Here is a 143,747-nt window from a genome sequence, read left to right as displayed (position 1 = left end):
ATTCAACTTCTTAGCACTGAGGTAAAGATGCGCACAGTAGGGTGATGGGCAATTCTAATTAGGCCAATTGCATGTGTGATTGTGTCATGTGGTGGACCTGTGACAAATCCTGAGTTGATTCCCCCTTTGCACATGAAGCCGTTGCAATTGGAGCAAGTGAGACTGAGAATGTTATGTTACCAAATAAGCCCTAAAATGACTCATAGTGACAGTGAGACCAACGAATAAAGCAAAGAACTATAATGTTGCACTTAAACTAAATGAATCAAAACACAAATAATCATTCGTTTCATATAGTGCTATCCCTTGGGACTCTTTAACTACAGAGCTATGACAGCATCCTCCCGTGTATATTTTTTTCTTTTTAAAAAACAAGGAGGTTAATCAATTCAAGGTCACACAGTAAGCAGTAAGAAATGAACTAGCACCCTTGTGACCTATAGCACTCACAGCCACATTTATCAGATGCAATGTGTCTGGGGAATACTCAGCCAAATTGACACCAGGATTTTTTAACCCCTAATGCATTCAACCATCCAACTATTTTATAATTCGCTTAATCCATTTCAGGACCATACAGAATGGGGCACAAGACAGGAACCAACCTTGGGGGAGGGTTTTCTTCAGTCACAGGGTACATTCACACACACTCACTCACATCAGTCCAATTCAGAGAACAGTAACAACCTAACCTGCACTTCTTTGGGGTACAAGAGGAAAATCACCTTAGCAGGACAAAACCTACATTAGCATGGGGAAAAACATGCAAACTCCACACTAATGTGAATGGGAGCAGTAAGGTAACAGCATTAAATATTGTACCATATAGTGCATCTTTATAATGTGAACTATTTGAATCAGATGACTAGATATTATACAGTATTGTATTTCTATGTATATACACCACACAGAGTCTTTTAGGTTCAAATCCTATGCTAAGTTGTTTCTGGCTATGTAATGATTTGTGCTACTGCCTCAGTTTCCTGTCTTCAAACCTTGAGTCCAGTTGTTATCTGTGTGGGGCTCACACATTCTCCCAGTGTCTCTGTGGTCCGTTGTGCTGGTACATCTCCAAAAGATGTGCTGGTTAGATTAATTAGCAATTATCAAAGCTTGACAAAGGCATGGTGGTGCATTGTATTGCCTCATAGATCCAGTTTCCCAGGTTTGAATGTGGCGCTTGCACTTGACCCCTTGTCTGCATGGGTTCTTCATTCACATCCAAAGAGACATGCCTGTTAGGCAAACTTGCAATTCAAACAGACTTTGTGCAGGTTTCATTCCCCAGATGTACATGTTCTTCCCATGTCTGTGTGGGTTTCTCTCCAGATACTCTAATTTTGCTCCCACATCACCAAAAACATACATATTAAGTGAACTGGCCAATCTAAAAGTTCGAGTTTGTGACAATGGGTCCTGCAATTGGCTGTCACACTGCTCAGGGCTGTTTTCCATCTTGCACCCTGAATTTTCTTGATAAGCACCAGCACCTGACTGAACTAGATTAAGCAGGATTCAGAGAGTAAGTAACTTGTATGTATATACAGTACACATTGCACCTTGCTTGTCATTGATATTCATATTGTGGGGTAGTACCTTTTCAGCTGTGGATTATGTGGGTCCACTTAACCACAAAATAAGAATACACAACAAAATCAAATGCACAGCACACTTTGTACGCACAGATCTGTTGACACAGATCATCCATTTTGTGAACATGATTTTTCCATTGCATAGTTGCAAGGAACTGATCCCAGATTGGAGGATAGCCTATGCTGGGGTTCACTCACACTTAGCAACAGAGAGATAAGTAATACTTCATGTTGAACCTAGCACCCATGTCTTTGGGCTGCATACGGAAACCATGGTGCCAACAAAACTAAACCCAGGTGCCTAGAAGCAGCACGGTACCACTATGCCGCTCCTGTGGAAACCAGGTGAGCCAACACTATCAGGTCAACAGCATTCTGGAGTGAGCCACTCAGAGCCCAAACTCCAGGGTCAAACTCACAGCCTGAAGCATTTAACGGCCCAAGGTAGCATTATTGCTTTCATCATATCTAAACACAGGAAAGCACTTTAAGGGCCAGGCAGCTGCAGGGCAGGCACTGATTTATGTACAATTCAACCTTTGCAAAAGCTCATAGGCGCAGTTCTTTAGTGTCAGCTTGGTGATCACGTTCGATGTGACATGGCCTTGATTGAGGCTATAAGGATACAATATGGGAATGTCTTATGAAAAGAGTAGGAACAGTAACACAATGAATTTAATCCATTAGAAATTTGTAACTTTGCCTCATAAATTGTAGCGGGATTACTTTATGCATTGCTTCCTGAAAAAGTAATCACGTTACCAATTACTTCACTTCTACAGTACGTTCAAAACCCATACAAATGTGTATCAATTGGGAAGTAAAAGAATTAAAGCCAAATGTTCTTTCATTATTTTACTAGGAAGGAAATGATCAATATCAGTAAACGTAAATTCAACAGTCAAACAAGTAAACTACATGATTTACATTAGTGCTGTACCATTTCAAACATACGAACAAGAAAGTAGACGCCTTTAGTTCTTTAAAATGTATTACAATTATTACATAATAATAATAATAATAATAATAATAATAATAATAATAATAATAATAATAATGACTTAACACTTGCCTCTCGGCTTCCGTACTTGCGCTCATACACTGAGTCGGTAAACGCAGTGTTTGAGTAAGACAATAAATATACCTGTATCTGTTTCTCTCTCTTCTCAGGTCTCTTTGCACTAACAAAAAGACATTAAGACATGAAAACAAAAAAAAAATAATAATAAAAAAAATTAAAATTGTATTTAAGTTAGAGATAAGCTTACTTGCACGCGCACTCTTCCATTTTCGCGGGAAGGTTAAAGACATATTACGAGTAATTCGAAATGCATGATGGGATAGGAAAATATATTTTACAACATATGACACTTGTTTTCACCTGATATCCAGGACTTTCGTGCGATAATGTAAATCTGATTCCTTATCAGCTGTCTGATCAAGAGGTTGTACATCACACAAAACAAAAATATTAGAGTATCTACGGTATATTAACGTTTAATTAAAAAGGTCTCACAACGAGGAACATTTGTCTCATTTTTCTTTAAACTTCAATTACACTATTGCTGTTAATCTTATTCTTTTAAAGAGATGTGAAACTGATAAGTTGCAGTCTTTAATGGTAATTTTGAAAATCTTTAATAGAAACAAAGTCCATCTCAGTACAATGCAGAAGTAAAACGAAAAATGTCTAAAATAATGCAAGGCGCCCTAAGATGTTCATAAGAATTATAACGTTGTACTTCATGAGGTAGAAGTACATAAAAAAACAAGAATAGGAGCATCAGATATTTAAAATATTAAAAGTGTGCTTCCGTGTAAAAATGTAGTCTAAAAAAGTCTAAATATTTTTGATTGAAGTAGAAAAAATATCAAAATAACAACATATTCATATTCACAGACATTGAAATAGGCTAAAACAATATCCCACATGATTATGTTTTGAATTTTAATTTTGAAATTTCTGGGGGATGCGCTTCGAGGGCTAGGATCACCAGTACAGGATCAGTTATCAAAAATATCATAGTCATGTTCAGCAACCTGAAAAATAGGACGTACCACAGGTTTATACAGTTTATAACTTGCCTGTATTACCTATCCCCAAGTTTTTAAAGTCCTTCTGTTAATTTTTACTGGAGACACCTATTGGTTTACTCTTTATTATAATAATGTAATTTCCTGCACAAAATATGTTTCAAAAATGGCATAAAAATTAGGGGTTTTATGGGTCTAGGGTACAAAAATAAGCGAGAGCTACAAAGACCTTGACATCTGGCATAACTAGACATCAAGTCAAGTCAAACGATATATCATATGTGGAGGTTTTCTCATACATGGTGAGTCAAGAGACAGCGAACAAATAAACCTGAAGTGATTTTAAAGCATTCATGAGTAATTCTTATGAACACAATACCATCTAAAGTCATATATGCATCTATGATACAGCCTCATATCAATGCACTCTATACCTGTGTGAAAATAGTGTGCATGTGCCGTGAAAATACACATATCAGACACCTTGAACGGTGTGTGAAATAGAATACCTGCCATTCCAGACAACTATAAAATTTACGTATTGGCTGCAGTGATGGTCTGGCACCTTGCCCAAATATTATTTCTGCCTTGCAACCAACGGCCGCTAGTGTAGGCTCCAAGTGCCCCATGAATCTGCCCTGGGTAACTGGATTAGGAAAACTAATGGGTGTATGGATAGATGGATGGATGGACATATACATGTAATGCAACTAAATAAATTCTTGTTAAGTCAGTAACTAAAGTGATTACAAGAATTTAAATGGTAAAAGATTATATTTCAATACAGGGAAATATAGATTAGAAATCTTGCCTTCAGGTCACAGGTTTAAGATTCCCAGGATAAAAAGCAACCAATTCAAATATTTTTTCATCACAACTGCTATTAATCTTCTGAATAAGTTCAATTTTAAAAAACATCCATAGGCTTACATTATGGGATAAACAGCATTTGCATTAATCTAAATGTTGTTTTTTAATTTTAACATGTTTGAACAAATGTTTCATCATAAGTATTATGCTGACTGCTATGTTATATTCATTTATACTAGGTTTATGTTTGATGGATGTGTTCTTTGTCAGGTATTTTTAATGTTACATAGTAGTCTCTTTGTAAAACTTGCTGACAAACCAAATGTCTCTGTTTGGACACACTCACTGTCACTTAAACAGAGACACCAACCAGGCTAAACTGCACTCTTTTAGAATAGGGAAGGATGCAATGAGAAGTGAAGCAAAATGACACTTTTTATTGGCTAAATGAGTAGAATAAATTTATGCAAGCTTTCAAGGCAGCTCAAGGGTTAACACAGTATACCACTCCATTACTACAGAATAGGGATGAAAAAACAAAACAGATACAAAGGAGAATATGCAAACTCCACTCAGAGGACTTATAAATGTGAGATAGTGTCCCCACCGATTGTGCCACCAAATAATAGAAACCAATGGATTAACATATCTAGATACTATATTTGGGTGCATACACATTACATACTGCAGCAACCACACTCTCAGAAGTAGCATCACATACCATGCTTCTCTTTGGAAGGCATATTGTAGGCCAGTTCCTCTCCGGTCAGCACAACAAAACACAACGGGCAGTGCGGCACAGCTTACATAACTGTTAATTCCCAAGCACTTTTCATTTTAAACTCATTTCGCTGACAGATGCAACCATATGTTGATTATCAGTTGTAATCTTTTCCACTCAAACGAACCAAAGAGGATGAGGACTGCAGTATTGCTTTTTAATTTCAAGATCGCAACACTTGTCTGCCAGAACAGCAAACAAGTGACTGTCTAATGCTCTCGGTTTCTCTCCTTTCAGTCTCCCTCTCCTTTTAGTATCTTTTTAGTCTCTAACATTCAGTCATGGAAAGTGACAGAGTGACTAAAGAGCAGGAACCACTTTTGAATTGGGCATTGCATTGTTTCTTCATAGCAGTATGGTAGAAATGCCACAGCTTTCTTCTATTGCATGGCAAGGCTTTCTTCAAGAATGGAGTAAAATCATAAGAGCACAATACCACAGAGATTATCATTGCCTTGTGTGTAATATAAGAAATAAATCTCCCAAGAATTCTTCATTGCCATGACAACATGACATTTCTTGATACCTGTGGAAGTGAAAGCCTGAACCCTTTTTCATAATGTGGATATTTCAAATATCTCTTCTTAGGCAAACAAGACAAAGCATATAAATGTTTGCACATAGGTACATATAGAAATCTTCACCTAAGTGTAGTGTCCAAATATTTTGTCTTAATTATATGCCACCTGTTATTCATAGCCATGAAGACATTAAATTGTTTAAAAAATTGTTTATAAATATTCATGGAGCTATCAGTATCCCAATATTTTTTCAAATACATTAAACAGGATATTATGCAACATCCTAACATTTCCACATCACCCATTCATCCATTTTTAGACCTAGTTCAGGACTGTGCCATTCTGGGCAATATGGTGGAAGGCATGACTCAGTCCTAGATAGCATGCCAGCCCATTGCAGGGTACATGCTTCGTCATCTTACACTTACCGTTCAATCTAGATTGGAGAAACTCATATCAACCCCGAGAAAGAGTTTGTAAGTTTGTGAAGCTGAGCCATAGGGAAAATGTAAGTGGCCTTGCAAATGTGAGCTTGTGGGGCCCTCGCAGAATTAGCAAGGTTTTGCTCACTATTAAATCAAAGTCTTCTGGAGCAGAAAACAAATGACTATCTTTACTTTCTGTCCCTCTTTGACCTAGAAGAACTTAATGATTCTCCTTTTAATCTCTTACTTTCAGTCATGGAAAGTGACAGATTCAAGAGCAGGAACTACCTTGGTGTTGGGCACTGCATGGTTTCTTCCTACCAGCATAGTAGATAGCCTGGGTGTATGCCCTGGAATGGACTGGCATCCTGTTCAGGGCTATTTTCTGCCTTACACCCAGTTCTTTCAGGACAGGCTATGATTCTCACAACTATAAATTAGATTAGAGGGTTTGAGGATTTTATGTTACTTTACATTGCATCATGTTATACCATGAGAGTGTGGGGGAGAAGCAGGACATCAGGCACCTCAGGGGAGAAGTGAGTCTTGGTACATGTCTGGCACAATGCATGTCACTGCTTGATGATTATCCACTTTTCTGCTCTGCATCTGCCAGGGGCCACTTGAGGATACTGAATTAATTAGTTAATCAAGAACAAAACAAAAAGAAAGTAAGAGAATAAATCATGACAGCAAGAGAAAGTTTGTAATTCACTGCTCAAGTTACCCATTAAGCAAGCTCACAAGAACCAAGTGGGCAGTTTTCCACTCCAAAGCAATCTTTCTCCATCACTATGGTGGCTGTGTGATGTAATGTTTAAGGCTCTAGGAGTCCAGACTGGATCAGCTCCACCACTGCAACACTATGTGGCCATCTGCCTCTGTCCTGAATTTCAGTACTGGAATATATCTTTAAATATTTTCCATTTTGGAAATGGTGCTCAACATGAAGATACTTACACTTACGGGGGCACACTAGTGTTTGTGCCTCAGAGCCCTGGCACCCATCACTTTAATTTCAGCTGAGACGACTTCTGTGCAAAGTTTGCATCCTCTCCCTATGGGTTTCCATTGGCAGTTCTGCCTGCAGATTGAATTTCATTAAATCCCACAGCTCCCAATATCTCTGGTGTCACTTTCCATTTGCATGACTACTAGCGTGGTAGTATAGCAGTGCCACTAAATATCACATCAGGATTCCAAGAAGAGGAACAGAAGTGAGGAGGGCCAGTAACCAGTCATAATGATTGTCAAGCTTTCATTTTTGTGCAAGTGACTTTTGATTATATAACACTATTTATAAATATGCAACATATATAAATATTTAAGAAATATTAACATCTAATTAGCAACACTAATCAGAGTATGCAAGATGAAAGTAATGAGTCTCTAAATGTGAAGTCTGATTGGGCACACTTAACACAAACAGGTAGACCCACAGCTTTGGGATCCCATAGCTTGACTTTCCACAATAGTTTTATTTATTCTTGACACCTTCAGAAGACTGGTGTCTTGAGAATACAATGTAAACTCTGAAATGTATGCATTGTTCTAGGGCAGGGGTGTCGAACTCCGGGCCTGGAGGGCCGCAGTGGCTACAGATTTTAGTTCTAGCCCTTTTCCTAATCAGTGACCAGTTTTCACTGCTAATTAACTCCTTTTCCTTTCATTTCAATAGCCCTGTTTTTAAGGATTCAGTCCTCTGAATTGATTTGTTTCTTCATTAAATGGCAGCCAAACAGAAATGAGACGTGGAACGAGCCAACAGATGACCAGCTAAACTGGGATTTCAAACCAATTTCACTCCAAACACTCTCTTAATGAGAAGCTGATTCTTGCTGTTAATTAAGCCCGTTATTTAATTCAATGGCTTGTTGCTGCTCTCATTCTGCCACAGCAGATATTTCCAAATTTGTTGATTTTTCTGTTTTTTCAAAGAACATTGCCAAAATGTTTTGGTGAGCTGAGAGATCAGCCTTACTGAGACCTTCGCCTTTCTTTATTTTCAGATATTGTGTGATGGGCACAGGTGAGCTGGTCATATGGTGGCTTGTTTGATGTCTCATTATTGTTTGACTACTAATTAAGGAAAAAGAGACAATTAAGGGGCCTGAGTCAAGTTAATTAAAACTAAAGCAAATGAAATTAATTAGCAGTAAAAATGGCTCACTAATGAAGAAGATTGTTAGAATGAAAACATGCAGCCACTGCGGCCCTCGAGGACCGGAGTCCGTCACCTGTGTTCTAGGGCTATGAGTGGTTAGTTTGCATCAGATCCTCTGATTTTTTGCTCTTTTAGTCGATGGAGGGGGTATTAGAGATGAGTTGAATGCATATTGCTTGTCTGAAAAATTGCAGACTTATCTGGAAGACAATATAAAATTAAGAACAAGTGTTATTTCCATGGGGTGGCACGGTGGCGCAGTGGGTAGCGCTGCTGCCTCGCACTGGGGGGACCTGGGTTCGCTTCCTGGGTCCTCCCTGCATGGAGTTTGCATGTTCTCCCTGTATCTGCGTGGGTTTCCTCCTGGCGCTCCGGTTTCCTCCCACAGTCCAAAGACATGCAGGTTAGGTGGATTGGCGATTCTAAATTGGCCCTACTGTGGGTGTGTTTGTGTGTGTCCTGCGGTGGGTTGGCACCCTGCCTGGGATTGGTTCCTGCCTTGTGCCCTGTGTTGCCTGGGATTGGCTCCAGCAGACCCCCATGACCCTGTGTTCGGATTCAGCGGGTTGGAAAATGGATGGATGGATGTTATTTCCATCCATGTGTTTTCTGTATCTGCTTATTTATAGTTATTGGTATAAGAAGCCATTAATCACTTGTACTGACCATAGCAAAATTTTTGACCACCCATTTGTTCATTTATAGTGTTGCTTCTTTCTGGGGTTAAGGCTGTCCATCCGTCCATCCATCCACCCATCCATCCATTCATTCATTTAGCTATTGTCTGTACTTGTTTGCAAAGTCAGAGCAGACTGGTATTTATCATAGCACATTCAGGGATCCATCCACTTTTTATACTTTGAATTCAGGGCCGTGAGCAAGGGTCCTCTTAGTTCTCCAGTGTTGGCTGAATACTGAAATCTTACAATTATACTAGGGATTAGTACAAGAAATTATCTATGTTGAATGCCATTAGTCAGGATATACATATCTTAAATAGATGAATTACATCATTGACATGTAAGCCGAAGTCAAAAGCCAACCCACCTTATACTACTCACCAGAATCACACTGACAGTTTTTTTATGAGGTATACAAAATGTACATTGACACTGTATATGTAACACTAAAATAGCTATTTGATCATGCAGGTTTAAGTAATTGTGTGTTGTGAAACAATTTGCCAACCTGCCACACACCAGCACTGCAGCTCTTGTTAGTTACTGTACAAATGCAGATGATTTCAATGGTAAAGCAGTCCTATACTGTTGGCATCTCAGTATCAGCAATCTCTATGACTTTCTTTTCTCCATTGTCACACTCTTCTGCATTTACTTTTTCTGGAAGTTTCTGCCCTCTTTCTCACATTTTCTTGGAATTTACCAAAGGTTGAGTTACCCTTTCTGTCATTCAAGCATCTAACTCTACCTATCTGATGACGCGCTCACCTTTAAGCTGCCTTCCCACACTCTCAACATATTAGACTCAATTTGTCTTCAAACACAGTAATTATTGCTCAGTGAATTACCACCATAGCATGTTCTTAAAATTTATTTTCACTGACAGTGTTTTGATTTGATTTCAGAGGGTTCAAAGTATTAATTATTGGGTCACAGACCCACATATCCCTCACATTGAACATAGAAGTTAGAACATGAATACTCATCATGGCACATTCAATCGACTGATCCATTCATCCAAACATGTCTCTGTTTTTTGCACTTGTGTCTTTCTGTACAGAATTGTTTTGAGCTATACAGTATATTACTGATTATTTATTACAACAGACTGATTCATTCATCTGTTTTCTATATCTCCTTAATTTTGGTCATGGTCACAAGTTGCTACAACAAACTAGTAGTCCTTACAGCCAACCCAATGATCCATCTGTTTTCTATACCTGCATTTCTCTGGTCTAGGTTGTAGGGGATCAAATCAGAATGAAACACATTATATCCTATCCACCCTTCTAACCATCTTTTTTCCACCATTTTTGCAGTCTTGGTATTTCAATTCAGGGCTCGAGGAAGTCAGAGAAGACAGGTACTCCTAATAGCTCATCTGTCTACACACTGATTCATCATTACTACATCTATGTAAACCACCTTGAATAATTGTTTAGTTCAAAATACATACATGAAGCCATCATCCCATATGACAACACCATACTGCCAAGAACCTCCTCAAATCAAGTTTGTATTGTCAACAATGTATTGTATTGTCATTGTATTGTAATCAACAATGTCACAAGAAGAAGGATATAATCAGCTATTTTAAACTTATATTTCAGGATAGACCAAATACTAAAAATGGAGAATCATAAATATGAAATTATCCTATAAAAATCAGTTGCAATGCAAATGCTGTACTCACTCTCCTTTACATCTTTGCCACCCTTTCACAGCTCATGGAACAGTATCCACTAGAGTATTACGGCACGCACTGCTGCCATTGTATCCATTCAACCAGGCTAACCCCAGAGGATCAGCTATCTTATGTCACATATTTTAGTCTGGTTCTGTAATTCCCATTCATTAAGCTTATTGCTGCATGGTAGTCCAGCTTTCATACAGCTTCATGGGAAGCCTGGAATCAGATTTTGTTCCTCTCACTGAAGGGATCTGCCAAGGTAGACTGTGGACCTCCTAAAAAGAAGAGAGATCCCTGCCTTACTCTCTCAAAGCCCCTTTAAAGCAATGGCAATTGAATAATTCAGCTAGTGTGACTTGTACTGCACTTGCTCAGATAACAGCATTACTCCTTAGAGCTCAATTCTATAAAAATGTAATCAATAAATATAGAAGATATTCATTTGAACTGTTATATCTGAACCATTCTGTTCATTGTTGTTGGAAGCTACAACAGAATGATGCTCATTTCAACCCATATATTTATTCATCCACTTATGCGAGAATGCCATTCATAGACTTCAGTTCAGCATTTAATACCATTATTCTTCAGATGCTCTTAGGAAAGTTGAGTCTACTAGACTACAATATTTTTGTATGCAACTAGATCCTGGATTTTCTGACAGAGATACCCCAGACAGCCTGCCTTGGAAAGACCATCTCCAGAACCATCACTTAGAGCATTAGTGCCGCCCAGGGCTTCATACTCAGCACACTTCTATTCACTCTGCTGACCCTCAACTGTACGGCTGCATACACCTCTAACACCATCATTAAGTTCACTGATGACACAATGGTGGTGAATCTCATCAGCAGTGGGGATTAGCCAGCTTTTAATGGAGACACAATGACTGGCAGACTGGTGCAAGTGCAAGAGATGTCTCTTAATGTGGACAAGACGAAAGAGATGATTGTTAACTTCAGAAAGACCCATGCTGTCCACACCCCACTGCACATCATGGGTTCTATGGTGGAATTTGTCAAGAGCACCAGATTCCTTAGTGTGCATCTGGCAGCTGATTTTATTTGGTAAACTAACTCCACCTCCACAGCAAATAAGACACAACAGCATCCCTATTTGTTTTGATGACTAAGGAAGCCAAGCCTACCTCCTCCATTTCTCTTCACATTCTACAAGGGCACCATCGAGAATGTTCAGACCTGTTGCATCAATATATGATTTGGGATTTGCAGAGGTCCTACACACGATGCAAGTTCCTACACACAGCAGAAAAGATTATTGGGACCTCGCTACCCTCCATTAAATACATCTTTATTATGCACTGCATCCACAAAGCTTACAGCATTGTGAAGTTTCGCTGCCACCCCTCCCACGGTCTCTTTGTGCCACTTCCATCATGCAGAAGGTTCTGTAGCATCTAAACCAGTGCTGTCAGGTTCTGCAACAGCTTCTACCCCTTGGCTGTACAGATTCTGAACTCTGTGCTGGCCCTCTCCCCTCAGATCTTTCCAAAGTAGTTAATTTGTGTAAGGTAGATCTGTTACTACTGTTATTTTTATTTGTAGTGATTGTTTTCATTAATAAAGGTACTTATTACATTTAATGCTATATATTCAATTGCAGGCGGCACGGTGGCGCAGTGGGTAGCGCTGCTGCCTCACATTTGGGAGACCTGGGGACCTGGGTTCGTTTCCCGGGTCCTCCCTGCGTTGAGTTTGCATGTTCTCCCCGTGTCTGCGTAGGTTTCCTCCCACAGTCCAAAGACATGCAGGTTAGGTGGATTGACGATTCTAAATTGGCCCTAGTGTGTGCTTGGTGTGTTTGTGTGTGTCCTGCGGTGGGTTGGCACCCTGCCTGGGATTGGTTCCTGCCTTGTTGGCTGGGATTGGCTCCAGCAGACCCCCGTGACCATGTGTTCAGATTCAGCGGGTTGGAAAATGGATGGATGGATGGATATTCAATTGCTATTATGTATTTCTTTATCTTTATTTTATAGTACAGTATAGTATACTCTAGTCATTTAACTATCTTGCACTTTTCCTGTGCTTATCTATATGTTGCTTTGAGGTCCCGAAGAACGTTATTCATACCACTATTTTCTGCAATACTGAGTATGGATGGTATGACAATAAGGTCACTTTTATATTGTTGCTTCTTCAGAGTCACCACTATGAGAAGTCAGAGAAGGCAGGCACTCATCACAGCCCACCCATCCATTGATACATTCACCCATCAATCTGCTTATATGCTTTCAATATAACAGGATGCCATTTATAGACACAAACATGAACAACAAGTCAAAAGTCAACTTCCTGTGGCTTCATGCTGAATAAGTGATTGATGGCAATGGCAACCTTGCACTTTAGAAATCACAGGTAATGAGAAGACTAATTCCTCAGGCCCTTCTTTTTAATTTTTGTTTTTTGGATTTTCATTTACCACAGAGCATGACCTTCACTCGGCACAAGGTCCAGGCCAGATTATCGGGTTCTATCTGGCTAGGACTCACTAATTAAAGAGAGAGTATCTGATTAATCTTTGATCATGAAATAAGTTGACACAGGGAAGAACTCTCCTTTTTGTCATTGTGCTGCCTGCTGCTGCTGCTCTTTCGTATCAATCTCATATTCTCCCATTAAAACAACGAGGTGCCACACCGCAGCAGGCAAACCAGAAGATGCGTCTGGAGGGCAGACACGTGTCATCTTAAAAATCGCTGCTCTTTTGTGAAGCTTTGAGAGGAACTACATTGTTGCAGCTCCAGTGTGAGAGCATCTCTAAAAATACTCTGAATGCGCCAATTCTTCCTCATTTCAGAAGTGCCTCGCTTTATTCCAGGCAGCTCTTTGTGTCTCTCGGCATCAGTCCGCTCTGTGCAATTAGCACATTTTGAGAGCCTCACAGCAGCTTTGAGCCTCCCTGCAACTGAAAAGCTGAGAGATGATATTAACCGTTCAACTTCCCACAGTCAGTAAAATAAAAAGAGCATGTTTATCATTCTATTTCTGCAAACTAGCAGGTGCAAGTAAATTATTCATCAAAATAATAAGCTTATGTTAATCATTCCTCTTTTTCTCAATAATAGAGATCCTATGTTGTCTTTGACTGTTAAACTGTGAAGTCAGAATGGTTGGTGCTTCTGTGTCATTGCTCAGGGGTTATAGGGTTTAAATCCAAGCCTGGTCCCTGTCAGAGTGGTTCTTGCACATTTTTCTTTTGTTGGTTTTTACTCCAGGTATTCTGTTTTTGTTCCCTCGTCCTAAAAACCCAAACATCCACTTTCAGGCCAATGAAGTCCAATTCAGGGGTGCAGAAGGATGAAATCTTACCCAGACAAGAGAAGAACAAACCCTGAAAATATATGTGACTTCAGAATAACATTCATTTTATTTTCTGATCTTGATATTTCATTACACAGGGAACTGAAGCTTTAGGAACCAATCCTAAACCATAGCACACTCACACACATACACACTTGCACAGATAAACCAGTCCAGGTCAAAGTCATCACTTAATGCAATGCATGTCTTTTGCAATGTGGCAGGAATATGGAGTACCACACTGCTATGGGAAGAACATTCAGACTTCACACAGACAGTATTCAAAAGGTTTCTTGAGCAGATCCAGTAGCCACTGGCCTACTGTGCTGGACCTCTAATCAAAGTTCAGACCCAAATCCAATAGAGGCACTGCAGCGGGATGTGAAATGAGGGGTTCATACTTGAAAACCTACTAATATTCTGAAAGTAAAATAGTTCTTCCAGGAAACATTTACTATATTGGCTTCTAAGAGACACGAGGTGACCAATATTTACTTATAGGAAGTGTCTGGTTGCACTCATTGTAACTTAATTTGGCACAACCCGTTATTAAGTTAAAGTGTGCAATTATTTTTTCTTTCGGTAAAAAAATACTGTATTTGTGAGAATAACTGAATAAGCTAAAAAAAATAACAAAAACTGTTATTTGCTCGATTTGATGCCCTTAATTTATATATTACATTTTGGTCGTAGACCTAGAGACCATTCAAATGACAAACACTTACAAAAACAGAGGAAATCAGCAAGGGAACATGTAATTTTTTGCAGGCCTATACATGCAGTTCATACATACATAATTTCCATGCATACATTCTCATGCACAGTGAATCCATTTCAAGGTCGTTAGCCAGAGTTTAATTTAAAGTTGTCTACCTTAAATGAGCTATACCTGTTCTCCTTAGTGTTTATTGTGACCCATCCATGATTGATTTCTGCCTTTTGTCCACAGCTACCAGAATCTATGCCATCTCCACACAACCCTCTATAGGAAATAACCTTTTGGAAATGCAAAGACAGACGTAGTGCCTTCCTCTCAATGTAAAATGGTGAGCTCATGTTTATCATTCATCACTTACAATGGTGATATTGAGCCCAAGGTTAATCATTCAAATTCCCTCCAACTGCAGAATATCCAGAACATGTTAATTAAGCCTTGCTTCTTCTTATATACTCATGCAAGTTATCCACATTGCAGAACAGTAAGCTTCTCAAGACTGTTCATATGATTCTAATTTAATGTAAGTAATTGTAAACTATTACATGTAGAAAGTAAAAATGTTAGATTTGAATATACAAAGGAAGGTCTAAAACCTGAAAGTACACATTATGAGAAGGACCCAGGAGTTATTTTCTCTATCTATTTAAACATAGCCCTATATCACAATATGTTGAGTTCAAGTCAAGGGAGGTTATGTTTATGTTATATAATATTTTTGTGATGCTTCACCTGGTGCACTTTGTTCAGTTTTAGTCTTCCTTTTGCAAGAAAAAGACATAACAGCACTAGAAAAAGTCCAGAGAAGAGCAGCTAGGCTGATTCCAGGACTAAGAATTATGAGCTATAAGGAGAGAATGAAGGAGCTGACCCTATGCATTTTAAGCAAACAGAGATTAAGCAGGAACATGACTGAAGTCTTTAAAATTATAAAAGAAATTAGTACAGCAGTTCCCAGTTTTTACTATAATATAAACTCTGCAATAAGAACATAAGGGAGATGGTTGTTAAGGGCAGATTTCACACAAATGTTAGAATGTTTTTCCCCACAGTAAATAAGTAGAATAAATTACCAAGTAGTGTGGTAGAGAGTAGGACTTTAGGGACCTTCAAATCACAATTTGATGTTATTGTTGATAATCTAGGTGAATAGGATGGGCGAGCATTTGGGTTGAATAGCCTGTTCTCATCATAATTTTTCTAATGTTCTAATGTTTCTAATCTCAGAATACAAAATGGTGAACATCTATTAATCTGCATATACAAAGATATTGTAAATTAACAAGTTATACAGTACAGGGTCCATGGTAACCACAGTGCCCCCTTAAAACATAAACCAGTGTTCTCACTAATAATTCTGTCCATTCAAAAGACAAAATATGGAGGAGCGAAGGGTCACCATTTCTCTTTTGATACACCTATGAAATAAGAATATCAGATCTAATCTTGGGTGGTACAATGCCACACTCAGGACTGCTTAGGGGTGGCTCACTATCGTTTTAGTGGTCACCATATTTCCACTCTTTAGTCTACCAGCCCAGTTTTACAATTGCTAATCAATAATCTGCCAGAGGAATTAAGTGTGGATGGAGCATCAGTCTATCACTGGACACTTGCATGTGTGTGTGTGTGTGTGTGTGTGTGTGTGTGTGTGTGGGTGTGTGTGCGCGTGTGTGTGTGTGTGTGCGTATGAGAATAAAAGTGGATGTCTGCGGGTTTGTGCACCTGTGCGGTCTTTTATTGAAAATTAATATTGGCAAACTGATTTGGAGCAGAGACATGCACTGCTTCTTGTTAGTTCTCTGCCTTGAAATTTAAATTGACAACAATAGATCCTGCTAGTGTTAATAAAAATGTATTAGTGCTAGAGTGTCTATATTAGTCATTAGCATAAAATAATTAGTCATAACAATTAGAGTTGTATAAGAATTTATGACACGAAAAGGCTAGTCTCCAACCTTACAAGTTCTAACATTTTTTGATGGTTCTGCTACATTCTCTAATGTCCACCATCCTATATGTCTGTCTGTGTTATTGATATGCTTTGTGCTGTTTGTGCTGCTTGAAATTGTTTGTCAGTTGATATGTTCTCCTGGTTTTCTTACAGGGGAAAATACAATTGAAGGTTTGCTTTTTGGGAAGGCCCTGATAAATACGAGGAAAGGAAGTCAAAGAAGCATCAAGCTGTGCTCATGGCAGCCAATCATTGCAGACACTCTAATGCTATCAAGCTGTATTAATGTCAGATGTGATTGTCTCCTGCCAGCTTTCCATCATTTTTGATCAGAGAGATAATAAAATTCCTACCTGATCCCCTATACTCATCTGTTGTTTAAAAGAAGGTGCAGCACAAAATGAAGATTAAAAATAACCAGAGACTGGAAGATTAATCTGTCCACTGCACACATAATTGTAATGACTAGCAGACTGTGGGTTCAGTGCCCAGCCCTCCTCACCAATAATACTTACCTGATTAAAATTGCTTTTCCTCTTAAAATATTAAGCATTTGTCTTTTACTGTATTTGTCTAACCTGTATATACTGTATAGAACTCAGGTCCTTAGGTTAGCATGGCCACTCAGTCTGAGTCGGAGGACAGACTGGCTCCTTGCGTATGCCTCTAAATTGATAAGGGGCAGGCAGGAGCAGGATGAGATGTGAAAGAAAACAACCAGACATGTAGTAGAGACAAACAGTAGCCCCTTGGTGACAAAGACAACATATGGGTCATTTACTGTAGGTGATTAGGTTGCTGACCAGACAGAGTGAAGGGACACAGTAGGATTTACAGAGACTCCATTCAGTAAAAGGGTAAGAGTGCATTTTAATGGTGTCTATCTTTATTGATCAGTCTGAATTTTACAGTTCCCGAGTCTCAGTATGTGGATAAAACTTTGTGCCGTGGAATTCAATTTCAGTTGTTAGACCAGGTGTTGCAGTTTGGAGATTGGTCATGGTTTTAGATGTGCCCATTTTAGTAAAGTGATACAAGTGGGTTGTCTGTGATCATATTTTATAGATTGTAGCCTCATGAAGGTTTAAAATGATGGGTTTTCATGGTCTCCATCTTCACAGGACAGTAAGGCATTTATATTGTCCATCCTCTGCTGAATGGCTAGTATTGTGCTTTTACAGTATATCAAACATTTTCAGTAGGTCTTTGTTTAAAATTGCCCATCATCAGCCATAGAAGATAGTGTTTGTCCTCAAGGGTCAGGTTGGGCTTGACAGTGTCTGGCACCCCAATGATGGGAATGACTATGCTTTCTCATTCTGTTAGACCTCAGTAATCAGGCTGGGTTTTGTAGTGTTCACAATCAGTGAAAAGTTAGGACTTTGTTTAATGGAGCAGATTATCAGTAGTCTGACTTGGTTTACAATACCTGGTAATAGTGAAGGGATGATATTGGTTTTTCAGGTTTTACGTCTAATGTGGTCACAGTGATGTCCAGTTTCAATCAAGAGATAAGACTGAAATTAGAAGTTGAACTAGATCTGACATTTGACTTGGATGATCAAATTGGATTTTACACTGACAATGTCAGTAAAGGTCTAAGGCTGCTCTTTCATGGTGTCTATCTTGGGTTTTCAGTGGTCTGCCTTAGTTAATGGACAATACTTGGTACCTGTTTTAAATGTAAGGGTAAAACTGTTTTGTCATAGTATCTATCTCTATATGAATACTGAACTTTTCAATTACCAGATTCAGTGAAGGTTGTAAAAAAAAGACAACAGAATACATCAAAACATTTTGGGGCACCAGCAGTATCCTATTTAAGTTAATATTGATGAAGCAGGTGAAACAAACCAAGATGATGTGATGAGCAACACATGTGTGTCTTCCACAACAGTTATCCATCACCTGACGCTTTCTGAGGAGCCAGCAGATTTTATCTGGTCTGAACCAGAAGAGGAAGAGACCAAGGAAGGATCATTTGCCCTTTCTTTGACTCCTGGTCTTCTTGGCTGATGGTGGGAAAGGAAAAAGGCAAGTAATTATGTTACATCCATTACTTTCCTCAGTGTTCCTGTTTAATTGTTCTCAGTATGAGGTGTACTATGACACAAGATTATATTGAGCTTTCATGTGTCAAACTCTCAGTAGTCAGACATGATTTTACATTGTCCAGCAACAGTAAAGGGTTTGGAATCAGATTGGTGAATACATTCACTGAAAGGTTTAGACTTTATATTATTACTTAAGGACTCAGTAGCTAACCTATGTTTCACAGTGTATTGTATGGTACTAGTAATGTTCTAAGACTGTGTTTTAATCATGTCCATCCTCATTGGTCAGACCAGGTTTAATTGTACCCAGTATCAGTGAAGTAATGAGTCATGGTTTTATGGAGTCATGCTGAAATAGACTGATACATGCCACATGTTTCTGCTTTGGTAGTGGACTGGAATTTAAAGCATCCATTCGCTATAAAGAGTTAAAACTGAGTTTTCATGGTCTTCAGTCACAGTAGTCAGACGATGTTTTGCAGTGTCCAGCCTCAGTGAGCAGTTAAAACTGGATTTTCATGGTGCCCATCTACAGAGGCCAGACCAATGCCTGGCTTCAGTGAAATGATTAGACATGTTGCCATGGAGTTTTAAGTGACCAGTCTCAGTGATGATGCTGTTTCATATCAATCATGTATCTGTCATGGGTGGGACTTCATGCGATCAGAGGTCTCAATAGCTGAACAAGCCTTCAGAGTTCCTTGCTTTAGTGATTGGACTGAGTTTAATAATGTACAGTCTAAAAGAAGGCCAGTTTCAGTGGCTTGACCGCATTCACTTGGTCCGACATCATTTGTCAGAGTGGGTTTTCATAGTTTCCATCCTCAGTGCTCATTATTGATTTCATAATTCCCAGCTACAAACTACTGAACTAGACTCCAGTGTTAGCTTCAATATAAATAAACAAAAGTGAGCAACTGGCACTGACCCATCATATAACATTCTGGAATAGACCTGGGCAATATCAAACTACCCCTTTCTGCGTTTTGGGCTGGGTGAAGCAACATATTCAAACAGTATTATATTAAATGCTGCATTAGTCTACCGGCCAGGGCCGTCTTTACGTGTATGGGCACAATAGGCACTGGCCGTGGCCCCAGGAGCATAGGGGCCCACAATGTTTCTGATGTCTATGTATGTTTCTATTTTGCTGTCAAAACAAGGGCCCCAGCGCACTACTTTGCCCAGGGTCATATGATGCTGTTAAGACAGCCCTGCGATTGGGCACATTTTGATGCACCACCAAATTCACCAACACTGGAACAATTGACGTAATATTCCCGTCTTCAGGAAATGTGAGAAAAACTGGTATGCAGAAAAATCATGGCACGGGACGAACATGCAGAATACATGTGTTAACCGCCACCGCCCTACTCTGACCAATTTTCATTTAACGATGCCAGCGTCTGGACGTACACGTTTGTTCATGGCTTCCTGCGATTTGAGTGATTTCTTCATTAAGTAAAAATTTACTGAATGTCAAGTCGTCCTCAGATGACCACAGGCTCGAGTAAATGAATCCATTGTTTATATGAGTTAAAAACAGGCTTCTACCTGAAAAATCGAGCCAACAGTGTGGCTGTGTGACCCTCAACAAAGCAGACGGCCGCTTTGTCCAGAAGGTAGCCGATGTCTTTTCCCAAATCTTGTTTTTCGCGCGGTATGACAAAATTTCTGCGTCAGTCTGGCGCCATCTATCGGAAGATGAAAGTACAATCCTGTATTTCGGTGTCGGGGATGATGAATGAAATGCTGTCACTCCAGTGACTACGGTTTCAAAGCAGACATTTTGACCGATTCCAATACTGCGGAAATGAAGGACTAGGAACCGACTGTGGACTTCCAGTCTCCTACACAGCTGTTATGTTACTCTGATTATCACTGCCGTGCGTGCTTGTGAGGCCCTTTCTGTGCGGTTTACCTACCCTGCGACAGGCTCAAACGCAAACTCGTGTTACTGGCGGGCCAAAGGAATTAATGCACAGCACAGGAGCGTATAGAGCAATGAAATCCCCTTGCCAGGAAAGAGCATTATTCCTCTAGGATTGTAATAGGATTTAATTCCCTTAATGCATCACAGGAGAACCTATCAAAGTGTACCGTACATTGCAAATAACAGCAACCATTGGTAGGTTCCAAACAGCAATGCTGTCAGCCCTCATAACAGTGTGGCACCAAGAAGCTAGTGTGACTGCAAGCAAGTTTTCATCCTAAATGAAAAACGAAAAGCGGATTTCAATCACGAGCTTTAACTGGTGAGGTATATTTTACTTTTTAAATTTGCAGGGTACTCTAATGCACTTAATCATATAGGTGGAAACTAAATTACTTTTACTACTTGATCTAGCTCTTAAAATGTAAATGGCGGGTACAGAATTCAAAACAATTAAGAATATCCATATGCCACATAGGTAGTGACTACGTTCAGCGATGATAGATAGATAGATATACATTTAGATAGCTGCGGTGGGTTGGCACCCTGCCCGGGATTGGTTCCTGCCTTGTGCCCTGTGTTGGCTGGGATTGGCTCCAGCAGATCCCCGTGACCCTGTGTTCGGATTCAGCGGGTTGGAAAATGGATGGATGGATAGATAGATAGATAGATAGATAGATAGATAGATAGATAGATAGATAGATAGATAGATAGATAGATAGATAGATAGATAGATAGATAGATAGATAGATAGATAGAAAGTATTCAGAACTATTCACTTTATTCACATTTTGCTAGGTTGCAGCCTTGTATTAAAATCATTTAAATTATTTTTTCCCCTTGTTAAGTACCAGAATGACAAATCAAAAAGAGCATTTTAAAAATAAATAAATATAACTTTGACACAAGTATTCAGATTCATAGTTATCACAGTTGAAATCTGGCTCAGTTGAATCACACTCAATTGATCATCATTGAAATGTTTCAACATTTTTTTTGGAGTCAATCTATGTTACATTCAATTGCACTTGAAAGGTGCACACCCATGTATAGAAGGTCCCACAGCTGAACAATGTATATCAGAGCAAAAACCAGATGATGAAGTGAAAGGAATTGCCTGCAGAGCTTAGAGACAGGATTGTGTCAAGATACAGATCTGGGTAAGGTTCCAAACAAATTTTTGAAGAACTGAAGGTTCATAAAGAGCACAGTGGTCTCTGTAATTCTGAAATGGAAGGAGTTTAGAATAACAAGTAAGCAATCTTGGCAGAAGGAGTTTGGTAGTAGAAGTGACCAAGAGCATGATGGTCACTCTGACTGAGCACCAGAGAACCTGTGTGGAGATTGCAGAAACCTCCAGAAGGACAGCCATCACTGCAACACTCCATCGATGTGGGCTTATGGCAGAGTGGCCAGACAAAAGACATATGGTCAAGGCTCATTCCTGCCTTGGATATGCTGCTACTGGTATAGGCTCTAGCTGTTGTGGAAGAATATACTATATTCTCAGGGATTATATTGTGCTCTTTGAACTTTTATATTCTATCACTAGGAAAATACATTTTGTTGTTTCTCAATAAGTAATGAACTGGGTTTCATGTATATCTTGTTATTTTCTTTAAGTTGTAACCAAATCTATGTTTTTATAGCTACTTATTAAGAATATCATACCTATTATATTTTCCACAGAGGCTCAGTAGAGGTATGTGAAGGTAAAGGAGTTTCAAGGACAGGCAGCTACTGATAAGATAATTAATGATTACTGTAAGCAATAAAACTGATAAATGTTTGCTAAGTAAGGGTCACCAGACATGACCTAACTCTTGTTGGTATGAAGTAAGCAGGTTGATCTTGATTGATGTAATGGCAAGTGTGGGAGGAAGATGTTTAAGCAATAAAACTACTTTAATGATATTATTAAGGACTTTAATGTAAAGTTATGGATCAGCATTAATGCCATTAAAGACCTCCTTTTGTTAAATTAAAATATTGTGATTTATTTTCTTCCACATTGCTGTAAACCTGTAATAGGCAAAAAGCAGGTGCAGAGAATGGATAGACTGATGAATGTTCCTTTGTGAAAAAAACAATATTTCACTCTTCTATCTTTTAGCAATGTATTGATTAAATTAAGATAAATTAACACACATGTCATTGGGGCATAGTGGCTCAAGGGTTGATGCTTGTGTCTCTCAACCAAAGAATACTAGGTTTTAAACCTGGTCCATTAACTGACTGTATGGAGTATTGTGTTATCCTTGTGTCTCTATGAGCTTTCCTCAACATATTCCAGTTTTCTAGCAACATCCTAAAGATGTGTGGGTGTTTTATTGTGTTATCAGATTACCTGTGACATGCACCTAACACAAAATGTACTAACCTCTCAGTTTATTTAATTAAATAAGGAAGAAATGTCAAAACCAGCACATCAACTGTTATCTGTAACTTCTTACCTGTGTCACTATATATTCAACCCTAGGCATCTATCTCTATTGACAGGCTGCTTACTGTCCAGCGCTGTTTTTACTTCCCAACATTTACTTGAAACTAGCTTTATCAGCAATAGCAGCCATCACAAAAGCATCCTCTTGTGCCCTTAAGAGGCTGCAATTAGGCAAGGAATGGATAATCTAGCTTTCTGACGCTAGTAGCAATTCAGATAGAGATAGAGTTTAAGACTTTACTTACAGATTATATTTATTTGCATCAAAACCAATATAAAAAAATATAAGTAAAACAAAGAATTATTCAACCTGGGTTGATTTACAGTATGTAATCTTCTTCATCCATCCGTCCATTTTCCAACCCGCTGAATCCGAACACAGGGTCACGGGGGTCTGCTGGAGCCAATCCCAGCCAACACAGGGCACAAGGCAGGAACCAATCCTGGGCAGGGTGCCAGCCCACCGCAGGACACACACAAACACACCCACACACCAAGCACACACTAGGGCCAATTTAGAATCGCCAATCCACCTAACCTGCATGTCTTTGGACTGTGGGAGGAAACCGGAGCACCCGGAGGAAACCCACGCAGAATGTAATCTTCTTTCAGTTGCAAATGGCTATTCCCAGACTGGCTTTTTTACTTTAGGTGTAAATAATATACAGTACCCTTTAATTGAAAAAGATTTCTTCCCAAAGACAGATCTCCTTTGAAGATACAAGTTATATCAAAGTATCCATATTTTTCTCCAAACAACAAACGAGCTGAGTTCATCACAAAAAAGTCAGGAAAAGCAACAACTGTACTAAAAGAAAGCTACATTTTTGCAACTAACAGCAAGTGAGAACTCTTAAAGATGTTAAATAAAATATATAAAATGTTATAAAGGCCCAGACCCCTCATGGACCCCGTGATCATCAGAGGTGACTGTGTGCAGATGGTGCAGACCTATAAATACCTGGGAGTGCAGCTGGATGATAAATTAGACTGGACTGCCAATACTGATGCTCTGTGTTAGAAAGGACAGAGCCGGTTACACTTCCTTAGAAGGCTGGCGTCCTTCAACATCTGCAATAAGATGCTGCAGATGTTCTATCAGACAGTTGTGGCAAGCGCCCTCTTCTACGCAGTGGTGTGCTAGGGAGGCAGCATTAAGAAAAAAGACGCCTCACGCCTGGACAAACTGGTGAGGAAGGCAGGCTCTATTGTTGGCATGGAGCTGGACAGTTCAACATCTGTGGCAGAGTGACGGGCGCTCAGCAGGCTCCTATCAATTATGGAGAATCCACTGCATCCACTAAACAGTGTCATCTCCAGACAGAAGAGCAGCTTCAGCGACAGACTACTGTCACTGTCCTGCTCCACTGACAGACTGAGAAGATCGTTCCTCCCCCAAACTATGCGACTCTTCAATTCCACCCCGTTGTAAACGTTAACATTATACAAAGTTATTGTCTGTTTTTACCTGCATTGTTATCAATCTTTAATTTAATGTTGTTTTTTGTATCAGTATGCTGCTGCTGGAGTATGTGAATTTCCCCTTGGGATTAATAAAGTTATCTATCTATCTATCTATCTATCTATCTATCTATCTATCTATCTATCTATCTATCTATCTATCTAAATAAAGGGCAGCCATTTCCCACCTCCCTTTGTGACCAGAATGAAAACCTCGCTTACTTGTTTTCATCCCTGTTAGCGGATCTTACAGTTTTCTGAAAACACACTGAAAATTTTTACTAAATCATTATCACAACATCAAGGTTATTTTCCCATGGGTACCAAAATATGTGTTTTCTAACTAAGCAAAATACTTGATCCTACTTTGCCGTTCAGCTTTCCAAGAATACATTGAACTCATGTTCAACTTGACAAGAATTGCAGGGCAAGGTGTATCACCTGAAATCTGTCAGCTGAAAAGGTTAAAGTATTTCCTATATCAGTGGGCTAAGTTGACTACTAATTATATGCTATCAAGAATTGGCTCTTGTTGTTCAATTGGCTCTTGTTGTTCAATTGATGATGCAAGGACATATCGCTTTAAAAGGTATACAAAAAGGTGTGTGCACCTAACAAAAAATCATACCACCTAGCCTCCGTGGCTAAGTCAATGCCAGGGTACTTTAACTGAGATTCTGATAATTGAAGATAGCAATGCAGATTCACCCTGGATTTGTGAACCAACTCTTCGTATTTGCACAGATGCGATATTTCAGATGTTTACATGTGCTTTGTGGATTTAGAAAAAGCACATGACCGTGTACCCTTGCCTGATGAAGAGGTCTTAGCTGCCTCAAAAGCTTGCATTTGTAATCTATTTAGTTAGCCAATAAAAGGTGTCATTTCACCCTACTTTCTCCTGTATCAATCTATGGCTAACACGGTACAACACTCTACTCCTGTAGTACTGTGTTATGCGGAAGGTGCTTCAAAACTATGAAGTTCCTGGGCCAATACACTGTGCCATCTAAAATTTGCATTTGCAGAGCAGGAGTAGTGTTTGCATATTTGGTGTTAAATAAAGACCATTCAATGAACGTGTTGAACTCTGACAAACATGAATCTGGTTTCCTTTCCTAATTAAGATCTTCATGAAGCTCAGGCTGGTAGAGTATCCAGTTTGGAGACTGCATCTCTGCTGTTTGCAGATGATGTTTCTTGTTTGGCTTCATCAATTTCAGATTGCAGGTGAACACAGAAATTGTTTGTAGATGAGTGTGATGAGGCTGGGATGAGAACTTGCACCTCCAGATATGAGGTCTTGATAGTGTCAAAAAACTGTGCCTTGTTATCATCAGGTGAGCAGCTGTATTATTTGGAGAAGTTCATGTACCTCAGAAGTTTGTTCTCCATTGAGGACAGAGATGATTGCTGAGACTGAGAACTGTGCAGTAGCCACAGTTTTACATATGTCATTCTGGAACGTGGTAGTGAAGAGGGAGCTAAGTTCTCAGATAAACCTTTCAATTTGCCTGTCAATCTACATCCCCATCCTCACCAACCATCACAAGATCTAAGTAGTGAGTTAAAGAATAAAATTACAAGATGTGCTGCCTGGGTGCTTATAGCCACCCTAACAATGACACAGACAGGTAAGGCACAGGTTTAGTCCACACAGCACATGATTTCATTTACACCGTCCAGCACTCCACAGCACAAGATAAAGCACAGTGCACTAATCACCAACACAGTCCCTTCACCTTCAGTCATCCACAACAGGCTTTGTCCTCCACCTCTCGACTCTGGCTCTTGGATGCTGGTGACTGGCCCCTTTTTATAGGGCACCTGGAAGGACTCCAGGTTCCTAACGAGCTTCTTCTGGCAGCAAGCAACCAGGCGCCCCCTGGCGGTAGTCACAGGCCACAGCAGGGCTGAACTTCCAATCTTATAACCTGTGGTCCTACTGGAAGCTAAGAGGGCTGCCTTCTGTTGGTCTGGGGGAGAAACAGTTGTGGAAGCTTTTTGTGACTGAAGACAGAGAAGAAAATTAAAATTAGTCAAAAAACCTTTTATTAATACATACCAGGCAAGGGTAAAATGTCAGAGAAACACAGTCCTAGGACACCGCACTTCATCTGCCTCGAGCGCAGATGTCCTTGTTCTTTTATACCTTTCTAATCTCCTGATCGTTGACCATGTAAGCAAAAAATAGCATCCTGACTCATTGTACTTTTCCAGTTTTTGTAAAGTCATTACCCTAAAGGTATATTTTCTTGTCACACACATCATCAAAAGAAACTTCCAGAAAGTATACATGCTTTTTGTCACGCACGCCAAACACAAACAAGTTTCATCACTCTGTCCTATTTTCTATACACACATACATTTTGTTCAATTACATCTTTTTTTTGTTTCCACACTCCTCCCTTTTTGAACAAAAATGATGTGGGCCTATAAATTCTATTTTGAAATGGTTGATGAAAGGGAAAGGGGAGAGAAAATGGAAGAAGCTATACGAGACATGCGCTCATCATGTAGCACATATGCCCTTTCCGTAGAGGCGGTAAAGTACTTAGATATTATATAGCGAAACAAAGGGATAATACAACAACCAACCAGGAGGAGGAGACAAAATGTCACAACCAAAGAAATGAAAACAGATCTTATCCATTGTCCCCAGGACCCAAAGGAGGATGCAAACCACTGATCCCAGGGATTTGTAATGCCAGAATTAGTGGAAAGTTCTTTAGAGAGAGCAGTGAGGCCTGCCAATGCACGAGTTATTGATCCATCTGGCGTGGTATTATTTGGAATATATGTACAACAAGCATCACCAAACATAGCACAAACACCTCCCTTTTCGGCAAGTAACATGTCCAAGGCTAGACGATTTTGCCAAGTCATCAGAGAAGTACGATCAAGCTGTTCATGTATACCTTCAATAGCGTCTTTGGTGAAGTTAAGGAAACGTTGTTGGTTATAATAAAGGTAATTAATCCAGTCTACATTCTTATTAATAGTAATTTGGGGTATGATAGATTCAAAACCGGCTGCGACTTGATCCCTAGCTTTAAATCTGTCTGGGACACCCCTAGGGACTCCAATAGCATCTATGTATACTGCAGGGCCATGTAAGGAGAGGGAGGTAAGGATAGAAGTCTAAAAGGCATAACTAATTGGATTGGAGCACAGGTACCAGACCAATTAGGGGGAAAGGTGGCAAATAATTTGGACCTACGACACATCCACCAAATATCTGATCTAGGAGTGGTTTGGGAGAGAAGAAAGGAAGACAGAACGGTGTTCAGAGAAAAGTTAACCTGAAAAGTTTGAGAACAGAAAGAAAATGGTAATTCTCCTACCCATGTCGTTCCATAAGATTTGAAACATGTATAATTTCCTTCGTGAGTTTGAAACATAGGGGTATCCATGTGACGGGTGGGGAAAAAAGAATAGATAGATTAGAACACTTTGAACTAGAGAGGGGTTTCTTGGAAGTAGTGAATAAATACAGAAGGCAGGGCAACCCCACGGGGTCAGAAATGTTAGATAATGGGAAAGGGACTGTAGCTAAATGGGGACGGGCTGCATTAACTTGCTTAGCTGAATAGAGAACCCACTGCAACCATCTATTCTGATTCCCATAACCAGTTTCTACTGAAAAAGTGGATGAAAGGGTGGAAATATTCATAATCTTAACAGGAGAAAAATGTGAACCAAAGGTTGGGGAGATGGGTGTGTGTGCCAGAGAATGAGGGGTGTTAATAACAGGATCGTCAATCTTAATTAGAAATCTCCCCAAAGGGTCTGTTCCAGATACATATGCCCCTAATACATAAATACCTGAGTTACAATGGTTGTCAGCACATACAATGAGAGACATGTCCTTTTATGATAGAAAACCGATTTTTCAAACCGTATTTTTGGGCCTCAAAAGGTTGATAACCCCAGTCCTCAGTTCCAGTGTTAGCAAAAACCCATTGCCAGTTGTCGCAGTCACTTCCCCTCATACACACGTATTTGTCAGATCCGGTCCACTGGGCTTGTCGACCAGTCCCACAGTTGATAATAGAGCAGAAATCAAACTGCACTGATGTGGTGATTCCCAACGGGAAAGTCAAGGTGACCAGGGCAGTAGACAAGGGAAAAGAAAAACATAGTAGCACAGCAATCAAGGGTGCCATCTCTTGCAATGTGAGGCGTGAATCCAGGCAGGCAGTCCCTCAACTTTCACGGCGTGTGGTGTGGATAGAAGAATTTGGAATGGTCCTCTCCACCTAGGCTGATGCCAGTGTTTCCTCCGAGTATCTCGAACCAGGATCCAGGTGCCCAAACGAATTGGTAAATCCTTGGAAAGGGGGCTGGTCCTCCAGGCTTGATCAACCTGCTGGTGGATTTCCTTCAACGAGGTTCGCAAACCTGCAAGACTAGAGAGAAAATCATTGGGAGAAAAGGTTTGTTAGTGTGTTTATGAGTCCAGACTCCATCAGAGAGGGACCCTTCTTTGGACCATTTTCTCCTTTCGATATCCGTGGCTGCATTCTGTAAAGAAATAATTTAATTATCAGGGTCCTGGTCATTTCTCTGTTGGAATAAAGAAATTGGTGTGTTATTATATGCAGCCTCTTTAGCAAAGTGGTCAGCTAAATCATTCCCTTTGCTAGCAGGATCCTGTTTTCCCGTGTGAGCTTGACACCCAACAATCGCTAGCTCCGATGGTTTGGTTATAACTTCTAAAGGGATTCGATCAATTTCTGATGTTGGATGGGTTTGCCAGTACTGGTCTTAATTTGTGCTTAAAGGTTATCTATGCAATATATTTAAACGCGTCTTTTCCTTCATGCTTATTATTAACAAGGAAAACATACGTGCTTGAACCTTTATTCGTATCAAGTGTGCTGACCACTGCGTCACCATGCTCTTCCTTTATAGTACCTAAAATACACAACTTCCATTCATATCACAATTAGACACACACATTCATATCACAATTAGACACATTCCGCTTATCGCCAAAAAACTTGTCTCCCTTCTCATGTAATATTATTAAAAGAGCATTTTCCCTTCAAACTTGATCAGGGTTTAAAAGGAAAAATACTTTTGTATATTTACAAGCCTTAAACAAAAGTGGAGACATTCATTTGCGCTAAACCAATTACACAAATCGATAATTATCTTTTTTCAGTTTTTAGTTAGAGCTCTCCAGGACTGGTCTTAAATTCCCTTAGTTTCCATAGTGTTCCATGATCATGGCAGACTCCAAAAGCATACCTGGAAAATCTGTATAAATTGTTACGATCTTCCCTTCGGACAGCTGACATGCTTGAGTGAGTGCTACGAGTTCAGCTGTTTTGTGCACTTAGCTTGATGAAATTTGTTTTGCCTCCAGCAGGCGGTCCCCTTGGACCACTGCGTAACTGGTTGAGGGCGCTCCATTTTTCAATTGTAGCATTTGACAAAGTACAGAGTACATTCTGATACTCATAGGGATCCCTTTAATACACTCTTATAACACACAAAATCACCCATACCATTTTCAACACACTTCACCCCAGTATTATTCTATATTTACACTATATTTGGAAACAATGCAGCAAAGGAAACAGAAACAAATGGACTCTGAAGAAAAGCAAGTTCCACTCTTCAGGACAAACAAACATAAAACAGCCTCTCAAATACACACGTCACAAGAAAAAAAAAGAAAAAGACAGAAGAAATTTCATGAGAACTACATCCGTGCTTGCTAATACAGCTTCTGTTATTGCAGCCACAGCACGAAGACACGGAGGAAATGCTGCGGCCACTGGATCCAGTTTTGTTTTAAAAAAAAAATAAGTCACCGGTCTTTGTTTATCTCCATGTTGTTGCATCAGTACTGAATTCATAAATCCCTGCTTTTCGTCCACGAACAAAGTGAATGGACGAGAATGATCAGGCAAACCTAGCGCGGGCGCAGATAAAAGAGTAGCTTTGAGGTTACAGAGCCTTCTCAGCCAGTTGTTGCAACGGCTGTGCTCTTTCAGTAAAATTTAGAACCCACTGTCTGTAGTAGCCCAGAATACCTAAAACAGACATAACCTGTTGTTTTGTTTAGCTGCAGCTTAACCTTAGAAACTTTATGGCCATTTTCCCACAGAAACAGCAACAATTTCTGGGTGTCTATTGTACAATTTTCTTCCGTCGCGATTTCCATCTACATACTGTTTTCCGGCCAAACGCCGTTTAAATTTACTACTTCCGGCCAGACGCCGTCCAAATTTTTGGGCAAGAGCTTAACCAGAAACACAAAGGGCTTCTCTGTATCCCTGAGGCATGACGGTCCATGTCCATCGGCGGTACCGCGTTTGACGAGATCGGGATGTACGGCGGAGATGCCAGCCTCTGCTTCGGGAGACAAAGGATATTGGGCACGGTGCGGGCGGAAGGAGGATTTCGGGTGGATCACCAGAGGCTCACAGTGGGCTATCCTTTGAAACACTACTTTAGTTATTAAATGGTCAGGAGTATCAAAAATACCTGGAGTAACTTGTAATCAGTCTGTTCTTTCAAGGCATTTTTCCACCCATGGCCCTATTTTCTCCCATTAACAGTGTGTGATTTAGCTAAGGAAAAATGAGGCACTATGCCGCCAAGATAATATATGTGCTGTGAGCATGTAAGATGAACAGAAGCAGCTGCCTTTGTGGATGAAAATAAAAACACAGTAGATGTGAAGGGTTTCGGGGCAAGTACCAGAAGTAAGGAAAGATTCTAGCCAGGTGGTGTCTACTTCTATAGGGAAGTATTGGGCAGTACAGTGTAAAATGTCAGGGGCCTGTAAATTGGGAAAAAGACAAGGGGAAAAAGAATGTAGGGCTTTGAGGAGAATGGTGTGTGGGGAAATATCTAAAGTCCATGCTGCAAAAGAGGGTTTGGGATAAGGGGTAATTTGACACAACAACTTGGGGGTTGAACAGAAAAAACAAAGCTGATTCAAAAGAAAACGATGCAGTAAGGTATGTCCGCCAGGACGTGACTGGACTTGAAGAGGTTTTGATACTTGAAGAAGATGAGGTTGTCCAGAAGCAGTAAGCACAGTAACAGTTTTGTTCGAGGTAGGGACCTTTGCCAGCAAGCGAGTGGCACCAGTATCGATTAAGAAAACAGTCTTAGTGCCATCAACGAACAATGTCAGTAAAGGATCAGTCTCTGAATTATGGGTGAGCAAAGGTAGTTGAAAAGAGTGGCTGGAGGTCCCAGTGTTTTCCTATGGCCAGTATTGTTAGTCAGGGGTGTCAGAGGAAACAGATGGAATAAGGGGAGGTGGGGGCTGTTGCTGTCTGTGAGGGCACTCCCGACGAAAATGTCCAGTTTCACCACAGGCGTAGCAAGAGAAGGAATTAGCATTGGAATTAAAGGGAGAGGGAATAAAAGGATTCTTAGTGTGGTCAACAGGAGGAGCTCTAAAACCACCTCGTCCTCTTCCTCGTCCTCGTCCCCTTCCTCTAAAGCCATATCCTCGACCTTAGTCAGGAGCATTCCTGGTATAATAGTTCATCTGTGCTGCCAATAATTTGGCATGAGAGTTCGATTCGGCCTGTTCAGCATGTCGTTTGACTTCATCAAACGTGGCACTTTCCCACTCAATACAGGAAGTGCAGACCTTGTTTTGTATATCAAAGTGCAAACCGGAAACAAAAGGTGGAACTGCAGCTCGGGTGCGGTCATCAGCATTTCCCAAGCCCGAGTGATTAGCCATAAGGTCTTGAATCCTATGTGCCCATTCATCAACCGTCTCGTCTTTCTTTTGTTTTGCAGCAGAAATAAGGGACCAGTCCGTTCCTTTTTTATATTTTTCTGCGATATTTTGTCTCAACGCCTCCCATTGTGGGTTAAATTCGCCTTCTCCACCTATCCCCTGTCCTCGAGTTAAAGCTGGGTTCCATATCCATGGAATGTCATTGCGGACACCCCTGCTAACAGTGGCCCATGTGGTCCCAAACTTTCGACGAAGTACCTGGGTCCATTCAGCAGCATTAGGCTTATACATGCTATCTAATTGATCAAGTTGTTCAACAAATTTTAGTCCTCCTACTTCCTTTGGATCTGGAAGTGTATTCACGACATCTTTTAGTTCTTGGATGTCCCAATTCCGATTTATCATAACTGTTGTGGGATTTTGGGGTCCAGCTGGATGGGCAGGGTTATAATGGGGATTGGGAACTTCTATTAAAGGGCAAGTAAGTGAATGTGAAAGATCAGAAGAGAAAAAAGTTGGAGCTGGTTTGTGAGTGGAGGTTTGACTTCGAGTGCATTTGGAGACGGGGGTTTGTCTAGTACAGGGTGAGTCATAGTGATCTGTGCCTGGGGATTCATCAGGGGAAACTTCTGCTAGTTGTAGTGCAGGGGGGGGCAATCGGAATGGGGAATAGAGGAGGGGAAAAAAATAATAGGATAAATCTAAACCTGTCTTCTTTTCTATAAATTTTCTAGGAGACCCATTTTTACGGAGCGTCTGTTGATCCTCCGAAAATAATCCTTCCAGCATTAATGATTTTGATCCCCCTGTGCGGCGATTAACAGGCTTACTGTTATAAGTTCCCATTTTGTTCCCTTGCCCTCCCGGGTTCTGTATTTAATTTTCCAACTATATACTGATTCGCCTAATCCCTTGTACGTATGAATCAGCAAGGCATTAAGTGTGCCACTCACTAAACCTAAACTGTTCCCTTCTTAGTTCCAAGGGGAGACACCTAACTATCAACTGATCCAGTTCCCAGGAGAACACGGTTTTGTTGCTTATTCCGTATGTAGATTTATTTATTCCTTCCTAACAGCAATCCTGCAATCTGTGCTCTTTTCGGTTTATATTTCCATACCACCCCGTTACTCGTCCCGTTAGCCTGTCCGCTCACATCCCCGGGTTCCAGCTCAGGTGACTTCGTGTCCGATTCGGTTCAGCAGAATACTACATCAATACGTCCAGCCGAGTCTAGGATATGGGTGAGGCCAGTATCCTTTCGTCAGACCTTTCGTATGCGTCAAACTGCTTGGGTCAAGTCTCCATCACCTTAAGCAACCCGTTGAGATATGAGTATGACTAGACGGTCAACAGGAAACTCGCCCTCCCGTTATTTAGAAAATAAAAAATATTCGGAAATCCCCCGGTGCTTACCCCAGCCTGGAAGTGTACAAGCTCTGTCTGGAAATCCGTTCAGTCACCGTGGATGTAGCAAAGAGGAGACCAGGGGCTCCTCACGCAAGAACTGCTTCAGGACAGGGCAGTCCTAACTTTTGCCGGAGCTGCATGCTCTGCTGCCGGAGCTGAAGTTGACGGCAGTCCGCTGGTAAGACGGATCACTGAAATGGTCTTGCCGGAGGAGTCGACCGGCCGTCTCTTGCCCCACGTCCGGGCGCCAAAACTGTGGAAGCTTTTTGTGACTGAAGACAGAGAAGAAAATTAAAATTAGTCAAAAAACCTTTTATTAATACATACCAGGCAAGGGTAAAATGTCAGAGAAACACAGTCCTAGGACACCGCACTTCATCTGCCTCGAGCGCAGATGTCCTTGTTCTTTTATACCTTTCTAATCTCCTGATCGTTGACCATGTAAGCAAAAAATAGCATCCTGACTCATTGTACTTTTCCAGTTTTTGTAAAGTCATTACCCTAAAGGTATATTTTCTTGTCACACACATCATCAAAAGAAACTTCCAGAAAGTATACATGCTTTTTGTCACGCACGCCAAACACAAACAAGTTTCATCACTCTGTCCTATTTTCTATACACACATACATTTTGTTCAATTACATCTTTTTTTGTTTCCACACAGTCTTGAAAATACTCTCCCTCCTGGTACTTCCATGATCAGGGCGTCTAGCCCAGGTAAGGGCCCTGGCTGTCCACCACAAAGAATAAGCAGCAAAAAAAAAATACCTTCCTGCATAGGTTTTCTAGTTTAACTATCTGTCATAGTGCGAGGAGTGCAGAAATATGGGTGGAGCTCAAAGTAGAAAAGCTGTTTCTCCAGATCATGAGGAGCTAGCTGAGATGGTTTGGGCCTGTAAAAATGTTCCAGGTTATCTTCTTTGGGGCGCAACTCATTCATAGAAGACTAGGAGCAGACCCAAAACACGCTGGTGGAATTACATTTCTCAGGAAGCCTGGAAGCGTCAGAAAATTCCACAGTTAGAAACTGTTATTGAGCATAGGGTGGTCTGGCCTTTTCTACTCACCATGATCCTCATCAAGATAAGCGTAGTGAAAGTGAAATACAGTGAAGACATGAATCACTGAAAAATTGTGACATATATAAACAAAAATCTGTTTTGTCTCATATTAAAAATTAACCAATTTTAATGTAGCTTAATCCTTGATGCGCTTTTGGAGTGCATACCCTCAATTAAATTTTCTTGTATGTTTCTAGAGTGAGATACATTTTAAATAATTCAACAGGAAAAACAAACTCCCACTTGTATTTATTTGAGAATGTCTTATTCTTGAAGCTATAAACAATATGTTTAATACAAAAAAACAATTTTCAGGTTTTTGAAATAAAATTTAAAGGGAGTGACCAGTAGGGCATGTTGCAACACCGCAAACCCCAAACACAACAACACTAGACCAATCCTGGGTTCAAATAACATAGTTTTTTTTAACCAAAATACCTTACAATAAGGTTCTTTAACAATATTCTTAATCACTTCTCTGTTTCTTCCTCTCTCTTGTTCCTCCACTCCTTCCAGGTGAGTGTTGCCTATCTTCATGCCCGGCTCTCCCTGGCCTGAATGTGGCAGAGCTGTTCCTTTTATCTTGGACCCGGGAGTACAGCCTGTGCCAGGGCATAGCCTGATGGAAGTACTTCCTGGTCAATCAGGGATTGCCAATCCCACCTGCTCCCCCTTGCAACTTCCACTGAACTCAACTGGGCAGCCCCACAGGATTACAACTCCAATTATGCCCTTCGAATATTGGTGTGGGAATCCTGGTTTGGGTGTGCTGCCATCTAGTGTATTGGGGCAGCCACTGCTCCAAATACAAAGTATCACCTTGTTCCATAATTACATTGGCCTCCTGGCCAGGTATTGAATTATGCCCCATCTTAGTCTGGACACCAGCCCATGACTGTCATCTATTACCAAGGTAACATGAAAATTATAATGGTGAATTATAATGCGTAAACCTCTGGATTCTTAGAATGGCTACCAACTTGCACCCAATGCTAATAAAGAGACTGATATCCATATACTGGGTGTTCTCTGCATTTAGTTAGCATTTTCCCCCTATGTCTAAGTGGGTTTCCACCAGGTGCTCTGGTTTCCTCCCAAAGACATGTAGGTTAGGTGCACTGACATTGCTAACTTGGCTCCAAAGTGTGTGTATGAATGTGTGTTTGCACTGTAATGGACTGGTGCCTTGTTCAGGCATTGTTCCTGCCTTGCACTGTATGATTCCTGGGATGGGGTCCAACTTCTCTGCTGCAGCAATGCCCTGAATAAGCAGGTTAGTAAAACTGATAGACAGAAATATCCCCTTCTTAAATACACCCAGCCTTGCAGTCCGGGATAAACATCTTTCTAAAAAAAATGCACTATAAAATGTATGTATACTTGAACAAAATGTTGTTCTCCTTTGACTATACAGATTTAAAACATAAGCATTTTTGTTTTCCTTGCATATCAGCTTTAGACTGAAAGCAAACATCATATCTTCTGTCGAGCATTTGAAAGTCTGGGAAATCTTTACCCTTTTTCAACCCTTAGTTTTCAACAGGAAGTCACTGCGCACTGAGAAGATTCCGAAGGACTGGAAAATGGCAAATATTATCCCATTGTATAAAAAGGGTGACAGGGCAGATCCAAGCAACTATAGGCCAGTAAGCTTAACATGTATCACAGGAAAAGTAATGGAAGGAATTATTAAGGATAAGATTAAGAAGCACTTGTCAAGTACAAGAGTTTTTCGGAACAGTCAGCATGGTTTCAGAAGAGGGAGGTCGTGTTTTACTAACATGATGGAATTCTATGAGGAAGCAACAAAAGGATATTATCAAAGTGGAGCATGTGATATTATTTATCTAGACTTTCAGAAAGTATTTGATAAGGTGCCACATGAGAGATTGGGTATCAAACTAAAAGAAGTGGGAGTTCAGGGTGATGTTTTTAGATGGGTGCAGAATTGGCTCAGACACAGGAAGCAGAGGGTGATGGTGCGAGGAACCTCTTCAGAATTGGCCACCACCCAACTCACACTGTACCCGACCTCCTTGGCCCCTCCCATAGGTGGTGAGTCCATAGGAAGGGGGACCCACGTTACCTTTTCAGGCTGTGCCCGGCCGAGCCCCATGGGTGCAGGCCCGGCCACCAGGCGCTCACCATCAAACCCCACCTCCAGGCCTGGCTCCAGAGGGGGTCCCGGTGACCCACGTCCGGGCAAGGGAAAACGCCGTCCAAATTTTTTATTCTTCAAGGGAGGTTTCTTTTAAGAGTAGAGCCGCTGCTCCTCCGCATCGAGAGGAGTCAGATGAGGTGGCTTGGGCATCTGGTCAGGATGCCTCCTGGACGCCTCCCTGGTGAGGTGTTCTGGGCACGATTAACCGGGAGGAGGCCCCGGCATCCAGGACATGCTGGAGGGACTATGTCTCCCGGCTGGCCTGGGAACGTCTCGGGATTTTCCCAGAAGAGCTGGAAGAAGTGGCCGGGGAGAGGGAAGTCTGGGCATCTCTGCTCAAGCTGCTGCCCCAGCGACCCGATCTCGGATAAGCGGAAGAGGATGGATGGATGGATGGATAAATGATTTAGATAGGAATATAAGTAACAAGCTGGTTAAGTTTGCAGATGATACCAAGATAGGTGGATTAGCAAATAATTTGGAATGTGTTATATCAGTACAGAAGGACTTGGATAGCATACAGACTTGGGCAGATTTGTGGCAGATGAAATTTAATGTCAGTAAATGTAAAGTTTGAATACACAATGGGTGGTCTGAAAATCGAGAGTACACCTTATGAGAAGGATTTAGAAGTCATAGTGGACTCTAAGCTATCAACTTCCTGACAGTCTTCAGAAGCCATTAAGAAGGCAAACAGAATGTTAGGTTATATAGCACGATGTGTGGAGTACAAGTCCAGGGAGGTTATGCTCAACTTTTATAATGCACGAGTGAAGCCTCATCTGGAGTACTGTGTGCAGTTTTGGTCTCCAGGCTACAAAAAGGACTTAGCAGCACTAGAAAAAGTCCAGAGAAGAGCAACTAGGTTGATTCCAGGGTTACAGGGGATGAATTATGAGGATAGATTTAAAGAGCTGAGTCTTTTCAGTTTAAGCAAAAGAAGATTAAGAGGTGACATGATAGAAGTGTTTAAAATTATGAAGGGAATTAGTACAGTGGATCAAGACTGTTATTTTAAGTTCATCAAGAACACGGGGACACAGTCAGAAACTTGTTAAGGGTAAATTTTGCACAAACAGGACGTTTTTCTTTACACAAAGAACGATAGACACTTGGAACAAGCTACCAAATAGTGCGGTAGACAGTAAGACTTTAGGGACTTTCAAAACTAGACTTGATGTTTATTGGAAGGAATAAGTGGATAAGACTGTCGAGCATTGTTTGGATGAATGGCATGTTCTCGTTTAGATTGTTCTAATATTCTAATACCTCCATGCACATTTACTGTCCTTCTTACTCTAGCCTTGTCTTTATCAACTGGGTCATATACGGTAGGGTTGGAATGCAAGGCCAGTAATGACATTAGAGTAGGCCTTGCTATATCCCAATTGTTTTGTAAAAAGGTCTTAGTCATACCTTTGGCACACCATGCCAACTTCAATGAAATAAAACTAACCAATTTATTAGGAAAATTATTATTTTTTAAATAAAAAACATATGAATGAATACAATTAATCTAGTTCAAAAGCTTCTTTCGTTACAGTCTATCATAACATACAGAATTTCCAATTGACGCAAGTCTTTTGCTAGATTTTCTTAATTGCAGGTTTTCCTATTTGTTTGTCCCAGGAAGATAAAGTAGTAACAATCCTAAATTACAGGAGACTGTCACAAAGAATTGATTTGTGTGTTTCACTAAAAGCTATAAAGTTGAAAATATTTCTCAGTGCTCATAGACAGTGATCCTGTACATTTTAAGACAGCAAAAGGACATCATACATGTAGTTGTGATAAATATAACAATAATAAAATTCAAACCTAAATATTCTTTTTCATCAAATTTTTATTGATAAAGTGAAAAAGGAATCTCTCTATTATAAAAAAAAAAATCTTGGAAGGAAACGAGACTTGATTTTCTCGGAGAGACACTTATACATCCCGCAAGAATGTTGGTGCGGTACACATGCAGAGCAGGTTAAAGATACTGAAAGTACTAAAATTCAAAAGCCTTAAAAAATGATAGTAAAAATAGCATTAGCGCAAACAAATGGAAATTATTACTCTGTGAAATAACAGAACAGCAAAAACAGATCGAATATATTGTTCGGATTTAAACTTTAAGTCTGAGACTTGTAGATTGTCTAATTCGTGTTGCCAGCGAGAATTAAAAGATTCCAAAACCATAGGCTCGGTATGAAGTCCTGTGAGACTTTTAACATGAAATTCTTTCAAGTCACGCCCTACTTACAACTATTTTCAAACAAGACCATGGTCATCTAACCTCAGTCATGTGAATGCTTTTGGCAGACACCCTTCCTGCTCTCTCAGCTGTTATAAATTTTATCAGGACAATAATTTTATACATTCTAGATGACACGTCAATGACTAATCGAAGAAGAAAGAGCAGCAAAATCTTAACATCTTTAACTCTGCTACCTCCAGTTCTGTCTCCTGCTTTCTGGTCAGTGCCACCGTCTCCAACCCATATAACATAGCTGGTCTCACTACCGTCCTGTAGACCTTCCCTTTCACTCTTGCTGATACCTGTCTGTCACAAATTACTCCTGACACTCTTCTCCAACCATTCCATCCTGCCTGCACTCTCTTTTTCACCTCTCTTCCACAATCCCCATTACTCTGTACTGTTGATCCCAAGTATTTAAACTCATCCACCTTCGCCAACTCTACTCCTTGCATCCTCACCATTCCATTGACCTCCCTCATATTTACACACATGTATTCTGTCTTTATCTTACTGACCTTCATTCCTCTCCTCTCTAGAGCATATCTCCACCTCTCCAGGGTCTCTTCAACCTGCTCCCTACTATCGCTACAGATCACAATGTCATCAGCAAACATCACAGTCCACGGGGACTTCTGTCTAATCTCGTCTGTCAACCTGTCCATCACCATTGCAAATAAGAAAGGGCTCAGAGTCCTAATGTAATCCCACCTCCACATTGAATGCATCTGTCACTCTTACTGCAGACCTCACCACTGTTACACTTCCCTCGTACATATCCTGTACAACTCTTACGTACTTTTCTGCCATTTCCAACTTCTTCATACAATACCACAGCTCCTCTTGAGGCACCCTGTCATATGCTTTCTCCAGGTCCAAGATGAAATGCAACTCCTTCTGGCCTTCTCTATACTTCTCCATCATCATCCTCAGAGCAAACATCACATCTGTGGTGCTCTTTCTTGGCATGAGACCATACTGCTGCTCAATAATCACCACCTCACTTCCTAACCTAGCTTCCATTACTCTTTCCCATAACTTCACGCTGTGGCTCATCAATTTTATCCCCCTGTAGTTATTACACATCCTGCACATCCCCATTATTCTTAAATATCAGCACCAGTACACTTCTTCTCCACTCCTCAGGCATCCTCTCACTTTCCAAGATTCTAATAAACAATCTGGTTAAAAACTCCACTGCCATCTCTCCTAAACACCTCCATGCTTCCACAGGTATGTCATCTGGACCAATGGCCTTTCCATTTTTCATCCTCTTCACAGCTGTCCTTACTTCATCCTTGCTAAACCGTTGCACTTCCTGATTCACTATCTCCACATCATCCAGTCTCTTGTCTGTCTCATTCTCTTCATTCTTCAGCCTCTCAAAGTACTCTTTCCATCTGCTCAGCACACTCTCCTCGCTTGTGAGTATGTTTCCATCTTTATCCTTTATCACCCTAACTTGCTGCACATCTTTCCCAGCTTGGTCCCTCTGTCTAGCCAATCAGTACAAGTCCTTTTCTCCCTCCTTTGTATCCAACCTCTCATACAACTCATCATATGCCTTTTCTTTAGCCTTCGCCACCTCTCTCTTCACCTTACGCATTATCTCCTTGTACTCTTGTCGACTTTCTGCATGTCTCTGACTATCTCACTTCATCTTTGCCATCCTCTTCCTCTGTATACTCTCCTGTACTTTCCCATTCCACCACCAGGTTTCCTTTTACTCCTTCCTCTGTCCAGATGTCATGCCAAGCACCGTTCTTGCTGTCACCCTTACTACTTCTGCTGTAGTTTCCCAATTGTCTTGTAACTCTTCACTACCACCCAGCGCCTGTCTCACCTTCCCCTAAAGTCAACCTTGCAGTCTTCCTTTTTCAAATTCCACCATTTGATCCTTGGCTCTTCCCTCATACAGACCACCATCCTATGCTGCTTAACTACACTTTCCCCTGCCAACACTTTGCAGTCTTCAATCTCCTTCAGATCGACTCTTCTGCATAGGATGTAATCTACCTTGTGTGCATCTTTCTCCACTCTTGTACGTAACCCTATGTTCCTCCCTCTTCTTAAAATACGTATTCACCACAGCCATGTCCATCCTTTTGGCAAAATCCACTATCATCTGACCTTCTTCATTCCTCTCCTTGACACCATACCTACCCATCACCTCCTTCTCTCCTGTGTTCCCTTCACCAATATGTCCATTGAAATCTGCTCCAATCACCATTTTCTGTCCCTTGGGTACACTGTTAATCACATCATCCAACTCACTCTAAAAATCTTCTTTCTCCTCCAACGTACACCCAACTTGCGGGGCATATGCACTAACAACATTCATCATCACTCCTCCAATTTGAGGCTTCATAATCATTACTCTGTCTGTCATTCTTTTCACCTTCAAAACACTCTTGACATACTGTTCTTTCAGAATAACCCCTACTCCATTTCTCCTCCCTTCCACACCATGATAGAACAATTTGAATCCACCTCCGATCCACCTGGCCTTACTCCCTTTCCATTTAGTCTCTTGCACACACAATATATCAACCTTCCTTCTCGCCATCATATCTGCTAACTCTCTCCCCTTATCAGTCATACTGCCAACATTCAAAGTTCCTACCCTCAGTTCCACTCTCTTTACCTTCCTCCTCTCCTCCTGCCACCGAACACATCTCCCCCCTCTTCTTATCCTTCTTCTTCAGTCAACAGTAGCCCAATTTCCATCAGCACCCTGTTGGCTAACAGTACTGGTGGCGGTCATTGTTAACCCGGGGCTCAACCGATCCAGTATGGATATTTGTAGTGTTGTCCGCATATTCATTTGGCAAAATTTTACACTGGATGCCCTTCCTGATGTAACCCATCCCATTTATCTGGGCTTGGGACCGGCATGAAGAAACACACTGGTTTGTGCATCCCCTGTGGCTAGGTTGGAGTAGGAGTAGGAGTAGGGTACAAATTTAAACTGATTGTGCTGGTGATTAGGATTTTTAGAGCAATATTTGATATTTAGAAAGATGGTTTCCCAGCACAACACAGAGGATGTAAAAAGGCCTGTTAGCCAATTAGTCATTATTGGTAGAGTTTTGAGGGAAGCTTTGCGGAGGAGGGAATAGAGACCAGATACTGGTTTGGACTTATAAGAAAGGGGTGAAACAAATGACTACATGGGATGAATTGGAATAGGGGAAGAGAGATGAAAACCTAAAATATTCAATGAGTAAATCTGTGGATTTTCTGAGAAATGGCCATTTCATTTCTACATTAATGTCTGCTTTGAAAGGGTCTAAGCCAGAGGTTCTTAGTGTCGGTCCTGGGGGCCCACTGTGGCTGCAGGTTTTTGTTCCAACCAGCTTCTATTTTTAATTGGACTCCTGGGCTAATTAAGTGAACTGTTATTTGTCAAATTCTGTGTTTTGGGAAAAATGTAGAAATTAGAATGTATATTAAAATGTACCAAGCAGTTATATTGGAATAATGTATTTTGTTTTCTTTTTAACAATATTTTCATCTTGATTTTCATTCTGTTTTTTTGCAGAGTGTTCTAATTGTTTAATTAATTCATTATTTTCTAATTAGTGGGTCTAATGCTGAAGTATTTGCAGCCTTTGATTATTCATTGTTGTTTACCTGGCTGTCTGCTGCTCTGCTGGTTGTCATTATTAAGATACAATGAAGGGAGCAAACTGCACAGAGAAGGGGCAAAATATAATGAAATCATATAATGCTATAATTAAATCTGTAGCAAAAATGGAAATATTCCTAAATGTCTTATTAATGAAAAAATCATGCTGTGGTGCTTTCTTAATGTAGAATAAGATAAGAGAAAAAACCAGCTAATTAAATGAGATCAGTGTTGTCTGGTGTTGTCACTGATTATGAATCTGGTTGGAATAAAAACCTTAAGGCACAGTGGGCCCCCAGGACCGACTTTGAGAACCCCTGGTCTAAGCCACTTACTATGTCATGTAAAGCAAAAGCAAACAAAAATTTTAGTGCTGTCCCTACCTGCATGGCACCATGGTTAGCAATGTTTCCTCATAGCTCCAAGTATTTCAAGGATAGTCACTGCATGTATGTTCTTTATCTGTGCTTGGGTTTCTATGGGTAAACCAGTAAGAGCCCATCCCAGAGATGCAAATGTTTTTGACTAGAGTTACTATTGTCTAGTAGGGTTTTTCAACCTTCTTTAATGTGACACCCCTAGTCAATTTTATGTTAGAGCTGCTTTACCCAGTGTCACCAGAGTTATACATTTTATCACTTCTTTAGGGACCCTACATATACATTGAGTCGAAGTAATCATGAAATACACAAAACAGACTAAATTGGTTTATGATTGTAAATTTTCAATAATATATTTGGCCCTAACGTGATTCACAGCTCCTTCTTATATTACGTGGAGTACAAGGAAGACACACTTTTATTACTTCTGCAGTTGTCTGTAGCCTTTCTCTCTTATTACAAATAGACCTCAGTATGTGCATCTCAGGAACTGCAGGTCTGACATTGTGGTCAGCAACACAGGAGCGCCACAGGGGACTGTACTTTCTCCGGTCCTGTTCAGCCTAAATACATCGGACTTCCAATACAACTCGGAGTCCTGCCATGTGCAAAAGTTCGCTGACGACACTGCTATCGTGGGCTGCATCAGGAGTGGACAGGAGGAGGAGTATAGGAAACTCATCAAGGACTTTGTTAAATGGTGCAACTTAAACCACCTACACCTGAACACCAGCAAAACCAAGGAGCTGGTGGTGGATTTTAGGAGACCCAGGCCCCTCATGGAACCCATGATCATCAGAGGTGACTGTGTGCAGAGGGTGCAGACCTATAAATACCTGGGAGTGCAGCTGGATGATAAATTGGACTGGACTGCCAATACTGATTCTCTGTGCAAGAGAGGACAGAGCCGGCTATACTTCCTTAGAAGACTAGCGTCCTTCAACATCTGCAATAAGATGCTGCAGATGTTCTATCAGACGGTTGTGGCGAGTGCCCTCTTCTATGCGGTGGTGTGCTGGGGAGGCAGCATTAAGAAGAAAGACGACTCACGCCTGGACAAACTGGTGAGGAAAGCAGGCTCTATTGTAGGCATGGAGCTGAACAGTTTGACATCTGTGGCAGAGCGACGGGCGCTAAGCAGGCTGCTATCAATTATGGAGAATCCACTGCATCCAGTAAACAGTATCATCTCCAGACAGAGGAGCAGCTTCAGCGACAGACTGCTGTCACTGTCCTGCTCCACTGACAGACTAAGGAGATCGTTCCTCCCCCAAACTATGCGACTCTTCAATTCCACCCTGAGGGGTAAACGTTAACATTATTCAAAGTTATTGTCTGTTTTTACCTGCATTTTTATTACTCTTTAATTTAATATTGTTTTTGTATCAGTATGCTGCTGCTGGAGTATGTGAATTTTCCCTTGGGATTAATAAAGTATCTATCTATCTATCTATCTATCTATCTATCTATCTATCTATCTATCTATCTATCTATCTATCTATCTATCTATCTATCTATCTATCTTGTTAGTTTTTATACTTGCAAGAACAGAGAATCCTATATTACACAAATATGATTTCAAAAATGTTATCAGAATTACAAAAGCCTTTTTCACAATATTCATTCTTTATTTCTATATATAATTCCTAAAGAAGCACTTCTTTATGTTTGAATTTCTGTCATTTTTATGAATTTAAAATAATTTCTACAGTATTTTTTTTGTGAGACTGAGCTTACAATGGCTTGAAATAGATGTAATAAATGGGCTCCTCAATCCATATTCCTAAATGAATATTTTTCGGCATGCAAGTTTAGAAAAGAAGACCTTTTTCCTGTACAGCTCTACTTCATGATGCTAATAATGGCATCTTTATTCTGTGTTGCAGCAATATGTGTTAGCCTATCCACACTGACTTGCTTTACCATGGTGACTCATAAGTTTAATTGATCTCTTAAATCTTTGATTCTATCAATGGAAGAGAGTATATTTTCAGATTTACCTTTAAATGCTGGAACTAATCATCTTTAAATGTTCAAAGATATTAACTAAGTACAATAGTTTTGCAATCCAAGTATCATCTGCAAGTGACAGGAAGAATTTTTCTTGCTCCTCAAGATTAAAAAATATCCGTCTCATCCTTCAGTTCTAACACTTGTGGCAAAACTTTATCTACTTTAGCTAGCCATCATGCTTCCTTGTGACGAAGAAGAATATTAAAATACTTTGCCCCAAAAAGATGTGTTTTGAGAGGTCTACTTGTTATGGACTTAATCATTTTGCAACTGTATCAAGTACATTTATAACTCATGTTCAGAAGTGGGCAGCTACTGGGAAAGTCTTTTGGGTTCATCCAGCTTGTAAGCCTTTCACCTGGACAAGAATGAAAACATCTTTATTCAGTTAACAGAGCAAATTTTGCTAAGCTTTTATAAAGTGAAATGCTATATTTTTTAAATAGAGTTCAGACAAACACACACACACCACAGCTAACCAGCAACCTTTACCCCCAACAACTGAGATGCTGCAACAACATACACATTGTGTTACTTATGAGCACATTGAAATCACTTCAGTTTCTCTTTTTTTGTTTGGCACCTCTTTACTCAACAGTACCAGAAACATACACATACACTATATTACCAAAAGTATTGGGACATTCCTCCAAATCATTGAATTCAGGTGTTCCCATCACTTCCATGCCCACAGATGTATAAAATCAAGCACCCAGGTATGCAGACTGCTTCTACAAACATTTGTGAAAAAATGGGTCGCTCTCAGGAGCTCAATGAATTCAAGCGTGGTACTGTGATAGAATGCCACCTGTGAAGTCCATTCATGAAATTTCCTTGCTACTAAATATTCCACGCTCAACTGTTAGTGGTATTATAACAAAGCAAAAGCAATTGGGAACAACAGCAACTCAGCCACAAAGTGGTAGGCCACATAAAATCACAGAGCAGGGATAACGCATGCTGAGGCGCACAGTGTGCAGAAGTTGCCAATTTTCTGCAGAGTCAATAGCTACAGACCTCCTAAAGCTCAAGAACAGTGCATAGAGAGCTTCATGGAATTGGTGTCCATGGCTGAGCAGCTGCATCCAAGCCTTACATCACCAAGTGCAATGCAAAGCATTTGAATTCAGTGGTGTAAAGCACACCGCTGCAGGACTCTAGAGCAGTGGAGACGTGTTCTCTGGAGTAACGAATCATGCTTCTCTGTCTGTCAATTCGATGGACAAGTCTGGGTTTGGTGGTTGCTCGGAGAATAGAACGTGCCTGACTGCATTATGCCAAGTGTAAAGTTTGGTGGCGGGGGGATTATGGTGTGGGGTTGTTTTTCAGGCGTTGGGCTTGGCACCTTAGTTCCAGTGAAAGGAACTCTTAATGCTTCAGCATACAAAGACATTTTGGACAATCTCATGCTCTGAACTTTGTGGGAACAGTTTGGTGATGGCCTCTTCCTGTTTCAACATGACTGTGCACCAGAGCGCAAAGCAAGGTCTATAAAGAAATGGATGAGCAAGTTTGGTGTGGAGGAACTTGACTTGCCTGCACAGAGCCCTGACCTCAACCTGATAAGAACACCTTTGGGATGAATTAGAGCAGAGACTGTGAGCCAGGCCTTCTCGTCCAACATCAGTGCTTGACATCACAAATGTTCTCCTGGAAGAATGGTCAAATATTTCCATAAACACACTCCTAAACCTTGTGAAAAGCCTTTCCCTGAAGAGCTGAAGTTGTTATAGCTGCAAAGGGTGGACCAACTCCAGATTAAAGCCTATGTATTAAGAAAGGGATGTCATTAAAGTTCATGTGTGTGTAAAAGCAAGCGCCCCAATACTTTTGGCAATATAGTGTATGATATATTGTTCAACTTGTCTTGATGCTTAGTTTTGCAAAATGCTAAGTTTTTTTTAGAGTACTCCCCATTTTCAGCCCTCTGGACCCAAAAAAACCTTTATTTTATAGGCCATTTTTGGACCATGTTTTATGCAGTAAAATGTCACTATTATGATAAAAAGTAAACCAATAGGATAGGAGGACTTGAGGTTATGCATGCCATATCAAGTAGCCTTAGGGATTCTCCCCCTAATGAAATAAAAGGGGTTAAAGCTACCCCTGCTCACAAAACTTTGAAAAAATGGGGATCGTTAGTATAGGAGTGTTGTTTATATTTCAAGGTTGTTGATTATGAATATGATATTTTTGATATTCAATTATTTACCAGTGATCCAAGCCCTATAAGAGCCATCCACAGAGGTTTACAAATAACTAATTTCAAACATATATGGGGTATCATTTTAGAGCATTTCAAGGTCAGCAATTATGAATATAATTGCTTTATGATTTTTTATGTTTTACTAGGGATCTAGCCCACCATGCATCTCAATCAGATGGTGAAAAATGACAAATTTCTATTACAATTAAGAATATTTAGCCTTTAAGCATTTAAATTGAATCACAAATTTTAATATTTTAATTTTTTGACACAGCTATTCTTGTTTATTATGCACTTCTTCCTCATTAAGTAAAACATTACATTTATGAATTAGGATATCTTAAATGGTCTTGGTTGCCAGTACCTTCATAATAATAATAATAATAATAATAATAATGCTAGCTCGATTCATTAACATGTGCTTTTGCGACACCTGTGAACTGTGCCACCCAGTGGCACCGTTGAAAATCACTGTTTTAGTATATCTGAATGCGGCTAATGATTTTTTCTTTTTGCCCTTTGCTCTACTTAGTGGTAAACGCAAACAGTGTGATGTACACTTTGTGAAAAACGGCTGCTGCTTTAAGATTTAAAAAAATGCGATCTTTCTTTGGCTTTATGCCTTCCATATTATATTACTTACACACTGTATTTGACATTATTTTCGTCTTACATAACTCACATCACCATTTCCGGATTACATTTTCCCAAAATGCCGTGCATTTTCATCTCCTCCGCGTTGCCGAATAATTTTCCCACAAAACTGTGCGCGATGCAACTCAATTTCCCAGAGAGCCCTGCTCTTTACGTACGTTGTCATGATTGACGGGAGCAGCCTGGGGATTTCCCCAACCTTCACTGAGCGTCGAAAGAGTGGAGACCGGACGGGTATGAAGGGGTACTAAACTCCGGTTAGTGATGCCCCCCCAGTTATATTAACCGGGGTAAAGCTGACTGTTGAAGACGGACACGAAAATGACCAGCCTGTATAGCCAGCACTCTGGCCTTGGCGGCCAGGCAAAGGATATAGACTCCACGGACGAGTGGTGCGATAGCGGGCTTTGCTTTTCCAGTGGGACCGATGCATGTCATTCGGGCCCAGGGGAGCGTCTCGACTCAGCTATAGGAGATTCTCTCATCGAGGAGTCAGACGCAGAACTGAGCAAAATTACACACGGCATAGTGGCCATAGAAATTGGAGAGAAGAGCGAAGAATACTGCAGTCAGCCTGCCCATGAAACGGAGGAGCCCGTTGTGGACAGCGCAAGGGTCCTGGAAGAAACAGTTAGATCATTGGCCTTTATCTCCGAGGATGGGGACACGTAAGTATAGACAAACTGCACGGTACTGGTTTGGGGCTTGGGGGTTGTAACCTAATTTCTGTAACTGGTGATATACAGGATGAGTTTGAAACCGCACCCCTCCCAGCACAATTGACTTTGTTTGAGGGGAGCACTGGATGCTGCGTTTACTCATCGTATTTTATAGAAATACGTTCAGATTATGTATGCTTGATTCCGTCAGTCAATCTAGTCGAAAACTGTTATTTTCTAGCCCAGGAATAGGTAGTGGTAGTTTGATGTCAGGGAAGGTTATTATCCCAATGGATGGGTTTGGGGGGCCGGCCTTGTAATGACCACCTACTTGTGCTCAGTTGTAAGAGTCTGTTTCATTGTGCATGCTAGTATGGTTTTCATCCTGTTAAAGTATAGCAGTTATCAGTGTTGCAGATTTACCATCCTTGTAAAAGACTGCCCCTTTAGTTTGTTAATGACAATAATGTTTAAATGAGACCTTGAGAAATGAAATGAAGTGTATAACAATGTGTAATATATCAGGACATACATAGTGTCTTGTGATGAATAGTAAAATTATCAAAACTGCTTAATCCAATTAGAGTCACGGCAGGATCAGAGCCTATCCTGGCAGTACTAAACAGGGGCAGTTCATCCTAGGGCCCACTCATGCATACATCCACACTTGGTCAATTTTGAACTGCCAGTTAACAGAACACACACATCTTTTGGTATGCAGGGAGAAAACCCATGAGAGACATTGCACACTGTTTGTAGACAATGTTTTTACATGGGATTTGAACCCAGGCTGCTCATGTAAGGTCAGACATAGAGGTAAAAGACTGCTGTTATGCTGTCCTTGTGATTAATGAATATGTATCACAGCAGAATTTCAATACATTCCAACAGGTTACCAGTCAGGCAGTCTAGATTTTTTGAACTGATGTGGATGACCTGGTAAGCAAACACCAGGGACATAAGCCATAAAAAAGTAAAAATTAATAAAAAGAAGAATTTTTGTTTAAAGGAATACTCCACCCAAAAATTATAATTTTTTTGTGTTGCTTACCCCATGTACTTTGTAGTGGTGACCATGAACATTTTTTAAACTTTCATGTTTTCATGCAAGATGGAGATAAAAAGCTTTATAACACAATAGAAGCCAATAGTGACCAATGCTGTACAAATGGCAAACAATGTAAAACACGGTTGCGCTAAAAAGAAAAAAAAAAATCACATCGCATAATCCATGTCTTTTATCCAGTTGTAAGCGCAAAACTTGCAAAACAAATGCCTTTTTTGCTAAATTATTGTTAGTTACTTCCTGAATTATCAGCATGCACATAAACAGGAAGCCTAAAGCCTCATGGGAATCACTTTTTCGACTAAAGACAGTGCTCTTGACCAAAGAATGATGGCGAGGTGCATGTCTTCAAATATTCTTTTTCATAAGTCTTAAGAGTTTTGCCCTAATAATTCAGGAAGTAACTATATAACCAGATTATAGCTAAAAACACATTCGTTTTGCAGGTATTGAGCAAACAACTGGATAACATAAATGTGGATTATGCTAAAAGAATGATGGATGTTTTTCACGTTCTTTGCTGCTGGACAGAACTGGTAATCATTGAGTTCTGTTAAGTGGCAAACTTATTTCTCTCCATTCTACATGAAGACATAGATTAAAAACTTTTCTCGGGACCTTAAAAATATATAAGAAAAAAATATTTTTTTTGAGTGGAGAGTTCCAGTTGTCTCAAAGCGCCATACAATGTTCAAGCAAAAAGAATTACTAATATCAAAGAATTTTGGACTGTAGGATGAGTTTAAGTGAGCATGGTCCATAGGGGTACCAGAGGCCTTTGTGAATATCAGTAGTTATTATCCAAGAAAACTTTTGATTCTGACAATTAATTTCAAATGTTATTTAAATGGTGCACTGTTTTTGAATGGTTTTCAAAATGATTTAGCTACAAAGGTTCTGTTTATTTATTTTGCCTGGATACCACTGATAAGACAAATTCCATGTTTCCTTGTATGATCTTGACAAAACAATAACTTTAAATCTTAAGTATAGAAATAAAAATGCCTTTAGAAAATTTAATAAATAGATTGTCTTTATGTTTTGACAATGTGCTTTCTCATGGTTGATCTCTAGGGCATTATATATATTTGTCTGAAGTCTGTCTAAAATCACAGCAGTTTTATGATAATATATACTCTTGCATTTACAGTAAGAGGACTGGGATAAATTCATTCATGTTGATTGACTTGAGGGTCTTATTATACATTTACACATCATTAGTAAATCCATTAAAAACTTTCAACAGGTTTAATTATCCTTAAAAGATGTAGAGGAGGCTACATATATTATCTTTTAACTCAACTGATTAAGGTTTTATAGATGTAAAAGCTACTTTCTTGATTGGTCACAGTATAGATTAAAGTATTGGGTGCTAGTTTTTAAACCAGAATGTTGATGATTTAGTCTTACTTCTGTATGACCCTTCTCCTAATATACCTATGCTCCAGCTGTAGCATATCCACATCATATAGTTAACTGTAGGTTAGGTATCTTCCTAATATGTATAAAATTATAGCAGAAAATGTGAGTGAAGATGTTTAGTTTCTGATTAAAGTAATCATGATTCTAATCCAGTTGTGCCGTAGGGAGGTCTGTGTGGTCTTTCAAAGATGGCAATGATAAGCCAGCATGTATTAGAAAGACTTTAGGAAACAGGCTAAAAGAAATGTCCATGCTATTGTACTGAAGCACCATTAGCAAAAGATAATCCACCTATTGCAGACAATGCAATATCCTCTAAGTCAGGGGTAGGCAATGTCGGTCCTGGTGAGCCGCAGTGGCTACAGGTTTTCATTCCAACCCAATTGCTTAATTAGAAACCAATCATTGCCAATCTCAGACCTTTTTTAATTTTATGGCTTGTTAGTCTGTGCAATGTAAGGCTTTTATATCGTAGATTTTTTTCCTTTCCAAGGATATCATCCAAATGATTTGAAGCCTAAAACAGATCATTTTCAGTCTGTCACATTTTTCTATTAAGTGTTTTATTAAATCAAACCGTGCATGATGAACACACACAGATGTAATTGGAAAAAAGCTAGCTGGAGAACTGCTGGCTGCTTTGTCTTTTACATCTTATTGCTAATAAGGAGCAATTAAAACACTGAATGCAGCAGTTTAAGATTGAAATAAGCAATTAAGGTTGGAGAACCTTAACAAGCGAGACCACTAAAATGAAGCATTAAAATGTCACTTAAGCAATATGTGCTTCATCAGCAATAATTGAGTTCTCGTTAAGGAACTGGGTTGGAACAAAAACCTGCACATACTGTGGCACTCCAGGACCGACGTTGCCTACCCCTGCTCTAAGTCATCATTAATCAGTGACACATTAGATTTTTACTTAAAGAATTTAAGTAAATTTAGATTTTACTTAAAGAATGCTGGCATATTAGCAGTACAGTATGTACTAGCAGATGAATGAATAGATGTACTGTGAACATTCACTTGCTCATGATAAAAGAGCAACAAAAGAGCATTGCAGTGCAGCCCACATGTGGGGCATTAAAAAAATTCAAAAGTATCTGTTCTCCACAACACCAAACACTTGTGTGGCAGTAACAGCAGCAGCCTGTTTGCTGGCCCCTGATCGGAATTTCCCCAGAAATCCCAGCTCTGCAGACAGGCACTTCCTCTTTTAAATTCACGCAGCTGCTTTGCTTGTGTACTGATAATAGCTTGGGAATTCCTGACTGAATGTTAGTAAAGTAGTATTGCTGCATATAGGTGGTGTTTTGGGCAGTCCTGCTTTTCCTGCTCATTATAATCCCTGTCGTCTATCTTTTCTCTTGTCAATTAATGAAAGGTAAAGAGAAACCAATAAAGCTTCTGGCCATATTTGTCAATAGAAACTAGTTCATCTTCATGTTGCTATGTGATATAAAGGTATTGAGGGATAAGTGGAGATAGTTTTAAAGCATTACATTATTTATCACTGGGAAGCTTCATTATAAATTAGTTAGTTTTCATTTAAACAGCTTTCTTTTCATGTCTGAAATGATAACTTCCTGATATGTAATTGAGAATGAAACTGTGGGGGTGTAAGGGGTTTGAGAATAAATGCAATAGTGTTGTGCAGTGGAGTTTGTTACAGAAGAGTGTTATACAGACTGCCTAAGCTTTCTTCACTGCTTAATAGAATATCTGTGTATGGTGATAACAAGGCTACCTAGCTTTTCCTTTTTTAACCACAGCTAATTTGTATTTATATTAGGCCAGTTAGCCATATTCAAATTCTTCATGAATAGGTTTATAGATTGTACAAATGGCTTTAAGTATTATACAGTATGTGCATGATGCTGGCAGATCAGCCTTTTTGCAGAGTTTTTTTTTTTTTTTCTTCAGATGTGGTTTGTTTTAAATTTCTGTTTTTCTTTCACACTCCCTGTCTTACCAGGAACTTGAAGTTGTAATAAGCAGATTGAGCTGTGTGTCATTGGTATATAATTGGTACCCCTTTATTGTATTTAAATATCTGTAATCTACGATCATGATGAAATGAGGCTCACCATTGCTGCTTCTGCAGGCAAAAAATCAAATATGGAGGTTTTCTCACTTTTTTTGTTAATTTCTTTGTATAGTGCTCTGCACTTGGCTGTGATCCATGAGCATACTCTTTTCCTTGAATACATTCTTAATTTCATCTCCGGTGATCCCTCCAGGACAGAGTACCTCAATGTGCAGAATGATTTGGGCCAGGTAAGGGCATTACTTTTATAAATTTCTAAGTAGCTTTGGAGCAGTTAGCAGAACTGTGGTTATGGCTATTAGGTTTGCCTGATTAGTCTTTTTCCACCTCCCTAGACTGCCCTCCACATTGCAGTCATCGTTAAGCAACCTGATACAGTGAGGAAGTTGCTGCGGGCTGGTGCCAATCCTGAAATTCAGGAGCGGGAGGGAAACACTGCACTACACATCGCCTGCAGGGAGTCTCTGTGGGAATGTGTGACAGCACTGACCTGGCCTGACTTGCACAAAGCACATCTTCAGACCACCAATTATGCAGGTGAGACAACCTTGGAACAAAGGTGGGTTAATTGTGTAGGAAAGTTTAGGGTGGATGGAAAATAGCTTGACTATATACCTGTATATCTGAAAGCCCTTGGTAATGGCATTATGCACATGGTTGTTAAAAAAAGGAATGTGCAAATTTAATTCAGCCAGTCCATTATTAATTGCAGTGTATTCACTACACGTTTCACTGTTTGTTATGTTTGTTTTCTGGTACTGACTAACCAGAGTATGGTTATGCTTCCTTATTTCTATCTTGAAAGCACTTCCCCGTATTTTCCAATGATATTCTTGAGTACTTGCTTCACTATTTCAGTTGACAAAATCTGTCCAGTTCATTTTAGTAATAGTTTTGAGAATGTTCCTGGAAAATAGATTGATGTATGCACTTTAGAGTTTAAGCATAGTCATTTGATTTATTGTGAAATAGATGAATATTGGTTTGCTTTAATAGCTTCTGCATATGGGATGTGTTAGTAATATTTACATTTATTCATTTAGCTGAAGCCTTTTACCCAAAGTGACTTACAGATGAAGTCAAAATTGGTTAGGGTCTATTTTGAAACAAGATGTTCGAGTCTCGGTTACAATAATTGATCAAAAAAACCACTGGACCTAATAAGTAAGGAGCTGTTCCTTATTAAAATAGTACAGATGTTTGAATTCATTTCAGAATTTACTTACAGCATCTCCGCATCATTCATTGTGTATTTACTTGGTGGCATGGTAAATAAGTGCTGCCAACATATGAATTAGGTGTACCTTGTTTGAAACCCCCACTCAGTTGTTGTCTGTTTGGCGTTAACCCATTGCCTCACGTCTGTGTGGGTTTCCTGCAGGTATTCCCGTGTTCCTCTGACACCCTCTGAAGAGTTACTGGTTTGGTTGATTGGCAGTTTCTCATCAGCTCTGAGTGTGTGCATGAGTTCATGTGTGAGTCGGTCCTGTGATGGACTGTCCATGTCTGGGGCTGTTTTCTACTTTCTATCTATTGCTGCTGTTGTAGGTTTTTGTCCCCAGTGACCCTGAATTAGATTATATTCTTGTTTTATTGATGGCAAAGCAGTCTGTAATGCATACAATCATTTGGATATGTTTCAGCAGTAGACACATTGTAAATACATATTGTACTCTGCTGGACTACTGGCTTTACAAACCTGGTAATCAAGGTACACTTTCTGTTAGGCCTGCTTTATATATGGGGTGGAGGGTTACCTGCAGCGTTTTACAGCAATGTCTTTTTTGTAAAGTTTTGTTGTACATGAGTGCATAGCATTCTTCTACCACAATATAATCAACATCTTGAAAGAGAATCTTCTTCTTTTTCTTCTTTCGGCTGCTCCCATTAGGGGTGACCACAGCAGGTCATCTTTTTCCATAACTTCCTGTCCTCTGCATCTTGCTCTGTCACACCCACCACCTGCATGTCCTCTCTCACCACATCAATAAACCTCCTCTTAGGCCTTCCTCTTTTCCTCTTACCTGGCTATTCTATCCTTAGCATCCTTCTCCCAATATACCCAGCATCTCTCTTCTGCACGTGTCCTAACCAACGCAATCTCACCTCTCTGACTTTGTCTCCAACCTGAGTTGACCCTCTAATGTACTCATTTCTAATCCTGTCCATCCTCGTCACACCCAGTGCAAATGTTAACATCTTTAACTATGCCACCTCTAGCTCTGTCTCCTGTTTTTTGGTCATTGCCACCATCTCCAACCCAAGTAACTTAGCTGATCTTAATACCGTCTTGAAGACTGTCCCTTTCACAATTGCTGGTTTCCATCAGTCAGCAAATCACTCCTGACACTCTTTTCTACCCACTCCACCCTGCCTGCACTCTCTTCTTCACCTCTCTTCCACACTGCAAGTTACTGTCTACTGTTGTTCCCAGGTATTTAAACTCACCCACCTTTGTTAGCTCTACACCCTGCATCCTTACCATTCCTTTGACCTCCCTCTCATTCACACATATGCATTCTGTTTTGTTCCTACTGACCTTCAATTCTGTCCTCTTTAGAGCATATCTCCACCTCTCTAGGGTCTCCTTGACCTGCTCCCTACTCTTGCTACAGATCACAATGTCATCCGCAAACATCATAGTCCATGGAGACTCCTGTCTAAAATTATCTGTCAACCTGTCCATCACCATTGCAAATAAGAAAGGACTAAGAGGTGATCCCTGATGTAATCCCACCTTTACTTTGAATGTATCTGTCACTTCTACCTTAGACCTCACTGCTGTCTCACTTCCCTTGTACATATCCTGTACCACACTTGAATAGGTCTCTGGCACTCCTGAATTCCTCATACAATACCACAACTCCTCTCTAGGCATTTTGTCTTATGTTTTCTATAAGTCAACACAGACACAGTTCAGCTTTTTCTGTCTTTCTCTATATTTCTCCATAAACACCCTCAGAGCAAACATCACATATGTGGTGCTCTTTCATGGTATGAAACCATACTGCTACTCACTGATCATCACATTCCTTCTTAACCTAGCTTCTACTACTCTTTCCCATAACTTCAGGCTGTGGCTTATCAGTTTTTTCCCCTGTAGTTACTACAGCTCTGCACATCCTCTTTATTCTTAAAAATCGGTACTAGTACACTTTTTCTCCACTCTTTAGGCATCCTCTCATTTTCCAAGATTGTATTAAACAATCTGGTTAAAAACACTACTGCCATCTTTCCTAAACACCTCCATGATTCCACAGGTATGTCATCTGGACCAACATCCTTCCCTTTCTTCATCCTTTTCATAGCTGTCCTTACTTCCTCCTTGCTAATCTGTTGCACTTCCTGATTCACTTTCTTCACATTATCGAACCTTCTGTCTCTCTCATTCTCTTCATTCATTAACCCCTCAAAGTACTCTTTTCATCTCCTTGCTTGTGAGTATGTTTCCATCTTTATCCTTTATCACCTTAACATGTTACACATCTTTCCCAGTTCAGTCCCTCTGTCTAGCCAGTCGGTACAGGTCCTTTTCTCCCTCCCTAGTGTCCAACCTCTCATACAACTCATCATACGCCTTTTCCTTACCCTTCGCCACTTCTCTCTTTACCTTACGTCTTATCATCTTGTACTCCTGTCTACTTTCTGAATCTCTCTGACTATTCCACTTCTTCTTTGCCATCCTCTTTTTCTGTTTACTTCTGCTCTAGTTGCCCAGGTGTCTGGTAACTCTGTTTTACCTCTTCCCTGAACTCTTCCTTACAGTCTTCCTTTCTCAACTTCCACCATTTGATCTATGGCTCTGCCCTCACTTTCCTCCTCTTCTTGATATCCAATGTCATTCTACAGACCACCATCCTATGCTTCAACACTTTCCCCTTCCACCACTTTACAGTCTCCAATCTCCTTCAGACTGACCCTCCTGCATAGGATAAAATCTACCTGTGTACATCTTCCTCCACTCTTGTATGTCACCCTATGTTCTTTCCTCTTCTTAACATACATATTCACCACAGCCATGTCCATCCTTTTCACAAAATCCACAATCATCTGACCTTCTTCATTCCTCTCCTTGACACCATACCCACCTATCACCTTCTCATCCCTGTGCGTCCGGACTACTGATTTGTCCACCCCTGATGGCATCCTACATACTGTCCACACAGTTGCATTAGATCACTTACTTGAAGGGAGTTGACCAATGAGAAAGGAAACCAGAATTTTAGAAAGGAGCCACATGAGAATATATGGGCACCATAAAGAATTACTCAGCTCTGAATTAAACTTTGAAAGGGTATATACTAGGGCTGAGCTGATGGTCGATAATATCATCCATTGCCGATTAGCTGGATGCATTGTCAATGTAAATAAATATCATACACAACCTATACAATACAATATACAGCACCATTATACAGTATAAAAGTAATAACAAAATGTTTGGAGGAACAAGAAACTTACTAAACAGAGTACTTCCAATAATTTAGTTCCACTTCTAAAGCATTATTTGCGGACAAATAGGGATGTAATTGTACTGTGTTTACAAGACAATAAATCTGAAATACACTGATTACAGTATATATCAAAGCAGTGCCTTACATTTTTTTATTTACATGTATATCACATGGTGTACATTGTAAGCTCACAAAATAAGTCAACACACACCTTTATATGCTTTATACAGCATATTGTTTACAAGCATGGTAAGAAATGTCAAAATATGTTCTATAACCAAACCATGATCAAACACAACAAAATACTTTTTCTTACTATAAGAAAAGTTGAGTCACTTTTTTTGTTCAAAATATCATAGAAAGAGAACTACTGAGAACTCTGTGCTTGAGTGATTAAACTATTGACTTCCAGTTTCCTAAAAAAAAAAAAAAAAAAAAAGAAAACATCCATCCATCCATCCATTTTCCAACCCGCTGAATCCGAACACAGGGTCACGGGGGGTCTGCTGCAGCCAATCCCAGCCAACACAGGGCACAAAGCAGGGAACCAATCCCAGGCAGGGTGCCAACCCACCGCAGGACACACACAAACACACCCACACACCAAGCACGCACTAGGGCCAATTTAGGATTGCCAATCCACCTAACCTGCATGTCTTTGGACTGTGGGAGGAAACTGGAGCGCCCGGAGGAAACCCATGCAGACACGGGGAGAACATGCAAATTCCACGCAGGGTGGACCCGGGAAGCGAACCCGGGTCTCCTAACTGCGAGGCAGCAGCGCTACCACTGCGCCACCGTGCCGCCCAAAAAGAAAACAGTACTAGTTTTTTGTTGTTAGATGTTTTTTCAAATTCATTTTATGTGGAGGCAAACCTATTTTTAGAGTTTTGTGCCAATACAGAACAATTTATAGTGATTTTAAATAAATTTGGAGTGAATTACCTTTGAATCATCGTAGTAACATTGCAGAATACTGCTACATGTACTGAGTTGCAACAATCTGTGAGACAACAAAACCAGTTATAACACTACACACCATTCACCCACAGCCCACCCAGAACACCACATTACATGGGTAGTGCAGATTATTGTTTGGAATCTGCAAGCATCTCTTCAACTAAGGCAACCCGAGGCAGTGGTATCATACATTGCTGATATTTTGAAGTGTAGATGTGAAATTTTAAAGCATAGCACAGCTCCAGTACATTCTTTGATACATTTAACTGGAGAAAATGCTGTTCTTACATATCTAAACTCAATGAGGCAGCAGTGCTACCTAATGTACTACTGTGTTATACTTAACACAGTTCATTACAGTTTAATATAAGACGGCCTGATGCTTTTTGTTCTTTATTTCGCCTTATACAATTTCTTGTATTAGGAATTTGTTAGTTTTCGCATGCCCCTTGGGGTCAGAGCGCAGGGTCAGCCATTGTACAGCGCCCCTGGAGCAATTACAGGTTAAGGGCCTTGCTCAAGGGGCCCAGCAGAGTAGGATCTCTTTTGGTAGTGACGGGGATTTGAATCGGCAACCTTTTGGATACCAGCGCAGATCCTTAGCCTCAGAGCCACCACTCCGCTTTTGTCACCTTATTGTTTTACAGTGCCATAAAAAAGTATTTGCCTCATCCTGATTTCCTTCGTTGTTGTTGTATTTTTGATACTAAATGTTTTCAGTTTTTTATATGAAATTTAAGCTTAAGTAAAGGGTACCACAATAACTAGCAGCTTTTGAAAAAGTAATTGTCTCCTTACAATTAATAGCTATTTCCACCATCCTTAACTGCTTGTATAATTCAATACAAGCTTTCTGTGTTGCTGTGGTGAAATATTAGCACACTTCCCCCCCAATAGAACGGATTTAATTCAGACATAGATTTTGGCAGGTCATCTGCTTGTTTCAAGTCTTTCCACAGCATCTCTGTTGGATTTAGATCTGGACTATTGAGTAAGCCAGTACAAAACTTTATACTTCTTCTTTTTTTTTTTTTTTTTTTTTTTTTTTTTACTATTCTGATGTGCATTTGCTTTTGTATTTTCCAGCATCTTTGACATCTTGTAAAGAACTTTGAGCTACATTCAGTGAATGAAAATGTGCCGTAGAAATAAATGTTGGTAGTGCTGATGTAGTTTTAATGGTCTAATACAGATATTCCCAAAGTTTTTCAATTCAGTCCCCCAAAATGTTGACCCATCTGGTCAGGGCCCCCCACTAACATAAACCTAATGCTGAGAAGTGAAACATGATTTTGGATTTTCATTACACTAATCACACAACATGGTAGTAGACCTATCAATCAAAGCAGATTCTTAATCGCAAGCAGACTTTTAATGTAAGTGTGATGAAATCTTTGGGCTAAGGGTTCTCAGGCTTTTTCTATAGTGGACCCCCTCCTGGAATCAAAAATGTTTTGAAATACCACTTTTTTTTTTTTTTTAGTTTGGTATTTTTCAAGTTGAAGTTCTTTCTTCACAGACATGCCATATATGCATTTGTCAAATGAAATTTTGTACTAAAGTTGAGCATTTTCTATAAATTAGAAAAAAATCTTGCCTGTCCTGGCATTTTATAATTTAAGCACCTTGTGCTTCTTTCCTTTCCCAGGTTATAAACTGATTGAAACTAATTGAGGTTCTAGTCCAGTAGTGTCCATAGTATTTTTCCGTTCCAAGGTTATTAACTCATTAAAACAGCTTCTGCTTTAAACTGACTGAAACAGATGGATAAAATTACTGGTTCAATACAGGAAGAATGAAGGATGGATGCTTGCAATGTCTGTAATTAAAGTCTTATAAATTCAGTTCATCCTGGTTCATTTGAGCAAAATAATTAAAACTTAAGGGCAGCACAGTGTCGCAGTGGTAGTGCTGCTGCCTCGCAGTAAGGAGACGTTTCCCGGGTCCTCCCTGCGTGGAGTTTGCATGTTCTCCCCGTGTCTGCGTGGGTTTCCTCCCACAGTCCAAAGACAATCCTAAATTGTCCCTAGTGTGTGCTTGGGGTGGGTGTGTGTGTGTGTGTCCTGCGGTGGGCTGGTGCCCTGCCCGGGATTTGTTCCTGCCTTGCGCCCTGTGTTGGCTGGGATTGGCTCCAGCAGACCCCCGTGACCAGTGTTAGGATATAGCGAGTTGGACGATGTTTGACTGACTGACTGAATGAAAACTTAATAAAAACAGTCTGCAGTTCCAAAATTGAAGATTTACCAGTCCAGGGCACATGCTAATATTCCTCTTTGTTCCTCAATGTATATTCTTCTGAATTAGTGTGACAGTTTCAAAAATTGTTCTAAAAAAGATGTTACATTAAAAAGTTTACCAAAACTAAGTGAGAAAGAGAGACTACAATGAGGGAGAAGACAGTACTCACTTGTTAAGAGTCTCAGTTTTGCAATAAAACATTGGTCTTGGTGCATGGATCTTGACCAGTCTTGATCTTGGCATAGATCAGCCCAAAGAGGTAGGGAGCTAGTGGGGCCTGTCACCTCGGACTCAATGCGAACAGTGGGATACTTCATATTGGCATGGGAAGAAGTAGAGTTACACAGTAGCAGCACAGCCAAACATGGAGACTCTGGTTCGACTGCTATATAATTAACTGTCCTTTTAAGGCCCAATTTTTTCCTCAGTTATTCTTTATTATTTGTTTTCACCGAAATATTAGCTGACAGACTCTCCCATTCCGCTCAGGGTGAAAACCACAGCTCTAGGTCAATAACTACATTGATATAGGACTGATTTTGTGCAACAATTAATGAACATTTTGAGTTGTGTGTAAAACATGAGACAATTTAAAGACAATATTTAAATTAGAATTATTTATTTTTCACCAGAACTGCTGAGGCTCCTAAGCTTAGCCTGATAGTTACGTATTTGAAAACTATGGGTTTAACACACTTTCTGAGGCCAAGTCATTTGAAAAATGACTAACAAGTTACTTTTGGTTTATTTTCTTTTTCTCCGATATATTAACTAATTGCTAATACTAATTTGCATAGTAAAAACAAATACACTTCAAAGTTCCTGATGCTGCACTGCTTAGCCTTCTGATGGGAAAGTAGCAAAACATATTAACATTAAATGATACCATCTCGATAACAAACAGCAATTCAGTTAAGTTGAGCACTGTTTTTTGTAGCTATGCAGCTAATCTAATAACAGGTCATTTAGTTATTTAACAAAACATGCTGACAAAAGATTTTAGCGATATTAGAAATAATGTAGACTGTCTTGTAATTGATGACCGGGCTTTATAATAGATGGATCTATTGTTTTTGGAATGTTTTATTGACATTTTCCCATAAAAACTATATAACATTGATGCATGTGATAGAAAATAAAAACAAAGCATACCTTTTGCACACTTATGTTTTTCCTATTTTACATTATTTACCTTATATTCCTTGTTGCAGAATACTGCTCAGGAATAATTATTAGTGTAAAGGTGAGTGAAAATTTTGTAGGCTGAAAGCTATCTTAAGATGTAGATGAGGGAAAGGTGAGAGTACAGACATAATGTACACATTTTGAACTACAAAATTTGGGTGCATTGCAGGCTACAGGGCTGGCGTGCTTTCAAGGCTATGGAGGTGGCCACACAGGCCCACCTCTTCCTAGTGTTTTTCTCACCAGTGCAAGATCCCTCGCAAATAAGATGGGTGAATTGAAGCTACAGGTTACAGAAAATAAAATCGTCAAGGACGGTTGCATTCTGCTATATTACAGTGACCTGGCTTCATCAACTCATTCTGGATATAGCTATTGAGTTAGCAGGCTGCACAGTACACTGGCAGGATGGAATCAGAGACTCCGATAAGAGAAAAGGGGAGGGGATTATGCCCATACCTGTATGTCAACAACAGTTGGTTTACTAACATGAAGACGGTACACAACAGATGATGTTTATACTTGCTGCGTTAGTGCCATCTGTTGTTGCATTTTTTTCACTGTGCATACAGTTCCATTGTAGAAGCATCGTTCAAACTATGGATCATATTTTTCTCGAATTTAGCCTTTGAACTCCGGAACGTTCGAAGTTAGAATTGTTTGAAGTATAAGGCACTGCTGTATTTTTAAGCCTCTGATTTTATTTTGCTGTCTCTGAGTCTGCCCAAATTTCAGTTTCATCAGCTGCCGTTTCACATGCAGTAGGAAAGTAGATATGGTGCCCAGTTGACTCTCACAGTTGAGCTGTCGCATGATCAGAACAATTTCTGTCATGTCAGAAATTTAATTTGCTGTCTTGTAGTATGAGCAGCCTCTTGAGACAGTTTTCTGTTGGCACCATCAAATTTCCCATAATTCATTGTGCAGCATCTTGCAGTGAAGACTGTATTGCACATAGATTGTCTGAGCACCCACATTGCGGCATGTTAGTTGGACTGAATATGGTTGTGCAGTTTGAGGACATAAGAGCTTGTGTGTCATAATCTGTCGAATCTATTGTGTCATAAAAAAAAAAATCAATGGTGGCCAGTGTTATATAACAGCAACTGATGTAAAACGACATCCATGGATAAAAGAAAAAAAATCTCACGTTACTCATGTTGTATAATCCACATATCTTTTATCCAGTCGTTGACTTTTTGAAGACCCACCTCTCCCTGTCATTTGTTGGTCACAAATTCTGTCTTAAATTAAAAAATGACTCCCATGAGGCTTTAGGTTTCTTGTTTATGTGCATACTGATAATTTAGGAAGTAACCGTATTGAACATAATGACTGAATGACAGACGTGGATTATGCAAAGGAGTATCATTTGCCATTGTACAACAATGGCCACCATTAAGCTCTGTTATGGAAAGCTTCTTTCTCTCCATTCTGCATGAAAATATGAGTTTAAAAGTTTTTCAGGCTCATCACTACAAAGTACACATGGGGTAAGTAACATATAAAAAATAATTTATAGGTGTAGTATTCCTTTAAAGAGCTGTTGAATTGTAAGGGCATATCCAATTAATGCTTTTTTTTTAAATTTTATTAATTTTATTGTAATCATTCCATACAAATAGATCAAATTTTACAAAAGATAGGATTGAAAACAAGTCGCCCCTCACCCCTGAGAGAGAGAGAGAGCATGGCCAACAGAGTAAAACTTAAGGCTTGTAGACATACCTAAATTGATGAGTTTAATAGGGCAATAGTGATAAATGGAGAAGAAAAAGAAATGTGGAGATAATTGCTTCCTTGGTGCATTAAGAGCTTATTCTAAGATATTATTGATTAGATCCTGCCAGGTTTTGAAAAAATTCTGTACAGATCCTCTAACTGAATATTTGATTTTTTCCAATTTCAAATAGTATAAAACATCAGTTTCCCACTGACTTAAAAGAGGAAAGTTAGAATTCTTCCAGTTTAGATAAATAAGTCTTTGTGCCAAAGATGTAGTGAATGCAATCAGTTTGTTTGTCCTTCTCCATTTTAAACCTATCTGGAAGAACACCAAACACAGCTGTTAATGGGTTAGGAGGGATTGTGACACCAAGGCTGTCTGAAAGGCACTTAAAAATTTTGGTCCAAAATGATGTTAATTTGGTGCAGGCCCAGAACATGTGACCCAGTGAGGCAGGGACTTGATTGCAGCGTTCGCAGCTTGGATCTTACCCTGGAAACATTTTGGACAGTTTTAGGCGAGACAGATGTGCTTGATATATAATTTTGAGTTGAAAAATTGTATGCTTTGTGCATATGGAGCTTGAGTGAAGTCTCTGCATTGCTATTTTCCACTCTTTTTCTGATATATTGATTAAGAGATCTTTTTCCCATTGTCCTCTTGGATCTTTAAAAGGGAGGGACTGCAAGATAATTTTATATATTGCAGAGATGGTGTCTAAGTCCTTGAAATTGAGCAATATTTTTTCCGGCATGGAGGAGGGTGCAAGAGGAGGAAAATCGGGCAGGTTGTGTTTAACAAAGTTCCTAATTTGAAGATAGTGAAAGAAATGTGTGGCTGGAAAGTTAAATTTGGAGTGTAATTGTTCATAGGATGCAAAGATGTTGTCTATATAAAGATCTCTAAGCAATTTAATCCCAATTTTTTTCCAGATGTTAAAAACTCCATATGTTTGCAAGGGTTGAAAGAGGTGGTTCTCTTGCAGAGGTGCCAGAGATAAAAGATTCTCCATCTTAAAATGCTTTCTACATTGGTTCCATATTCTGAGTGAGTGAAGCACAATTGGGTTATTAGTATAATGCTGATAAACTTGCATTTATTGGGGCACATACCGAAAACCGTTTTTTATTTTTTTTATGATATGGATTTTTCTTATACCGCAACACCGGTTTAAATTGCCTAAACGACGTTCGGAATGTGGCGCGGCGGGAAACTGTTCAAGTGGGGAACTTTTTCACTGCTACACCACCAAATAGGTAGCGGCAGGTAGCATAGGTATTGCGCGGTGAAAATGGACGGAGAACATTCCGAAACTGAAGCCGACGATAAAGTTGAACATGATGAACAGAAGAACTTTTGCCGAAAAAAAGGAGTCACGTCCGTCGCCTGGAGATACTTTAGTTCTAAAAGGTCAGATGTGTAAATACTGTTTCTATACTACTGGGTAATACTGCAAGCCAAGTTGTACTTGTTTTATTTGTTTTCAATACAGTGTAATGTACCTGGGTACTGTGTAATAGTGTGACGACATGTTGACTTTATTCTCGACATTTCCACTTTAATCTTGACGCTTACGACGAGAATAAAGTCGACATGTTGACTTTATTCTGGACATTTCTACTTTATTCTCGCCGTTTATGTCAAGATTAAAGTCGACATGTTGACTTTATTCTCGTAATTTGTCATTAAAGTAGAACATCGTAAACTAAACTTCATCGTAAAATGAATATTTAATTTACTAGATTTTCTCAAACCCCATCATAAGTTATATAGCACATTAAATGCTTTGTGTTAAGTGATTCTTAAACTGACTTCTTCTTGCACTAAGAGGAGGCGCCGGCAGCGATCGCCGCACAGAATACATTCACTTCATGATCTTCCTGCTCTCTGAACATTTAGAATGCAAAGATAAATACTTAATATAATTTTCATGGTGAAATGCATTACAGCATGCATTAATCAAATGGGGGCACGGTGGCATGCCTGCCTTGCATTTGCATGTTTTTCTGGTGGGTTTACTCGGCGTGCTTCAGTTTCCTTTCAAAGTCATGTAGGATGTGGGGTTTTGTTGTGCTATATTGACCCTGCTAGTGTATGTTTTGCTTGTATTCATCCTGCGATGTGCTGGCGACTCGTTCAGAGATGGGCGCAACTCTGAATGGATGGCATAATTAAACATGTATAACGAAGATATTTTTAAAGTTCTGAACACTCCGTGGGCTAAGTTTATAACTAGTTTTAATTTCACAAAGACGTTTATCGTGTGGTGATTGGTTATGTGGTGAAAGAAAAAGGAAGGATAGGAACTGGGGTTTTGGTACGTCAGATAGAGACAGCATGCATGCAATAAAGATAGCCCGCTCAGAAGAACATGTATTGAATTCTGTGTTCATGTCTCCGACCAGCAGCTCACAAACCCAACATTTACACAATATTAAAGTTAAACCTGTGCGATAGCTAGTCATACATCCAGTTTTTTGGAGCCTCGTCACACCACACCTGCCATAAAGTTCTCTACACTGAACATACACCTGGGGACCCCTTTCTGCGAGGGAGCAGCACTACCGCCTCACTACCGTGCATGTGTAATACCTGCTTTAATGCATTTCATCATGAAAATGATATCAAGTGTTTATCTTAGCATTCTAAATTTTCAGAAAGCAGGAATATCATGAAGTGAATGGATTCTGTATGGTGATCGCTGTCTTCTCTTAGTGTGGAGGAAGTCAGTTTAAGAAGCGTAGTGATTAACCACTGGGTCGAGGAACGTAACACAAAGCATTTAATGTGCTGCATTAATTTATGACGGGGTAAATTAAGTAATTGATTAAACATTGATTTTAGGAAGAAGTTTAGTTTACGACATTCTACTTTAATTATGAAGTAAACTATGAGAATAAAGTGGAAATGTCGACTTTAATCTCAACATAAACGGCGAGAATAAAGTGGAAATGTCGACTTTAATCTCGACATAAACGGCGAGAATAAAGTCAACATTTCCACTTTATAAACAGCGAGAATAAAGTGGAAATGTTGACTTTGTTCTCGACATATAGTTTGTTTTTTTTCTTCCCAAGTATAGCTTAGCTTGAAGCAAGGTCCATATTAATGCAGTTTGCCTAAATGATGGTTCAGTTGGTAAAGATGTCATCACCAAGTTGCACTTGTTTTATTTTATTTTAATTTGGTGAATACTGTGTAATGCACCTGGGCTTGAAGTAATAGTGCAACTATCAGTAATAATACTATTATTTATTTTATTGTTATTATTTATTAGTTTAAATATTATGCAGTTTAATGATGATAAAGTTGTTTAAAAAGTCACTTTAACATGTCAGTGGACAGATTGTTAACATTAACAGAAAGTGTAGTTGGTTTACAAAAAATATTTACTATTTATTCCTTTTCTAAGACATATTCGGTGCAATACAATTTTTGACAAGCACTTCTGGATATTTTACTAAGTCTAAATGCCTCTTTGTATGGTTGAAAATATGTTGTCAAAATTATAGTTTGTTTTTGCAAAATTTGTTCAATAAAAAGGTTCTGTATTTTGACTGCATCTGTCATGCAATGTGATACCTTCTCCATTAGTGCCACCCCCTTGAAAACTATCACTTTATGGAGCAATGCAAAACTGTATTAATACTTGTGTGCACATTAAAATGTTTTTTTTGTACAATGTACAATACTCTTGACAGTGGAATAGGTTATTCTTAGCCAGTAATTGCAGTGGAAAATGTGGTTAACATCCACTCATGCATGGGGAAAAAAATACCGTCGAATACCGTGAAACCGGGATAATTTAGAAAAATACCGTGATATAGAATTTTGGTCATACCGCCCACCCCTACTTCTAGCTATGATTTTTGAGAGTATCTTAACATCATTATTCAGAAGTAAAATTGGTCTATATCATGTACATTGTGATAAGTCCTTATTTTGTTTAGGAAAGACGGTGATTAATGCTTGGCAAAAAGTTTGAGGTAGAATTTGATTGTCTCTAGCTTCTGTAAATGTTGTTAATAAGAGGGAAGCTAGCTGAGTGGAGAATTTCTTATAAAATTCTGCAGGGTAGCCATCAGGGCCTGCTTCTTTGAAGTGACTTCATAGCATCTAGTAATTCTGATAGCGCCAGAGGTTTATCCAGTTCCTCCGCACTAAAAGTACCTATTTGTGGCATCTGTAATGTATCCAGAAATGCATTAGATTGTGTAGTGTCTTCTTTAAACTCAGTAGAATATAAGGATTTATAGTAGTCTCTAAATGTGTGCATTATATTTTTATGGTCAATGATTTCATCTCCGTTCGTGTTGGTGATTACTGGGATTGCATTGCGAACTTCTTGCTTGTGGATTTGTTGAGCTAAAAGCTTATTAGCTTTCTCTCCGTGTACATCGTAGTGATGCCTGGATTTATAAATTAGTTGTTCAGTTTCTTTAGTTGTCAAGAGGTTGAGTTCTGAATGCAGAGCCTGCCTTTTCCAATGCAGAGCCGCGCTTGGAAGCTTGGCATGTTCATCATCTACTCTAGTAATTTCGTTTTTTAGCTCTGATACTTTCTTGGTTTCTAACTTATTCCTGTGGGAAAGATATGACATAATCTGTCCTCTTAAGAAGGTCTTTAAAGTTTCCCAGAGTTTTCCTGCAGAAACCTCTGAAGATGTATTTGTCTCTAGGAAAAAATTGATTTTTTTTGGATATAAATTCAGTAAAGTTCTCGTCTGCTAATAGAAGCGGGTTAAGGCGCCATCTACGAGGTGAGTGTGTGGGGCATAGTGACTTTAGCTCCAAGATCAGAGGTGCATGGTCAGAAATAACAATAGCATTGTAATTGCAAGATTTAATCGTAGGCAAGAAATTATTATCTATAAAGAAATAATCAATTCTTGAGTAGCAGTGATGTATTGGTGAGTAGAAAGAATATGTTCTTGAGTTTGGGTTTAGAAACCTCCAGGGGTCTGATAAGTTGTGGTCAGTTACAAACTGTGTAATTGTCTTTGCAGTGTTCAATGTCATCTCCCCTGTGACAGGAGTCCTATCTAAGAATGGATTTAAAACACAATTAAAGTCCCCAGCCATTATAATTTTATGAGTGTTCACATTGGGAATGGATGCAAATACATTTTGCATGAATTCCTTATCATCGGCATTCAGTTCATAAACATTTATCAGAATCATTTTACAGTTAAATAAGTTGCCCATGACCATCACATATCTCCCTTCAGGATCAGATACTACATCTGATGCTACAAATGAGACTGTTCTATGTATGAGGATTCCCACATCTCTAGTTTTCTTTGTAAAGCTAGAATGGAACATTTGGCCAGTCCAGTCCTTTTGCAGCCGGAACTGATCCTTGCTTAGTAAGTAGGTCTCCTGTAGAAATACCATTCTAGACAAATTAAACCTGTTAGGCGAGAGAATACTTTTTCTCTTTAATTCGTTATTCAGGCCTTTAACATTCCAGCTCACAAAGTTAACTGTCCCATCATGGAGACATTGATTCTGAATTTTTGATGTCATTTTATAGTCTTAACTGGAAGTGAGACTGCTTTAACCTTAATTTCCTATTTCCCCACGGGTAATTGCCATGCAGCCTATTGTTACGTTGGTAGGTATAATTATAAGGATTAAAAGGATAGATTAGATATAGCCTGCTCTCTCCCCCCCCCCCCTTATCCCCCCAACCCCCCCATTTTGCCTCCCCACGTGAGGCTGGACCCCACTTCACAAAGTCTCGGTCCTCTGACATACCTAGAGACAGAGCATGTCCAAAGCAAGACAAGCCCCCACGCAGCGGCATTTGAGGATTAGAAAGTAGAGATATCTATTGCCAATATAGTCTAAATACTATATGCCTAAAATATAATCATTAACATACTATAAGCATAACATATAAAATCTTCAGCAATCTTGGAAGTATTAAGATAATAAACCCAGGGAATGGTGTTAGAAAGTGGTCCAGGATATGCTTAGTAAATCCTAATGCAATAATAACAATAACAATAAACCAAGGGTATGATGTTAAACAGTCCCCTTTAGGGTAGTAAAAAGAAGAAAAAAAAATTGAATTTCTTCCACACAAATGTCTATAACTGTAATTAAGACATAAACAGAATGCGTCCGAGTAATGTAAAGAATCCATCCATCCATCCATCCATTGTCTCCCGCTTATCCGAGGTCGGGTCGCGGGGGCAGCAGCTTGAGCAGAGATGCCCAGACTTCCCTCTCCCCGGCCACTTCTTCTAGCTCTTCCGGGAGAATCCCAAGGCGTTCCCAGGCCAGTCGAGAGACATAGTCCCTCCAGCGTGTCCTGGGTCTTCCCCGGGGCCTCCTCCCGGTTGGACGTGCCCGGAACACCTCACCAGGGAGGCGTCCAGGAGGCATCCTGATCAGATGCCCGAGCCACCTCATCTGACTCCTCTCAATGCGGAGGAGCAGCGGCTCTACTCTGAGCCCCTCCCGGATGACTGAGCTTCTCACCCTATCTTTAAGGGAAAGCCCAGACACCCTGCGGAGGAAACTCATTTCAGCCGCTTGTATTCGCGATCTCGTTCTTTCGGTCACTACCCATAGCTCATGACCATAGGTGAGGGTAGGAACATAGATCGACTGGTAAATTGAAAGCTTCGCCTTGCGGCTCAGCTCCTTTTTCACCATGACAGACCGATGCAATGCCCGCATTACTGCGGATGCCGCACCGATCCGCCTGTCGATCTCACGCTCCATTCTTCCCTCACTCGTGAACAAGACCCCGAGATACTTGAACTCCTCCACTTGGGGCAGGATCTCGCTACCAACCCTGAGAGGGCACGCCACCCTTTTCCGGCTGAGGACCATGGTCTCGGATTTGGAGGTGCTGATTCTCATCCCAGCCGCTTCACACTCGGCTGCGAACCGATCCAGAGAGAGCTGAAGATCACGGCCTGATGAAGCAAACAGGACAACATCATCTGCAAAAAGCAGTGACCCAATCCTGAGCCCACCAAACTGGACCCCCTCAACACCCTGGCTGCGCCTAGAAATTCTGTCCATAAAAGATATGAACAGAATCGGTGACAAAGGGCAGCCCTGGCGGAGTCCAACACTCACTGGAAACGGGTTCGACTTACTGCCGGCAATGCGGACCAAGCTCTGGCACCGATCGTACAGGGACTGAACAGCCCTTATCAGGGGGGCCGGTACCCCATACTCTCGGAGTACCCCCCACAGGATTCCCCGAGGGACACGGTCGAATGCCTTTTCTAAGTCCACAAAACACATGTAGACTGGTTGGGCAAACTCCCATGCACCCTCCAGGACCCTGCTAAGGGTATAGAGCTGGTCCACTGTTCCGCGACCAGGACGAAAACCACACTGTTCCTCCTGAATCCGAGGCTCGACTATCCGACGGACCCTCCTCTCCAGGACCCCTGAATAGACTTTTCCAGGGAGGCTGAGGAGTGTGATCCCTCTGTAGTTGGAACACACCCTCCGATCCCCCTTCTTAAAGAGGGGGACCACCACCCCGGTCTGCCAATCCAGAGGCACTGTCCCTGATGTCCATGCGATGTTGCAGAGGCGTGTCAGCCAAGACAGTCCTACAACATCCAGAGCCTTGAGGAACTCCGGGCGTATCTCATCCACCCCTGGGGCCCTACCACCAAGGAGTTTTTTGACCACCTCGGTGACCTCAGTCCCAGAGATGGGGGAGCCCACCTCTGAGTCCCCAGGCTCTGCTTCCTCATTGGAAGGCATGTTAATGGGATTGAGGAGGTCTTCGAAGTATTCCCCCCACCGACCCACAACATCCCGAGTCGAGGTCAGCAGTGCACCATCCCCACCATATACAGTGTTGACACTGCACTGCTTCCCCTTCCTGAGACGCCGGATGGTGGACCAGAATCTCCTCGAAGCCGTCCGAAAGTCATTCTCCATGGCCTCCCCAAACTCCTCCCACGCCCGAGTTTTTGCCTCAGCAACCACCAAAGCCGCATTCCGCTTGGCCTGCCGGTACCTATCAGCTGCCTCCGGGGTCCCACAGGACAAAAGGGTCCTGTAGGACTCCTTCTTCAGCTTGACGGCATCCTTCACCGCCGGTGTCCACCAGCGGGTTCGGGGATTGCCGCCACGACAGGCACCGACCACCTTACGGCCACAGCTCCGGTCAGCTGCGTCAACAATAGAGGCACGGAACATGGCCCATTCGGACTCAATGTCCCCCACCTCCCTCGGGATGTGGTCGAAGTTCTGCCGGAGGTGGGAGTTGAAGCTACTTCTGACAGGGGACTCTGCCAGACGTTCCCAGCAGACCCTCACAACACGTTTGGGCCTACCACGCCTGACCGGCATCCTCCCCCACCATCGAAGCCAACTCACCACCAGGTGGTGATCAGTTGACAGCTCCGCCCCTCTCTTCACCCGAGTGTCCAAGACATGTGGCCGCAAGTCCGACGACACGACCACAAAGTCGATCATCGAACTGAGGCCTAGGGTGTCCTGGTGCCAAGTGCACATATGAACACCCCTATGCTTGAACATGGTGTTCGTTATGGACAATCCGTGACGAGCACAGAAGTCCAATAACAAAACACCGCTCGGGTTCAGATCAGGGGGGCCATTCCTCCCAATCACGCCCTTCCAGGTCTCACTGTCATTGCCCACGTGAGCATTGAAGTCTCCCAGCAGAACGAGGGAGTCCCCAGAAGGTATGCCCTCTAGCACCCCCTCCAGGGACTCCAAAAAGGGTGGGTACTCTGAACTGCTGTTCGGTGCATATGCACAAACAACAGTTAGGACCCGTCCCCCCACCCGAAGGCGAAGGGAGGCTACCCTCTTGTCCACCGGGGTAAACCCCAATGTACAGGCTCCAAGTTGGGGGGCAATAAGTATACCCACACCTGCTCGGCGCCTCTCACCGGGGGCAACTCCAGAGTGGTAGAGAGTCCAGCCCCTCTCAAGGAGATTGGTTCCAGAGTCCAAGCTGTGCGTCGAGGTGAGTCCGACTATATCTAGCCGGAACCTCTCAACTTCGCGCACTAGCTCAGGCTCCTTCCCCTTCAGAGAGGTGACATTCCACGTCCCAAGAGCCAGTTTCTGTAGCCGAGGATCGGACCGCCAAGGTCCCCGCCTTCGGCCACCACCCAACTCACACTGCACCCGACCTCCTTGGCCCCTCCCATAGGTGGTGAGCCCATGGGAAGAATGTAAAGAATGTATAATTATAATGCCCATATCATTACTAGTGGATCAGACAGCAGGTGATATCTCCTTGCCATGCCATGACAGGATGCGATTCACTATTGTGTTTCAGTATAGTCTTGGGATCAGCTTTCTTAATTCCTTTTCTGCTTCCTCCTTGCTGGAGAAGACGTAGCATTGGCCTTGAATATCCACTTTCAGTTTGGCAGGATACAAGAGGCTGTATTTGATATCGGCTTGCCGTAACTGCTGTTTGATGTTGTAGAAGGCTACACGTTTAGCAGCTGTTGCGGAAGAAAAATCAGGGAGGATACAAATGTGGTTATTTTCAAATATAATTTCTTGCTTGTGTCTGAGGAGTGCCATCACAGCTAGCTTACATAATAATCTCTCAAAGTGGACTATAAAAGACCTAGGTCTAAAGGTATTTGATCCGCGTATGCGATAAGCTGCTGCTATCTCAGTATCTGATTTAAAGTCCTCTCCAATTATTATAGAGAATACAGTAATCCCTCCTCCATCGTGGGGGTTACGTTCCAGAGCAACCCGCGAAGTAAGAAAATCCGCGAAGTAGAAACCATATGTTTATATGGTTATTTTTATATATTTTAAGTCCTTATAAACTTTCCCACATGGTTTATAAATATTCCCCATACAGTTATACAGCATAAACCCTTTATATTCTCTTAGTTATTAGGTAAGATTCGTTGAAATTATGTATGTATAGTTTATATACTACAGTACTCACAAACATACGTATCGTATATCATTGAGGAGTTTTATTTAATATGTAACAGTTTTAAACATATTGTAATTGAGTAGGTGATATAAAAATACGTGAAAAATCTAACATGTAAATGCTGTACATAAAACCAAAATGCTATTTTAAAGAAACTGTAGAGCGTCTCCGATATCACATTTGTTACAGCCAGGCCACCGGCAATAAATACCTACAATGCAAAAAAAAAATGCAATGCAAAAAATTGTATAAAATGTGTGCACAGTTACAATAAACGTACATACATGTACTGTACTAAGTATGTAGAAAAATAGTTTTGGGTACTCACCAACTTGTCAGATAATGATGACATTTACTGCACTGTCACAGCTGTTGTAAAGGAGCCTCTTCACGCGACTGTAGCAGCGCCGTCGTCTTCTTCCACTGAAGGTGTACTAGGCAGTGTTTTACGTGTAAGGAACAGCGTGATGGGCAGTTGCTGGCGCTGCTTTTTCATTTGTGTAAAGAGGTTCCTATACACTTCCGTGGCGCCGTCAAGAGCATTTTTAAATTGAACGAATCATTTGCGGGTCCCATTCTTCAACGGATGTCTGCAGATCTTTTGCCATTCATAGAATGGTCGTGAGACGTTCGAGAGTTAGGCCTGCGTCTTCTTCCTCTGCCGGGTCTCCTGGATCTTCCTCCTCGCTCGCTGACTTGGTCATCTCGGCCAAATCTTCATCGCTGAGCAGCTCGGAGTGGGCATCAAGCAGCTCATTGATGTCATCACTGGTCATGTCGTTGAATCCCTCTCCTCCTAGCAGTTTTGCCAGCGTGACTGCCTTGTCAACCGCTGAGTCATGGATTTCTTCTGCAGAAAAGCCCTTCTTTTCGCACACAATTTCTGGCCACAATTTCTTCCATCCATCCATCCATCCATCCATCCATTGTCCAACCCGCTGAATCCGAACACAGGGTCACGGGGGTCTGCTGGAGCCAATCCCAGCCAACACAGGGCACAAGGCAGGGAACCAATCCTGGGCAGGGTGCCAACCCACCGCAGGACACACACAAACACACCCACACTAGGGCCAATTTAGAATCGCCAATCCACCTAACCTGCATGTCTTTGGACTGTGGGAGGAAACCGGAGCGCCCGGAGGAAACCCACGCAGACACGGGGAGAACATGCAAACTCCACGCAGGGAGGACCCGGGAAGCGAACCCAGGTCCCCAGGTCTCCCAACTGCGAGGCAGCAGCGCTACCCACTGCGCCACCGTGCCGCCACAATTTCTTCCAGCAGGCATTAACTGTGTCTTTCTTCATATCGTTAAGGGCCTTCTGCACGTTCACCATACACGATGTGATCATGTACTTATGCTAGTACTCCTTCAGGGAAAAGTCATCGTCCGTGTCCATTGCCTCGACCATGTGTTGCAGGCTGTTCCTGGTGTACAATGCCTTGAAAGCCCAGATAACTCCTTGATCCATTGGCTGAATCAGTGATGTCGTATTTGGTGGCAAGAACTCAATTTTTACACCTCGGTAGGATAGATCCAAGGGATGACCTCCAGCATTGTCCAGAAGTAAAAGGACTTTGAAATCCAGCCCTTTATCTGCCAGATAGATCTTTACTTCCGGGATGAAACATTGGTGAAACCAATCCGACGTTAGGCGTTTCGTAATCCACGCCTTCGGGTTGTGCATCCAGTACACAGGCAGCAGGTTTTTATTCTTATTTTTCAGGGCCCTGGGGTTTTTGGACTTATAAATGAGCCCAGGCTTTATCATAAAGCCCGCAGCATTGGCGCACATGACCAGCGTGATGCGATCTTTGTGCGCCTTAAACCCCGGGGCTTTTGCCTCTTCCTTCGTGATAAAAGTACGAGACGGCATCAGCTTCCAAAATAGGGCCGTCTCATCCATATTAAACACGGTTTCAGGCTGATATCCGCCTTCCTCAATAATCGTCTTGAACGTGTCGGCGACAAATTTCTTGGCTGCGGCTTTGTCTGCGGAGGCAGCCTCTCCTTGCAGGTTAACACTGGCCAAGTTGAACCTTTTCTTAAATTTTTCAAACCAGCCCTTGCTGGCAGTAAATTCACGGCTCTCGCTGGGGGATTCAGCAGAAGTTCCAGGTCGAGGGTCGTCGTCGTCATCGTCATCGTCTGGAGCATCTCCAGCATCCGCAAACCTATCATAAAGTTGCTTGGCCTTTTGTCGGATGATATTGGTGTCCATTGGGATGTTTTTCTTCCGGCAGTCTTCGATCCAAATCCCTAACGCAGATTCCATCCGGACTACCGCCTTACTACGTCCACTTACACTTCGTTTCGCCTCCTGGTTAAAGGACACTGCAGCCGTAGATCGTATGTTCTTTTCCTCCTTCTTAATATAACGAACCGTGGACTCGTTGATACCGTAGTGGCGTCCTACAGCGGCGTAGCTTTTCCCTTCCTTCAACATGTCCAACAATTTCACCTTTTCAGCAATTGTTAGCATCTTCCGTTGGCACTTCGGCACGGCCCCAGTAGCAGGAGAAGATTGCTTTGTAGACATAACGAAGAGCTTGACTACAGTACGCACAAAGCAAAACGTTGATGCTGAATGAGTGAGATGAGATGAGATGAGATGCCGGCTTTAAGTGAAATCGAATTCTGCACTCCCTGTCGCTGAGCCAGTCAGCACCCAGGAGCTTAACCGCATCCTCTGATTGGGTAGCTTCTTAGCCATCCGCCAATAGCGTCCCTTGTTTGAAGTCAAATGCGTCCCTTGTTTGAATTCAAATGGGCAAATCATGAGGAAGCGCACGTACAGTAGACCGCAGACATCCGCGAAGCAGTGAAAAATCCGCGATATACATTCACATATGCTTACATTTAAAATCCGCGATGGAGTGAAGCCGCGAAAGACGAAGCGCGATATAGCGAGGGATCACTGTAGTTCAACTGCGAATTTCACTGGGTTTGGACTTTCATGATTCTCAGGTAGACCTTCAATTCTAATATTATTCTTTCTGCTTCCATATTCCAGAGCAGCAAGTCTGTCTCCGAGTTTTTTGCATTTGGAATTGGCAGCTGTTGCTTTCTCATCAGCGGTGGATGCTAGATTTTCGGCTATTTCAATTCAAGTCGTGAATGACTGCTTAACATCCTCCAGCTGATTGGCAAGTGTGCTCAGTTTAGACGCATTTTCCTGAATGTGCTCCTCAATTTTTTCCAGCATACATTTAAAGGCCGTCTCAAAGCGAGTATATATGCGTTTCTCAGAGTCTTTATTATCCTGCCTCAGCTTCTCACTTGCCTTCTTACTTCTCTTTATCTGTTGCTTGAGCTCAGAGATCATTACCTTCAGTTCGGACAGATCATTTCTGCTTTCGTGCAGCGTAGACAAAGCGGTGGGCTCTATTACAGCCGATTTACCTGGCTCGCGTGGAGTAGGTGAAAGCGTGGACTGCAAGGCCTTTTCCAGTTTCAAATGATCTTCCCCAATCGGCGAGCTATCGCAGCCTGTATCATTTGCACTTTCGCACACCATTTCACTCCCAACTGGAGACGATGCAGTGGACCGTGCTCCTGAGGAATCCGGGCTTTCGCCCATCTGTTCCAGGTCAGTATCTGAAAGGCCGTACCTTGAGCTTGAGCTTGAACTTGGATTTGCTGTTCTGGGCATGGATGTAGCTTTAATTTTCTTTTCCATTTCTTTCTGAGCCCCTTTCTTACCGACCATGTTTATATATGCTTGCATATACTGTAGTAGAACCCTCGGGTTGGATAAATACAGGATATCTCAAGATAATAAAGAGCTCTGCTTCAGACATCCATCTCTCGCAACAGATGAGACCAACTCTCCAATTCATCCAATTCATGCTTTTAAAGTTCTTTTTACCTCTTTACAAATGTACTGAGATTTTGAAAAACCTTTATTCATGTTTAGGTTCAGCCAGAGCCATTAAATAATAGATGTCATCTGTACTTACAAGTTTGCTTTCAAGAACTGTTATATACATATCAAAATAGAAAATGTAATTTAATTTAACTCATTTAATGTATGTTACAGAATGACAAAGGTCATTATAGTTAACAAAAACTGTAACTAAAACAACTAAAATACAATTACAATAAATGAAATAATCACAAAACTAAAAGCCATATTAAAAAACGGAAACCAACCTGAAGTTAAAATTACTTGCATATTACATTACAAAAAACTACCTAAACTGGCTAAATTACAAAAAATACCTGAAACAAAAATTAAAGTGGGTGAAAACAAAAATATGTTGTCTCTGTTTTTTTAAATAAGCAAATTGCTAGTAGCCTGCTTCTAATTAATGTTCTTTGTGTATGTAGGTGCTTACAACTTTAAATTTCAGCACCCTTCTTTGTGCACTACTGTAATATGTAGTGAGTTAAGAAATTCTCCTGCTGAACTTTACAAGGGAAGCATAAAAAAACATAAAAGCCCTATTTCTAGGAATCCTTTATTAAAACTTGGGATCGAAAACCTATAGGTAGATTCTTTGAAAACAGACATTAAAATGACGCAGTTAGTTAGACTTTTGCTCACCCATTGAGAACATTATTTAACAGCCATTTGGCAGTCTGTCTATTATAAAAGGAAATCCTGGAAAGCAAAGCAAAAGCAAGGCTATGATACGTGATCCTCTCGGAAGACAATTTTAAAGACCCGCGAGACCAAAGACACTTGCCACGGTGCAAGACACGCCCTACTTACAAGATAAGACCACGGGCTGAAAAAAAAAATCACTGTAAAGGCAGTCACGCAGCACACACAGCTCCATGGCTCTCAGTGCATATAAAGTGTATAAGGTCAATATGGTAGAAATGAAACGTCGACGACTAAACAAAGAAGAAAGAAAAGCGCGGAGAAAAGAGACCCAAATGCGGTGGAAAGAAAAAAATGCTAAAAAGAAAAACAATAATCTAGGTGCAAATTTAGAAAATAAGGAAAGTGATAATCAGCCCAGAACAAGTGGAATTGAAAACAAAGCACGTCCAATAGGGCTCAGAATTAAAAGATTAGAACTTCATAAATGGGAGCAGCGTTATACGTCCTGCATGAAAGAGATTTAACCATGCCCGGGCCGGAAATAAAGGACAATTATTGTTTTTACAACGTCACGCGAGATAAGTCAGTGAGCCATCATCTAAAACAAGTCCACAGACCTCTAACTAAGCAGTTGTTGGATTGCTTTTGGCAGACACGCATCATGTGCTCCCAGCTCTTAAAAGAATGACATACGACAAGCAGAACAGGCAGCTCGCCAGCAGGTTGAAGCCTTTTTTGTTTAAAATGACTGATAGGTCCAATTGAGGGGGTGGAGTACAGCACGAAAGACTGATAGCGGGGTACTAATTGATGAGGTAAGGGGTGGCGAGAACCGGGGGAGGAGGGGTCGGAGAGGGTGCTAGACAGTTGTGTTTGGGGTTACGAAGTCAGTGATTGTTCAAGTAAAACTTTTGTGACACTTTATTACGTCAGTTGCTACAAAATCAAAAAAAAAAAAGATAGTAAAGATCTCATTAGCGCAAACAAAAGGTGATTAATCATCAGAGCCAGGTGTAATTGAAAAAAATAGCAGGACAAAGCAAGGTCGGCCCACAACAGTTAAAGCAACGACAAGTTTAATTTCTAAGAATACACAATTTGGTCAGGTGTATATTTATGATGACGGAGAAGCGATGCAAATTTTAACAGGCGACAAGTAAGGTGATGTATATATTCCGCGAATAACATTAGACACCAAAGGAGATTGTGATATGCCATTCGTATTAAAATGTTTACAGTTTACCATGAGAATAGCTTTTGCTTTGACAATTAACAAATCAAAGGGACAACCATTAGAAAACAGCGGATTATTTATTAGAGAAACAGAAACAATATTCACTCACTGGCGATCATACGTTGCGTTGTCACAATGTATCTCCAAAAATGGATTCAAAATTCTATGCGATCTTGAAGAAAAGGTAATTCAAAATATTATTTTTAATAAACCTTTAAAGTAAAAAGTGCAACTAATGAAAAAGAAACAATTCCAAAGAAAAAACAAGCTTTTAAAATTGTATATCTGATTAACCAAACAGCGGCACGGTGGCGCAGTAGGTAGCGCTGCTGCCTCGCAGTTAGGAGACCTGGGTTTGCTTCCCTGGTCCTCCCTGTGTGGAGTGTGCATGTTCTCCCCGTGTCTGCGTGGCTTTCCTCCGGGTGCTTCTTCCCACAGTCCAAAAACATGCAGGTTGGGTGGATTGACGATTCTAAATTGTCCCTAGTGTGTGCTTGATGTGTGTGTGCGAGCCCAGCAATGGGCTAGCGCCCTGCCCGGGGTTTGTTTCCTGCCTTGCGCCCTGTGTTGGCTGGGTTAGGCTCCAGCAGACCCCACTGTCCCTCTAGTTAGGATATAGCAGGTTGGATGATGGATGGATGGATTAACCAAACACAGGGGTTGGCGAGCGAAGCGAGCAGGGGGCGGAGCCCCCTAGTTGTTTTAAAGTAAGTCGTTTGTGAGGTGCAGTGAAGCAAAGTTTGGCGATTTTGAATTTCAACAAATAACACAGATTTAAAGAAGAAAGCCCTTGCACAGATCTTTCCTAAGTGGGTGTTCTCAAAGTAATGCTGTATTAAATTTTCCATTTCAGTTTTGATGTTCTACATAGATCAAACAAATCTGCAGTAGGACTGTCAGGTTAGCCAAAAAAGTAGGATTTTAAGGTTTATTGAAACCTATTTTATAAGCAAGTTAAATACTTTGTACCATACATGCTTTTTCATATTTTTTATCAATATCTTTACTTTTTTTGCTTGCATTGAATCTGCAAACATGATATGCTTGTGACTAGTACAGAGTTGCTTAAAATAAGCAGGTAAAAAGTACAGGCTTCAAATGAACTAGAGACTTGTAAACACAGCCCTTCACTAAAACAGAATTCACAAAGTGATGTGATCACACAAAAGAAACCAGACGTAATCGCTGGTTGACCAGACTTTAAAACAAAAAAAGGTGGTTGGACAAAACACAGCCAGTGGACGGTAGAAGAGGTGTGTTGGATCTAACTTAGCTCAGTTTTTCCTTTTTCACTGTCTACATTTAACACTAAAAATGTTATATAGATGACCATAATGTTTATTTTTCATTACGCTTTTGTTTTAGGCATTGTGTGACAAGCCAGCAGCCTCCTAATTTGCAGACTACATGTTAACGAAGATAACTAATTGAAAATTTTAACACTGTGACTTAAAACCATTAAAATGATAACAAAAGGAACCTCAGAAAATGTGATACTGTATAAAACCATAAAAATTCAGAACGTTGACAAATGTTTGAGGAACAAATCTAGATTAAATTGTCTCACATTTAGCCTAAAATCAAAGAAATGTATAAAACACACCAGTTGTGTGAGTCATTAACTGTTTAAAATCATTCTTAAAAAAAATTGTTTGTAAATGTACACGTGGCTTGTTTTCTTCTCTGTTCCCCTTCTGAAATCTAGGTGCTATGATGAGCAGAATTAAGCAGAAAGTTGGAAGACCTTGTAGGTCACCATGGAAAAAGTTTGGAAAGCACTAACCTAACATGTAATTTGAATTCAAGCTATTGAATCGGAAAAGAGCCCAATAGACAGCAGTTTAGGAAAAATTCGGTCTGCCATCAAGGAGAAAAACATTTTTTTAATTAGAATCTTCTGAAAAATCATGCTGTTTTTATTCACTTTGATATACAAAATATAACTGGTTGGAAGAAAGAGTATCAGAAAAAGCTGCTTTATGCAAATTGTGCAAGCACAAATACACACTGGCATGCAAAGCGTGTTAAATCATTTGATCTGTGGAGGTCGCTGAAAACTAAATATGAACCGATCGACTTATCCCACTTCATTAGGCTTCTTTTATAATAACCCTCAACATTTTATTATCCTTGCACTCGATCATTAGCTTCTTTGAAGGTGGCTAAATGCTTTTTAATCAGTAGGGCACCATTTTTGTCAGTATCTTGTATTATTTCTGTCATTTTTGAGAAATAACTTTTTTGTGTCTGTATTTGATTCTGTCTTACTAAGGATACCTTTGGGTTATACTCCGGCTAATTAGGAGATCATGAATTATTGGATGGGAAACATTATTTGTTAAAAATTTAATTCATTTCTGGCCAGTAGTCATTTTTCCAAGTCCAGAATGTAACACAGTTTTTAGAATCCAGTGCAAATACAGAGTTGTGATTTGTAGTCATTTTAAGTCAATTCTGAATATTTGTAATAATCTAATTATGTATAATATACTACCAAAAAGATATGTGGGTCATTTACAAAATTCAGTATCTCTGTTCACTTTAATGAATGTTTATATATTGTATGTGCCTGAATAGTTTAAATGTGACACTTTAAGCAGTGCATTTTCAAGTTTGTGTGGTAATGCATAAACATTATTACATATGAATAGGTAATTGTTGTATATTATATAGCCTAATAGAACATAGTGCTCACAGGTTAATGTAACTAAACATTTTTGCTCATGCTATTAAGGGCCTTAGAGGGAACATTGCTGTTAACTGTCACTCTTTTTCATTAAATGGCTACAAAGTACATGACTGTGTATCCAAATGAACATGTAGGTTGCCAGCTGCCTAGACAGAACATATTTTTGAACACGGACACATAACAAATAATTTGTAAATGGGAAGGTCCTGTTTTGAAGAACTTTGAATATGAAACTGACAGCAACAGGACTAAATACATAATTGGTGGAACATACAGTGCATCCGGAAAGTATTCACAGTGCATCACTTTTTCCACATTTTGTTATGTTACAGCCTTATTCCAAAATGGATTAAATTCATTTTTTTCCTCAGAATTCTACACACAACACCCCATAATGACAATGTGAAAAAAGTTTACTTGAGGTTTTTGCAAATTTATTAAAAATAAAAAAACTGAGAAATCAAATGTACATAAGTATTCACAGCCTTTGCTCAATACTTTGTTGATGCACCTTTGGCAGCAATTACAGCCTCAAGTCTTTTTGAATATGATGCCCCAAGCTTGGCACACCTATCCTTGGCCATTTTCGCCCATTCCTCTTTGCAGCACCTCTCAAGCTCCATCAGGTTGGATGGGAAGCGTCGGTGCACAGCCATTTTAAGATCTCTCCAGAGATGTTCAATCAGATTCAAGTCTGGGCTCTGGCTGGGCCACTCAAGGACATTCACAGAGTTGTCCTGAAGCCACTCCTTTGATATCTTGGCTGTGTGCTTAGGGTTGTTGTCCTGCTGAAAGATGAACCGTCGCCCCAGTCTGAGGTCAAGAGCGCTCTAGAGCAGGTTTTCATCCAGGATGTCTCTGTACATTGCTGCAGTCATCTTTCCCTTTATCCTGACTAGTCTCCCAGTCCCTGCCGCTGAAAAACATCCCCACAGCATGATGCTGCCACCACCATGCTTCACTGTAGGGATGGTATTGGCCTGGTGATGAGTGGTGCCTGGTTTCCTCCAAACGTGACACACCTGGCATTCACACCAAAGAGTTCAATCTTTGTCTCATCAGACCAGACAATTTTCTTTCTCATGGTCTGAGAGTCCTTCAGGTGCCTTTTGGCAAACTCCAGGCAGGCTGCCACGTGCCTTTTACCAAGGAGTGGCTTCCGTCTGACCACTCTACCATACAGGCCTGATTGGTGGATTGCTGCAGAGATGGTTGTCCTTCTGGAAGGTTCTCCTGTCTCCACAGAGGACCTCTGGAGCTCTGACAGAGTGACCATCATGTTCTTGGTCACCTCCCTGACAAAGGCCATTCTCCCCCGATCACTCAGTTTAGATGGCCGGCCAGCTCTAGGAAGAGTCCTGGTGGTTTCGAACTTCTTCCACTTACGGATGATGGAGGCCACTGTGCTCGTTGGGACCTTCAAAGCAGCAGAAATGTTTCTGTAACATTCCCCAGATTTGTGCCTCGAGACAATCCTGTCTCGGAGGTCTACAGACAATTCCTTTGACTTCAGGCTTGGTTTGTGCTCTGAGATGAACTGTCAACTGATTCACAACTGTCAACTGATTCACATACTCACGTTCTCTTTTACAATAGCACTTCATTCACAGAATAAAGTTCTCTTACGTGTGCTATAAACTCACTCGAGGTTGTGCTTTTTTGTTTATCTATAAGGTTTCACCGTGCAACGCACTTAAATGCATCGTTTCCTTCATGCTTATTATTACAATCAAACAACTTCTCAGGCCGCAAGCTGGTATCGCTTTCATTAAATTAGGAGTACATCTTACCTTAGTTTTATACGTGCTAGTCTCCAGAACATGAAAAAGTCCGTTGTGAAACCGGGTTCAGCGACAGTCAAGGAAACACTAATTTCCGTGGCGATCCTAGTTTCAGCGACAATCAAGGAAAATCCACTCATCGGGAGATCACGCAGCACAATTCCACAACAAGAAAGCATTCCCATCAAAAGTTACGCGGTCACAAAGAATATCCTGACTTAACAAGGAAAACATGCATGCTTGAACCTTTATTTCGTATCAAGTGTGCTGACCACTGCGCCACCATACTCTTCCTTTATAGTTACTAAAATACACAACTTCCATTCATGCACAATCAGGCACATTCTGCATGTCGCAAGAACTTGTCTCCCTTCTCATTTAGTATTATTAAAAGAACATTTTTCCTTTAAACTTGATCAGGGTTTAAAAGGAAAAATGTTTTTGCACGTTTACAAGCTTTAAACAAAGGTGGAGACATTCTATTTGCTTTAACCCAATTACACAAATCGATAATTATCTTTCTTTGTCATGTGAAAAACTGTCTCATTTTTAAATTCACACTTAAACAATTAATCCCTTCTTAATAGTATGGCCAGTACTCACTGGAAGGTAAAAGATGCATGTTTCTCATTGCAAGTTTTAAAACCAAATATATATATATATTTTTTCCAATTTTAAGTTATTAGCTTTTGCATTACAGTTTCTTTTTAAATATTAGCTTATAGCGTAGGTTTGTAATTTAAGCTATAATTAAAAGACGATTTCAATAATTTCTGTGTGTTCTTTTAGCAGTACAATATAGGTGGGGATTGCCAAAACCTTTAACCTTTAATCTTTGAGGCAGAGTGATTAGAACAGCTGCACCGCTCACAACTGCATTTTAACACGCAGATGAACTGTATACATTGGATTTCTATTATGCCATTAAAGATTCGTACAATTTATTTTAGCGAGCGCGATCGAGCCGTTATGGATTTTTATCTGCATTTATACCGTTCATCTGTAAGTAACCGACTTCCAGACACGCTGGATGCGGGATTGACTCATCAAATGACAAGGTAAGTGCCGGCATGCCTGCCTGCCTGCCTGCATCAAATCTTAACGCGTAGCTCTTTATTGCTTTTACAAAATATTGTTTCTAATGGCTAAACGATGCAACTTATTTTAACCATCGTTCCCCAACATGGCATTTACTTTTCAGGCAGATTTTGGACTTTGCACGTTATTTAATTAATCGCACGTTATTTAATCTGTGTTGTTTCATTTTATTCTGGACAACCAGTCTCGTGCTATAAGTTTAAAACTGTTGTTTTCAATTTATTTTGTCCGGTTTAGTTTAGTTGTTTATGCCCACATTTATAATTATGCTTTGAACTTAAAATTCCACTCACATACCGTAGTTAGCAGACGCTACCACGAGTTGCCGACAGGTGTCGGTTTTCTTTCAAGCCCCATGCACTGTGGCCTATATTACAAGACCGCCTCTTGTATTTTGACAGGATTAATTAATATCCCTATTAGGGCCAGGCATTTTAAGGCAGTATAACTCGGTCACGGGAGTTCATGACAGTGCGCGCAACCATCCCGATGCACTCAGCATCTGACCGACCTTCCATTTTGTCATTATCAGAAGCATATTTTCTATATATATTACAGTATAAATATTATACGGTTATTAATTTAGCCACTATCCTGCCGACTACGCCAATTTTGTTTCCTTTGGAGGCACTAGCTCTCCGGAAATGTGTTCTTTTGAAATTGCGGCATGTTAAGTAACCGAGAAATATAGACATATGATATAAAAGGCGATATCCCTCCCATAGTAATTACGGCGGTACAAAAATCAGGAGAGAAAAAGATATACTTTAGCTTTCTTTACTGACGATTTTACGCAGTTACAGACAGGAAGCTTATGACAGACTCTATCAAGGTGGGGGTCTTGATCTACACAGTCTGCCATCTTTCGTCACTACACTGAAAGGATTTTCCAGACGGATGACATAATCTTCTGTCCAAAAGCTTCAAAGTGTATTGGCAGTAGGTCCATCCTTATATACTGGTTGCTCCACGTGCAGGCTCTTTCTCTGGTCTCCAAACTAGGACAGGAAGAACTCCACCTCCAAAAAATACAGGAATAGCACAATGCCTAAATGCAGTTCTCATTCTCCCAACAAGGAAAGATTTTGTGCTGACAGAGGACAGAAGTATACTATTCTGTCTTTAGGCTGACTATACAATCCTCCAGTTGTCTTTGACTATCTAGTCCTATGCTTCGCTGGCAATTCTAAATGCTGAGCCCCTGTGTACCATACTTGGTCTGCCTGTATGAATGAATCCATAACAGTGTGCACAGAGACAGTGACATTAAACTTAATATTATAACAAACATATTATAACAATGGGTAATAGCAAGAGTGAAAGGGTGTGTCTACAAGACAGTAGTGAGACAGACTGACACCATTGGAGATGGTTGCACTTACAAAAAGACAGGAGACACAGAGCTGGATGTAGCAGAGTTAAAGATGTTAAGATTTGCGTTTGAGTGTGACGAGGATTGACAGGATTCTGAACAAGTACATTAGAGGGTCAGCTCAGTTGGACAGTTTGGAAACAAAGCCAGACAGGCGAGACTGTGGTGGTTTGCAGAGGAGAGATGCTGGGCATATTGAGAAAAGGATGCTAGGGATGGAGCTGCCAGGCAGGAGGAAAAGAGGAAGGCCTAAGAGAAGGTTTATGGATGTGGTGAGAGAGGACATGCAGGTGGTGGGTGTGACAGAGCAAGATGCAGAGGACAGGAAGATATGGAAAAAGATGATCAGCTGTGGCAAACCCTAATGGGAGCAGTCGAAAGAAGAACAAGAAGACTTACCTCTTCCTGTCCATGAATGTCCACCTTATCATGGTGGAGGGGTTTATGTGTCCCAATGACCCTAGGAGCTATGCTGTCGGGGACAATTGCCCCTGGTAGGGTCACCCAAGGAAATTTGGTCCTGGGTAATGTGAGTAGTAGTATGGATGTGTTCACTAAGTTGTTATGAATCAATTTGTTGAGGGTATGCACACATATTAAATTGATAAATCAAATACAGTGGAACCTCGGTTTGCGAGCATAATTCGTTCCGGAAACGTGCTCGCAGTCCAAAGCACCCGTATATCGAAGCGAATTTCCCCATAAGAAATAATGGAAACTCAGATGATTCGTTCCACAACCCAAAACTATTCATATAAAAATGATTAATACAAAATGTAAAGTAAAAATACATAAAACAAATTAACCTGCACTTTACCTTTGAAAAGAATCATGGCTGGTGTGAGTGAGTTTCAAAACTCTTGTGGGATTCCACCCAATTGGACAACATGCGGAAGAGCGTCCCAAAGCAAGCGCGGTCTCCCAGCGCTGTAGCAGTTCGCCATAAAAGCGAATCCGAAAAGATCGCGGACATGCTATAAGCGCCTGCCATTGATGGGTGATACAAGGAACAAGGAACATTATAAATGTGCAGGGCACAGTATTACTTGGCCACGACCCTGCCTGACTGCTGTGTCTGTGTATAGGAGAGTGGCCGTTCCTGTTGCAATAAATAACTGCGCTGTTGCTGTTTCAAGCTGAATAAAGCTGGTGTTGCTAAAGTACTGAGACTCAGCTTCATGTTTTGGGGTGCAAGACGGGGACTCGCACGTCACAGCACACACACACACACACACACAGTCACAATGCTGTAGTAAACAGTTTACGCTAGTACGGATGTTGACTATATGAGTGAGGCACACAGACTCAGATGGAGAATAGGAGATGATTGCCCACAATCCCGTAGCGAGAGAGAGAAGAACCATCAGCTCAGTTGTGATCACATGACGCTCAGCAGACAAAGCGTATACATACTACTCGTTTTGCAAGACCTCGCTCGTTTATCAAGTCAGAATTTATTAAAAATTTTAGCTCGTCTTGCAAAACACTCGTAAACCAAGTTACTCGCAAACCGAGGTTCCACTGTACTGTTTTTTTTCCTGGAGGCAGGAAAACCCATGTGCACAAAATTAATTTGGTTGTCAAATGAAAGTCAACCTTGACACTACAATTACCGAAGCCTACGAAAAAACTTGTAATCTTGGCCAACCTTAAATTCCTTTGCACCTCTCAGTCAGCATCTTTTGTGTTGTAAATGTATCGATCAGCGCAAGCAGCAAGCAGCCTGCTATTCCATCCCCTCGCTCAGCGCTGCAGCTCAATTCGCAAAGAAGGTTCTCAGTGTTTATCTTGGAGTGAAGTGCCTGGAGTTATAGAGGGTAAATAGTATATCATCATTTGGAATACATACATTTCATGTGTGTTCCGTGTCTACAACAATCTATGTAAACACATCGTTAAAACAGAAACATTTTTCATGTTTTAGTAATAATTGTCAAAATGTAGACATGAACTGTACAATGTGTGAGTCCAAATATCAAATACAGTAATCCCTCCTCCATCGCGGGGGTTGCGTTCCAGAGCCACCCGCGAAATAAGAAAATCCGCGAAGTAGAAACCATATGTTTATATGGTTATTTTTATATTGTCATGCTTGGGTCACAGATTTGCGCAGAAACACAGGAGGTTGTAGAGAGACAGGAACGTTATTCAAACACTGCAAACAAACATTTGTCTCTCTTTCAAAAGTTTAAACTGTGCTCCATGACAAGACAGAGATGACAGTTCCGTCTCACAATTAAAAGAATGCAAACATATCTTCCTCTTCAAAGGAGTGCGCGTCAGGAGCAGTGACTGTCAGAGAGAGAGAGAGAGAAAAGCAAACAAATCAATAGGGCTGTTTGGCTTTTAAGTATGCGAAGCACCGTGGCACAAAGCTGTTGAATGCGGCAGCTCACACCCCCTCCGTCAGGAGCAGAGAAAGAGAGAGAGAGAGAGACACAAGCTGTCATATCAATAGCCTTCCCTAACCTGCTTTCTTTTTCTTTGGTTATATCCATATTACTAAACGAGAATGGTAAACAGGATGGACGCAGGGACATCCGGCCATGGGCCGTGGACGCAAAAGACGTACTGCGCAGGCGCCCCCACAAAACCCCCCCCCCTCCAAGCAACAGAAACCGGATGGAAAGCAACGTAAAATAAGAAATGAGGCGCCGCGCCCATAGCACACAGAAAAAAGGAGTCAGACGCCGGCGCCGCACGAAGCCCATGACACACAAAACGGAACACACACAAAGAAGAGGATTGAGACCCACGACACACAAAGCCCCCCTCCAGTAACTGAAATAAGAAATGAGGCGACGCGCCCCTAGAACACCAAAAAGAAAGGAGTCAGACGCAAGCGCCACATAGCACACGAAACGGTACGCACACAAAAAAGAGGATTCTGACCCACGACACACAAACACCCCCTCCACTAACAGAGATAAAAAAAAGTGAGGCAACGCGCCCCTTGCACACAAAAAAAAAGAAGTCAGACGCGAGCGCCACACAAACCCATTGCACACGAAACGGGACAGACTACAGACATAGCACACGAAACATACACAAAAAGGAGGATTCAGACCCACGACCACTCTAACATAAATAAGAAATGAGACACAAAGCCCCATTACTGAACGAACCGTCCGTATTAAACATACGTCATCTGAACACGTTCAAATTATGCAGCATAGATCGATCTCATTACACTGATGCACTATTAACCGTTCAACCACAGAAAAGGCCCCATATTAAACATACAAAAACGGGTAAGGCTCAATACAAACGATGAACGCCGTAAACTGCAACGGGCTTCTCACACAGCACAGGCAAATCGATTACAGCTCCAGAATAGCACGTCCCAAATACTGCACATACAACGACGCGCCTCTCAAACGGCACAAGCAAAAGATACACATCAAGGACATCAACGACAGACACCTGCTAAATGATTGCGCCAGTTAGCTGACAACGCGTTCAATAATGAGTCCACTATTCATGAAAATTCGTTGCGATTAATGAATGTCATTTGCAATCATTGTCATTCACTTAACTTCCCTGAACAAACAACTGGCAATACAAGTAATGAATTTACACGTTGTTGTCAAAAGGGTCAAATTACACTGCCTCCTTTACATTCATATCCTGCATATCTACAGAAGGATACGGCTCGAGTAACGGGACCACAAACACGAACCCACATGAAAAAAAAAATACACGTCGGCACCTACAACGCGCTTCTGAAACCGCGGAAGAAAAAATGTCTCGACTCCAAAAACACATGTCACTCCTTATTCAAAATACCAGTCCCAATCACAGAAACATCGGTATCCACTATGAAAATGAACAGTAACAATGCACGTGACATCCGTCTTACCACACAATTAATTATAGATGAATGTACAATGGCATCCACTCACTTACTCAACACCATTGATAAACTTCTACAAACGTTGATGAATAATAATATTCCCTTTGGAGGAAAGCTACTTTTATTACGAGGAGATTTTAGACACTGCTTAACTATTGCTCCACATCCAATGCGCTCAGCTATTGTTCAGTCCACCTTAAAATACGCGGACAATTGGCATTGCGTTGATGAATAATAATATTCCCTTTGGAGGAAAGGTACTTTTATTAGGAGGAGATTTTAGACAGTGCTTAGCTATTGCTCCACATCCAATGCGCTCAGCTATTGTTCAGTCCACCTTAAAATACGCGGACAATTGGCATTGCGTTGATGAATAATAATATTCCCTTTGGAGGAAAGGTACTTTTATTAGGAGGAGATTTTAGACAGTGCTTAGCTATTGCTCCACATCCAATGCGCTCAGCTATTGTTCAGTCCACCTTAAAATACGCGGACAATTGGCATTGCGTTGATGAATAATAATATTCCCTTTGGAGGAAAGGTACTTTTATTAGGAGGAGATTTTAGACAGTGCTTAGCTATTGCTCCACATGCCATGCGCTCAGCTATTGTTCAGTCCACCTTAAAATACGCCGACGACGTCATAAATAAACAACAAAAGACCAGACTACAATACAAATACAGGCGCGAGACCTGATTGGTGATAATACGAAGAAACGAACAGTCCGCATATTAACAGTGAGTGTGATCCTCCTTATTACTTATCCATATTCCTAACGATAAAGATCAAACAAGTCATAAATTCACGATCACGGGTACAGAACGAGACGGCTCGAGTAACGGGACCGCAAACACGAACCCGCATCAAAAAAAAAAATAAACGTCGGCACCTACAACGCGCTTCTAAAACCGCGGAACAAAAAATGTTACGCAGACAATTGGCATTGCTTTCAAAAGATACAGTTGGTACAAAACATGCAATGTCCAGATCCCGAATATAACAATTGCTTATTACAACTGGGAGATGGTACACTCACCAATACAGATGTACTTCACCCAGATATTCTTACAATTCCTCAACCCTTTATCTGCGATGACTTACTTACGGAGATATTTGGACCAGCGGTCTCATTAGACCAAATACCCCTTTTAACACAACGAACTATATTATGTCCAAAAAATATTAATGTTGATCACATTAATAACCAGGTCATTTCATTACTTCCTGGACAGGCACACCTCTTTCTAAGCTCTGACAAAGTTGACTCTGATGACGACAATGACCAGCCGGATTACCACAACACAGTCTTAGCCTTAAAAACGGAACAATAATCATGCTATTAAGAAACCGTAACACTAAACAGGGTTTATGCAATGGTACACGTTTAGTCGTCTACACCATGACACACAATGTTATTCAAGCAACAGTTCTTACAGCATCACATGCTAACAATACTGTTCTAATTCCTAGAATTGACCTTACAAGTTCTAACCTGGAATTACCTTTTACACTTAAACGGAAACAATTCCCCATTAAACCTGCCTTTGCCATGACCATCAACAAATCACAAGGACAAACCATGGACAAGGTTGGCATCTACCTATCTGAGCCCGTTTTTGGACATGGACAACTTTATGTGGCCTTCTCACAAGTTTGACGTTCACGTCAAGGACAAGACACCATCTTTACTACTAATTTTGTTTATAAAGAAATTTTCCAATAAACCTTTACACTGTGCCAAACACTTTATTGTTTGCTTCCTATCTGCGTCATCTACACCTTCACACTATGCTATATCTCATTCATACATCACGCACTTTGTAATTTCCCAACCCCAGGGGTTGGCGAGCGAAGCGAGCAGGGGGCAGAGCCCCCTAGTTCTTGAATAAAAGCACACTTGTTTTGTTATACTTGTACCTTTTGTGAAGTGTTTATTTGATATTTGGACTTCAGGTTTCACACATTGTACAGTTAATGTCTACATTTTGTCAATTATTACTAAAACATGAAAAATGTTTCTGTTTTAACGATGTGTTTACATAGATTGTTGTAGACACAGAACACACATGAAATGTATGTATTCTAAACTAGCAAAATACCCGCGCTTCGCAGCGGAGAAGTAGTGTGTTAAAGAGGTTATGAAAAAGTAAAGGAAACATTTTAAAAATAACGTAACATGATTGTCAATGTCATTGTGTTGTCATTGTTATGAGTGTTGCTGTCATATATATATATACATACATATACACATATATTATATAGCAAAATACCCGCGCTTCGCAGCGGAGAAGTAGTGTGTTAAAGAGGTTATGAAAAAAAAAGGAAACATTTTAAAAATAACGTAACATGATTGTCAATGTAATTGTGTTGTCATTGTTATGAGTGTTGCTGTGTTTTATATATATAAAATACACACACACACATATAAACATATATATACATACTAGCAAAATACCCGCGATTCGCAGCGGAGAAGTAGTGTGTTAAAGAGGTTATGAAAAAAAAAGGAAACATTTTAAAAATAACGTAACATGATTGTCAATGTAATTGTGTTGTCATTGTTATGAGTGTTGCTGTGTTTTATATATATAAAATACACACACACACATATAAACATATATATACATATACATATACACATATATATACATATATACATATATATATATATATATATATATATATATATATATATATATATATATATATATATATATATATACATATACACATCCACATATCAACATATATATATACACATATATACACACACACACGCTTTATGGGTGATGATTGTTTTACTCTTTTTATCTTTATTTTATTTTATTGTAGAATCAACTCCTATCTGCGCACAGCAGGGCAGCCGTGGGCGGATGCGTATGGTGTATTCACTCCATGTTATCGTGCATTGCGCTGTCAGTGGTATTTTGATAAAAGAATTTGAACAACATATAAGAAGCGTATAAATTATTAAACAGTAAAACATTAACATTTAAGAAGTAAAGTTACATTAAGTACTACTGCAGTGCCTTCGGGTATACCTCATTTTTTGTTTGCCCATTACATGCTTAAATGTATACATTTTTTGGTGCACCTACCCGAGAACACGCGACATATAACCGAGCGTGGGAGAAGCATGGATTTTAAACACGCGTTGAGTTCATCTGCTGGTCTCCCCCGTGGAATAACTGGTAATGTTTGACTAAAATCTACAGCGAGTAAAACGACATTACCTCCTATTTTTTTTTTTACGATCTCTGAGATCTTGCTTTTTTCGGTTCAAGGCTTCATAAGCTCTTTTATGTTGTATGGTGTACTTATCCCAAACCATCATCTTTGAATGTTGCAAGACTTTCGCCTTGTATGTAGATCGGGGTAATTACATTCATTGCATTCCTAGTCTGAATCACAATCTGATTGTATGGGTGGGTACCTGGCACTGTAGGGTTGCCACCCGTCCTTTAAAATACGGAATCGTGCCGCGTTTGAGAATGAAATTGCGCGTCCCGTTTTGAATCAATACTGGACGGGATTTATCCCGTATTTTTTTTATCATTTTTTTTTTAAAGCAGCGTCTCATGCAAATCATCCCACACGCATTTTATGAAGATGCCTCCTTTCCTACTTTTGATTGGGTAATACTTGATGTCATCGTTAGTTTGATTGGTGTTTTTAACTGTCCAGTGAGGAGGGCGTGTCTTTTAAGTACAGTCTGCAAAGTGTTGGCACTGAGATGTGGCGTCAGCGCCATAGTTGAAGCCCCTAACGTTGCGGTCAGCAAGTCGGCTAACATCCGCCATGTGCCGTCTTTCAGTTGCGAGAAGCAGATCATAGAATGGTTGAAACTGTTGCCCCTAACGTTGCGCCACGGCGTGTGGTTCGTTTATACCTCGTGTCTTCTCATTAAACTTTTATCTCGCGAATATGTTATTGCAATCCGCAGCGGGAGCGTTTCTATAAACTTAATTTAAAGTTACGTTTTACACCGTGCTTTGTTTCCCTTATGAACATGCTTGTATGCTTAACTCGCTCCGTTCTCAATTGTTTAATTAATTTTTTGCTCTTCGCTGTTTGCGGCTGTTCGTCCATTTCCCCCTACTTCGTTCTTTTATCTCGCGAATATGTTATTGCAATCCTTAACGGGAGCGTTTCAATAAACTGATTGAAAATAGTTTTGCATTTACCTTTTTAGTAAAAGGCGAGCTTTTAAGCCTGAGAAATCACCCCGTAAATGCACACGTTTAATTGGACATGTGTTAATATGTATGGTTACACAGTATTAAAAGACAGTGAACAACGTCAGTTACCTTTCTTCCCGCGTTTGATAAAAGGTGAGCTTTTAAGCCTGAGAAATCACCCCGTAAATGCACACGTTTAATTGCACATGTGTTAATATGTATGCTTACACAGTATTAAAAGACAGTCAAAAATTAATGTCATATACCTTCGTTCCCGCGTGTGACTCGTGCTGTAAATGTCTTCCTTGTTTTTAGTTCACGTGATTACGTAGGAGGCGTGATGACGCGATATGTGACTCCGCCTCCTCCATTACAGTGTATGGACAAAAAATATGTTCCAGTTATGACCATTACGCTTTGAATTTCGAAATGAAACCTGCCTAACTTTTGTAAGTAAGCTGTAAGGAATGAGCCTGCCAAATTTCAGCCTTCTACCTACACGGGAAGTTGGAGAATTAGTGATGAGTGAGTCAGTGAGTGAGTCAGTCAGTCAGTCAGTGAGGGCTTTGCCTTTTATTAGTATAGATAACGATATATTATTTACCATCTATAACTCCAAGCACTTCACTCCAAGATAAACACTGAGCATTGAGAACCTTTTTTGCAAATTGAGCTAAGGCGGTGGGCGGGGGGGAATGAAATACCAGGCTGCTTGCTGCTTATGCTGATCAACACATTTACAACACGAAAGACGATGATGGAGAGGTGTGAAGGAATTTAAGGTGGGCCAGAATTACAAGTTTTTTTTTGTAGGCTTAGGTTATTCTAGTGTTAATGTGCATATCAGATTCAGGAAGCTGATATGCAACCCAAGATTATGTCAGCCTCCTGCCTGAGCAGGTTAATGTGTGTCTTCATTGAATAACTATGTAAATACACTTGGATCCCTTTATTAAGTTCAGACAGAAATATTTCACCAAAAAAAATCAAATTAGAAAAGTCAATACTGGAGATGATATTTATGTCTTGAAATTCCTAAAATGGCAAGAGGGCAAACAGCTGTACTACAAGTTTGTTCACCAACACTTCATTATAACCCTGAAATAGATGATGACATACTTGCTACAAAGCCAAGTCCAACTTGGAAGACTGAGAGCATTTATTGTTCCCCTGGTATATTCCCAAGACAAAAAAACAATCCCTCGCTGTCTCACACAGAAAGCACTGCATATGTATGAAGTTAATCAAATATATTTTCTCCCAAACTTGGTGCTCTCTTACAGTACAGTACATCTTCAATGACATTAATTGTATCCAGCCCAATTCAGAATGAAGTAATTTTGAGGTTTCTTCATAGCACCAGTAATGGTGTTTAAAAGTTGGAATTCTTTTGTTTTATTTTAATAAATAAATAAAACGTGTAATATTTAATTTGTGTTTTTTTGATAAGATGTGGCTTAATTGAATAAAACTATGTGACCAAGACTATAGTAATATTGTTAAGACTTACAAGGATAAACTACTATTGCTTTTAATTGTGTGCATTTAACTAATAGTTTAGCAAAAGAGTATGGAGAAAGGTAAATGCAGACAGAGGTCCAGAGCACAAGAAAAGAAGTGCTGACCAGCAGGTGATTTAGCTCAATGATGATATTACACTGCCCGGGACAGCTGTAGGAGGTGGAGCAGATACAGATGAATGAAGACAAGAATTCAAGGAGCTAGTGAGAGAGGTAAAAGTTTACTGTGAGCCAAGTATGAGATAACTTTAGAAAAGCGATTCACTAGATCTGTTATTCTTTTGAACCATCAGCTAAACAAACCAAAGGGAATTAAAATGTGTTTTAATAGACAATTGAATTCTGCGATGCAAATAGATATGCTAATACAGAGAACTGTGGAAGAAATAAGCAAATGTTCAGCAAACGTTAGGAAAGAAGTGTTACTCATTATATTTAAGCTCAGATAAGCTAACCAGTGTGTATATGACTATAAGAAAATGTGAAAAGGGGGCCTTTGGGGACTTTAATTAACTTGTACCTCATAATTAGCTCAGAGTACCTTCAGGTTAACAGAAGAGCAAGATAAAGGGGTAAATTATCAATTGTCCATCTTTTGGTTAATGTCAGTTATTGAAAATAGCCATCAAGCCACAGTATAAAAGAGAGTGTGGTGTGACACAGACATATGTTGTGTTCTGGAGAGTGTGGCACCCCCGGCCGGGACGCCCAGGAGGACAGGAGGAGGGCTCATTGCTCCTCCAGAACGCGAGGGGGCGTCCGCCCTGGTTGTATTGGGGGCCATGGGTACAGAGCTTGGAAGCTACACCCTGTAGGGGCCCGTGGCCACCGCCAGGGGGTGCCCTAATGCCTTGGGGACCCTGGACCCCAGCGCTTCCGCCACACCCGGAAGTGCTGGGGGGAAGAGAAGAAGGGACACCCGGAGTGCTTCCGGGTACACAGCCGACACTTCCGCCACACTGGGGAGTGCCGGTGGAAGATTGCCGGCGGGCACTGGGAGCATATCCGGGTGTGTATAAAAGGGGCCGCCTCCCTCCAGTCATTGACAAGAGTCGGGAGGAAGGAAGATGATGTCGGGAGGATGGCAAGGAGGCGGCCTGAAGAGAGAGAAGGCATTGTTGTGTGGCCAGGACTTTGGGGTGTGTGGGCACATGGACTTTGTAAATGGTGAGTTAAATAAACATGTGTTGGGTGACATGAGCGTGTCTGCCTGTCTGTGTCCGAGCTAGTTGTCACAAGAGAGATGGATGTTTTGAAAGTATTTTCTATGAAAAGGCAAGATCTGAAGACACACTGAAATCCACAAGGAATGCCTTATTAAATACACTGAAACTTGCTTTGTTTATTGATATCATCTGCCCCAGTGTGTTTGTTTGAGTGATTCATAATATGTTTAGCTTGTTCAGGTACGAGCAATGCTTGTTCTGTTGGAATTGTGTATCTCTTTTGGGGTAACAATGAGAAAGCTGAAGGATATAGGCATCTCTTTGGACACAAAGGTTTTTTGAAACTGAGGTCACCAATCTCTATTGCTCTGTTTGATTTGTGTGGCCCTTTCAAAGGTTATCTGGTAAGTCCCAGCAGCAGGACAGCTCTTGAAATGGCTCTGATCAATACTAAGGTATTCGGAAGTGTAGCCTTTACAGGAGAAGTGCCAAGGGGCAGTTATTTTTGTCTGTTTTTCTGCCCTTTTTATTTATTCATTTAGGTACAGGCAAGTGTGACTGTTTCACCAACCCTTTTTTTCTTTTAATAGTAATTTGACATGATCTAATCATTCCATACTAGAGGATACACATCAATGAAATGTAATTTTAGGGATTTGTGTCTTACTCTTCAGTTTTGGATCTCAGTTGGTGTGCTTGTTGTAACAAGTTAAAGATTATGCTACAAGACATCTCTCTCTCCTTTTTCTCTGTCTTACTATAGATATATGATGTATGTTGATCCCCTGAATAACCTGCTAGCACCTCTTTAACATAAAAAGTGTATTATACCTAAAACTATATGATGGAGTATATTTATCCTTCACTGAACCTTGTTGGGCTGGAATGCCAAAATATTTAATCATGTATTAATGCTTAATAATGCACTGACTCAATGTTTACAGTTGTACAGCTAATATATTTCAGAATATTTGAGTGTGAGTGACCATTTCTGAATTTAAAATGACAAGCTTAAAAAGCCAGCTTCCCTGAATATTAAGACATAACTTACTTTTGGTTGTAATACCCCAGTTGGTTGGTAATTAAACAAACCACTTTTTGGTAATCGTGGGAAGCTCACACGAAATTTGGCTACTTGGCTAATTCTGGTCAGTTTATTTCCTCATGACCAATGTAAGTCTAATTCATTTTTCTGCCCTTGTCTACTTAACAAACATTTTAACTGGGGTTTGTTCATTCTTTATGGTGACTTCTCTTTACAAGTATGTCCTTGTAATTTAAGACTTTTTAAAACTTCTAAAATGACTTCCATATTTTCCACCCCTCCCACTACTAAGATGGTATTCTTTAGACTGTCTAGTGTCGACTAGCCCCATATTGATAACTTTCTGACATACGTATGTGCAGTTGTGCATTTACAAAGCTATTTTAATCTGAAACCATGCTAAGTTTAGTTTTGAAAAAACATTTATGAACCATTCCTCAATACATGGCACTTGGGATTTTAATCCACTCCTAATTTAAGATGCCTTTAACAGTTTCCTTAAGACTAACCCTGTTCCTGATATCACAGAGAATTACTGCGAGAACAAATTAGAGACCTTCTACCAAAGACACTGTAAGGCCCACGTCTCATTTGTCTAAACTTATCTTTGCTAAAAGTGCTGAATACTTGTTAGTTAAATCATGTTATTTATATGGCTATTGAGAAAAGTGCATAAAACATTAACATACCAAATACATACAAGAGAGCTTACAAACCACACTAACAAAATGACTACATCTGATTAAGAACTATTAAAAGAGATTAAATAAGTTAGTTAACAGTTATTATGCAGTATAATTGATCGTTTCCTTAACAGAATTGACACTCCTATACATGTTCAAATATATCGGGTCAATCACCATTATGCTTAAAAACAAATACACAAAATCTCTATAAACTGCACATTTTAAATTACAGTGCCAAAGTTCCAGCAGAAGCACTTGCTAAAGTATTGCCGTCCGTTTCAAATTACCAGACAGCATTGATTAAGGGCAGACTGACTTTTTAGTGGAGTTTGTACCGAGCGTCTGAACACTCGGTAATATTACTATTCATACAGAGAAGCCTTCTGATAGTTTTGAATGATTATTATTTATTCAACAGATGCAATATGTGCCTAGTTTTTCAAATTAGCATATGCCATCAACTGATTATTCAAAAATTTAAGCTCGATCTCTGGCTGGAATGATCTATATGTTACTGGGAAAGTGTAAGCACACGTCTTCTTAAACATGATCTGATCAGGATTTCGGTGCTATTGCTAGATATAGGTCACCTGTTCTAACAAAAACACTCGGAACATTGCACTTGTAAATGGTTTATTCAGCAGAAACTCTAGAACCACACCTGAAGCTGGGTCTGCCTGGACGTTCAAACCCCAACTGAAGACTCGCTTGTTCTCTTTGGCCTTTTAGCTGTGGTCACTGCTATTCAGTAAGGTCACATAGTCAACACTGCAGTATAAACTGGCAAGGTTTGGGTATCTATGAAGGTTCTACCAGTGACTTTTTACTGTTTTGACGTTTTACATCCACCGTCAGACTGATCTGTATGGCTCATTTTGTTGCAGTCTCCTATGACTCTACTACTCATTGCTCTTTAGCTGTCCTTGATTTGTATGCTTTCTGTTGATGCTTTTTGTTTGAAATGTGACATTGCTGCACTTTTTTTTGTTTGTTTTTTATATTCCTGTGTTTCTTACTATATTATCATCTTGTTAGCTGGGCTGAAATTCTAGCAATTAGATTATTTGCTTTCATATCAGTGGTTATATTAATTTAGGCTTTATGTTTTCTTAAACAACTGGAGAGCAACCTTCAAAATGACTTTGAGGAGATGAGAAACAAAGAATACAATCCTGATTATGAACGGATCTCAGACACACACACACACACACACGAAAAAAATAAAAAAACATTGTGACGAAACCTGAGCTTGCTGTCTTGTGGTAGAAAGCAAAGGATGATCTAAGTCCAAAACAATATGCAGTGGTAACTGTTTGCCATTATTTCAGTTTTAAATTGGGTGAGACTGCTGATCCCAGTGATTCCATTGTGACTGTGCAAAAAAGAAGTACTGTTACAACAGAAATAAAACGGATTTCTTCGCACATCTGAGGATTACACATCCAACGCAGTATGCTAAACTGCACCACGTCTTCAAGTTGAGGGGACCCATCTGCCTGAAGGCTGTTAGCCCTTCTCTGACTATAGAGATGTTCCCATATTATTTATGTTACATGCTTTGAACCTGCTAAGACTGTTGCCCTTGCGACCCGGTTTCAGATAAGTGGTGGAAAATGAATGAATGTCTTGAACCCCTGTGCAAAATGCTTGGTCAGAAATACTTCAGTATAACAGCACTTCCCGAAATGTACAATACATGTAATAGAAGAGATGCAGCTTTCACTTGAGAGTGCAGTTTTATGCACTTGCCACACCTAGACCTGTGTCAATTCAGACCGTGATACTGATTTGCCCAATTCAGAAGTAAAATTCAACATTTACCGTATTTTCTTAAAGCATTTTCTTTAATTCATTTAGAAAAATTGTCATAAAAATGATAGCTTTTTGTTAAGCTGCTTTAGTAAATGACTGTTTATGTTGAGGTACAAAGCCACGGTGTGTGAGAGGATATAATCTGACATGTAAGCTCTTCACATGCAAAGCATGAAGTACCACACTCCTTTTAGAACTTATATATATTTAGAACATATATTTCTATGTAAATTCAACCTAAAAGTAGTAAAAAATGTACTCTTAATGTCATAACCTTGTATAGTGGCAAGATGCTTGTAATCCGATTTTATGAATATTGTAGATATTTTCTCTTACAATAATCCATCCATCCACCCTCTTCCGCTTATCCGAGATCGGGTCGCAGGGGAAGCAGCTTGAGCAGAGATGCCCAGACTTCCCTCTCCCCGGCCACTTCTTCTAGCTCTTCCGGGAGAATCCAAAGGCGTTCCCAGGCCAGCCGAGAGACATAGTCCCTCCAGTGTGTCCTGGGTCTTTCCCAGGGTCTCCTCCCGGCTAGTTGTGCCCGGAACACCTCACCAGAGAGACGTCCAGGAGGCATCCTGATCAGATGCCCGAGCCACCTCATCTGACTCCTCTCGATGCGGAGGAGCAGCGGCTCTACTCTGACCCCCTCCCGGGTGACTGAGCTTCTCGTCCTATCTTTAAGGGAAAGCCCAGAGACCCTACGGAGGAAACTCATTTCAGCTGCTTGTATTCGCGATCTCGTTCCTTCGGTCACTACCCATAGCTCATGACCATAGGTGAGGGTAGGAACGTAGATCGACTGGTAAATTGAGAGCTTTGCCTTGCGGCTCAGCTCCTTTTTCATCGCGACAGACCAATGCAGAGCCCGCACCGATCCACCTGTCGATCTCACGCTCCATTCTTCTCTCACTCATGAACAAGATCCCGAGATACTTGAACTTCTCCACTTGGGGCAGGATCTCGCTCCCAACCCTGAGAGGGCACTCCACCCTTTTTCGGCTGAGGACCATGGTCTCGGATTTGGAGGTGCTGATTCCCATCCCAGCCGCTTCACACTCAGCTGCGAACCGATCCAGAGAGAGCTGAAGGTCACGGCCTGATGAAGCAAACAGGACATCATCATCTGCAGAAAGCAGTGACCCAATCCTGAGTCCACCAAAACGGACCCCCTCAACGCCCTGGCTGCACCTAGAAATTCTGTCCATAAAAGTTATGAACAGAATCAATGACAAAGGGCAGCCCTGGCGGAGTCCAACTCTCACTGGAAATGGGTTCCACTTACTTCCCGGCAATGCGGACCAAGCTCTGACACCAATCGTACAGGGACCGAACAGCCCTTATCGGGGGTCCAATACCCCATACTCTTGGAGTACCCCCCCACAGGATTCCCCGAGGGACACGGTCGAATGCCTTTTCCAAGTCCACAAAACACATGTAGACTGGTTGGGCAAACTCCCATGCACCCTCCAGGACCCTGCTAAGGGTGTAGAGCTGGTCCACTGTTCCACGACCAGGACAAAAACCACACTGTTCCTCCTGAATCTGAGGTTTGACTATCCAACGGACCCTCCTCTCCAGGACCCCCGAATAGACTTTTACAGGGAGGCTGAGGAGTGTGATCCCTCTGTAGTTGGAACACACCCTCCAGTCCCCCTTCTTAAAGAGGGGGACCACCACCCCAGTCTGCCAATCCAGAGGCACTGTCCCTGATGTCCATGCGATGTTGCAGAGGCATGTCAACCAAGACAGTCCTACAACATCCAGAGCCTTGAGGAATTCCCGGCGTATCTCATTCACCCCCGGGGCCCTGCCACCAGGGAGTTTTTTGACCACCTCGGTGACCTCCGTTCCAGAGATGGGGGAGCCCACCTCTGAGTCCCCAGGCTCTGCTTCCTCATTGGAAGGCATGTTAGTGGGATTGAGGAGGTCTTCGAAGTACTCCCCCCACCGACCCACAACGTCCCGAGTCAAGGTCAGCAATGCACCATCCCCACCATATACAGTGTTGACACTGCACTGCTTCCCCCTCCTGAGACGCCGGACAGTGGACCAGAATCTCCTCGAAGCCGTCCGAAAGTCATTCTCCATGGCCTCCCCAAACTCCTCCCACGCCCGAGTTTTTGCCTCAGCAACCACGAAAGCCGCATTCCGCTTGGCCTGCCGGTACCTATCAGCTGCCTCTAGAGTCCCATAGGACAAAAAAGGTCGTGCAGGACTCCTTCTTCAGCTTGACGGCATCCCTCACCGCTGGTGTCCACCAACGGGTTCAGGGTTTGCCACCACGACAGGCACCAACCATCTTACGGCCACAGCTCCAGTCAGCCACCTCAACAATAGAGGCATGGAACATGGCCAATTCTACTCAATATCCCCCACCTCCCTCGGGATGTGGTCGAAGTTCTGCCGGAGGTGGGAGTTGAAGCTACTTCTGACAGGGGACTCTGCCAGACATTCCCATCAGACCCTCACAACACGTTTGGGCCTACCAGACCTGACCGGCATCCTCCCCCACCATCGAAGCCAACTCACCACCAGGTGGTGATCAGTTGAGAGCTCCGCCCCTGTCTTCACCCGAGTGTCCAAGACATGTGGCCGCAAGTCCGACGACACAACCACAAAGTCGATCATCGAACTGAGGCCTAGGGTGTCTGGGTGCCAAGTGCACATATGAACACCCCTATGCTTGAACATGGTGTTCGTTATGGACAATCCGTGATGAGCACAGAAGTCCAATAACAAAACACTGCTCGGGTTCAGATCGGGGGGGCCATTCCTCCCAATCACGCCCTTCCAGGTCTCACTGTCATTGCCCACGTGAGCATTGAAGTCTCCCAGCAGAACGAGGGAGTCTCCAGAAGGTATGCCCTCTAGCACCCCCTCCAGGGACTCCAAAAAGGGTGGGTACTCCAAACTGCTGTTCGGCGCATACGCACAAACAACAGTTAGGACCCGTCCCCCCACCCGAAGGCGGAGGGAGGCAACGCTCTCGTCCACCGGGGTAAACCCCAATGAACAGGCTCCAAGTCAGGGGGCAATAAGTATGCCCACACCCGCTCGGCGCCTCTCACTGGGGGCAACTCCAGAGTGGTAGAGAGTCCAGCCCCTCTCAAGGAGATTGGTTCCAGAGTCCAAGCTGTGCGTCGAGGTGAGCCCGACTATATCTAGCCAGAACCTCTCAACCTCGCGCACTAGCTCAGGCTCCTTCCCTTTCAGCGAGGTGACATTCCACGTCCCAAGAGCCAGTTTCTGTAGCCGAGGATCAGACCGCCAAGGTCCCCGCCTTCGGCCACCACCCAACCTCCTTGGCCCCTCCCATGACCCACATTATCTCTTCGGGCTGTGCCTGGCTGAGCCCCATGGGTGCAGGCCCGGCCACCAGGCGCTCGCCATCGAGCCCCACCTCCAGGCCTGGCTCCAGAGGGGGGCCCCAGTGACCCGCGTCCGGTCAAGTAAAAACATCGTCCAAAGTTTTGATTCATCATTGGAGGTTTGTTGAACCGCTGTTTGTCTCATCCCTCACCTAGGACCAGTTTGCCTTGGGTGGCCCTACCAGGGGCATAAAGCCCCGGACAACAGAGCTCCTAGGATCATTGGGACACACAAACCCCTCCACCATGATAAGGTGGTGGTTCAAGGAGAGGTCTTACAATAATCAACATTTAAAAAGTCCATTATTGGCACAACTCTGATTTAAAGCACATTGGGATGATGCATTCTGTTAGTTGCACTCAAGAAAATAAAAATGGCTTGAAAATGTGATTTTGTGGAAGCAAATAAGTGTGTACTTTCTTGACATTTGTTTATTTTCTTCTCTATAAAGGACATACTCACAACTCTTTGAAGGCTTCCTTATATGCATAGTATGTCATACATTTCAGGGTACAGATGTTTATTCTCACCAAACTGTAATTATGCATTGGCAGTATTAGGTGTGGAAAATCTTACATTTATCATAACGGAAGAGCATTGTGCTTTGGTGGTGGCCTTTCCAGAGACGGTTAAAGAGTTTGCCATATTGTGTCTTCGCAGGCTTCACGCCATTGCATATTGCCATACAGAGAAAGGACATAAACACGGTGACGATGCTTCTGTCTGCTGGGGCTGATAGCAATGTGAAGGTGAGTATGGGATAGCGTTCTATAAAATCAATCTCTGCGAAAAAGAAATGTTTTGTGGCCCAAATATAGACAGAACGTGGGGGCTGTATATTGCTTTTATAAACCTGGAGGGAACAATAGTAGGGTCCAGTTTAATTCTGCATGGGCACTGCGCCACACAGTTGTATATTTTTCTTATTGATAAAAACTAAGACACAAATGCTTTTGCTTTGAGTAGACAAATAAGCTCAGGGTCAAATGCAACCTTGCAACGCTACTCACGTCCTTAGAACTAGACATTTACTAAGCAAATTATTAGGAACACTATACTAATACTGAGTAGGGTCTCCTTTTACTCTCCAAACAGCCTCAATTCTTTCTGGCATGGATTCCACTAAATGTTGAAAACATTCTTTGGAGATTCTCATTCATGCTGAAATGATTGCATCATGTGATATCCGCACATTTGCCAGCTGCATATTCATGTTGTGAATCTCCTGTCCTACCATATCCCTAAGGTGTTCTGTTGGATGCAGACCCAGTGACTGGGAAGGCCACCTTTGCTTTGTCACATGGTGCATTATCATGCTGGAGTAGCTATTAGAAACTGGATAAATTGTGACCATGAAATAATAGGGTCATATCTGCCCAGCTTTGGTGAGCCTGTACACACTGCAGCTTTCTGTTCTGGGCTGACTCGAGTGGAACCTGACGTGGTCTTCTGCCGTTGTAGCCCATCTGCCTTATGGTTCAACGTGTTGTGCATTCTGAGATGCTTTTCTGCTCACCACAGTTATACAGAATGGTAATCTGAGTTACTATATAGCCTTTCTGTCAACTCAAACCAGCCCGGCCGTTCTCCTCTGACCTCGCTCATCAACGCAGCATTTCCTTCTGCACCACTGCCGCTCATTAGATGTTTGTTTTTCTCACCATTCTAAGTAAACTCTAGAGGCTGCTGAGGGTGGATATCCCAGGAGATCAGCCGTTCCAGAAATACTCAAACCAGCCTATTTAGCATCAACAGTCATGCCATGGTCAAAGTCACAGAGCTCACGTTTCCTCCCCATTCTACTGTTTGATGTGAACATCAGCTGAAGCTCCATGAGAGGCTGATGAGAGGTTTGCATGGATAAGCATCTGTACATGTGTTCCTGATAGTCTGCTTATTTATTGAATATTGGGTATATAAATTATTTGTTTAAAAAGAAGAACGGGAGCACATTTAGCATTAAAGTCAGTGTACTTCTACTTTTAATGGCAGGCTGAAATTACAACTCATTTCAAACCTATGGCTCTGTTTTGTTGTTCTTTTTTTTATACTTCATTTCTCAAAATTGCTTTCATCTAAATTGAAAATAATGTGAATATATTAACAGCCTGATACTGCGGAAAATATTGTAAATATTAAATTTTGATTTCTTAATGTGTTAATGATCTCATATACTTGAATGATGACCAGGTTAAGTTTTTCCATGTGAAATGGGGTGCTGGAACACTTGTTAAAATAATTCTAACTTAAGCGGCCTCAGATGAACAACTTGTCAAAGCCAAAGTCAACCTAGATGAGACATTCCTAATTCCTACTCTGTTGTATCTCTGCAGGACTTGAGCTGTGGCCGCACTGGTCTGCATTTGGCTGTGGAGGTACAGAGTGCTGAACTTGTGAAGCTGCTGCTCAATCAAGGGGCAAATGTGAATGCAACCATGTATTCTGGTTATACGCCACTGTATAGTGCCCTCTACAGACCCAGCGAACTAATACGCACGATCCTGAGGGAGCATGGAGCTCTGGAGCCAGAACCTGAACTTGTCTGGGATGAAGATGAATCTGAGCAGTCAGATGAGGAAGAGGAGGTGAGTAGGGAGAATGTGATAGAATAAATTGAGTCAAAAAAGAGTAAGCTCTGTAAAAAAAAACCTTGTAACCCAGCGGGAATTACGTGCAGTGAAGGGAGTGAAGCTAGATTTTACCATGCGTGATGCTAACACAAGTCTTCTTGAATTACAGGAGGAATTTGATGATCTGGTCATTAATGGACATCCCGTTGTGTAGAAGAGACTTCTGTAAAATGGCCCCATTGACTCTCCAGATCTTGCCAATATCCAGACGCTGGAAATGATGTTTTTTTTATGTGTTATGGGGTTCAGGACTAAATTTAGAAGAGGAGAGGATGTGGTCTACCACAATAGCCTAGTGGCAAGTGTATTGACTGAGGACACTGTAGTATTAGGTGGTGCCATGTGCTACTGGGTGCTACCAGGAATTATATCACTGTGGCTTGCAGTTCATTGGCTGCTCTGCATCTGTGCCCGAGGAGTTGTGGAGTAACCGCATGCCTAATTTATTGTGATTCCTTGACCTCAAGGGATATCTCACAGTATGTATATATAAAGGTCAAAATTGTTCGCTGTACATGTTAATGTCTGTACTCCATGTTTTTAGAATTTTGCGTAAATGCAGCCCTCCTGGGCATAATATTGTGGCATATGCAGTAGCTGTCTGTGCTGGACCTGAACTACATGTCGCCTGAAGGGAAAGCACTACCACCCCCCTGGAGAGTGACACCGTGGATGGCTGGATCACTGGACAACATAATGGGTTACCATTATTCCATTTTGGAGAAGCCTAGGATTCCTGCAGCCCCTTGAAGCTGATTATCGATCTGGTGGATTGGCTGTATTGTCCAGTTGACTCAGTGTATTTTTGTAATGCCACTTAATGTAATTATTTCACGATTTTGAAGATCTTGTCTTTTTTTGCCAGTTTTATGAAAACCATACTTGTGCAGCTACTATCTTTTAAGCTTAATGCTGCTTAAAAATGTCAGCTAGTGTTCTCATGATTCATTTGTACATCCTTTGCAGTTGGCTGGCGGCAAATATTGTAATGAGGCAGAGACTTGTACTTTGGAAGGCAGCAAAGTATTTAAAAATTGTGAGGACGGGGGCCAGTGTAGTGTTTGTAGGGCCAGACATGTTACTAGGAGCTCACTGATGTGAATTGTCTGTACCCAGAATGAAGTACTTAATAAATCTGTTTACTGTCTAGAGCAGTGTGCCGTTTTTAGTGATTTGTCCAGTTCTGTCTTAAACAATCTTGTCAAACTGTTAAAGTTTGTCTTGCAAAGAAAGATGCAACCATAAAAGTTTAAAAAAAGCACTATTATTGTATTGTTTTATTTGTAGTCAGGTATGCTGGGTGTCTGCGAGGAATAATTTGGAAATGACAGAATCTCTATTCCCGTTCAGCAATCGCCACCAATTGACGTTCAATTTCAGCTTCAGTCAGTATCCTAGAGAGGAAAAAAAAGATTTTGATGCATTAGAGTCTTTACATGAAGATAAAGGTTGGTTTAGCCTTTTCTAGTTCTTAAGAGTACTTGTGAAAACTTAAATTTAGTAATCTGAAAAAGAAGTTGAAAGACTTGTTTCTTATACTGCAGTATACAGTGTTTTCACTACCACTTGTCACATTTGTAATTTGTGAACAGTTTCAGAAAAATTAAAAAAGCACCAGTCAGAAATGTTTATAAATATATTTGTGTTGAATTGTTCCACTAGTGTATGAGAAGCATGTTTATCCTTTCAAAGGTGACAAAATGATGAGTAAAATCTGAGACAAGTTCATACAAAGGAAGATTCCATTTGAATCATGACTGACAAAAAAGTAGCTAACAGGAAAGCAAGAAGTGAAGCATCAAAGAGTTCTTCAGCACCTACGGCCCATCCGGGATGACTAAGATAACTACGGTAATTTTGCAGCCTGGTTTATTTAATTGAATCTGTAAAGATAGGGAAAATACTAATGTTGCTTGCCTCACAGTTGGCAACTTCTGCTGAAGATGATCATTCTGCCTCAAGGCCACCATAACCACTGTGTGCACTAAAGCTGAAACAACCAAAACTTTGGTTCCTTGCCTGAGTTGCTGTAGGTCTAAAACAGTTGACAACTGAGGAAAGAACTTGAGCTCAACAGCGCAAACCATGGAACAAAGTGTTGCTATTTGGTTTCTTCTGCATCACTTTAATGAGCCAACTACCTCACAGCTCAAACACACTCCTACCTTCTCAATCTGCACTAATGGAGATTGTTTTGACTGGCATGTTAGGTGAATTGGAGATTCCACTTTTCACTCTTGCCTTGTAACGATGTTCCTGGGATCTTCAACAGTTTGCTGTTGACACTTTCAATCAAAAAGGTATATTCAGAAAATTAATTTAATATTTTTTCCTTTGCCCTGGCACTTTGTACGCTCTTCGTAACACATCTGTTTTTCTCTCTCACATGATGTTGTTTAACAGATTTTTATTTAATATGAAACACCCAATTATCAATGGTACTGTACTAGTTAAAAGATTTAATTTTTTTAAAACATTCCAAATTATGTAAGTTTTCTCACCCACAAAGATCACTTGTACATGATATACTGAACTGGAACTGGAAAAAATGATATAAGGAATGCCACAATACAAGAGAATATCCTGAGCAATGGCGGTTTGTAACGTGGGGAGCTCTGGTGCCAACCTCCCAAATATTTTAAAAACTCTACTCAAAATAATTAGGTAATGCAAAATAATCATCCATCCATCCATTTTCCAACCCGCTGAATCCGAACACAGGGTCACGGGGGTCTGCTGGAGCCAATCCCAGCCAACACAGGGCACAAGGCAGGAACCAATCCCAGGCAGGGTGCCAACCCACCGCAGGACACACACAAACACACCCACACAACAAGCGAACCATGAAATAAATTTATTTGCACGATGTGCTTGGTGTCAGAGCATGTCAATATCCACTAAAAATTGGTTCTGACTTGTATTTGTTTCATTTCTGTGTGAATACCTACAGTATATTTCTTGAGTGAAGGACACTGGCCAAATCAGAGTGTATGTCAGTGTTTAATCTTTTGGCAAGCAGGTAACCTGAGGCTGCCCTTTACTTAGTTGCGTTCAGATCCCACATTTATTGGCAGCGAGTTAGTGTAGGTTTTTTTTTTTAATCTAATGTGATTGGACAGTCGTCAACACACTATTTCAAGTTCACCTCAATTGTTCATACCCGCCATTAATGTAACTACAGATGAGTGAGTGCGACTTCACAGAGATGGGAACTTCAAGTGAAACTTCAGAAATCAAAGAAAATCTGGTTATTTTTTTAATTAAATACCCCTTCATTAGTTTTTCACTTGACGAAAAAAGAAGATAAAAGAGCTTGGAGCAGACCAACCTGACTTAAGAATTCAGCAGCAGGCAAGTGATTGAGGACGAACTAACATACAAACTTCTTCCTGCTCTTATGACAAATGGAGTAGTGTCTTTTTTTTTTTTTTGCTTTCCCTGTTTGCTGTTTCAAAGTGTTGAAGCGTTGTGAACAACAACGGGGGTACGAGACCTAAAACATCTTTCTGAAAAATGCAAGCAGCATGAAAGTAGCCACAGTCATCTAGAGCCGTGTTTATCAACCAATGTGGAGCGGCACAGTGGTGCGCCATGAGAGCTGCCCAGGTGTGCAGTGGAAATAATAGTGTAGCATACTGGGCCTGAACCTGAGAAAGACAACCTTCTTGGGTGGTCATGACTTGTCTGAGGAGGACAGGACTACCTGGAGAAGCTGGCATAAAAACAGCTCTGTGATCTCTATGTTGCGGACACATCACTTCGAGCCAAGGTTCCCAACAGGGGTTGGTGCTGATGAAATCTAAGGGGGCATTTCTGGTCGAAGACATATTAAGGAGGTGTTGAGGACCAGCCGCCGCCCCCTTGGGCAATACTCGCAAGAACGTGCTGAAAAGTTTGATTAATACTAAAAATCATCAAACTCATGTTTCAACCAATTATTCTAAATGTCCATTAAGAAAGACCCGTCCGTATTAAATAGTAGGTATTGGTACATTATATTTACAAATTTCAGATCATGCAAGTCCTTACAAGATTAACACACGTGCAGAGGGCCGAATCTATGCATGTTTTGACAGGTTCATTGAACATTGCTATAAATATGTGAGAAGTTTTTTATCAATACCAGGTTGTTTCGGAATTCCTTCAAAGCAAGTGTAAATCTAAAATTACAGTGTGGTACCTATAGATCACATTCAAAGGAAAACTTACATGGAGCTACATATGAAAAACTAGGGGGCTGCTCGCTTTGCTCGCCAACCCCCCAGCCTGCACTACACACCATCCACTTTGCATCTCTGCTGCTCGCGTATGTGGATTTCACTTTCACCAAACAACAACAAATCTCATGGATACGCCTTTTCATTGGGAAGAAACACTACTTTTCCCTGATGGCAACACAAATTAGACAATCTACAAGTCTTCCATCATCATATTTAGCCAAAAGAGAATTTAGCATGGTCAACAATCTATTAACAAAGAAAAGAAACAAATTGTCAATAGTGGAATGTAGCAATTTAAGATTGCTGATGACAAAAATGGCACCAAACATCGAAAAATTAAGTGTCATCACACCAAGCTCAGCCCTTTCACTAGTAATATTATATTAATTTTTTTAATAATATATATTTTTTTAATCATACTTTGAGCAATATACCAATATTGTTAATATCTTCTAATAAAATAATTTTAAAATATATCCTTGTTTTTAAATATATAGTATAGTATGGTTCACCCAAGAGGGGGTGCTATCGAATCACTCTTTGAAAAAGTGGGCTCTGACCCAAAAAAGGTTGGGAACCTATGACTTAGAGCATTTCAGATGCATGTCTAGGCTGCTAGAGTCCTTCTGCCCTGGGTATGTGGTCGCCAGCGGGCCTCACAGTGCTAGAGGATAGTGGGCATATGAGTTGCCTCTGAGGCAGAGAGGGGCAGGCCTAAGAGTGGAGCAGCTTGGAGATGCCACCAAAGTGATCACTAAGTGCTGTGTCTGTGAATGCAGGTCTCAGAGCTGCTTTTTTACCGGCTTCTCTGGTAATCCCACCTCTTCGAATGGTTGAGCACATGTAAAATACAGAATGTATCTGGTTAGTAAGATAGTGGTGTGCCTTTTAGTTACAAAAAGTATGCCACTACAAAAAAAAAAGTTGGGAATCACTGATATAGACCATAGTAAGAGGCATTTTTTTTTGGCAGGCTAAGTGAAATGACTCGATTTAATTTGAAAGTAATTGAGAAATTTTCAGGCTTGGAGGAAAGGAGGGCAAAATTTATGTTCAAGGAAACATAGGTATCCTGATCGTAAAGGCAGAATAAGATTTAGGTTGGGCTTATCCTGTGGGTGTAGTACAAGACAGGGTCTATGGATCTTACAATGTGAATTTGTGCCCATGTAAGGTACGCCTAGCAACCTTGCATAGGACTGGGCAGATTGGCAGCAAATGTAGAATAAAATTAGGATGTGAATGACTCTGTCGGTGTAGTAAATGATAAACTGGGATGCAAGACTTGAGAAAAATTAGGACTAATGATTGTATGATGTGGCTTTATGGCATACAGTTGAAATGGCCACAGACTGAGCACTCTTGTTAGCAAAGGCAGAATAAGATTTGGATTGGACTTATGCTATGGATGTGTTATATGCAGACAAAGTGCACATTATTGGAAGATTATGGGGGTGTGTGGACATTATGGTGTGAGTTTTGGCAGAGAGGGGGAACTGGGCGAGTTGGTAGATGATTGGGCAATTTAGAGACTGGTGTAGTATGAAATTTGGGTGGCAGACACACCTGTTCCTTTCTACATCTATAGGACATGTTATGGGAAGAACAAGGGGACTATGGATATCACAGACTGAAGTTCTGAAGCACAGTAGAAATGGGAAAGCTGGCATCAGATTGGGCAGCATGGTGGTAAAGTGTATGACACATTTTAGCCTGGATTTGTCCCATGGGTTTGGTACTGGATAGGCCAAGATGTGCATTGGCACTATGATGAGGACCACGAGAGCATGTAATAATAATAATAATTCATTACATTTATATAGCGCTTTTCTCAGTACTCAAAGCGCTATCCACACAGGGAGGAACTGGGACGCGAACCCACCTCACAGGTGGCGCAGTGGTAGTGTTGCTGCTTTGCAGTAAGGAGACTGTGGAAGATTGTAGGTTCGCTTCCCGGTTCCTCCCTGTGTGGATAGCACTTTGAGTACTGAGAAAAGCACTATATAAATGTAATGAATTATTATTATTATTTATTATTACAATCATGTAGAATGACCAGAGAGGGAGAGAGAGGGAGAGAGATGTGAAAGGCACTTTATAATAGGCTAGTGCTGCTTCTGTTTGTCCCCCCAAAAACTGTGCCCCTGCCCAAAGTTTTTTCACCAGCCACCACTGAACCTAAGTAAAGTTGAAGACTGGCAGTAGGGTAGGGCAACAGTCAGAGATCAACAGGCTGGTGATTCACCACTGGCCACTGAAGCACTTAGGCAAGTCAGTTATCTGTTATGTGGATAGCGTTATTGCTGGTAAAGTAAAATGGGATTAGATAGAGAAAAGGTGAAATGCAGACACAATATGAGATCTTGCAAAAATGATCAATATGAATAACATAAAAGAAAGTGAGTATGTCTGACAAATACAAAAAGAAAGATTAAAGTTTATTGTGCTGAATAAACAAGGAGGGGAAGCAGAACACAAGATAAAGCTTGGTTGAGCCATGATTACCTGAATTTTGGTTTGTCTCTAGTGACGACAGCAACTTCAATCTCGCTTGACTTAAAGTCCAGTGAAAGGACAGAAGACAGGCACATTATTGCAAACTACAATGAAACAAAAAGAGAAGTTAACAGAAATAAAAGGACTAAGCTGGACTGATGTTAACTGTGTTGCTGGGCAGCCCACTGAGATTTACCTCAACTGTGGTATTAAAGGTCAAATTCATTTTTTTGCGAATTTTCTTCTCAAGATAGCTATTGGCTTCAGTCTGCTTCACACCTACACTAGTCGCCTTGTACCCACAGTAGTAGCCAGCTGGGTCACACTTCAGAAGCATAGGACCAACCTCGTTATCAATAGCTAGGAGAATCATACCTACAGAACAAGACAATCATGTGTTACATACTGTCAACATGTACAATAATTCCAAAACGTCATCTGGTTACCTTCACTTAAAGCCAAATACAACAAATGTGCATTTCTGTCAGAACAATGGCCATGAGACTGTATGCCGTTTCAGTCTATGAAGGTCTCATTTTAAGAGTGAATTGCCTGCTGTTGAAGATCTACTGCTGGCAGCTGCTACAATTTAGCAGTGACAGATAAGTGTTCAGTTAGCACTAAATGATGGCAGCTAAATTATATCTTCAAGGACAGTGTGCCTAATTTGGGCTTTTCTTTCCTTTTATTACAGGGAACCATAAAACAGATTCAGCATTAGCATGGGGAAAAAAGAGAGCAATTTTCTAAAAACCTTGTAGAGGTTACAAAAATAACCTGATTTCTTTTCCACAGTTTAAAAAGAACATTGTTGCACTTACATAAAATAAAAGCTGAACTTTGTTCATCATTTAACATATTGGATGTGAGAGGTCTTGAAGTGAACTACTCCACCCTTACCCATTTGTTAAAGAAAATTTGTAGCCAGCATTGGTGAAACCATACCAAGAAACCATTCCCATACTTTAAAAGAGATTTTTGTAAGTTTACTTCTCTCCTTAAGTAACACTGTCTCACAGACGTGTTTTTTGGACGGTTATTTTGAAAATTTTAGAATTTTGTTTTTCTAATGTAAAAAAGGATACTTTAAATTGTTTAGCTTTGATTGCTTGGTGTTTAATGGTAAGTACTTCAGGTCCTTCAAGGGTTCATTGGTTCTACTGCAGTAAGTGCCACGAGCCACAGCAAATAAAAATAAATACATAATATTCAACAATCCTTACTGCTGAAAACACAAAAGCTGCAATGCAAGGGGGTTTATACGATTTTAGTCCGCAAAAAGTAGCCAGCTTACTGATTACAGAATAAATGTAATCCTACATTTTTTCCTATATTGGTAAGCTTTTTGAATAACTGAGTTGATTCTGCAATGATGAATTCATGTGCTAAGATATTAACGATGTGTAGTGTATGATGGAAACTGTGTCATGGCAGCCGTCTTTCAAATTCATACACATGTAACATCATTTATGAACACATCACTGAAAAAAATATAATTGACAGATTTGTACTTGTACATTTCATATTTATGTTGGATCAAAAGGTGTACTGACTGAGCTGAATGTTTTGGCCATATCTGGTCTATACATACAGCGGAGAATTATAAGAAAGTTTATTATAAATACTGCCCTAGCAGTTTTGCTATAGTTGTAATAATAAAACTATATATCCTGAATATGAAAGATTTATTGTAGTTTAAAATTACATCTATATGTTACAGGACACAGATTTTCGTGTTAATGAAGTATGAGCAATGACTTGAATAAGATTGTTTCACTTAAAAACCAAAACATCTGGGAATAACCGTACATAACAATACTGTTACACCCCTTTCACATAGTTTGGGGGTGAGGGATAAGCAATCCTGGCAGCAACAGGCACTAGATAGGAACCAGCCATGGAAAGGGTTTTAGTCCATTATAGGTCACACTCATACACACACCCACATATACGGATATGGAATGAAAATCAGTATATCATTAAAAAAAAAAATAAATAGTAAAATTTAAATTGAAAAACTGAACAAGGAAAGAAAATAAAAGGGCTTTGTGTATCTACATAAAACATAAGGGTAGTAATCAGACCTGGAAGAAGTACAAACAATTTATGTATGTGAATTGCATAGCAATGTTATATTACAACATTGCAGCAAAAAACATCAAAATCTGCTGATGAAGCCGTTGACAGCACTTGATGAATTTTAGTCAAATTAAAAGATAAACACTATGTTTCACTTTGCACCATTTTTATGCACACCTACTTTATTTGACGTTGAGACTTGGTTCTTCTGAGAGCTGATGTCATAGCCTGTCTTGCTACAAACTCAATCAGAATGCCCACTTAGCACACATATATTAATGTATTCCAAAATTCCATTATTAATTTAAAATGCACTTTTTTGGTCTAATGACTTCATGATAAGCACATCCGTTAAGCATACTTAAGAAATGTGACTACATCTATTGTTAGAAATATCTTAAATGATTCCCAAATGATGACAAAAGTCTAATTTCATATAATGCATACCACAATGACAAACATACAGTATTTAGGTACATATAATCAGTTCAATGCCATGCACTGAACTGCCATCTCATCTAGGGACAATTTATTTCTTTGCCCACTGCTGCTCTGTAACATGAACTGAGTAAACAAGAAAGAAAAATGATGTGCTGACGTATATTCAGTTAAATGCACTTCTAAAAAGATAATACCAAAGTATTTCAATTACATAATTTCTAAGTGTTTTGCAGATAACGTAAACCTTGTATTTAAGAAAAAAATGTCACTGCAATTGCTTACAAAAAGACTACTGTATAATATGATTCAAGCTAGCTTGTAGGTGCATTGTTTTTATTATTATTAAATGATTTTATTTAACTTGACTCCTCTGTCTGTTTGTCTGGGTCAAATCTTGCAACTGATTTTAAACCCACTTTTGGCAAAGCAAATTTCTTCAAATTTTGCATACGTGTTCAGTATTGATGACAGTACAATAATCAGTCAAAACCTATGCAATTACGTAAGCAATTTCTCCGAAATTAATGGTTATGTGATTCCAGTTAACGCACACACACAACAATGATGGAGAGAAAATATAGTGAGATATAGGAGCATACAAGTGAGAGACGCATCGGATTGCCCCTGCTTGCCTCTTCCAGTGAGTGGAGTGGGTAAATATGCATGCCGACTTTACTTGTTTACTCTTGCGAAGGAGTAGCCTTAATGATCACTGTGAGCTAAGCTTGTCGTTCTGTCATTGATATTTTTTTTTTGCAGCGACAGAGTGCTAATCCCATACGAACAGAAAATTAGACACCAAAATATAATTCTTTTTAGTATTCAAATAATTCTGCAAAGAAGATATATTATGTAATACTTTTAAAGAAGCTTCCCATTCGTGAAAAATGATTTAAGAAAAATGATTTGCAAAATACTCATCCATCCATTTTCCAACCCGCTGAATCCGAACACAGGGTCACGGGGGTCTGCTGGAGCCAATCCCAGCCAACACAGGGCACAAGGCAGGGTGCCAACCCACCGCAGGACACACACAAACACACCCACACACCAAGCACACACTAGGGCCAATTTAGTATCGCCAATCCACCTAACCAGCATGTCTTTGGACTGTGGGAGGAAACCGGAGCGCCCGGAGGAAACCCACGCAGACACGGGGAGAACATGCAAACTCCACGCAGGGAGGACCCGGGAAGCAAACCCAGGTCTCCAGGTCTCACAACTGCGAGGCAGCAGCGCTACCCACTGCGCCACCGTGCCGTCCTGCAAAATACTCAAAAACTAAAAAGTAAAATTTAAAATATATAAAACATTTTTTTTAAGTAGAGTGATTTTATTTACTTTAGTTATAAATGCACTAGAAAACATAAAATAATTTTTTCTTTAACCACAATTTTTACGGTTATATGTGACTAAACAACTTTCAAAAATTGTTTGAATCAATTAATTTATATGCGCCCTACAGTTTTATTTAGTCACATATAACCACAAAAATTGTGGTTAAAGAAAACTGTATTTTTTGCTTTTTAGTACATTTATAACTAAAGTAAATAAAATCATTTTACTTTTTTATATACTTTTTTTATATACTTTATTTTACTCTTTCCTTTACTCTTTAGGGGTCAACTAAATTTATTATTTGCTATACTAGTAATGCATATTAATGTGCCTCCAAAGACCACCTTTATTCCCATCCCTTAATCTATCATAATTTCAAATAGTGTGGAAAAAGATGGTCAATAAAACTGTATACATTTTTTCAGTTTGCACCAAGCTGATCATGCAGTGTTGAAGGCTAAACCCATCAGCACACAGCAGCCCCATATCACATTATAAGAAACACTGGATTTAAAATACAATGCAAGAAGAGTGTAGAATACACATCTGCATGTAACTGCTACTGCATAGCAAGTGCTATCCATCCATGCATTATCCAACCCGCTATATCCTAACACAGAGTCACGGGGGTCTGCTGGAGCCAATCCCAGTCAGCCCTGGGCGCAAGGCAGGAACAAACCCCGAGCACGGTGCCAGCCCTCCGCAGAGTAAGTGCTATGTTAAAAGTAAAATAAAGCTGGCAACTGACAGAAAATTTAGTTGAAAACTGTTGCTATTTTTAAGGAAAAGGTTAGGCATGACCAGTTAAAGTTGGTAATATGAAATACTTAGTCGAGTCAATTTAATAGCACCACCTTATTAATGCCTGTTATGGCTTCTGATACAAATGAAACATTCCACTTCCTAAAAAATACTATCCAAAGTTTTCTTGTTTTTGTAAACTGCTCCACTCCCACATGCTTCATTCATGACCAAAACTGGACTCAAGTGACATTATGACATTATGTCTGCCTAATTTATTCTAAACAAATAGTGGTGTAAAGTATCTTGTTCCATGTATTTATGTCAGATTTTACATTATCACAAATTAGGTCATGTTGATAAGAAAATGTTTACATTTACAACCCAAAATCAGAAAGTTAGGATGGTATGGAAAATGTGAATAAAAAACACAGTCATTGTTAAATGTACTTTGATTTTTATTTCATTGCAGACAGTAGGAACCCAAGATACTTCATGTTTTGTCTGGTCAACTTCATGCATAGGTGGTGCAGTGGTAGCACTGCTGCCTTGCAGTAAGGAGACCTGGGTTCGCTTCCTGGGTCCTCCCTGCATGGAGTTTGTATGTTCTCCTCGTGTCTGCGTGGGTTTCCTCCCACAGTCCAAAGGCATGCAGGTTAGGTGTATTGGCAGTCCTAAATTGTTCTTGGTGTGTGTATTCCCTGCGGTGGGCTGGCGCCCTGCCCGGGGTTTGTTCCTGCCTTGCATGCTGGGATTGGCTCCAGCAGACCCCCATGACACTGTGTTAGGATATAGCAGGTTGGACAATGACTGACTGACTTCATTCATTTTATTTGTTAATATTCATCCATTCTTGCACTTCAGGCCTCAACACATTCCAAAATAGTTGGAACAGGGGCAAATTACGGTCAATAATAAGGTAAAAAAATGAAATAATGATGTGATTTCAAACAGGTGATTGTACTCTATTGGACTCTATACAACATTATAATGAAAGATGTAATTTCAGAAAAAGTAGAGATTGTTAGTCTATAAGAAAAAAAAAATCCATAAACACAATTAACAGTGTTACTGTCCTTCATGAAATATATTATTTGTCTTATCACTTGAACCTTGTCTTAACAAACCAGAAATCCCAAATAACTTGGATGAACACTCTTTTCCAGTAAATTTACAAGTCCTTCCTGCAGTGGTGTCCTTCCGGAGTGGTGGCTCTGAGGCTAGGGATCTGCACTGGCAATCGGAAGGTTGCCGGTTCGAATCCCGTAAATGCCAATAGAGATTCTGCTCTGTTGGGCCCTTAAGCAAGGCCCTTAACCTGCAATTGCTGAGCGCTTTGAGTAGTGAGAAAAGCGCTATATAAATGCAAAGAATTATTATTACATTATTGTTTAAAACAATTTTAAGCATTCAATAACTAAGCTATTTCACAAAAAAACTGTACTTAACAGTTTACTAAAACCAGAAAGTTTGTTTTATCACAGCATTGCTGTTTTCTCAAATTAAAATGTTAGCTGTTAACTCAATGCAGCTAGCACTTGAAAGTTGATGAGATGTTTGCTAATTCCAATTGTTTCTAACACCCATACTTCATTGTTTTTTTAACTGAACACTTCAAGTGGCACAGTTTCATTCACACCAGGAAAATACCCACTTACTGCAACCCAGTGGCCTCATTTCGGCATTCTGTGTATAAACTTGTGAAATGTCGGCCATGCGCTTGCAGAGTATGTCAGCTGGAATCTCATATCCATATTTGTATTTAAACTCTGCAGCTTCATATCGAGCTCTCTGTACCTGGGAGCGGCTGTCAGCTAGAAAAAAAGAGAACAGGTTTAGGCAAGTGGCTGAATGCAGACATTCTCCTCTGGCACTGTGATATACTCCTCACCTGTCATCCCAGTCATTACACAACCAATGCGGCTGGTGAGCTGAAACATGTTGGTGAGTGTGCTTGGGTCCAGCAGCTTGTCCTACATAGAAAGAAACAAAATTTTGTGATTATTCTGTCTAAAGTTCACACTCACCTGAAAGTCTCTCTAATTGGCAATAAGATTGCTTCTTTTGACAGTCCTGCAGTAATGTGTTCTAGTCAGGGCCCGTCCCATTCCCTTCAGTCCATTTCTTAGTATAAGTCACATCTCATCATTATTTTATCTTCTCAGCCACTTTTCCTAGTGAGGGTTGAGGCCAAGCAGGTCAGCTCAGACTTTCCTTTCCCCCAGCTATAGATTCAAGCTGTTCCTGAGGAATTCCCTGGCTTTCCCAAGCCAGCCAAGAGATATAATCCCTCCATCATGCCCTGGTTCTACTGCAGGGTCAATGCCCAGTGTGACATGACTTAAACAGTCCAAGGGGGAGCTGTCCAGAGGGGATATCCTGCTGCCACTGCTCCAATCTGCATGTCAATCTCATGCTCAACTTTTTCCATCACTCATGAACAAGATCCCGAGACACCTGAACTCTTCCAATAAGGCCACTTTTTCCTCCCTCACCTGGAGAGATCAATCCACTCTTTTCTGAGAGAGAATCCTAACCTCATACTTGGAGGTGCTGATCCTCATCCCAGTCATTTCATGCTCATGAGCAAATGCTCACAGCTAGGTCATCTGGAGCTTTGTGCTCCTGGTAGGGTCTCCATTAGGTTCACAATGCAGGTACATGATAAAAAAACAGTGTAGCCTGCCTGTTATAGGGTTACTGGAACCCACTTCTAGATCCAGGTCTTGTGGTGGCATCTGCTGGCGAGCACCTGGTGGTCAAGCAACCCATATAACCTAGCCAGGCTCAGCTGAAACAGCAATGTTGAGCCAGATGTGTGGGCACAACCCGTGCAAGATGAGATATAGGGTTGGGTGCAACGCCAGTTTAAGGGCGGGCATAAGCAGAAAACACCTAGACCCTAGCAATGGAGACTCGCTTTGGAAACTTGGAACTACAAGTCTACATTCCTTAATCCTGGAATCTTTGCTGTGTTCTGCTTTGGATAGGCCTATAACCATAATCCTCACATTTGCACTCTCACAGCATCTATTCAACATTACCGGAACTTTTTTCTGCGTCACAGCCACAACACAGTCTTTTCCACGCACAGCCACTGTTGTCAGGCCACTCTGAGTAATGGCTTTGAAGGCATATTCTAAAGAAAAAAGAAAAGAATCAAAACTGAACATGTTATTTTGGGTAAAATTTTAAACATTTCAGATTATAAAGAGTTAAGTATGAGAGTTAGCAATGAAAGAATCAAGAAAGAAAGCCTCTGATTAATGAACAACAGTACAAACTGTATCCCTAAACCCATTTACTGTTAAAGTGTTGGTTATATTCCAAATCACACAGTCAGTCTAGGTCTATTTCACAACTATACCACCTCATTTCCACTTATTGTACATGTTCAATCACAGTTCCAATCCAGGCCTTGACTTTGTCACAATTCCAGTCTGCATCAAAACAAATGTTGGTACCAGTACACTTTCTAAAATATGATAAATATGACAACATTAGGACACTGCTGCCAAGAGAATGTACAGTAAATTGATGTAAAGCAGTTTCCTGTCTAATTTTACTACCGCTATGCCTATTTGGGCAGGTCTAAACACTAATTTGTTAAAGTAATCTTTTTAGCTGTCTAAATACTAGTATTTAAGTAAACAGATACTTTCACTACATTTGGTCCTTACTACAATGCACTCAAGGTGTGTAAACTCATTTTTATGGTAATATTGTAGGAGAACAGTACAAATCATGCAGATGGGCAAACTGACAATTTGCCACTTAAAATGTAGTGTATTCAACACAAATGTAACTAGTTACTATAAGCACCATTTTCCTGGTTCCCTACTTGTATTTTTCTGCTTTTTCATTACATAATATTAAAAGCATTATATATCTGCTGCGGTAATTCAGTTACACTCACTTGAAACTAGGGACTATCACCATGGCATCAAAAGCAATGTAGAACATGGAGACCAGTCCATGTCAGGGCAAAAATGTATAAAATCAAAAATGCACTGTCAAGAAATAGTTACTAACTGACCCAGCATTACTCTTTTTTGTTTAAATTTACACCTACTCAAGGGAAAAGCACTTCATGCATTCTTCAGTATATTAACTGCTCCTTTCTGTCTACTGAATAACTAACTTCGATTACTGCCATGATTTTTTTATACAAATACTAAACACTTTTTATGTGAAAATGGAGCTGTATTGACCCTGGAGTGTTAAGACATTTGAAATAAATGCAACTAAACACATTAAGAAAAGTTGGTATGTCAATTCTAGTTCATCCATCCACTTATATTCCTGCTTAATGGAATTCAGTGTGTTGTAACACAGTTTTCCATAAAGGTTGGATCAGAAATGTTAAAAAAAATAGAATGTGGTTGGGGTACTTTAGAGAAGAAACAGAAAAGCAACAAGATAAACAAACAAAGGAATAGTCTGTGTAAAGTTACTGATAGTTCTACCATCCTGACACAGATTAGCTTTATAACTGAGGGAAGTGGAGTGCAACCACAAGTCTTACCTTACATATTGACTTCTGTCACTTATGTTATGCAGGCCTTGGATAGACTGCCTGGTCCTTTTATAATAGATTGGGGCAATTCTGACCCCAGAAATGATTCTGGGAGGCTGTTCAGAAGTAGTTCCTGGAGGAGGTTTAAAGACTTTCCAGTCACTAAACATCTGAGCTTGGAGTCAGTAGCACAGTGAAGACCAAGGCTCACATTATAGCAGGAGGAACAATAGGAAACAGGAGAGGAGGGTAGGAAGAAGTACTTCTTAGGTTCTTGTCATGGACAGGTGGACCAGTCACCCTATACAGTTATTTGGAGATCTTTATTGTATTAAGCATGCACAAAAAGATTTATGATTTATATGTTTTTGTTGTTATTGAGCATTTGAATTACTTACTTCCACCCGGTGTTATCTACTGCATTTCTGTTATTTTAACTGGGTTTGTGGTCATTCCATTTTTTCACCCTACAGGCCAAAACTGCCACAAAGTCAGGACAAACAAAAGTTGAAAACCATCAAAAAAGAATTCTCTCTTAAAAGGATATTTCCTTTATCAAAATAAAGTACAAAAGTTACTAACTAAAAAAGGTGGTCAGTTCCCAAGCACAATTGACTACAGCTGTGCTTTATGGTTAGGCTGTTTGAGTCCTCCAGTTACCACTCTACAAAAACTTAGTATGACCATAAACCAGATTTTTAAACTATTTCAATGGCTTGCAATTAACTTTAGAGCCAATTTTAAAATCTCCTTCTCACATACAGTATAAAAAAATGTGCCCACCATTTTATGCAAATGAATGCCGCAGGCAGAAGCTAAGTGGAAGAAAGAAAGTTTGGCAAAGCTCAAAGATGTAATAAAAAATACATACAAATTCAAATGGGGGTGATTGTTCGGGTTGTCCCCCATGGATTGTTGAACTCACTTACTGTATATACATATACTCTGAACAATAGTGTTTGGGACTACAGGCACTTGGTGATGAAATACAATGTATATTACAGAGAACTAAGGTGTCCCCTTGAAGGTCAGGTCGCTCCAATTCGCAAAGCAGAAACAGGGAAGAGTTGGTTCAGCAAATTGTCCAACTTCAAGCCCTGGATAGAACACAAGCTGAAAGTGACAGAATGTCTTGGTAAGTTTAAAGTTTTTGTAGCTCAGTAAAGTGAAAAGCATGAATTGAACTCATACACAAGTGTTTCAGTTATGGGCAATTGTAGACAGACAGACAGACAGACAGACAGACAGACAGACAGACAGACAGACAGACAGACAGACAGACAGACAGACAGACAGACAGATAGATAGATAGATAGATAGATAGATAGATAGATAGATAGATAGATAGATACTTTATTAATCCCCAAGGGGAAATTCACATAAAAAATAGGCGAGTCTTGGCGTGTAAAAATCCATGTCCAAGTAGTAAAAAGTGTCCAGGAAATTAGTCCACATAAAAGAAAGTGGTAGGAGTGATCAGAGAGATAGAGAAACAGGTAAAAAGATAAAGAAGATGAAGTCCTACATGGAGCTGCTGAAAAGGCTGCCACTGACGGTGGCGCCTAACTACATAATCATCATTGTATGTAGCATGTTCAAGAGTTAGGAGCTCTGGTAACCTAGAATTATTAGGTTGTGGTAAAAAAAATAACAATAATAATAATAAATATTGTGTACAGAATCGTACTCAGTTACATAGTACTTATGATATATCCAGTTAACTGACACCATTATAACCAAGGCCCAGTCTCTTAGGAAATTTCCTGGGAGAAGCCAGGTAACACATCTAGTCCTTTAAATAAAGAAACAAGACTCGTTATTTTAGTATAGTATACAGTGGTGTGAAAAACTATTTGCCCCCTTCCTGATTTCTTATTCTTTTGCATGTTTGTCACACAAAATGTTTCTGATCATCAAACACATTTAACCATTAGTCAAATATAACACAAGTAAACATAAAATGCAGTTTGTAAATGGTGGTTTTTATTATTTAGGGAGAAAAAAAAATCCAAACCTACATGGCCCTGTGTGAAAAAGTAATTGCCCCCTGAACCTAATAACTGGTTGGGCCACCCTTAGCAGCAATAACTGCAATCAAGCGTTTGCGATAACTTGCAATGAGTCTATTACAGCGCTCTGGAGGAATTTTGGCCCACTCATCTTTGCAAAATTGTTGCAATTCAGCTTTATTTGAGGGTTTTCTAGCATGAACCGCCTTTTTAAGGTCATGCCATAGCATCTCAATTGGATTCAGGTCAGGACTTTGACTAGGCCACTCCAAAGTCTTCATTTTGTTTTTCTTCAGCCATTCAGAGGTGGATTTGCTGGTGTGTTTTTGGTCATTGTCCTGTTGCAGCACCCAAGATCGCTTCAGCTTGAGTTGACAAACAGATGGCCGGATATTCTCCTTCAGGATTTTTTGGTAGACAGTAGAATTCATGGTTCCATCTATCACAGCAAGCCTTCCAGGTCCTGAAGCAGCAAAACAACCCCAGACCATCACACTACCACCACCATATTTTACTGTTGGTATGATGTTCTTTTTCTGAAATGCTGTGTTCCTTTTACGCCAGATGTAACGGGACATTTGCCTTCCAAAAACTTCAACTTTTGTCTCATCAGTCCACAAGGTATTTTCCCAAAAGTCTTGGCAATCATTGAGATGTTTCTTAGCAAAATTGAGACGAGCCCTAATGTTCTTTTTGCTTAACAGTGGTTTGCGTCTTGGAAATCTGCCATGCAGGCCGTTTTTGCCCAGTCTCTTTCTTATGGTGGAGTCGTGAACACTGACCTTAATTGAGGCAAGTGAGGCCTGCAGTTCTTTAGACGTTGTCCTGGGGTCTTTTGTGACCTCTCGGATGAGTCGTCTCTGCGCTCTTGGGGTAATTTTGGTCGGCCGGCCACTCCTGGGAAGGTTCACCACTGTTCCATGTTTTTTGCCATTTGTGGATAATGGCTCTCACTGTGGTTCGCTGGAGTCCCAAAGCTTTAGAAATGGCTTTATAACCTTTACCAGACTGATAGATCTCAATTACTTCTGTTCTCATTTGTTCCTGAATTTCTTTGGAGCTTGGCATGATGTTTAGCTTTTGAGGTGCTTTGGTCTACTTCTCTGTGTCAGGCAGCTCCTATTTAAGTGATTTCTTGATTGAAACAGGTGTGGCAGTAATCAGGCCTGGGGGTGGCTACAGAAATTGAACTCAGGTGTGATACACCACAGTTAGGTTATTTTTTAACAAGGGGGCAATTACTTTTTCACACAGGGCCATGTAGGTTTGGATTTTTTTTTCTCCCTAAATAATAAAAACCATCATTTAAAAACTGCATTTTGTGTTTACTTGTGTTATATTTTGACTAATGGTTAAATGTGTTTGATGATCAGAAACATTTTGTGTGACAAACATGCAAAAGAATGAGAAATCAGGAAGGGGGCAAATAGTTTTTCACACCACTGTAATTTTGTTAGAGTTGCTGTTGAATTAGATAGACAGACAGACAGACAGACAGACAGACAGACAGACAGACAGACAGATAGATAGATAGATAGATAGATAGATAGATAGATAGATAGATAGATAGATAGATCTTTATTTGTTACAAGGAGAAACTTCAAATGCTCTCTTATATTTTTGTAATTAGTTAACAAGAATCTTTTTTTTCATTTGACAATACTGCGCTGTTTTAATTTTCTTTTACTTTTCTGTCTATGCAGGCACTTCAGCTGCCTTGGTATAAATAATTCGTCTAAAATGATGGAGTTGTCTTCTATCTGAATGAAATTGTCACTATCTGAATGAAATTGTCATTATTTGTTTCCAGAATAGTCCTTTACACATTGTATGATACTTATTTTTTGTGTCTGTTACATTTAGTTTTCATATTATATTTATAGGGTGGCACAGATGTGCCATGGTAGTTACAGTAAGGGTATAAGGTTTTGCGTCCCATGTCCTCCCTATGTGGAGTTTGCGTGTTCTCCCCATGTCTGCACTGTCCAAAGACAAGTAGGTTAGGTGAATTGGTGATGCTAAATTGGCCTCTGTGTGTGTGTGTTGGGTGTTTGCCCTGCAAAGGGCTGGCACCCTGGTCAGGGTTTGTTCTTGCCTTGTGCTAGCTGGGATAGGTTCCTGGCAGCCCACAATCCTTGTCTGGATTAAGTGGGTCAGTAAATGACATGACATATTTACAATTAGTTTTTACCAAAATTGGCTTATACATTCTAAATGCAACTAAACTGAACTGACTACTGCTATGATGAACCTTTTCCCAGTGAAGTCTGCACAGGATAAATCAAGTTCTGAAAAAGAATGGATTGCTGACTGACAGATTGATTGACATTATTCAGGACTGCCCTTAATTCCATATTGAATGCTTCCTAATTCAATCTTTGCACTGATTGCAAAATGTTAAAAATTATTACAGAAAATCTCCTGAGACATTAAGGGATTAGTTAGTGGTAAAAAGTCCACAGCATTTCATAAATGTCAAAACATGCACAAATCTTTCCCAAAGATGAAAATGTATAATAGTGTTACAATGTTGTGCCTTGTGCAGTGCAGCTTGGCCCCTTGCCTGGATTAAAACTCACAACCTTGCACTGATCAGCCTAATAACAAACCTGGGAAAAACTGTCAGGCCTTTTTAGTTAAAAGGTTAGCCTGAGAAGCTATGGTCACTCAATGTATAGTATAGTAGTGATGTCACTGCGCTTCTTAATGCATCTGGCTCACACTTTATAAACAAGAGAAAAAATAAAAACTAAGGAAAACGGACAGATAAAAGACACAACAGTTTATAATTGAGAGAAACATTAAATCATTATTAATGTCTGGAGCATTAAAGCTAGCATTCTTCACTTCTATGGGCCTCTCTGTATGTCTTGTGTCCATCCTCCACCTTCAAGACAAATCTTATCTCTCTTTCTCTATTTTTTGTTCTTGATTTCGGAATTCATTTCACAAGCGAGTCCTCTTTTACAAAGTGTCAGACCCAGTTTTTCTGGCATCATGTTTCCGCTCCTGCCATTTCTACCACTTCCTCTTTTGTTCTGTCAGCAAACCTAGTCTCAAACAGGAGATACAATGAAAAATCAATTAGTGAAGCCTAATGAAATGTCCAAACACCTATTTGTATTCTTGCCGATGCTTCCAAAATCCACTTTTATATTCCATGCCTCTGTCCCATAGAAGGTTACACTACACACTATACTGTTGTCACTGCTTATAATTCTTCTTATGGCCTGCAAAATTCTTGCTAAAACAGGAACACATTGTACAAAACTGGTGGTAAGTAAACCACAGCTCTTCTTGAAGCAATATTACGCTAAAAAGGAAAGAAAAATGATGCAATGCTGCTCCTTTGAAATAGATGAGCAAGTGCACTTCTGTAGATCTATCAAGAAACTGACATGATGGGCTATTTTGTTTGCAAGAACAGATTGGTACAACAAGGAGTATAAAATAGCTCATACTACAAACTGAGACAAACACAAACGATTCTGAACTCCCGAAGATCTGCTCTTTCATTTCTTATTACACATGGACTTGCAACTTTGCTCACACAACTTTTACCCTGTCTGTTTTGGCAATAATGGTCTTGTGTTTCATTGTTGATATAAAACCTAATGGAGGGCGGGGGTTTCAGTCGGTGTTTATATACGAGACGTTATAAAGCTGCTGCACCATTCACCGTGTGGATGAGTCACGATAGACCTAACAGCAGTTACTCAACCGTACATTTTATGTACGGAAACAGACCTGGCCAAAGAAGGTGGGAGATATTGGCAAGCGTTGCAAAATGCTAAAATAAGCAATACTGGCCTGCTAATACGTAGCCGCTAAGAAGTTTATCAGGAGCTGTTGAGAAAATAGGCAAAAGTCGCACAAGTTTTCCTGTCGCCGGCCTTGATGGCCCCAAGCAAGGCTGCTTTCCATTGTCTCCGTCACCCTACTGAGATGACTGGCAGTTTTTCTGACGTGCTTCTTTCCCTTCCTATCTGGGCATCACGCCCATACACGCACTCCCGGCCTGTCGGACACTCACCTACTTGGTATAACCTCCCTTCGGGAGAGAAAATGGTGATGTGCCGGTCAAAACCGGCGCTGGAGCCTCTCGACATGGTCCTGGGTGGAGAGAAAAGCAGGCAACGCAGTTTACGAGCTCCACTTTCACTTTCTCTTCGTTGCTTCGACACGCTGGCTGACGCGGGTGCCCGCTGGATTCCCGGTATTAACTGGAACTTCAGTGCAAAAAATCGCGGGACTGTGGCCAGGTGACCCGAGAGCTGCCAGCACCTGAACTTGGCGGCTGGTCGAGCGGCTGTACCCTGGAGACCGCGGAAGTGACATTTCTTTCTTTCTTTCTTTCTTTTCTGTTCTGTGTGAGTGTATTGTTTCGGGGCAGATCACTTACACTATATCACTTAGTAGATTCCTTAGGAGCGATGCTATTATTAGAATATGGACGAGTCATCCTGAATCAGCCAAATACATCCAATGCTATCGTGGAAACCACCACTCAGCGTAAAAGGATTTGGCAATCTTTGTTTCTCTTTCCGTACGTAACTTGTGGGATGCCATGCCCAAATTGTCCGTCAGTGCAGTTCAGTAAATTGGCGTTTAACACTGTGTCCACCAGCATAATGTAACTGAACAAAGTGTTCGGCACATACCACGCATTCCCCACACAACTAATATGATTGTATGATTTGGTGAATCATATTAAGGACAGCACGGTGGCGCAGTTGTAACGCTTCTGCCTCACAACAAAGTAGGCAGGTTTCAAGCTGCAGGTCCTCCCTGTGTGGAGTTTGCATGCTCATCCTGTAACCGTGTGGGTTGATTCCTGTAGCCAAAAGAGATGCTAAATTGCTCGTGTATTTGATGCATGCTGGGATAGGTTCCAATCTCCTCTTTACAACCCTGCCCAGGCTGTAGCACGTTTAGAAAATGGATGGATATTATATTTTAGCCTTCTGGTTAGGGGGCTCTATCCTGGATTGTTCGCTGCCTGTATAGGACCTGGATGTAGTGGGTGTGAAAACAGATGAGTAGATTGTAGTGTCCCGTGATTCATTAAACATTGCACAACACGATCTTGTATAGTTAGGACACCCACCGTTTCCGATATTTTGGGTGAGGACTGAAAAACTCTAAAACTACTTTTAATGACATGAAAGGGTACATAACTTAGTTAAAATTGGGAACTTGTGATAGGTGGCTTGCAGTGAAATACCTGCCAACTCCAAATTGAATAGGGCTTTTGCAACAAAGATGTATCTTAAAACTGTGGGAAGAGAGGCCCTGAATATTTTACATTATTAAATGTAATTAATTTTTTAAACTATCCATTAAAGTATTGTAATAAGAAAACAGCTTGGGGAAACTTCAAATTTAATTTTTCAAGGATTGACAATACTTGATTTACTTTAAATATAACCACCATATACCGTAAGTATTATATTGTTTACATTTGCTGTCATACATCAGTGGTATTGTTTTGGGCTTTTGTTCACAAATACAAATTTTGCCCCATGATTGTGATATTAAGAATAATAAAAAAAACAACCTATATAACTAGGGCAGCATGGTGGCACAGTGGTAATGCTGCTGCCTTGCAGGAAGGAGACCAGGGTTCACATCATTGGTCCTCCCTGCATGGAGTTTGCATGTTCTACCCATGTCTGTGTGGGTTTCCTTCCTCAGTCCAAAGACATGCAAGTTAGGTGCATTGGTGATCTTAACTTGGCTCTGGTGTGGGGATGTGTGTGCCCTGTAATGGACTGGCACCCTGTCCAGGGTTTGTTAACTGCCTTGTGCCATCTGCTAGCTGGGATAGGCTCCATCAGACCCCTGTGACCCTGTTCAGGATAAAGTGGGTTAGAAGGTGACTGACTGATCTATATAACTCCTTACTATACAGAAAACTGTACCAAAGCACTTTTACAGGTGTTAGTAGTTCACACGACCAAGCATAACACAGATTACTGAAACATTTTCTTACATGGTAATGGACCAACCACAAGCTAATGAACAGGTGCAACAGCCTGGAAGAAGGTGAGTTAGGATGCAGGGTGGAAGAGTAAGGAGACAAAATAGAGGTAGAGGAAGAGGAGGCTGAGTACACAGGGTTGTTCCTGATGAAATAAGGGCCACCATTGTGGCGAACTACTCTGTCCTCAATCATACAAACATTTCGTCAGGAGAACAGGTGGGTACTGTAATATAAAAATATGTATATTGTAAAGCTTCAATGTACAGAGTTTGTAGTAACTTGATTTTCTGTATATTTTCATTACGTAGTTGATGCTGTATTGTACACTAGTATATTTACTGTATGTATTTTCTCCATTTTACAATACTGTTCAAATAGGACTGCAAGACTACCTCACAGGGGTGGTGGAAGGCATCTTTTGACTATTTAACAAGAGGAGGCCATTTGTGCCATGGTGGGTGCAAATAATGCCATTTGACTACAGGAGATACAGAGAGTTGTGATTGAAGACAACAAAGTATTTGAGAGCGTCCCATTTGTAAGTGTCTCAACAATTGACAGACACCAAATGAGCATGAAACAAATCTACCAGGTCCCATTTGAAAGAAATGATGACAGAGTAAAGGAGCTGCGTTACCAATATGTTCAGGTAAAATATTTATTTGCATACTGTAATCTACAGTAAACAGTACAACTTTAGTTATATTTCTGCATTGTACAATAAAGTAAGTAAAATCTGAACAGGTTTGCATCTATTTGATAAAATATGTTGTCCAAAATACTGTAAACAAAATAACATTTTACACTACTTTATGTACTATATGTTTTTTTTTTTGTTTTGTTAGTGTATAGCATATAATGGATCTGGATTCGAGGGAACCATGATTTCATATATGTTGATGGAGCAGGCTTCAATCTGCCTAAAGGTAGAAGGTGTGGAAGGAATCTCATTGGTCACAGAGCTACTGTTGATATTCCAGGCCAAAAGGGAGGGAATATCACCATGTGTGCAGCCATCTCTGACATTCCCCTTGTAGGCCCGTACAACACACAACATCTGTTGACCTTTTTAGACACCATAAACAGTGATCGTATACCTGAAAATGAGAGGGGTCTAATCCAGAATTATGCCTTTGATTAAAATGGTCCTTAGTTAATTATCACAGAGTACTATTTGTTTATACGCTGTTGAACCTAATTATTTATCACAAAGCATTTAATCATCTCAATAACAACCAGTTTTGATGGACTGTGTACTATGCAGGTCTGAAGAGGACTTTCCATGGAGAGGTAGAGGGCAGACTAGGTGGGAAACCTTGTACTTTTGATACCAGCATGTTTTTTTTTTCAATATCTTTATTTGAAACCAGGCCTATTTACACTGTTTAGGAGACAGACATGTGTGAAGGATCTATATTGTGTTTATTTGGTGAAATTATTTGCTATACAGTATATCAGTTAAGTTTGCATATTTTTGAGTTTTCAATAGCTTTGAATTTGGTGGACTGGTCCAGTTAAAAGGTAAGAATTTCTTATTGTAACATCTATTAACTTTTTTCAACTAATTTAGTGACATTTTAGTATTCATAAGAAAAAAAGGGAAGATTGCTTATACATTTAATGTAGGCTTTAATAAAATAATCACATTGAACATGAAACAGAAGAACAAGCTGTAATGAACCTGCAGATTTTTTTTTATTCTTAATTTTATTTCTTCAGATGGGTTTAAAATTTTTAAACTTTTCATATAAAAATGTCAGTATGCAACTGCCAAGGGGATTGTACTTTTTCCAACACATTTTTCTCTACTACAGTGCAGCATAGAGCTAAAGACTAACCGGGTCAGTCTATGGTAAGGCACCCATTCCCTCAATTGCTCACAGTGTGCTGCTATACCATGCTTCTTAGATTATATTTGTATCACTTTCATGGGTGCATTTAAGATGTATAATATCAAGAATAAAATGTATGTTTGGAGACTGCTTTGTCTTATTCTATGTGGCAAAAAGTAGCCTGGTATCACTGAGTATGCCATGTGAATTTCGATACATTAATTTTGCCTAGTACTGTCAGCACAGACAACCTAGTTCTGAACTATGGATCAAATAATTTTCCTATTGTTATTGCCTGGCAACTTAACGAGAATTAGTACCTACATTGCACCCAAAGATACTGGGATAACTTCTAGCTCCCCGCAAACCCTAGAAATGGATGTAATGGGTAAAGAAAACAGATGGATGAATTAATGGATCAAATCAACATATAATCTTGGACTGGCTCCGGCCTTGGTACTGCATGCTGTTTGGACTAACTTCAGCTATCCATGATCCTTCAACGGATACAACAGAAGGTTTACAAATGAGCAGGTTAGGTGGATTGGTAATTCTAAATTGGCCCTAGTGTGTGGGTGTGTTTGTGTGTGTCCTGCAGTGGGTTGGCATCCTGCCCGGGATTGGTTCCTGCCTTGTGCCCTGTGTTGGCTGGGATTGGCTCCAGCAGACCCCCCGTGACCCTGTGTTTGGATTCAGCGGGTTGGAAAATGGATGGATGGATAGATGAATGAGATCAACTAAGGGAGGTGGGCCTAACTGTGGCTGTTTTTTTTTTACTTTTTGTTTAACATTACACAGCAGTTACGTTCTTACTATGACAGTCCACCAAAATCGCAAAACCACTTAAAGGCATTCTTCTACTTTAGAATTCTGCACCCCCCCCCCCCCCCCCCCCCCCCCCCCCCCCCCCCCCCCCACCACTGGCCACATGTCCCAAGGCCAACACACAATTTGTAAAGCCTTGCATTCCCTAAATGCAAGCAAACACTTCCTGTACTTGGCAAGCTGACTGCTCAGCTATTTGCACCCACACAGCACATACAAAACCTAGAATGTGAAAGCAAACCCTTTGTGATGGCAGGCTAAACTAACTACCAAACTTGCCAATGTCATTCTCTCTAAATAATCCCCTTATTACTCATCTCAAAGAGTAAATCTTCATCAATATCAAAATTTAATTCATTCTTTAAGAACATTATATAATGTGTATATGTACATGGAATCACCTTTTTTGGGGCTGATGTTGTATACAGTACAACATAGTGAACTGGTTTACAGTTCATTGTTGACTCCTGTCTTTTTGACAAAGAAACACAGAGAATGGAAACAACAGGTGCTGTAAATTCAATAGTAAAGACAATGGTCTTTTATGCATGCACTATATATATAATAAAAATAATAATACCACCAGTGTAGCTGGACACAATGGACCAGTGGCTGCTGCCCCAGAACTTCAAAAGACTGGATTGACCCAGTCACTATCTGTTCATTCCCCCATGTTAGATTAGATCTTTCTGTAGATACTAAGCCTTTCTTCTCATGTTACAAATGTGTGTATTGTGTATATTGGTGAGTATAACAGAGTGAGTGAGTATAACAGGGTGTTCTGCAAGGAGCTGACACCCCTTCCATGGTTGGTTTCTGCTTTATGCCTAGTGTTACTGGCCTTCTGAATTGGTTCATTACTCCTCCCCTGAATTGGATTAAGCATGGTAAATGATGGATCTTTGTACTACCATAGTTAAGTGACTTGTACTAGACTTTAGTGCAGAGACCTTGGCCATGGCACATGTGCAACTTCAAGCACTGTTTGTAGTAATTGATTTTGAAATGGCTAAAAGTTGAAGTGGGAACAGAAGACATGCCAGTCTTGAGAAGGGAAATAAATAGTTCTGGTTCTAATAAACCAACATCATTTATCTGAAAAAAGCTTGAGAACAAGGCACAGATAAAAGGGACTGATCACTATCATTCCTAATCTCTTCTTTTTATGCTTCAGTGTTGGACAAACGGCAGATGGCAGCTAATGCACTTTGCGGCTAGAATGGTCAGATTTAATGACAAACAACACACTAATGCTGTTGTGATTTCTGTCGCAACAAAGTATGAAAAGGGGATGCAGGCCTCAAAAAAACATACAAAAGCCAGATCTACACTTTACCTTTATCTGGGATCCCAGAGTAAACCTCACCCCAGGCTGCCTACTGCTGAACGTGAAAGGAAGGTTTGATGACTGCACAGGCCCAACATGGGGGAAAGGCTTTAAAAATATCAAAAGGTCTCAAAACAATCAGAAAGGAGGAGAGGGAAGCCACAAACATTTGGCCCGAAGGACAACAAAAACAAAGTTCCTTAATGTTTAAAGAACTTATTTGAGGAAAACATTAATAACAAAAAGTAAAAAAACAGGTTTTGCCTAAAGGCCAAAAATCTACAGAAAATAAATAACAAATACCAAACCAAATAAACAGTACCTTGAAGCAAAAAAGGGGTTGAAGCCAGTTTGTCAAAATATCAAAACAGAAGCAAAATTACAAACAGGAATCAAAAATACAACAAAATTTCATACTAAACAGGGGCCATATCTGAGCTGCATAATCAAGGAGCCCCACCTCCTTTGGCTCTACATAAATGAGACAAACAAACAAGTAAACTACATTAATTCACAGAACACAAAAATACAAATAGTTAATAAATATCACAATATTACATAAAGAGGATAAACAGAAAATGAAATCAAAACTAAATATAAAGAATAATATTTCAAAAACAACATTTAAAAAACATTTAAAAGCCAGGAATGAGACTTGGGCTGAAACATAATAAATGAAGGTGTTATGAAATTGGAAACAGCCTATCAAACAGAGTCCCAAAAAACTCAAACAATGCCCACATGAGACTAGAGACTGTCAAACATAATCAGGAAAGGACAGGCACAGGATCTTTATAAACAACAGATTTATTTATGAAAAAATGCTTTGTAACAATGACAAAGGCAAAAAGAACAAAAGGCAAAGCAGGGGATGCCTGCAAATAACAAAGCAATCCAAGGCAAACAAAGTCCCAAAACCCAATCCAGTAAAGAGGTAAAAAAAAACAGAGCAAAATTGACATAAATCAAGGAAATACGCAACAGCACAATACATTACTAAACTCACCAAGAGTATTCAATGAACTGCAAAGGAATGTGGCTTTTTCTCTGCCTTTATCAGACTGAGGGCAGTCTCTAGTGGTGATAGGCAGGTGGTCCCACCTCTTGGTCGAACCACCAAGATGACACACAGAACATAGCAGTGGATACATACAGTAAGTACACAGGAACTAAATGACCAACAATATTAACATAAGCAAAAGAATCAAAAATAAAAAAGGAAATATATACAGCATTTGAACCCCAGCCAGCACAAAATGATGATATAAGAATGCTTTCAATAAAGGTTCTTCACATCTGAAATTTGATAAACTGTATGCAGAAGAATTTTTTCTGTTGACACATTTTTTTGGCAATGCTGAATATAGTAGACTGACGCCACTAAACTCAAGGCTATATTGTTGATTTCTAAGAAAAGAAATGCTTAGGAAAGCCTTTCAATATTTACACTAATTTGAGGGTGTGGAGCTCAAGGAGATTTTTGACACACCATTGCACCAACCAGTTCACCGCCCTGTTGCACATGACGTCATTGCCATTTGTAATGAGACTCACAAATGTGGTTTCATCTAAAAACCTGAATAGTTTGACAGACAGGTAACTGCACATACAGACTTTGGTGGAAAAAGCACTAGGGCATGTGGAAAAAGGAGAGTACTCAGGCACACACAGCAAAATTGATAATCACACAAAATTCACAGAGACAATTTGATAATGACATAATTCTGACATAATGGTGTTAAGGAGTTCTAATATTTTTTGCCCAACTCTCTGTAAAATGGAGACATTAATGATCTATTCTCCTGACCTGTTAGACTTGTATACAGACTGGAAAGGTCAGCAATATGGATCTATCCTCGATTTCCAATAGACCAATGCCAGCTGTTTAAAGTTTTCACTATTTTGCACAACATGTCTGTTACTATTTTGCCTTTCTTAGGAAGACAGGCAATTGTGTATAATATAAAGCAGACAGGGTACTTGCACTAGTCCAGGGACAGGTTTCTTGAAACACGAAGCAAACACTGGGGCTAGATGACAGGCAGAGTGGCAGGAGATGACATTTTTGGGGTGAAGGAAGGGGGAGAGCAGGAAATGAAGACTAATCAACTGGAGTCTTACAACTATATCCTGTTTGACAGGACAGGGGACCTTAGGGTCACAATAATTGGGAAAGGAGGTAGGTTATGTAAGCTTTTGTATTTCAGATCTGCAGCTGAACTTGTTTAACCTGTCTGACAGAGATATATCAGCCATTGTATAAAGGGGCCTCTTTTTATAGTTTGTAATTATTTGGATGTGCACTCCAAAGGTGCGGGAATCATTATAACCTGCTGTTCCCTCTTTTGTTTCTGTATTGAATTTAAGAATACCTAATTACTTCATTTACCTGTTATTTAAGAAGGGCTATCCCTACTTCTGTAGGTTTCTTCCATGGTGGTGCACAGGTCCCTGTGCCACTTTGGCAAGTCAGGGAATATTGAGGTTGCAACTTGAAAAAGATTTTAGTGAGAACACAGAACTATTCATCTAAGTGGACATAATAAGTGACAGAGTATGTGTATACCTATAGTTTGTCAATTTTCTTTAAAAAGTATTTCAGTTTCTTGACTCGAGATAGACTTAAAATATCAGTGGCTCCTGACGCCCAGCTCTATCTTGTCAATTTTAATTAATTTCAAGTACTGTTTACATGCGGGTATCATGGTTCTTGTTCACTAGTGGCATATAATGCAAAATAAGGTAGACATTTTTATTGTGTTATATACAGTAACAAAGATTTTCCACTTCCTACAAGGACAGTCAACTGGTTGTTTGTATATGGTTTTTCAAGGTAGCTCAGTATAATTAAAATTCCTCAATGATAATGAAAGGAGGGTTAGTATGTTTGTTCTGCTATTCTGTAATTTGATCAGCCATCAGTTGTTGTGCCGAAGGTGAAATTGCGAGAGGGGGCATACATTTAAAGTACAACTGATTTAAATTTTATGGCTGGATAAAAATGTGTCAGTTTTTTGTATACATGCAAGCACTCATCACCACCATTCTGGTTTGTTGACTGGGTGCCCAGTCTGGTGATGTGACAGTAGCTCCAAAGATTAATCAGGAATTAAGATGTCAAGCCATGTTTCAATGATGCAGAAAGATAAAGCATGGGTTTTGTCCAATTTTACTCTTTTATTTTGTAATTCATACACTTTGTTACTTATTTACTGGTATACTGAAGAGAAACAAACCCAGGAACAAATATTAGAAACCATCAAGGAGCAGTGGGTTTAAGTAAACCAATCAATGAATAATCAGCTATGTCTTAAAATCCAAGCGGAGTTGAACACAGAAGGACAAATAACAATTTGATTCAATGCCTTATGTTTCAATCATTTAGACCAGGGGTGGGCAAATTGCGGCCCGCGGGCCACATGCGGCCCGCTAAGAGTTTTTTGTGGCCCGCCAAGACAGTCAGAAAAATCCGCCTTGAACCGAGATTTCCTTCCCGTGCGTGACCGAAGATTTGTCTCGTATTTTCCACTAGGACGGCCACGTCAATACGCATGTGCAGTGTAGGAACGATGCGCAGTGCTTTCCCGGTTGATCTGTTTAATTTCAATTTTGTCTTTGCAACAGTAAATATATAAATTTCCAACTTTAGTGAAACCATGAACCCTCCGAAAAAACGTAAAATCGGTGATGAATGTCGTGTGTTTAATGAAGAATGGACAAACAAATATTTCTTTGGTAATACAGGGAATAAAGCAGTGTGTTTATTGTGTCATGAAACGATAGCCGTATTTAAGGAGTACAATCTGAAACGACACCACGAAACAAAACATAGCGAATTTGGCTGCAAACTTTCCAAGGAAGAACGCAAAATAAAAGCTGCGGAGTGTGTGAAAAGGCTGAAGAAGCAACAAGAATTATTTACAAAGCAATCAACACTTCAAAATAGCGCTACAGAAGCAAGTTTAATGGTAGCCTACAACCTTGCTAAACGCAACAAGCCTTTTTCGGATGGCGAGTTTATTAAGCAGTGTATGGTGTAGAGTGTGCAAGCGTATTGTGTCCTGATGTGAGAAGCAAATTTGAAAGCATTTCATTGTCAAGAAGGACTATAGTGCGGCGCATTGACTCAATTAGTGATGAACTCACAGAACAGCTGAAGACTGCGAGCAAAGATTTTGTTTGGTTTTCTTTGGCACTGGATGAGAGCACAGATAATGAAGACACTGCACAATTACTCATCTTTATCCGTGGAATTAGTGAAAATTTCATCATCACAGAGGAATTACTTGGCCTAGAATCAATGAAAGATAGAACCACTGGTCAGGACTTGCTTGAGTGTGCTGTGAATTGCGTGGAGAAAAGTGGCCTGTCCTGGAACAAAATGGCAAGCATTACAACAGATGGGGCCAGCGCTTTCATTGGAAAAAATGTAGGTACGGTTAAGCTTTTAAAAAACAAGTTACAAGCACAAGACACAGACAGTGATATCTTGTCTTTTCATTGTATTTTGCATCAGGAGAGCCTTTGTAAAGCTGCACTGGACTTAAAGCATGTGGTAGATCCTATTGTTAGTGTGGTGAACACAATCAGAGCAAGGGCACTCCACCATCGACAGTTCAAATCTTTTCTTGAGGATGTGGAGGCAGAGTATGAAGACGTAATTTACCACAACAGGGTGAGGTGGTTGAGCCTGGGCAAAGTGATAAAAAGAGTCTGGGCATTGCAGAATGAAATCCTCTTATTTCTGGACACGAAGAAGATATCTCATGATTTTGTTACAAAAATAGGATGTGAGGAGTGGAGATACGAGATGATGTTTGCAGCTGATGTATTTGAGAAATTGAATGAATTGAATGTGACATTGCAGGGAAAGGGGTTGTTTGCACATGAAATGTGGAAGCATGTAAAATCACTCAAAGCAAAACTAAGTCTATTTGCAAGGCAAGCAGGTGAAGGCAATTTTTGTCATTTCCCTTTATTAGGAAAACAGAAAGTGCCTGAAAGTGTTTCTGCTAAGATTAGGGATCATCTGCAGAGTTTGGAGGATGAGGTCACAAGAAGATTTCAGGACTTTAAGAAAATTGAGCCTAAATTCAATTTGCTCTCTTATCCCTTCACTGCTGATATTGACACAGCACCTGAGGAGCTGCAGCTTGAACTTATTGACATGCAGTCAGATCACACTGTGAAAGAAATGTTTAATGCTGTGACATTAGTTGACTTTTACAAATCTTTGTCTGCTGAAAAATTTCCATGTATGAAGAAATTTGCTGGGAAAATGTTCTCTATATTTGGGTCTACATATATTTGTGAGCAAAGTTTTTCTTGCTTGAAGATTAACAAGAGTAAATATAGATGCTCTTTGACAGACATTAACTTGCAGGCTGTGATGAGAATCTCAACAAGCAATCTCACTCCTGATTTCAAAAAAATTGTAGAAAAGTGTGATAGGGTACATTTGTCTCATTACTGATTCTAAAATTAAATGTGCTTGCAGCTATAGATATGAAATTAGCACAATAAATAAATTGAATATAAAACTGCTACTATTTTATTTAATTTATATTTATTGATTTTTATAGTACAATTTATACCTTTTCTGAAATGCAAAGTTAACTAATGAATGCAATCATTTTAAAAGGTGCGGCCCTCCGCTAACATCCGCTTCCACAAAGTGGCCCCCGAGCCAAAACAATTGCCCACCCCTGATTTAGACCTATTGATATATAAAAGAGTTAAAGGACAAACATTTTGCATCAAGCAGTCTAATAACTTAATCACAATGCACTGAAAAAAGTGACAGAAATTAAAACTTTAGATCAGCTTATAATATGTACATTTTACTCTAAGGGAATCACAGTTTCTCCAAATGTCAAATGTTCCATATCTGAGCTCTGGCATTTTTGAAAAACAATTTCTGAGAATGTAAAAAAACAATTACAATGCTATGCTATAGTCATTAAAACTAAGGTCAACTAAATTTCTTTGTATATGGTGCATTTTGCACTGATAACATTAGAATGTCATACATATTCACAAATAATTACAATAAAATGCAAAATATCTCTCAATAAAAACACAAAATCACTATACAATATGAATGCAAAATTATATGTATACATTGGTAGAGATGTATTATTTTAAAAGGTTCTTAAAAACTGAAATGATACAACCAATTAGGTACTGTTAGTGATTTGATGGTAATTGCTAATGTCTTCCATTCACTGTAAACTATCATGATTAAACTGTCTGTGACACCAAGTTAAATATTACAAAAGTTGCATATGCTATACTGTATATTAAGGGCACCATGGCATTGTAGTCTGCCGCACAGCTCTAAAGACAGGAGTTTGAATTCCAGCTTGGCCTATGTACATTTACTCTTTGTCAATATGGATTTTCATTGCTACCACTGTTTCTTCCAAAATTTCAAATACATTCAGTACAATACTGTATGTAAGTAAATTGAGAACTTCAGAATTGTCCTAGTGTTTCGCAAGATACCCTATGATCAATTGGCATCACATTTAGGGTTCTTGTCTTGCATTCAGTACTAGGGTATGCTCAGATTCCCCATGACCTTTTAATTAAAAAAGCAAATGTAGGTGGTTTGGATGGCACATGCATTACTCTTCATACTGTACTAGGAAACACACAGACCTCCAGTCTTCAAAGAAAGGAGGTTCATGCACTTCTTTTTAATTCTTAGTATCATGAAGTTCACAGATATCAGTCTGCAAAGGCAGGTGTCTGTGTCTGTCACACCTGCATTATGTATCCCACCATCAACAAGCATCCGGTTGGCCTGTTCAATCCTGTTAGCCATTGTGTGTGCCTGCATGGTTATTCTTTTCCAATTAGCTATGACATGTGTCTGCACTGCTGTTTGCCATACGTAGGACCTGAGGCCTGATTACATTTCCAGGGAAGCTCACCCCTCCAGTTTCTTGCTACAGGAGTGCCTCTCACATCATAAGCTCTCTATTAAGACCAAGATCAAAGTTCAAGGGTCAGTGGTTCGTGAGTTTTTGGTGTGACAGATGGACAAATCTTAGCATTTTATATATTTACTTTAGGACAGTAGTGAGACCAGCTATGTTATATGGGTTGGAGACGGTGGAACTGACCAGAAAGCAGGAGACAGCTGGAAGTGGCAGAGTTAAAGATGCTAAGATTTGCATTGGGTGTGACAAGGATCGACAGGATTAGAAATGAATACATTAGAGGGTCAGCTCAAGTTGGACGGTTGGGAGACAAAGTCAGAAAAGCGAGATTGCATTGGTTTGGACATGTGCAGAAGAGAGATGCTGGGTATAATGGGAAAAGGATGCTAAGGATAGAGCTGCCAGGAAAAAGAAAAAGAGGAAGGCCTGAGAGAAGGTTGTGGTGGGAGAGGACATGCAGGTGATAGGTGTGAGAGAGCAAGATGCAGAGGACAGAAAGATATTGAAAAAGATGATCTGCTGTGACAACCCCTAACGGGAGCAGCCGAAAGAAGAAGAAAGTGTACTGGATAGAAACTGACAGATAGACAGACAGACAGATCATTAATTCTTTGTTGTGTATATTACAAAACTATAAATCCACCCATTTTTAAACCTGTTGCTCAGTTTAGGGTCATGGTGTGCCTATCCAGGCAGTATGCGACAAAACAAATGAACCAGCCCTTGATGGTTGCCAGCCTACCACAAGGCACAATAAGTAAAATACTCAAATCCACTCAAGCAATTTGAAGCTCTTTGGGACATGGAGTGGGGATTGGAGCATGGCCAAATCTAGGCTAAGTTCAGGTAAGCATGAGCCTTGGGGACGCCAATGCTCTTCCAATCACCCATCCCCGCTACCCCCCCCCCCCCCCCCCGCCCCCCAATCCACCGCCATGGAATGTGCCAATACCATGTTGCTCATAACAAACATATGCCGCTCCCTTGGGCTGACCCTGGTTTGGAGTCTATCAGTAGCGCTGGGACCGGTACTAGAACTATCCCTAGTCATCACTGTACACAGTCTCACATAGGCTATACATATACAGAATAATTTGAAATCTCATGTTAAACTAATACAAATATCTTAAGGAAAACATGAAAATAAGCTGAGAATACCCCGCTGTAAAATGACGCGTGCAATGTTTCCGACGCATTCAACAGGACTAGTAATTCGAACCCAAGACGCTGGATCCATGAGGTAAAAGCACTTAACACTACATTTATTTATTTATGGCTGTCCAGGCAAACCTGCACTTTTTGGAATAGATATTGTATGTATCCAGTAACGGCAGAATTTGTTCTGTCAGCACCCTTTAAGCGTCTATTATGTGGGTACCTCACGCGTCCCTTAAACGCGGCCGACGCACAACTGAATGTGTCCGCATTTTCGGCAGAACGCCTCATCATGCTCTAAAGGGCGTGAGAAACAGCGTGTGTATGCATTTACGTCATACTGGACGCGCGCTCCTTCCCGGGCGTGTGGGCGCGACAATCGGACAGGACTCATCACTGCGAACTCCTGGTTTCCAAGACTGTCAAACAGTCCGTAGTGGATGTCTTTTACGGTTATCAGTGACACTTGAGGGATGCTCCTAACTTTTAACAGTTCCTTTTTTACATCAGGCTACATCACATACTATAACTGACTGTATTTTTCTGAACAATAAAGCACTCGGAAATTTGAATATGACTGCGCAATTATAACACGCTGAACAGGAACGTCACAAATATAGAAAGGAATGAGCTGGTGGTGCCTTTGGTTAAGGCGCGCAAGCAATGTTCCCCGCCATAATTAATCTTGCAATGCCTTTTTATGGCACTTCCCGTACAGAATTGTGGACGATTTTTATCTCTTAGCCATTGCCTTTATGTATTTCGCAATATCAAAACACTGTCTAGTAAAATATGAAGAGAGCGTTAGACTACCCCTGGAATCGCAAAGATGCTGACCTCTTTCAGGAGCTTATGAACTGCACGAGTAGCACTACGCTGACACTGTCACGCTTGCTCTCGAGACCACGCCCACACCTGCTTCTTGAAACTGTGCCCAGCCGACGCCATCTTGGCTCAACGCCTCCGTTGGCCGCTTCAACGAGGAAACACGTGTCTACCGCGTCATGGCGGTAGTTTCTTGCCTGGCCGCGGCCCGCCGCTCTCACCTGAGTCGACGAGGAGGGCGCGTCACGCCCCCGCTGATCGCGAAGAGCGATAAAGAATCAGTTTGCTGGAGAGTA

General features: G+C 40.5%; 3 protein-coding genes across 5 annotated transcripts in view; 2 read left to right on the top strand and 1 right to left on the bottom strand.

Annotated features, from left to right (window-relative positions):
• The first annotated feature begins 48,202 nt into the window (after nt 1-48,202).
• Nucleotides 48,203-107,871, top strand: nfkbib (nuclear factor of kappa light polypeptide gene enhancer in B-cells inhibitor, beta). The gene is made up of 6 exons (XM_051932292.1): nt 48,203-48,721; nt 53,360-53,477; nt 53,583-53,784; nt 104,751-104,839; nt 106,424-106,675; nt 106,830-107,871. Exons 1-6 carry the CDS (start codon nt 48,375-48,377, stop codon nt 106,872-106,874), a joined length of 1,053 nt encoding a protein of 350 aa, XP_051788252.1. The 5' UTR covers nt 48,203-48,374; the 3' UTR covers nt 106,875-107,871.
• Nucleotides 107,872-107,968: 97 nt separating this feature from the next.
• On the bottom strand, nt 107,969-129,110 carry LOC114656179 (proteasome subunit alpha type-6-like). The gene is made up of 7 exons (XM_028807630.2): nt 128,594-129,110; nt 121,080-121,174; nt 119,927-120,008; nt 119,694-119,849; nt 113,633-113,811; nt 113,446-113,540; nt 107,969-108,114 (listed from the first exon to the last, which is right to left on the bottom strand). The coding sequence occupies exons 1-7, from the start codon at nt 128,667-128,669 to the stop codon at nt 108,057-108,059; spliced, it is 741 nt and encodes a 246-aa protein (XP_028663463.1). The 5' UTR covers nt 128,670-129,110; the 3' UTR covers nt 107,969-108,056.
• Nucleotides 129,111-143,585: 14,475 nt separating this feature from the next.
• The window catches only part of LOC114656176 (inositol-tetrakisphosphate 1-kinase-like), a 9,509-nt gene continuing 9,347 nt past the window's right edge, over nt 143,586-143,747 (top strand). Inside the window, exon 1 of one of the 3 annotated variants that reach the window (XM_051932288.1) lies at nt 143,586-143,747. This exon is cut by the window's right edge and continues 142 nt beyond it. The gene's annotated coding sequence lies outside the window, so the exon portion shown is untranslated. The other 2 variants (XM_051932285.1, XM_028807618.2) reach the window with 2 other exon arrangements.

Source organism: Erpetoichthys calabaricus, chromosome 1 (genome assembly GCF_900747795.2).
Source record: "Erpetoichthys calabaricus chromosome 1, fErpCal1.3, whole genome shotgun sequence".
NCBI lineage: Eukaryota > Metazoa > Chordata > Cladistia > Polypteriformes > Polypteridae > Erpetoichthys > Erpetoichthys calabaricus.
Note: the sequence above shows the minus strand (reverse complement) of the source record. Positions and strands in the feature narration are given on the sequence as shown.

What these genes read in the sequence shown, in the direction of transcription:
- nfkbib (XM_051932292.1), top strand. Translation starts at nt 48,375, where the DNA reads ATGACCAGCCTGTATAGCCAGCACTCTGGCCTTGGCGGCCAGGCAAAG. An exon ending in ATCTCCGAGGATGGGGACAC is followed by an intron (nt 48,722 to 53,359) that starts GTAAGTATAGAC and finishes TTCTTTGTATAG; the next exon opens with TGCTCTGCACTTGGCTGTGA. An exon ending in AGTCAGATGAGGAAGAGGAG is followed by an intron (nt 106,676 to 106,829) that starts GTGAGTAGGGAG and finishes CTTGAATTACAG; the next exon opens with GAGGAATTTGATGATCTGGT.
- LOC114656179 (XM_028807630.2), bottom strand. Translation starts at nt 128,669, where the DNA reads ATGTCGAGAGGCTCCAGCGCCGGTTTTGACCGGCACATCACCATTTTC. An exon ending in TGACGCAGAAAAAAGTTCCG is followed by an intron (nt 120,009 to 121,079) that starts GTAATGTTGAAT and finishes CTTTCTATGTAG; the next exon opens with GACAAGCTGCTGGACCCAAG. An exon ending in CCTTTAATACCACAGTTGAG is followed by an intron (nt 113,541 to 113,632) that starts GTAAATCTCAGT and finishes GTTTCATTGTAG; the next exon opens with TTTGCAATAATGTGCCTGTC.